General features: G+C 39.3%; 14 protein-coding genes, 5 non-coding genes and 1 pseudogene across 19 annotated transcripts in view; 15 read left to right on the top strand and 5 right to left on the bottom strand.

Annotated features, from left to right (window-relative positions):
- Nucleotides 1-2,248, top strand: part of LOC117477923 (transmembrane protein 42) — a 4,800-nt gene extending 2,552 nt beyond the window's left edge. Inside the window, exon 3 of the mRNA XM_034124730.1 lies at nt 1-2,248. This exon is cut by the window's left edge and continues 1,064 nt beyond it. The gene's annotated coding sequence lies outside the window, so the exon portion shown is untranslated.
- An 815-nt stretch (nt 2,249-3,063) lies between these two features.
- zdhhc3b (zinc finger DHHC-type palmitoyltransferase 3b) lies at nt 3,064-8,939 on the bottom strand. Its single transcript, XM_034124729.1, is given in 7 exon segments — nt 3,064-5,583; nt 6,360-6,490; nt 6,782-6,863; nt 7,118-7,214; nt 8,043-8,167; nt 8,608-8,838; nt 8,840-8,939. Coding segments are annotated over 7 exon segments (897 nt in total). The 5' UTR covers nt 8,912-8,939; the 3' UTR covers nt 3,064-5,424.
- Nucleotides 8,940-16,606: 7,667 nt separating this feature from the next.
- exosc7 (exosome component 7) lies at nt 16,607-21,861 on the top strand. The gene is made up of 8 exons (XM_034124904.1): nt 16,607-16,715; nt 18,729-18,830; nt 19,052-19,146; nt 20,150-20,315; nt 20,872-20,942; nt 21,087-21,210; nt 21,302-21,457; nt 21,560-21,861. Exons 1-8 carry the CDS (start codon nt 16,659-16,661, stop codon nt 21,662-21,664), a joined length of 876 nt encoding a protein of 291 aa, XP_033980795.1. The 5' UTR covers nt 16,607-16,658; the 3' UTR covers nt 21,665-21,861.
- A 1,335-nt stretch (nt 21,862-23,196) lies between these two features.
- LOC117478409 lies at nt 23,197-24,723 on the top strand (annotated as a pseudogene).
- A 1,302-nt stretch (nt 24,724-26,025) lies between these two features.
- cdcp1b (CUB domain containing protein 1b) lies at nt 26,026-38,794 on the bottom strand. Its single transcript, XM_034125032.1, has 13 exons — nt 38,577-38,794; nt 36,615-36,839; nt 35,705-36,046; nt 34,421-34,633; nt 33,608-33,949; nt 32,747-32,962; nt 31,932-32,288; nt 30,656-31,015; nt 29,322-29,519; nt 28,745-29,101; nt 27,920-28,276; nt 27,741-27,822; nt 26,026-27,215 (listed from the first exon to the last, which is right to left on the bottom strand). Exons 1-13 carry the CDS (start codon nt 38,638-38,640, stop codon nt 26,708-26,710), a joined length of 3,621 nt encoding a protein of 1,206 aa, XP_033980923.1. The 5' UTR covers nt 38,641-38,794; the 3' UTR covers nt 26,026-26,707.
- On the top strand, nt 38,778-43,464 carry limd1b (LIM domains containing 1b). The gene is made up of 7 exons (XM_034125033.1): nt 38,778-38,866; nt 41,716-41,817; nt 42,000-42,067; nt 42,193-42,255; nt 42,769-42,899; nt 43,068-43,119; nt 43,236-43,464. Exons 1-7 carry the CDS (start codon nt 38,863-38,865, stop codon nt 43,317-43,319), a joined length of 504 nt encoding a protein of 167 aa, XP_033980924.1. The 5' UTR covers nt 38,778-38,862; the 3' UTR covers nt 43,320-43,464.
- A 344-nt stretch (nt 43,465-43,808) lies between these two features.
- nrm (nurim) lies at nt 43,809-46,718 on the top strand. The gene is made up of 4 exons (XM_034125504.1): nt 43,809-43,999; nt 44,532-44,725; nt 44,867-45,043; nt 45,704-46,718. The coding sequence occupies exons 1-4, from the start codon at nt 43,849-43,851 to the stop codon at nt 46,004-46,006; spliced, it is 825 nt and encodes a 274-aa protein (XP_033981395.1). The 5' UTR covers nt 43,809-43,848; the 3' UTR covers nt 46,007-46,718.
- trnak-cuu lies at nt 44,268-44,340 on the top strand. The gene has a single exon. It is a non-coding gene; the product is annotated as a tRNA-Lys (tRNA).
- A 1,440-nt stretch (nt 46,719-48,158) lies between the features above and the next one.
- Nucleotides 48,159-56,906, top strand: ppp1r18 (protein phosphatase 1, regulatory subunit 18). Its single transcript, XM_034125148.1, has 2 exons — nt 48,159-52,025; nt 55,133-56,906. The coding sequence occupies exons 1-2, from the start codon at nt 48,192-48,194 to the stop codon at nt 55,388-55,390; spliced, it is 4,092 nt and encodes a 1,363-aa protein (XP_033981039.1). The 5' UTR covers nt 48,159-48,191; the 3' UTR covers nt 55,391-56,906.
- A 1,744-nt stretch (nt 56,907-58,650) lies between these two features.
- On the top strand, nt 58,651-68,414 carry cratb (carnitine O-acetyltransferase b). Its single transcript, XM_034124734.1, has 15 exons — nt 58,651-59,025; nt 59,790-60,011; nt 60,536-60,654; nt 61,101-61,154; nt 61,525-61,690; nt 62,547-62,721; nt 62,853-62,943; nt 64,029-64,116; nt 64,204-64,304; nt 64,715-64,834; nt 65,073-65,195; nt 66,043-66,178; nt 66,290-66,352; nt 66,438-66,575; nt 67,498-68,414. The coding sequence occupies exons 1-15, from the start codon at nt 58,975-58,977 to the stop codon at nt 67,699-67,701; spliced, it is 1,851 nt and encodes a 616-aa protein (XP_033980625.1). The 5' UTR covers nt 58,651-58,974; the 3' UTR covers nt 67,702-68,414.
- A 575-nt stretch (nt 68,415-68,989) lies between these two features.
- ppt2b (palmitoyl-protein thioesterase 2b) lies at nt 68,990-74,532 on the top strand. Its single transcript, XM_034124735.1, has 9 exons — nt 68,990-69,164; nt 69,237-69,437; nt 70,560-70,713; nt 71,603-71,698; nt 72,267-72,374; nt 72,492-72,575; nt 72,967-73,051; nt 73,295-73,349; nt 73,722-74,532. Exons 2-9 carry the CDS (start codon nt 69,249-69,251, stop codon nt 73,863-73,865), a joined length of 915 nt encoding a protein of 304 aa, XP_033980626.1. The 5' UTR covers nt 68,990-69,164; nt 69,237-69,248; the 3' UTR covers nt 73,866-74,532.
- A 3,504-nt stretch (nt 74,533-78,036) lies between these two features.
- Nucleotides 78,037-82,039, top strand: rps5 (ribosomal protein S5). Its single transcript, XM_034125040.1, has 6 exons — nt 78,037-78,148; nt 79,031-79,134; nt 79,465-79,674; nt 80,270-80,398; nt 81,095-81,193; nt 81,927-82,039. Coding segments are annotated over exons 1-6 (612 nt in total). The 5' UTR covers nt 78,037-78,147; the 3' UTR covers nt 81,996-82,039.
- On the top strand, nt 79,249-79,381 carry LOC117478517. Its single transcript, XR_004555480.1, has one exon. It is a non-coding gene; the product is annotated as a small nucleolar RNA SNORA3/SNORA45 family (small nucleolar RNA).
- Nucleotides 79,906-80,036, top strand: LOC117478516. The gene has a single exon (XR_004555479.1). It is a non-coding gene; the product is annotated as a small nucleolar RNA SNORA3/SNORA45 family (small nucleolar RNA).
- LOC117478515 lies at nt 80,895-81,025 on the top strand. Its single transcript, XR_004555478.1, has one exon. It is a non-coding gene; the product is annotated as a small nucleolar RNA SNORA3/SNORA45 family (small nucleolar RNA).
- Nucleotides 81,563-81,693, top strand: LOC117478514. Its single transcript, XR_004555477.1, has one exon. It is a non-coding gene; the product is annotated as a small nucleolar RNA SNORA3/SNORA45 family (small nucleolar RNA).
- A 21-nt stretch (nt 82,040-82,060) lies between the features above and the next one.
- ddah2 (dimethylarginine dimethylaminohydrolase 2) lies at nt 82,061-88,460 on the bottom strand. The gene is made up of 6 exons (XM_034125039.1): nt 88,369-88,460; nt 86,995-87,446; nt 86,019-86,207; nt 83,726-83,845; nt 83,100-83,243; nt 82,061-82,880 (listed from the first exon to the last, which is right to left on the bottom strand). Exons 2-6 carry the CDS (start codon nt 87,292-87,294, stop codon nt 82,761-82,763), a joined length of 873 nt encoding a protein of 290 aa, XP_033980930.1. The 5' UTR covers nt 87,295-87,446; nt 88,369-88,460; the 3' UTR covers nt 82,061-82,760.
- A 5,174-nt stretch (nt 88,461-93,634) lies between these two features.
- On the top strand, nt 93,635-96,794 carry LOC117477628 (prostate stem cell antigen-like). Its single transcript, XM_034124344.1, has 3 exons — nt 93,635-93,686; nt 94,728-94,847; nt 96,583-96,794. The coding sequence occupies exons 1-3, from the start codon at nt 93,635-93,637 to the stop codon at nt 96,792-96,794; spliced, it is 384 nt and encodes a 127-aa protein (XP_033980235.1).
- A 1,889-nt stretch (nt 96,795-98,683) lies between these two features.
- clic1 (chloride intracellular channel 1) lies at nt 98,684-106,182 on the bottom strand. The gene is made up of 7 exons (XM_034124841.1): nt 106,093-106,182; nt 105,782-105,847; nt 103,737-103,846; nt 103,077-103,202; nt 102,212-102,318; nt 101,688-101,869; nt 98,684-101,558 (listed from the first exon to the last, which is right to left on the bottom strand). The coding sequence occupies exons 2-7, from the start codon at nt 105,821-105,823 to the stop codon at nt 101,397-101,399; spliced, it is 729 nt and encodes a 242-aa protein (XP_033980732.1). The 5' UTR covers nt 105,824-105,847; nt 106,093-106,182; the 3' UTR covers nt 98,684-101,396.
- A 20,724-nt stretch (nt 106,183-126,906) lies between these two features.
- LOC117477599 (lymphocyte antigen 6 complex locus protein G6d-like) lies at nt 126,907-128,883 on the bottom strand. The gene is given in 4 exon segments (XM_034124309.1): nt 126,907-127,266; nt 127,861-127,935; nt 127,938-127,970; nt 128,722-128,883. Coding segments are annotated over 4 exon segments (381 nt in total). The 5' UTR covers nt 128,774-128,883; the 3' UTR covers nt 126,907-127,045.
- Between the last annotated feature and the right edge of the window lie 9,354 nt (nt 128,884-138,237).

The raw sequence follows: 138,237 nt of genomic DNA, 5'->3' as shown, positions 1-138,237 counted from the left end.
CAAATCTTCATCTAACTCTCTGCAATAAGGAAGTCATTGCATTTCAAACTATTTCATTAAAGGAATAGACACAAAATAATTAACAGATATGTATGTATACTTTGAAAACCTGTGGCCATATGGTCAGACTTATCTCTCGTCAATCTTTGGTGTTGTGTTCATGAGAAATGGACAAATAGCATCATTGGCCATGCTCACGATGTCACTATTAATCAGCCAGTGCATTATGTATCGTAGCCGTCAAATCACCAAAGCTTTCTTAATTCTGACATTTCCTTAAATAACTAAGACAGTCACTGTAAACATCTTACACTGACGTTGCATTTTATGCATGCTTGAGGCAGGTTCATAGTGACGCACTTAGCTGAAGAAATCTTATTTTCACAAGAAATAATATGTAGCTTTGAAAGTTTCATCCTTTGGTTCTTTAAAAATAATATGATTTGCCTTTCTTGACAGCTTGAACCTCAAGATAGGAGCATGACACATTTTATGATTCAGAGGAAGATGCTCTTCCACTTTATGTTGGACGTTGCATGTTTCTACTGAAAATTGAACTCAAATATCTCACACCAAAGCATCCTGGAGTGTCAGTCCACATCAGAGGGAAGTCCCTGTGAGCTGAATAATGTTATTAAATTCACAATCATGTGACTAAAGTGTCCAAACCGTCTCTTAAGCATCAGAGACATCACATGGCCTCTTTAATTGCCTGTTGAGCTTTATGCGTGCGCCATGCATTTACAATCTTATATTTTCCTGTCCATAGACCATCATCACTCTGGGTTTAACCTGGCTTTATTAAAAGCTCCCCCTACATCCCTGGAGTTGTCAGTGAGAGTGCAATAACATTATTCACCTTTAAATCTCATAACACTGTGATGTGTATAAAAGTGAATGATGCTTTGAGTATTCATGATGTAATGTAGAAAATGAAAAAACAGGCTGCTCGAGGGACGTTTCGGTAAGCGTAAATCAGCCAAGTACAGGGGTTGGACTGAATATGACATGAAAGGTTGCTTTATTGAACTATTTTAAGATCACACTTTGCTGTTGTCTAGATACATATCATAATATAAATGCAGAATGGTAGCTCTAATACCTGTATGTAATGTTCCACAGCAGCAATGCACAAATATATCCTTCCAGCTGCTGCTGTGTAGGTTTTGTATCATGTGATTTACATGCATCTCTATTAATGTGACTGCAGTGACAATGTGATTATGAAGCTCTAAAGTTAAAGTGTTGTTATATTTCTTAAACAGTGGAGATAACTCACAGCCACAGAGAAGTGAATTTGCTTTCTTGTAGAGAGTTAGATAAGAAGATTGATACAACTCTTATGTCTGGTCTCACAATATAAACTGGAGATGTTAGCAAGTTAGCTTAGCTTATCGTCAAGACTGAAAACAGGGGAAACAGCTAGCCTGTCTCTATTTAAGGGGAATAGGAGGCCTTCCAGTACTACCAGTAGGGTGTAATTTGGCATTTGAACAGAGAGACAGGCAGGTTTATAGTCTATGCTAAGCTAACCAGTCTAGCTTCCTATTTACTTGACAGATTTAGGTAGGGCTTAATGGGAGGTTATCTGCCAGACTATTTCTCACTACTTGACAATTTGACAGTTTATTTTTTATTTGTGGACTACCGGATCACTGCATATAACTTGTGAATATATGAGTTTAGGAGGTGCTGTTTGGTATGTTACCACAGGCTAGCTCTTTACAGTTGTTATGATAAGCTAGGCTGCTAGCTGTATAGCATCAAAGTAACATAAAGACATGAGAGATCTTCTCATCAAACTCTCAGCAAGAAAGGAAATAATTGCATTTCCAAAAATGTCAAACTATTTATTTAACACGCCTTTGATATCTGTAATATTTTTCTTTACATTCTGAAGGGTTATAATGTGCCTGGCTTTTCCTCCAGTTATTGGCATGATATGATGTTAAACCATCTACCTGTGAATCCACTCCCACTGTAATATAACCAGCTGGAGCTTGGCAGTTGCCACATTTAAAGCTCCATGACAGCCGCATGGCCCTGGGTGTGATGTATTTATGTGCACTTACACTGTAGATTAGTTGTACAGAGAGATTAGAAAATCACTGAGTTATAACGTCGACCTCTCGGTGTGTGTCACATTCATGAGTTAATGTGATGCACTGCTATAAAACAGTAAATGTATGAGCCCTTTTTCTGATTCAGTAAAGTTTTGACTCATCTCATGGTAGAATAAACAGAAAGACACAGATTTTGCAGTAGTTTGTTGGTACAACTTATATAAAGATTAGTTATCAATTTATTCTGAAGGTTTGTAAAAGTGTAAATATATTCTCTTAATAGGAAACACTTTAAAGAACGTATCAATTGCCATCCTCACTGAGAGAAGAAACACTGTTGAATTATTAAATAAAACATCTTATCTGACTAACAAGATTCTCGTCTCCATCACTCAGATATTATTGGCTGTGAGAAGATGTTAAGTACGTCTTCAAGACAGCTTTCGTCTTCAAACAGAGTAGCTTTATAGAGCCATTCTACTTTCCAAGGTTGAATAAGATGTAAATGGCCTGACTGTTTTCCTACAACAAACAGGGACATTATACTCATTGGGCTCAATTTCCTAAGTAATGTATGAAATGCGTTCTCACTTTATAGGGCTGGATGTGATGTTAGCCCTGAGCTAGTCTACATCTATTCACACGGTGATGCTTCATTAGACCAGCCCTTTCTTTAAATACCTCTTGGAGAAATGGCAGATGAAACTTAAATCCCTTTAAAGCCTTTTCAAATGCCTTGCACCCCAGTAACATGGCAGATAACAGCTTGGACAGAATTGTATAATTTATGTTTTTGAATATAGTTATTTGACAATAGTGTCAAGTATAATTTTTGATTCCATCCCTGTAATAAGCAAGCCAATTATCTCAAAAAGGAATACCTTTCTCTCCAAAATAATAAATAATAATAAAAAAAATTAAAACACCCGAATTAGTCAAATATGTTCTGCCAAAATATAAAAAAAACGGATGGCAACAATCATTAACCATAACATTTGAAGAAAGTTGTGTCACATACATACCATTTTATTTCATTCCCCTTTAAACAAATACCAGTCAAAAAGAAAATGTGGTCCACAGTAAGTACTAAAAAAGGCTATTCATACCTGACCACAAAGGACATAAACAATTCTAGAAGAAAGCTGGTGTACAGTATGTGTAAACTAGACAGCAACCATTGCATCTCGATATAACATTTTTGCATTTCATAAAACCTGTTTGTTTTTTTAAATTGTGAGAATATCTCGTTCTTGAAATGGTTACTTCAATGCATCCCTTCAATAAGCATTCAATTTGGCAACATGTATGTTCAAATGTGTCCTTCCATCACCCTTAAAAAGCTTGTTTTAAATACAGTAAGGCTTTCAAACACATTTCAGCAAAGGCATTTTTAGTGTTAAATGCTTTGAAGTGGACTATTTCCTATCTGCACCAAATTATTCCCAACAAAAGTGAAACATCCTCCTCACACAATGCTGTTAAAACGTGCATTCCTAATATGATCTTTCAGGCCTCGGTGAACATTTTACACTGGCCTAAATTCAAACTAACATTTTATCCTGTGAGGCTTTTCCCCTCTAGTCAGGCTCACAACTACAATCTATGACAAACTGGATTATCGAAAAGCAAATTCCATCAATTGCTGCTGTGACCGATTTAAACTGGTACGAAGCCAAGAGGTCGACTAGATTCGCTACACAAGAGTTGTCAAATAATCAAAAAGACACTGGTCAAAACAAACTATACTGGATTATAAATACGATTGACATTTAAAAGCTGCAGCGCTTCTTGGACTAGACACAACTGCTTACCTTCGAAGTGATTTCAAAATGATAATCCATAGGATTTCCATGAATTTCAGCTCAAGATTTATACCAAGTAACCATTTGATGTAAATAAATAGTGTTTTTCTTTGTCAGAGGCAAGTCTGCCTTTCTTGCCACACATTGAAATTACCAATAAGCGACTCAAAGCGTTAGCGTTTAATCTTATTTCATTTATAGTCACAGTGTGTTTCGATAAAAAAATTCAAGGAGGAAAAAATATATTGCTGCAGATTAAAACTCAGGAGTAGTCTGAGGAAGGCTTAAGTAGGGGTGCAGGAAACGCTGAAGGGGCCAAAATTAGCCCTACTTTACGCCCCTGAACCGATTTGGCAGTGTGGCTGCAGTGATCTGAATCACCAGATGGTTCCTAGTTAAACTTTAATTATGTTATCATGTTGCCTGCTCTCATCTTCTCATCCTCTCCTCCTGAAGGACAAGCCCCACACACTGTTTATCTTAATTCGCTTGAGGTCCAAACATAAAATCAGAGCACAGCTGATTATGGTGCTGATTGTTCATTTCGTTTGGTAGCATCGTTGCTACTGCTGCTTGTTTTGGTCGTATTTCTGCCAAAATAGCTGCTCAGCGAGGGTTCACTGTAGTATTATAAATTGTGCTATGGAAACCATTGACTGTTGCCATATCAACCAGAGTATAACTTTAACTAAGGCAGTGAACTGTCCTACAGCCTTTGGATGTCCTTCACAGCTCCGGTTTTGGCTGGAAATTAGCTAATGGCCAGTCCAAACAACAAAAAACACATGCCTAACCTGTTTTTATATGATAAGCCAGAAAGGGGGGATAAAGTGCAGACTAAAAGTATGTAAATCAAAACATAAATTTGATCAAATGTAGTGTCAAGTTACATTTCCTAAAATACTTGGATTTATCCACCTATCTGGCATCAAAGAACAACAAGACAATCTCATTTAATACAATATTTAACTAATATGATCCTGTCTCACCCTGAATGTATTGATAAGGCAAAATAATAAACATTTCTTTAAACAAAAAAGCAGAGGCCAACGTTCACTAATGCACTGTTCTAAGGCAAATCACCCGCAGCATTTAGCAAAAGACTATTGCAACAACAGGAATACAGCAAATAAAGAAGTGACAGGATTACAATGTTTACAGGAAGACAAACTCCGGAGTCCATTTTGTCACACGGACAGTGAAACTTTCTGGACTTCAGTTTCGAGTTCACATTATTGTCTAGTTTTGGAAGCAGGAAATGATCAGACATACTGCAGGAAGAACTCCGCCTCTGGCTGTGGTTTAAGTGCTTCTTGTCAAGTTGTTGCAACTACTCTCAGTCAGCACCAGCCAAACAAAAATAAAAAGAAGGTGAATGTTTTAAAAACAAAAAAAAATCTTTGACAACGGAACACCCTGATAATATTGATAAACAAAATATCCATAAATGAAAGAAAACGTAGAAGTGGTAAAGAAGAGTTCATGCTCGTTGAGGTCCAGCCAATAGGAAGGGATATCGGAGAAGTCCACAGCAGCAGAGCTCAGCCAGGCTTCAGTTTTCACACAATGTACTGGTACAAGTCTGCCTTGCCGTGGTCGGGTGTTGCAAAGGGGCTCAGCCAGGCTATAGAGAACGGATGGCCAAACACCACCTTCAAATTCATCCATTTGGACCTTTTGGCCCATCGTCTCTCCTCCTTCTTAAGCTGTTCGATACCCTGCAGGTAAAAGAAGTGACAAACATCAGAATCTGACAATCTCCAGAACTGATTAAAGCTGAACATATAGCTGTGTATCCAAATGTCTGTGTGTGACCACAATCCAATTTTGTGGTCTGGTATATATTCAGCCATCAGTAACTCCCCGTGTTACCTTGAATGCGTAATTGAAATTCTTGGATGCCTCCACGGTGAACGTAGAATCAGAAAAGCAGAACAAAATATATACTTTTCTCAACCCTTAGATATTTCTTCAAGAGTTACAGATAAAACGGGGTGAGTAATATATTTAAAAATAATCAACAAGTATTCCTTTAATTATGATTATGGTGACTCACTGTCAGCATTCCCTGGTGTCAAAGAACAGCACGCAGGCACAAAATGGACTGAAGTAGATGATCTTTGTATAGAAGATCAAGCCGCTGTGAGTCATTGTTGTGGGTGGTTGAGCCGACACAGTATGGGAAATAATCTCACCTACCTGGAGGCTGCAGAGTAAGCAAATTACCTGCTCCTGCTATCATCTGTGCTATGATTTAGTCAACAACACACAGGATGAATTCATGACTTATTTTAAAGAGTCAGAGCGGCAGAAAGGAACCTACATGTGTGTCAGGATAACTTGCTGCCTAAACTCAACCAGCCCAACACATACTTATTCAAAAACAGATGAGTGATTTGGTTGTAAGGGATGCACCAGATGTAATTTCCTTGGCTGACTCCAATTTGGATTTTTTAAAGTCTGACTATTTCATGACTTTTAAGTTTTTACTCACCGTCTCATCGGAGCAGATGGAGTGGACCTGGGTCCCAAACATGACTGCAGTGAAGATCAGGAAGAGGAGAGCCTCAAAGCAGAGGAGGATGAGGAGGATGACGGTAGCCGGTGGAGAGAAGTTACTGCACTCTGGAAAAGAAGAGTGAAGAAAGATTTGTCAAGTTGTACATTTTATCTGTGTGAAAATGCACAGCAACAAAATGGAGTCAAGCTCTTTCCTAAAATCTCTCACAGGACATAAGAATATAACTACTAATGGTACATTCGGGATATGGTTGGTTAGAATGTATTATACGTTTGCAGCTTTGCATCTTTACAATTCTCCGTTGGATATAATCAGCTATATTTGCACATTAATGGTGGTAAAACAATAAAGTCCCTGAGTACACTGAGCAGCTGCTACATCAGTTCATCACGTACTTGTCCAGTCTTCTTCAAAGCAGAAAACAAAATGGAAGGCCACCAAGATCAGGGCATGGAAAGATATTAGTGAAATATACATCTGTCGAGAGAAAAAGAGCAAAACATAAGATAATCATAATATCAAGACATGTATCTAATCTATATTTCATACTAATGTTATTTATATAGGGGTTGCATATAAGTTGAGATAAAAACAGTAAATATAGAATGAAGGCGGCAGGTACTTGTTGCATTTCTGCTCCACAATATTTTTGCTTACATATTTAGCCATGCAATACAGCCAACAATATTACTTGTGTAAAAGCATATTGGTTCAAGTGTTTTAAGACTCACTGTGAAGAGCACAAAGTATTTCTGATTGCTCTCTCCGACACAGTTATTCACCCAGGGACAGTGGTGGTCCATCTTTTTGATGCAGCGTTTACACACACTGTGGGCACACAGAGACACAAAGATAAAGTTGATGAAAATGAATACAAACATTGCAGGCAAAATACCAATCTGAAAACAGAGTGTATTTTTCTAATAACAGTAAGATAAGGACACAATCAAAGTGAAGTGAGAGACAGGATCGTTGTGCTCTCAATCATGGTGGCTGTCGTGTGTGTGTGAGTGCTTATTTATCTCGCAGAATTACATTTCTTATGCATCTCAAGTAAGGTCAGACAATTCAGAAGTTGTCATCTGACGAAGCAGAAGATCCTGCTAGATTTATTCATGTGCCTTGTTTACACGCTCTCTAAGCTAAATCTATATTTTTAAAGCTGCAATCTTGTGTGTAATATATTTCCATCCTATTGGTCACTAGAGACAAGGGTATCATTGCAGTGTATCATTACAACCACCCACAGGAATGACTCATAAGAAGAAGATATAATCTTCTTAATTTAAACTGACACCCATTTTTCTCTCTGAGACAGAATGAGTCACTGGCTTTACAATTCAGTTACGCTGAAGTGTTTTTGTGCTTTTCATGCCTGAAGATCCCAGGGTACCACTGAGCTGCCTCGGAGGGAACTCCTTAACATCCACCTGCAAAGCCTGCAGGGAAATGCTACGCTCAAAGAAAAACACACACAGTAGAGGCCGGCGATTCATCAGTGGAACAGATGAGTAAAGAAGTGAAGAGACGCATGAGGACTTTCCTCTGCAAGGTGCAGACTTCAGCAGAAAACTCTAATCGCCCAGACCCACATCTTAGAAGTTGCCAAGTTTGTAATCTTCCCTACAATCTGCACTATCACAGGGAGTGCCGTACCTGCAGTGGTGAGCTCGGTCAGGCTTTATGCTGCAGCACTTGGGACACTTGTAGACCACCTGTCCGGGTTTGAGCTGCAGGCTTTCGATGAATTCTTTGGTAGCGTTCCCTTTAGGCACGGCTCCCTGAAGAAAACAGAGGCATTGACAAGGAATACAATTGTAGTTTCTGTACCTGTGGATGTTTTACAGGGTTTTCCTGTCATTGATTTAGCTGGAGACGTTCCATAAACATGGAAATTACCCTTTGAAAGGAAACATATCAATGGGGCAGGATAATCAGTAAGTAAGTGGCCCCAGGTAATATGTAAGCAGTGGGTCCAAAACCAAACTCTACACTGGAATACCACAGTAGAGTTACCACAAGTTAGCTGTGTCTCATTAAAGTCTGTCATAATTACATGAAAACATATGTACCATAAAGGATCAACGCAAATATTATAGTGACATTAAAACTAGATCTAAAAACATGCATCTGCAAACGCTACAACCATTTTGTATCTACAATCTGTGTGTTATTAGAGTACTGGGTGACAGTAAAGTAACCAGATGAGAGTGTGACTGACCGGGTCTGTGCACATGGCCTTAGCATGAGAGGCGAGGGCGAGGACCCCGAGGGCGTTGAAGATCAGCCCGTTGAAGAGGCTGTAGATCACGCTCTTGGCAGGCAGCAACACGACGAACACCACCACAAACTCGGCGTAAAAGACCAGGAACCAGGTGATGACGCCGCACACGATGCCGCAGCCGTCACGGATGAACCACATGGTGTCGGAGCCGTAGCGCAGCGGGGGGGGGGGCGCAGTGCTCGGGCCTCAGGTAGCCAGCTTGCCTCTCGATGTCCCTGGTGCGGTGCGCCGGGCTCTTCATTCTACAAAACCTGCGGCTCCCACCACATGCTGCGAGGAGAGACGGAGGACAGATGGAGAGGAAGTAGGGGGGCAGAGAGATGTGGAGAACATAAAAGAAAGAAAGAAGAGAATTAGATAGGGAGTGAAATTAACTATTATTTTTCACTTAACTGATTGTTGACTTTCTGGTGTAAATCTACAGTTCTCCAGGGTCTTAAGCGATACATTTCTTATATTTTTCTGACCACCAAACCAAACTAATACTGGGTCAAATATTGATATTATATCAGAAAAGTGATACGAGACTGGATATCATCTTAGAGTTCTGATATCGTAATTTGGTGAGTGTTGTCTTTTCCTGGTTTTAAAGCTGCATTATAGTAAAGTTATTAAATGTTCTGTTCTAGAAGGTCTATTTTTCTTTATCCGCCTAGTCGTTAAATCTTCATTACTGATGATTATTTATCATCTCATTGTGGAAATATTTTGTATAAATTAAATATTGTCATATAGGATTTTCTTTACATCAACCAGCCGTTATCCAACACCTTAAAATCATAGATTTGCTGTCATGTAAGACAAATAAAATACTCATTTTCAAAGAACAAAGCTGAAAGAAAATATGTTTGGTATTTTAAATGATCTAAAAAAGTCAATTCTCAAAATGTATGCAAATAACTTTGATCTACAAATTGATGAATTTCCCAAGCTGTATATAACTGCCCTGTCTTCATTAAAGCAATATCAAAGTGTATGAGTGTGTTACCAAAGCAATTCAGAGTCTGAGTACATTTTCTTAAAAAAGTGCTCTATTTCCTCAAGGAATATAAACAAAGATAAGGGGTTTATAAGTCCGCAGAGTGAATCAGCAAATATCAGCAGGAAGCATAAACTGAAGGAGGAAAAACAGTGACTGGCCTAATCCCAACAGGCCAAACAATCTCACCAAATTCTCTCAGAGAAACGAAGAGGCTGCTGAAGGATTAGGAAATGGCAATTTTGGCTTTAAAAGTGAAACAAACAAAGCATCAACAGAGACGCCTCCAGTAGCCTGAGCCGCACGGGGCCTGAGTGTGTGCCCGAGCCTCATGAATAAGCAATGGAGGAGGACTGAGTGTGTGTTGATAAAGATGTTTGGACTTCAAAGGGGATCAAATGTCAGAAAACCAAAAGAAGGCCTCACTATTTTATGCAGATAACACAGACTGAGTAAAAATGCAAATTCCCGGAGGACGGCTGATGGACCTCGGCGCCGTCTCCTCACTAAAACCTGAGCTTATAGGGGGAGCAGCCAAATTGGTAATTCCTGAGGATTCCATCTATCCATTAGGCTTAACTGAGCAATGACCTAATCTTTACTTTTACGTCTGTATTAATTAGTATTAAAAAGATGTGGCATTACAGCGCTTCTGGGATTAAATTAGTAAACGGCCGCCATCTCTGGTTTGAATTTAAACACCTCAGTTCATTAGAGCCCGACTCCAGATCACTAACCAGACCCTCTTTGTATGCTTCGTATTATCCAGCCCATCCTACTGCACACAGCACCACACCCATCTGGCCTCTCACTCACAACACATTTAAAGATCAACATGTTGAAGAAATCATCTGAGCATTTGTGTTTTATGATTGTATTTTGTATCCGTTTTGTCATCCTCTATTAACTGTTACTGGTGTGCCGTCTTTGCCAAGTCACCCCTCCCTGTCTCGAGGCACTTCCTGTATGAATAAGGCTTAGGAGGACCAATCCCAAGGAGTTTGCCAATCCTTTAAACTTTTCCTCTACTGCCCATTCGAGGTACATTTGTGATGTAGTGAATGTATGAATCACCATGCAATTTGGAACCAGTAAATTGTGTTTACTGCTAAAAAGCTAATGTAAGCCTGCTAACAAGCCATTAGGCGCCGTTTACACGAGGAGAAAACTGCTTGTATCTGCATAGTTTCGCGTGCGTATAGCCCTATTATTTACACGAGGCCGATAGAAACTGACCCCACAAACAATAACGGGTCCCAAGGTGGATAGATTTGCAAACGAAACGCTCTGGGGGGTCAACCGAGTCCGTGTAATCACCTCGATACGAATATTTCCTGAAAAAATAACGATAGCCCCGCCTCTCCTGCAGCAACTATCAAAAATAGCTGTGTTAATTAAACGCACAAGGGGTTCTTGAATGAAATAATATTATAAAAGGCAAACCAGAATTGTTAACGCCCATTATAAAACGGACAAGTAAAATCAAGCAATCTGATTGGTTCTTAGCCGTGGTATACTGAGCGTATACCACGGGTAGAATTGTAAGTTACTTTTCACAACAAGTCAGTATCCCTCCGCGTCTGAGATAAACAGTATACAGTTGGGCTTGCTTTTCAAACTGGAACAAGAAAGCAGCGGAGAAGTAACGGGGCAGAAACCCTCCTTTTTACGCAACGGTCCAGACATAGACATCAAACGGCAAAAACATATTCAGTGTGCAGTTCCTTTGGCATTAGGGCAGGGATATTTAGATACTTTCCAAGGTTTGACATAATGAATTGTGCTACTTTTAAAGCAAGCAACGATGTTTTCAAATCTGTAATCAAAAAGGTCCGCAACAACATTTAAGATCCTCCGGGGGAGGTGGGTCTTACTATGGAGGAGTGGATTGAGGAGTGCCTATCTCCAGAACAAAAAGCACCTAAACGACGACATGTAGAGCTACGTGAAGAGCAGGTAGACCAACTGGAAAAGTATAACCATTCAAAAGCTTTCTGATGCGGGTCTTGAAACAAAGCAGAGAAATGATGACCGTTAGTGGCCACAGGTGCGAAAGCTCTCTCCAGAGCTACTGGAAGCCGAATCCCGGGGACCGGAGCAAGTGGAGCGATATTCTCGCCACGCCAAGCAACAGCCTAGAACAACCTCAGCCTATACAAGTAACCACGTAAGCCATGCTACTGATGCTGGACAGTTTTTCAGTGGGTGCACAATAAACGGCAACATACACATTAATGTAAATAAATAGCCAAATAATGGATCAACGCTCTCTGTCTAATATGTTTGCTAGCTGTTGTTAGTGTTGTTGCATAGCAACCACCTCGCACTATGTTTCGTGCAGAAGGCAACAGAGGGACTATTTTATTTTGAACATCATTATTTACTAATAAAAACTATTTAAATTAGAGTGTGTATTTTTCTTTCATATTGCCACACTTGGTAACCGTTTTATAAAAGCAATAGCTCACTTCAGGCCGTGATATATGCTCATTATATCACAGCTAAGGGGCGTGGTTCGGCCCGACGCGAAGCGGAGGGTCGACAACCCCCTTAGCTGTACCACGGCCTGTCGTGAGCTATTGCTTAAATATACTCCTTAAACAAAATAAACAGAGTCAGATTTCATGCATTGATCCATTATATTGACAAAGGAGGATCTCACCCGGTGTTTGTAGAGAATATCTCTCTTTCTGAGCCGTCCTCTCCACGGAGACCTTCTTGGTCGGGATGCAATATCCACAGATTCGGTTTCTTTCAGTTTCAGTTTCAGTTTCGGGGTTTAAACAGAAGGGTAGCCATGGCAACATTGTGGCGGGGCTGCTGGGCTGCTCTTCTTCGCGGCTTTTGGTGTATTTTGGCGGAAGTTACAGCGCCACTTACAGTCCCGGCATATGTACTACAGCGTTTCCCGCGGCCTCGTTTGAACAGACACGTTAAATGAAACTAATGCATGTGAACGGAAGACTTTTTTGAATACGCATACTGTGCATAAACGCAAACGGTCCCATGTGAGCGGGGCTTAGGCAGACAATGGTTACGACACATTATACTTACTGAACATCAGCATGTTAGCCTTTTCATTGTGAGCATATTAGCATGCTGATGTTAGCATTTAGCTCAAAGCACTGCTGTGTAAAGCCAAGTAAACCCATCTAAACACAATCCTTCAAGTGTGACTTGGATGGACTTTTTGACAATTAAATGTATTATTTTGACATAGCTGCCGTCTCAACCTATCTATCTACCAATCTTTTGAAACACAAGCCTGACAAATATGAGGAGAACATTATCTACTATTCTGATATTGAAGGCATTTGGGATACGGAAGCACTTTCTTGGGGGAAAAAATTACTTTCTGTATTTTAAACTAATGCATGCCCGAACACAAACCAAACCAACCCTCTTGACCCTTTTCACCAGCCGTGTCATCGCGCAGATGAGTCAGGTGCAGAGGGAGGTCAGGTTAGACGTCTGGTGTGTCTGCGAGTATCACTTTCACCAAGAGTCTGGGATTACTGAACCGTGCGTCTCTGCTCCGGTGGTAGTAAACAGAAACAATAAGTATGTTTTAACACATGCTGTACTGTCATTTTAGGGTGCTGGCACTTGCTTTTTTTCAAACTTAACTAAAAATACTTTAAGGAAAATTCCAACAAAAACTGATTCATCATCACATTACTTGTTGTAAATCTCTGAACGTTTTCAGACTATAAAACGGACTGTCTTTTACCTTATCATCAGGTCATCTATTAGCAAAATGCCATCAGCCCTCATCATTCTAACTAAGGAACCTGGAGGAGCAGGATTTAGTTACCATGCCTTGACTTTGGCCAACTTTAAGTTCAGGTTACAGATCTCCATTTACTGAAATGCAACAGGCATTAAAATGTAAATGCTTTAGATATAGTAATCAGATTAAACCACATCTTAAAAAGGGGAAATCATTATTCATTGCTAGGGACAACTGTAAGACCTTTGAGAAAATGTGTACATAAGTACTTCCCTTTACTTGTCGGTAAATCACTAAGTTTCATTTCAATATCTTGGATGGAGTATCTTTGTTAAACAGGTTCCTACTCTTATAGTTATGCATGTGACTGTTTACCAGTGTATATCTGATTCAGGTTGCAGAGCAGACCATTTCAAGAAAAACTTGTTTCAGTGAGGGGGACAAGAGACATTTGTTAAAGGTTGGTATGGTAATGTGTTGGTCATGTGGACTGCTTTTTTTATGTTTCAGGCCATTAATAACAAAGACACTTAGATGGCTCTAAAAACGGTGTCTTGTGAAAGACCTGGAGTGAAACTCGCTGCAAAACCAGAGTTCATTAACAGAAACTAAATCAATAGCTTATTTTTTGTAACACGGAGAACGAGTCAATAGATTTCTCTCAGTGAATTGCTGCTTCTTTTCTTTTTACACAGAAATAACTCAAAGAAACAACAGTTAATAGTTTCTGTACTGAAATGCCACTATCAGCAACCCGATGCCACTGCAGTACTGAAATATTAGATACAGTATGTGAAAAGGCCTGATGTATCCTGTATTGGTGACTCAGTGACTCAAAATATATGCATGGCAGAGTCAGATACTAAATGAATGATGTATGGGGTATGTTTGATAGTCTGCTGCTAGAATGAATTTCAAAGTAAGAGACTGATGGTGGAAAATAATGCAGACAGGCTGGATGAGGAATGTGATGTAGAGAGGAGAGGCAGCTCATTTGACCTCCTGTTGAGATAATTAACACTAATGGATTTTCCTTTTTACCAAGAAATAAAAAAACACATTTTTCAAAGACTAAAGAATTATATTTATATTCAGTTTAGTTTTACTAGCAGAGCTTGATTCAATAGTGTCGAGATTTATGTGACCCTCCCGATGCTTTGAAATTGGAGGATTAACTACATGAAGTTAATAACTATAGTGAAGTGTGAAGCAGATATTGATTGAAATGTGGGCCGTAAATAGTGCTCTACAGAGGGATCAATACCATCAGCTTTTCCCATCAGAATTTGATGAAGGAAAAGCTGAAATTCTTCAGAACCCGTTTTTGATAAGTTGTAACCAGTGAAGTTATCGTAAAAAAAAAATGAAAAAATTGAAAAGGTACATAACTTTTTTAAGTAGTATCGACATGTTGCATCTCTCTGTTAAGCAGACACATTAACTTCCTCTTGAAAATGTGTCTTTGGTGACATGACACATTTTAATGCCAAAATGAAATATCTTTTAACTCAAACCTGGTCCCCAGCCTCCTCTAAGAAAATATCTGGGTTTTTGTTTTGCTAAATGCTTGGCTTTCTAATCACTTCAGCTGTAAATCAGTGCTATAACAATGCAAAACACTGTAATCACGTGTATAGACCTTCCGCCTGGCACTACTTATGAGCAACTCATGTTGGAAATCTTAAAGGTAATAACTAGGGAGTCAACATTTCTGAAGTGCCCTTGAGCAAGACTCTAGCTACATCGACCTCTGACCTCCCAAAAGATGGGTGAGTAAAAAGGGGAAGTATGTTGTCATAACCAATGGGGTCTTTCCAGTTAGTGATAAGTGATCCACGATTAATTAAATAACTTCCCAATATGATAATGCAATTAACGCGAACAGGAAGTAGCTCTGGCACCTGGAGCATATGGATAGCTGATTGTAACCGCCTTAAAGCGTTATCCACGTTACAGTAAAGTAGTTATCCACGTTACAGTAAAGTAGCATTATTTAACGTCCGCTGTTTTTCACAAACATACCTCACACTCTCCAGGTTTATCTCCAAAAGTTTCTTGTAATTCTTCGTCTGAAGCCTGATAGATAAAAACACGGAACTGAGTCCCCTCCTCCTGTTAGCGCAATCCCAGCTAACCTCACTGCTCTGCGGACAGATGCTCTCCGCAGCTCGCCTCGGTGTCGAAGAGGTGTTAATTCACCTTTTAAGTATGCTACTTACAGCAGGGGACTGAGCCTTAAAACAGGCCGTAACCTAGCTAGAGCTTCCTCCTCTCCAGGCAGCTTTACAGGAGGAGCAGAGCAACACAGAGGCGACCAGGAAGTCCGATACTATCTTCCTGGGCGTTCGTGCCCTGCGCTGAGTCTGTCAGGCGGAAGATTCACCCAGCCTACTGATACACTGCTCTGTACCATAAACTGTTTCTTATGTTGTTCATGTTGTTTGATTCATCATACACCAAAGCAAATTCCTTGTATGTGTAAACCTACCTGGCAATAAACTTGATTCTGATTATTTGTATATAACATATTGTCATAATAGGCTGAAATGTTAACAAATGTAGATTGTATTAGTGCTGTTTTGAAATGCAGTGTTTAATTGCCATTTAGAGGCAGGGGTGGATTAATGCACATCCTGTCAATGCTGCTGCCTAGAGAGGTTCCATTAGTGCAAGGGTCATCATGGATTATCCAGATTATTTTGTACTGATTAAAAAAAAGATTTTTTTTCATCAGCCCATGAAAAATATTTAACAATAATTTGGTGTGGGACCCTGGCCACTTTAATCTGCCACTGATCAGTGTACAGGTGCCTGATAAGGACACTTTGTCTATCTTGGATAAAGCTCATTCTGAATTTATTAGAATAGCTATTTCCCCAAAGGTAAAATAAACTAATATACTGCTAGTCATACTAAACAAAAAAGTGACTCCTTTGCATGATTTATAAATGATTTCAAATCTTTTTTTTCACAACTGAAAAAATTGAACTCTAGTTACATTTAAATACACATTTATGGGCAACACTTTTTTATTGTTTTGATTTGTGTCACAAGACATGCTTATTACATATGTAATACATATGTTATTTAATTTGGTTTGATAACGTATGAATTAAACTAAATGTTTATGAATGTACTATTTTCTGCAAGATCTATTATGTTCCCAACTGTGTTCAGTTGTTCATAGAAGAAGAAAAAAACTCGAACTGCGTCGTCTCTTTATGACGTAGGAGAAGAGCGACCGACACACACACACATGCTAGCCGTGTTTTTCACATAATGGCAACAGTACAAGTTAGCGAGGCTGAAAAGGTGTATATCCTTCATGGAATACGGGTAAGTTGGTATCATCTATATTTCAGACTTTAACTCCTGTTAACCCCAACACATCGACACATGTCACGAGGGTGATGTGCTCTGCAGCGGTAGGAACTGTGTAGCATTAGCTCACTAGCTATTGACCATTGACTGTATATGGGCCATTCTACCGAATTGGTCAGGTTGGAAATGTTTTGAAATGTTGTATGTTTGTATGTATCTAAATTACACATATATAGCAAAAATAACCATACATTTTTATATCGTATTTTCAGACTGTATTGGAATGTTCTTCCTCTACCAAAAATGGTCACTACCGAAACATAGTAAATACACTGTAGTAAAAAAGTATTATATTAACCTGTTAAGATTGTTTTACCTTCCCTTCTCTAAATAGTATTTTAACAAATATTTTTTGAGGGTTTTCTCAATTACAGGGTGTCCGCGGGGTCTTAAAAAGTATTAAAAGTTGATCAATCAATTTAGCGAAAATTAAGGCTATTACAGAGTATTAAAAAGTATTAAACGGCATTTTCCAAGGTATTACATTTTGTAGCTTGTTTTCAATAAGTATATACATTGTCCAAAGAGGTTGTATTCTACAGTTTGCCTGAATGTAATCATTGCGTAGGTGTGTAGTGTGATTCTGTGTAGTTTTATTTATGGCATCCCGTTGGATTGGACGTCATCTGAACAGGACATGCACGCTCACTGCTTGATAGCGCGCGAAGGTCCGTTTACGCCGGTTGTTAAACAACATCGTTATGGGGAAATGCAAGTTTGCGTCCAAATGGTTGGAAGATAAGGAGGAAGGACAATCAATACTGTATATAGTAAAGTAACAGGTTACAACTCAAAGTGGCGATGAGGTCTTAAAATGTATGGAAAGGGTCTTAAAAAAGGTCTTAAAAGGATTCCTGCATGTACCCTGAATTAAATCAATGCAATTACATTTTTAATCAAATTTCAAAGTTCAATTTATACAATTCATAAAAATCATAATGCAAACTTTCTTTGTAAAATGCATAATACTGATCATATTGATTCCAGAGTGGATGATTGTTGGAATTGAACATACATTAAACCAATCAGTATCATATCATTTTAGTTGATAAGTCAATATACTTAATTTTTTACAAAACATCCAGTGTTTCGTTAGTGACCACAGTATTTTGTTCTCAAGGTTGTATCATATTCCCTCAAACGTATTGCTTAATCTTAACTCATAACATGCCTTATGTTGAAGTGTGAATGTTTGAAGCTACTGACCCAGAATCAGCACTTTAGTAACAGGCTGAAATAGAGGGGGATGAGGCTAGAATGCATGATCTGTTTGGTATTTTGAGCAAAACAATTCATAGACATGTTTTTTATATATCTGAGACCTATAATATATGCCTAAATATAGTATAATAAGAGACCTTTAAAGTAACACACACTGATTTTCAGACTTTAAAACACATTGATTTCAAAACTATGGGATTTACCTGCTTACCATTCCATTTTGTCACTACCGAAACGATCATGTCAATTACCGAAACTTAACCATATGTTTCGGTAGTGACTATTTCAGTAGTGACAATTCTAGCTAAAATTGAGCATAACTAAAGAATGCTAGCAAGTACATGGCTAGCATACACGTCTTTGAAGAGGTTTACACACATAAAAACCTAATACTTTGCATAATACCCCGAAAAAGTTTACTTAATTGAAGATAATATGTGTTCGGTAGTGACAATTCTTAAGGTTACACGCCGATTTTCAGATTTTGGAAATTGAAATTTAGATGTCCGGGTTGGGGAGAGCTACTTCCCAATAGAAAGTACCCTATAAATGATGTTTTTGTATATATTACGCTTATCACTATATAATTTAATGCCTTGTGTTTAAATAGACCATAAGATATTCTTAGTAAATATCTATGTCTGAATACTTAATTGTTTTGTTAAATAGTTTTTCTTGTTGTGGGGCGCACTTTGTACTAATTTGGTAGAATGCCCCATATACAATAATGTGCATTATTTTATTCAGGATGACTTGCGAGTGGACGGAAGAGGCTGTGAGGACTACAGACACATGGAAATCGAGACTGATGTGGTGTCTAACACAGACGGATCAGCCAAAGTCACACTGGTAATGTCTCATAATATTTATTATTAATAATAATAATAATAATGGGGTCATAATGTCACCCCAAAAATGAAACTAATTGTATTAAAGACCATCAAACTATGGGCCAGAAAACAGGTTAGATTGGCTGGAGAGAAGGAGCGTCTCACCCAGGAGATATTATCCAAATTGCCCAAGACTTGTTGATTATTTTACTACTTTCTGATGTTCTGTTTGTCTTTCAGGGGGACACAGCGGTTCTAGTCGGGGTTAAAGCTGACATTGGAAAACCGAGGCCCATGGTGCCAAATGAAGGCTACGTGGAATTCTTTGTTGACTGGTAGGTTTGGTGCATGTTGTCATGAGTGAAGTAAGACTTTGGCTTGTTAGAATGAGGTTTACTTTTAAAGTGTTGGCCTCCAAACCAATCAGTTATTATAGCAATTCTAATTACAACCTTTTAGGAGGCATCAAAGTATTTTATATCATAGTATAACATATAATGATATAATAATGTTTCTGGAAAGTCATATGGAAATGTGACTTTCTATAATAAGCCTATATAATCACTCCATATTTATTTGATAGTTCACTCTATATTATTACTGCCCACAATAAATAAATAAAAAGGTAGTGTCCCCATGGCATGAACACTAAAAAGTGTCCCAAAAAGACAGACATTTTATCTGATCCGGAAAACCAGATCAGGAGTCGAAGCTTTGCATTACCAAGCTACCTTGCTTTGGAACCGACATTCTCTTTTTATTAGGGAAGCAGACAATGTCCAACATTTTAAGAGCTTGTTTAAGACTTTCCTTTTTAATAAACTCAGCTAGAGCCGGTTTTAAATGTCCCTGTGTTTGTCCTCCCGAGTCCTACATTTTATGATATTTTATTGTATTGTTTTTACTGTCCTTAATTGTATTTCATGGTCTATCATGATTGTTTTTTTTTCTTCTTGTAATTTACACTTGTTAATCTGTAAAGCCCACTGAGACAAACGTGTTTTGTGATATTGGGCTAAATCAATAATCGTTGATTTGATTTACCAACAGGAATGGATAAAGAGACACATTTCTTCTTTGTAATATGCAAACAGTTTTTGGGACTATTTTTTAATGCAAATCCTTCCACCAGGGGGTGGTGTTGTAACATATGTTCATGCATCTCCAACACATCCCAAGACAAAAAACACATTAGTAAGGAAAATATGATCATATTTATAACAAAATGTGTGCAGAAAGCTAGTGGGTCAGCAGGTTTCCACCTTCTCAAGTTAGAATAAATCTTATTGGACTTAGAGATATTCTGTTAGCTCATGTTTCTTGTCTCCCCATCTCTAGCTCAGCCAATGCAACCCCTGAGTTTGAGGGCAGAGGAGGCGAGGAGCTAGGCACGGAGCTGAGTAACACTCTCTACAAAGTCTTCAACAACAAACACAGTGTGGACCTGAAGAGCCTGTGTATCAGCGCAGGAGAGCACTGCTGGGTCCTCTATGTGGACGTTCTGGTGAGTAGCGTCTGATAAGGTCTTTCAGTATCCCACATGGCAATTCAGCATTAAGCCCCCATAGCTCGGCTAATGGCCAGGTGTGCCTCTCTCTAGCTCTCTTTTATCATTCTTCACATCAGAAATCCTCCTATGCCATTCATTTTTATCTTATTTTGATGCAAATATTTGGTAATTAGCTTGAAAGTGAGAGCAATGTTCTGTTATTTTTTTGTGAAAGTTTAATAACATTTTGTTGCTAAAATCATTTAATCTCAATGTTAATAATTGAGCAGCCACTAATGTGTCCTAAAACATATCTAGAAATCCTCCGTTTTTTTATCATATTTGCTTTACTTTTTTTCCAATTCCTATTTGTATGACACAATGATAACTAGTTCTTGCATGTCAAATACTGTTTGATAAACCATGCAGAGCAGCAGCGCTTCTTTCCTTGTTTCAGTGGAGGAATAATCACATTTGCATAATTGACCTCGGAACAGCTAATTTTGTCAATGTATATTTAGTTCCCATGATCGTATCTAAGATAAAATCTCACACTGGCATGTTTCCACAGCTTTTGCAGTGTGATGGAAACCTTTACGATGCCATCTCAGTAGCCATCAAGGCTGCTCTCTTCAACACAAAGTAAGAAAAATGTTATCCTGTTGTTTTTTAGGGTCTTTGTTGATCAGACTGCGAAATAATATGATGTCTTACAGCTGTTGTACGTCTAATTCTTATACAGTCAAGTGATATAACATATATATCTTCTGATTACCTTACTGACAGAATTCCCAGAGTGCACATATCGGCCGACGAGGAAGGAGGGAAGGAAATTGAGCTGTCAGATGACCCTTATGATTGCGTGAGACTCAATGTAAAAAACGTTCCTTGCATCGTGACGTTGTGCAAGGTGAGCTACCCTGCTGATACTCAGGAGAAAAGCATTTTTAAAGACCATCATCACACAAACAGTGACCTTGACATTGGCTGTTTTCCTGCAGGTGGGCCACAGGCACGTGGTGGATGCGACTCTGCAGGAGAAGGCCTGCTCTGTGGCCAGCCTGATAATATCTGTCACACGCAAGGGCACGATCACCTGCACCAGGAAGGTGGGCGGAGGCAGCCTGGATCCGGAGAGCATCTTTGAAATGACAGAGGTGAGTGTGGCCCTCCTCTTCGACTCTTCCAGGTTCTGAATATGTTTATGTTTGAATGAGGATGTGTGGTAGAAATGTTCTAAAAGGTTGTGTTGTCTGCAGGCAGGTAAACGTGTCGGGAAGGCCCTCCATGCTCCGCTCATGAAGCTGCTGCAGCAGGAGGAGAGTTTGGGGAAAGCACGACAGAAAGTTGGCTTCCTTGGTTAACATAATTTACATTTTATGTACATGTATTTAGATTTTTCTAATAAAAATTCATTTCTACTGCCTTTCCTCTTTGTACTTGAATTATAATACCTTTTTATATGGTATTAAAGATTTTAATCCCTGTACAGGGACTATGTTGTAAGTGGCTGAACAGTATATTTTTCACAAAAAAGTTTATAAACTCTTATTCCCTCCTATCAAGCCTAAGTTCAGTTTTGTTTAGTAATGAAACAAAGATCACAGTCTTAACTCCAAAAATAAAGTCCAGTCTCTCTATGTCCTTTTGTTCCCGCCACGTGTCGGTCTTCCAGAAGGACCCGATGTGATTCTGGATCACTTCCACTCAGACTGTTGTGGGGTGTGTGTGCTGGCTGAGAGCAGACACGTCCTAAACTCCTATGGAAAGAGCTCCTGCAGCAGATTGGACAATATAACATGTATACAGAGAATAGTTCATAAAGTTACACAACATTTAAAGGTCACCTATTATGCTAAATCCACTTTTTCATGTCTTTTATGCATAAACATGTGTCCCCTCTGTGTAAAGAGATTTGCTCTCTTTTTGTCCTCATCCATTTATATAAAAACCTGTCTGAAAATGAGCTTATCAGATTTTGCCCACTTTATGATGTCATAACGATTTTTTTGGCTTGTGTAACCATTAGCCAATCACCAACCAAGGTAACACCTGCCAGCTCATCACCTGAATCTCCTCCTAGAGCACCATTGTGTTCTTTTTAACCAAATATCTCTCAGAGGGGCGTGGGGAGTGGCTCCTTATTTTCATCTAAAGTAACAGACAGAGAATCAGCACTTTTGAAACAGGGCTGAAACAGAGGGGATTATGGGATGCTACAATGATCTGTTTGGTATTTCGAGCCAAACACTTCAGAGACATGTTTGTAAATATCTGAGAACTATAATATATTGATGAAAAACAGTATAATAGGGGACCTTTAAAATAAGGGATAAACTTGAAGATCCCTAAAGAGTTAATTGAGAGCTGGTTATGATGAATGACTTTTTTATTTCAGTGCTTCACTGCCGCCAACGACACCAGGAAATAGGATTTTTTCCAAATGAGGCCATACCTAAAGACTTCCAAAACATCTTTTGGCCAACAAAGTTGTATTCCTTTTTTTCAGGTTTGAACTACTCTTTAAAGCCAAGGAATAAACTGTAACCAGATTTTTAAGCATTTATGCAGCACATGAGTCAGGATTTGTTTACTTCTTTTATATATACTTTGATGAAAGCTGTCTTTCCACTGTCTGCCAGCCTCCCCCTGCTTTCCAGGCATGGTTCTGGTTTGTATTGGCTTTCCTTTTTGAAGGGTTTGGAGCCAGCTGAGATGCAGGCACGCCATCCTTTAATGCTCCTGGGGTCAGTTTGTTATTCCTGCAAATGGCAGTTTTGGACATCAGTATTTTTCTATGTATGAGAAGGAGGGTGTGAGAAAGAGGAGAGAGAGAGAGAGGAGGTGGATACATTCTAAGCATCCACTGGAGCAGCCTCATTTAACAGGTCTCATCATGGAGTTCAAAGGAGTGTGTGGTGCTGGGAGTACTACTGCTGGTGAACTGCTCCATTCAGCAGAGAGCAGAGTTCAACGAGGAAGAAGCCAGTGAAGAAAGGTATTTCCTTTATATGTACATTTAATGGACAAGGAAGTACTCTGAATCTAGACCAAAACCCAATCAGTGCACAATCTGCCAGAGGAATGAAACACTATATGCATTTGTATAGTGATGTGTTTTAGATCACTTATTATTTCAAAATGGCATGTTTCATTTATAATCATGTGCTCAAAACAAGAAAGAAACTCCTGACATGAATGTCCTTGTGTTTTTGGTGGAATCAGACACAGCAAAGGATTCTGCCATTGAAGAGCTGCAGAAACAGATCAATGATATTGTCCAGGAGCTCAACCTACTGAAGGAACAACAAGCCCTGCAGGCAGATAACAGATTTGTCTTTACTGAAGATTCTCACCCTTTGTGACATGTTAGGTTAACATCATCCCTTTACTTGTGCTTTTGTGGTGCTTATTCCTAAATAAAGATGCTTTAAATGTATTTACAATGGGAACCTTGGGGCCAGGTGACAGGTGCCAAACATTATGGTTCAGATTAAAGCAGGTTAGTCACGCTTAAGTCCTTTCACCAGCAAACTCCTTACAGCTTTAGACTTGCAATTCTGCTGAACCTACTTTATGATCACCTGTGGCAGTGGGAAGCAGCCATTAGTATTACATTAGTAAATGGATAACAATATGAACATATTTTAAGCGGTTGCTGTGTAGATTTATTGATATATTGAGCATGACAGAGGCTTTATTGTTCAGGGCACCAAATATGTCCTCAGGTTGGAGTGAACTAAAAATAAATTCAGATGGGACACATGTGTAGCCTTCAGATCTGGAAAGTATAATAAAATGCTGTTCAGGACACAGAATTATATCCAGTTGTTCCTGCAAAGAAAATGTCTTTGAAGACATAATAGTGAATCACATAATTACTATTATTCATAATATTAAAGGACACCTGTATAATATCCAACTGAAAAAAACCGTAATAAGTTATAACCCTGGATGACAGTTTGAGTTTATTTAACTATATGCTTCGGGTTTTTTCTTCAGTCTGTTTGAAAGGCGCGAAGATCAACAACAACAAACAAACAAGTGTTTCTTGGCTGAGACAGTGAGAAAGAGCTACCACACAGCCAGTGAGGACTGCAACGCCCTGGGGGGGGGGGTCCTCGGTACACCCACCTCCAGCGATGACAACGACAAGCTCACAGACTACATCTGCCAGAGCATCAGCCCAGAGGAGCAGGTCTGGCTGGGCCTCAACGACATGGTGACCGAGGGCCGCTGGGTGTACCAGACCGGCTCCAGCATCACATATAAAAACTGGGACACGTCCAACTGCCGGTCCCCTCAGCCGGACGGCGCACAGTCCCACAACTGCGCCATCCTGTCTGGGACGTCCCGCGGGAAGTGGTTTGACGAGAATTGTCGGGAGGAGAAGCCCTCTGTCTGCCAGTTCAACATTGTTTGATTGCATGAACCTCACCTTATGGTTATAGGCAGCTGCTTTCAGTAGACCTACTCTTGCTGCCATGACACTCCGCCTGCTGTTCCTAAAGGAGGTTTAAACCAGTGGTTCTCAGCTGGTTTTTGCATCAGTAGTAGATTATTTTAAAAAGGACTGCCATATTAAATGATTATTCACCTAATTGGTCGTTTGGCCTAAGTAAAATGTGTTTCTTCTATGAGTTATTTTTTCATTTTCACATATTAGCAAATTTCTGGGGGGAAAAAATGGATGTTGTTCTTTTTGTATTTGCAATTCAGTCTTACAGATCTGTCGATTAATAGACAACATCCTAGTGTTAGTGGACTTTAGGAGAGGACAGCCATGCTTATTTAGGAGTCACATAAGACATACAGGGTTGTTGTTTTTGACAAAACCAATCTGGTGATGTATAACTTGCAGCATTCCTTGTGGTTTCCATAAAACCAGGAAAAATTGTAAGCCAGATATTGTGGGACATAATCTCCTCCAAAGGACTAAATCATTTAAAAGAATGTAAAACACCTACTCTTAAGAAAAACGAGATGATGTATTATCATTTCACAACATATATTTTTGATGTTCATAATTCAGAATGACTACTCCTGCAATAAAAGCTGTGTAGGTGCTGGCACCGTTCACAAAGTTAGAAACTAGGTTAATTTTTTTATTTTTTCAGAGCTTTTTATTATTATCACTGGTTGAGAACCTCTGCTTTAAACAATTTTCCATTATAACGACATGATTCACATGAAGTCATTGAAAATATTATCGCATTAACATTGAAGAAAAAATATCTTTAACGGCATTCCTTTAAGGGATTATTTGAGTTTGCATTTTTGTTGCTGGATGTAACCTGATAAAATACCATCAATAAACTATTCAAATCCATTCATCTACTGTCATTTATTTCAAGATGTAGGGGGAATACTTTGTTTGCATTCTTGTTTAAAATGATAAGAGATTGATTGATCCTCTCATTTAACTCCCAGAATGACATGTAACTAAAATATAAGTCAAAAAACTCCAAATCAAAGACAACAAGAAATGTGGACATTGTTAAATTGAACAACTGCAGCTGCAATAAATGTGGTGCAACTATGTAATCCTGGCTCCTCATTTGTTGTTTCCAGTAAAATACACTCCCTCCTTCACTTCACTGTTTTTCATGGCTAGAGTTCCTGTGGTTGAAATGGTTTTCCACACCCAGATGCAAAAGCTGGCAGTCTCAGTTTAAAAAGTAAAAGTGTAATGGCAGCCATTAAGTAAACAGTTTCCACACCAGACCATTCTTCTAGAATTTATTGCAAAAAAAAATTACATTATATTTACAGGTACAGAAAATCTCTTTAAAAGTCAAGTAAACAATATAAAAACACTAATAAAACAAGGACCAGAGGTACTTGCACATTTGACACTGTCCCTGCTCCTGAATCCATGCCACATAGGCAGAGATTTAATACAACTAAACAAATCAAACATTAAAAGGAATAGTCTCTCATTCTTTACTAACTTACTGAAAGTTGGATGAGAAGTTCAATTTTGACCCCTTTTATCTATGACATCTTAATTGTATCTATATATCTCCCACTTACCAACACCTCTAAAGCCCACGGATTATAACATTATATCTTGTTTGTTGAATCCGTATAAATCATTAAGAGCTTTAGAGGTGTCTTTGTAAGGTAATATTTACTGGGCAGACTTGAAAATTGAATCGATTTTCTTGTTCACATTTCTGCAAAAAATCTAAAAGGTATCTCCCAAAATGCCTAACTTCCTTTAAGGAAGAGGGCTTTAGAAATAGCGGACAAAGAGGAGATATTCATCACATTCAGAAGCTCATCGATCTCAGATTCCCTGAGTGTGATCGAGGCACGGAGTTCACATCAGTACAGTCTAAAGATACTCGGCACTCTCAGGCTGATTCAGTAACAGCGGTCCGGCAGGCAGCTACAGTCCTGACGCACTACAAGGAGTCCTCTAATATAATGGGGGGCTGTGAATCCATGTCGACAGCAGACAGCCGGAAGGTGGTTATGTCCCCTGTGCTCTTGAATGTGTACAGTTCATTGTCCACCATCCTGCGGTCCTCGAAGCCGATGCTGTCCTGCCGGCTGATGGGAGTACGTGGACGGGGCGGGAGGAAGGACTGGGACGGGTCCAGGAACGAATTGAACTGATCCATCTCAGGCTCGTGGTCCGGCTCGTTGATGACAGGCAGCTGTGCATCAGTGGGACCGGTGAATGTCTTATAGGAGTCCGTCTGCACCCCGTTGTAGTGGTCCTGCATGCTGTCCGCGTAGCTGACGTCGCCCAGCAGGTGGCCGTACACCCTCGACTCGTCTATGGAGTCGTAGACGTGGGACTCGTTATCAGACCGAGTTTTGGTGAAGTGCCTGTCACTAGGGCGGAACATGTTCCCTTTGCCCATGTAGATGGAAGACTCTATGTTCATTTTGTCCTGTTTCTTTTTCCTGTTTGACAAGATAAATGCAGACCATAAACAATGAGAACGAGTCAAAAGACGTAGGTGGTTACAGACTAATCTTACAGAATATAGACAAAAATATCACTACACACCTAAGAACGCAATCAAAAATATGAGTAAATACATAAATAAATAACATTTAGAGTGCTTTTTTGAGGGGTATTAATAAATGTATAATTTCTCTATTTTGTTCCATTTCTGTATGTGTATATATCTTTGACTGACAGAGTTTAATTAGGATTTAACTCCTTTTATAACTAGGATTTAACCAGTTTTGGGTTTTTCTACAAACCAAATGTGATTGAAATGTTCTATAGTTAATTGTATATGTGCAAAACCTTCCTCTGTACTGTATCCATATGGGGTGTATTTCTTTCCAAAGTTACAAGAATACTCAAAAGTCTTTATTCTTCAGTTTGTGATGTATTAAAATGGTAAGTTTGCTACTTTTATATGTAATCATTTGGAAAATACAGCGCCCCGATGTTAACAAAGCTACAGGTGTACTCACTTTGTGATGAAGCAATAAAGACCCAGCACTAAGAGCAGCAACAGAAGAGCTCCTGCTATCCCAAGGAGGATGGCCAAGAGATCTGTAATAAAATAAAATAACAATAAATAAATTAAATCCTTTACTTTAGCAAAATGGAATATTTCTGTAAAAGGCCTGAATGTGTCCTGCTTTCTTACTGGATTTCTTCTGCAGAACGATTTTGGTCAGTGCAGCAAATTCCCCTTCCTCAGGTATACAGTTGGACATGTTGAGATAGAAACTTTGCGGCACGGTCAGCTTGTCCTCCGCCTGCTCGTCCTCCCTGCGGCTCATCATCTCCTCCTCCGCCTCCAGCATCCTCACCTTGATGGAGGTGTGCCTGTCTTTGCATTTGGGCTGGCTGATGTTGACAAAGTGCACGTGTGCCTCGTACCCACTCGGTACCGTGATGATCCAGGCCACGGTGGACATAGGCTTCATACCCAGAGGCCAGTTGGGGGTGGCCAGCAGGGTGGGAGACAACTCCTTTGGACTGACTCTGTAAATGATGCTCTCTAAAAAAAAAACAGATGGCATTATTGCTGAGTGTCAGGACTGTATTCACCAGGATCTGTGGAACAATAGTGCCCCTGTGTGGAACTTTGAAGTAAAAGGAATGTGCTCTATTAATTACACTGGGCAATCACAACATATAGCAGCATTACAAATGTCAGAAGAGTGCAGATAGAAAGCTTTTAAGAGGGCTGCAACTAATTATTTTCATTTGTATTAATTTATTATTTTGGTAAATTCTCAGATTCAGGCTTTTTTAAATAAACAATTTGTTGCCTTTAATATATATGATATTAAATGACATATCTCTGGTTTTGGATTGTTGGTCCAATAAGACATTTAATCAAAAAGGTGCAGTAGTTGTAAAGAAAGATACATAAGAACAAAAACTCATTAACCCATTGGCCGAAGAAATAACCTGCAGATGAATCCATATATAAATAAATATAAAGAGTGTATTCATGATGTACCTGGGATATCCTGACTGTAGCTGACATTGAGAAACTGCCCCCCGGTCTTGCTGAAGTCCCGGCCCGTGGCTGTGACAGAAACATTGCCTTGCACCTGGACTTTCTGGATCATTCCTTGAGCACAGAAATCTCCAACAGGAAACCCATCGCCCTCTGCCACGTGCAGGGAGACAGACTTATCACACTCCTGGCCGGGCAGCGACTGTCTGAGACTTCCTGTGGGCGACTCCAGCTCCACGGTCCTGTCCTGAGGGGCGGACAGGTGCCAGGTGAAGCTGTGGAGGGGCATCGGTAGACAGGAGTCCAGTTTGGGTACAGTGAGGAGGGTCGTAGGGCAGGAAGTCACATTTTGGCACTCTGTTATTGAAACAGAAAAACAAAATGATATTACTTTTCTGCCTGTCTCCAGTTTTCATGCATATTCATACAAACATGAGTGTTTAGAGATGCCATTATGAACATTATACCTTTAATATTTCTTTAACAAGGAAACTGTGATAGACATGACTTAAAAAAGGTTTCTACAGTTACAAGACAAACAAAAAAAGCATAAACATGTAAAATAAAATCATCTTACCAATAACTGTACTGGCAGTCAGGCGCACATCTTCATTGGGACAGTCGAGGAAGGAGAGGCTGGCTTTAGTGCCTGCAGCCACGGTTATCTTCTTTTCTACCTTAGAGTTAATGCTCATCTCACAGTAGGGATCAGAACCCACTTTCTCGATCTGCAGGGACACTCCTGTGTGTTTGGTAAGATCCACTGCACACAGAACTGTAAGAAAGACAATATTTAAAGGAAGTCTTTTATTGGGAAAACTCAGAACTGGATACAAAATCATGTTAAAACAACACTTGGTGGGATTTATTGTTGTCCATGTTCTGCACATATTAGATGTATTTAAATGCAATTCATAATAGAAAGAAGTACTCAAACATGACTAAAGTTAAAGTAGAAATACCATAGTCTAAAAAACACGCGTTAAAACAGTTAATGAAGTAAAAAGTACAAAAGTAGTATCAGAAACATGTACCTTAAAGTGAACCTATCATGCTATATTTGAATAATATAGTGTAGGACCATACCTATATAAGGCATATTTATACTTTTTTTTTTTTCAAAATACCAAACAGATCATGCATTTTAGCCATGCCTCATTTTGCTCAATTTGACCATTTTTTAGATCTGTTTTAGCAAGGGCTGATTCTGTGAGAACAGCACCATCTACTGGCCTGGCATATGTACTACAGCGTCTCCAGCGCTTTCGAACGGCAATGGCCGTGGCTGTCTCCTCCTGATTGGTGGAGTTGGCCCAATAGCCGTAGCGCAACTGTCCTGACGTCAGGACAGTGTTCAAATCTGGATCAGTTTTTATCAGATCCGTTGCAGCCCCTTTTTTAGAGATTTGGGTAGGAAGGAAAATAGAGATGGTTGTGTTTTCTGACACTTGGTGAGTTCCCTGGAACACCGGGGACACATATTCATGTATAAAAGACGTACAAAAGTGCATTTTGCATGATAGGTCCCCTTTAAGTGTTAAAAGTAAAAGTACATATAATATAAAAGTATGCATTGTGTTATATTATTTTAGAAGATTATATTAGTTTGTTTTATCACTTAAAAGTACATGTATTTGACTATATGCATTTTGGTGTTGTAGTTTTTCTACTACATACATTTATATTCATTCATTCTAACCATCTGCATGAAACAGATATTCTGTCTGCTGCATTTACCTGTTTCTCAAGCAGCCACTGCATTTACCAATAAAAGTTGCCGGAACATTACAGTATATCTATTATATACATATAATATCCTTTCCTTGCCTGTGTGTAAGACACAAGCACACTTCTCATCACGTTTCTCTGAGTTAAATAACTCTCAGAGGGTTGGAAGTTTAAACACTCTACCTGGATGTCCACTCCTCATCACAGACACCCTGTAGTTCAGGCTGAGTCCCTCCAGCGTCTGGTTGGTTTCACAGTTCTTCAGCACCATGTTGAAGTTGCCCTGCTGGTGTTGCGGCTGAGGATCCGTCAGACTCACTTTGGTCCCCTTCTTGCCCTCTTTCTGGTACACCACCTCCACTTCATTATTGAGGCACTCTGGAGCTGTGTGATCAGTGATATGCATGGTGTAGTTGTGCATGCCGGGCACCGTGAAGTCCCACTGCATCTGCTGTTCATCAGGGAAGTCCCGCGGATAGTTAGCAGAGATGAAGTTTGTCTCCGACGCACCTCGCGGTAGGTTGACCTTCACTATGGCCACCACTAGAGAGAAAAAAGGAGAGAATAGTGTTAAAAAAAAAAAGGCTTTGGTGTTTATTATGTCAGCTATTTCTTTATTTAGTCTAAGTCCTGTGTGAAAAGTTTTTATTATATTTAGTCAATTTCTTTCTTGTCATGCTTTATTTGACTGAAAAAAAAGCTTGGTATTTTAGACTTCTATCTTAGTCAAATAAAACTTTTAAATTATAATAAAGTTTTTGTCAATAAAAACTGTTGCAGTTTACTTTCTTTTTAATTTACATTAATTATGTCAAGCTAAGTAAGTAAGTTACTCCAAGGATAAAAGGCAGGCTGTATCAGTGGATTCTTTTAAAACTAACCTTGAAACATACTTCTTAGTACACTCCCTACCCTGATTTCACCAGACTCTAGTTTTTATTTATGTTTTAAGAATTTTTCCTTTTTTAAAAATTGTATGTTTTTCAGTTCTTATTTTGCTATTGCTGTACCTTTTCTTCGTTTTCTTTTCTTCATGTAAGCACTTTTGGCTTTGTTTTGATAAGGATTTATAAAATAAGATATTATTTGTATTTTTCTTATTAATATTATTATAATTGCTCTGAATTCTTCTGACTGTGCTCATTGTGTGCTGCGTCTGAAGTCCCAATAAGGACACAAAACATAAAAACATTTAATATTTAGTTTCTTATTTTCTGTGATAAAATTCAAAAGAGATTTTGGTAACATTTGTAGAAGTCTACATTACTTAAAACTACATTTAAGTTTTGTGTTTTTTGGTGCCAACTTGCTGCTTGTGCAAAACAGAATGAAGACTGGATGTCTTGTAACATGATGGATGATGATTGATATGAAGTGATGTCTTCCATGTGGGGTGGGATGGACCAAACATTTGGCAGGGTACAGAAATATCATCCAACCAAGAAATCTTCTAACTTACTGCTGGTCTCAGGTCCAACATTGAGTTTGAAGTCAATGGGATCCAGCTTCCTGTCTCCAGGCACCTGCAGAGACATGCGGCCCTTATAGCGAGCCAGGACGGTCGTCACAGTTCCTCCTTTGCAGAAGGTACCAATGGTTGCTGGCCCCTTGCGCAGATATGTGACGAGAGAGTATGTGTGCTCATCTGGGCAGGTCTCCTCGTTGGGAATCTGTCGCATTCCCGGTTCGGGGAAGTCCAGTTGGAAGGCCTTAGTGGCGACAACTTTCAGATCCCAGGTAAAGGTCCGGTTGAAGTCGGGGAACAGAGAGGATTCGGCCTGAACGATGTTTCCAGAACAAGCGGCCTCTGTGCAGTCTGGATTCGTAGGAAAGAGAATATAAGGGAGTAAGTATTGTCCCGACCAGATAACTGTTTCTTAATACATGCAAACAAGTAACTTATCATTGAGTGAAGGAGATTATTAAAACATATAATCTACAATAATATACTATGCCATGTGAAAGTGTCTCGAATAGAGCAAAACATAGTTCAAAACTGAATGGATTTTTATTGTCAAACTTCTATAAAGACAAACAACATTTCAATAATTAAAGAAAGTGAATCAAACTGACTTAAGTTGGATGTTGATTAAGTGAAATGTGAAGAGACCTAACAGGAATTAAGGTTGCCATTTTCTACATTGAAAGTGAACGTGATAGCAAAATGGTTCGCTATACTTTGACCTACATGTTTGCTTGATTACCCTTATTTTTTGCTTCCTCGTTGCTCGGAAATATACTTTGAAAAGTATTAAAACATTTCTACATTCATACCAATTTCTCTGTTGATCTCCACAGTGAAGAAATCCTGAGGTTGAGGGCAGGTGAACTCTACTGTGGTGTCGCCAGGTTCTCCGAGTGTAAGGACACTTGGTTTGCATTCCTGTTTGGGCCCCTTGTTCTTACACACACTGCAGTCTGGCTCTGTGGTCACCCTGCTGATGGTGATGATGGTGTTGGGATCGGGCACAACGGACATCATTCTGCTACCTAAAGAAAAGCAGAATTAATACCAAGATCACAGAAAATGTCCCATAAAATGTGGTTCACACATTCCTGTTCCCATTTAGGATGAATTGTCTTGTAAATGTTCTCTGTACTATACTACAGATTAGATCCTCAATTACTTTACAAACTAGCATCAAACTGATTTGTCTTTATGGTTTAGTACCAAGTGAAATAAACCAAGCCTTATACAGGGTGGTTGTTGTTTGTATTTGTGTGCTTTAATTGTTATTGTGAAGGAGTGTGCATTGTATATTTAACTGTATTGTTTTCCTCCATTTTGTCTTCCGTATTTTTTAAACAGTATTGGGAAACATGTTAGATACAGTACAATTGTTCTCTGCCTGTATTTCCACCAACAAAAATGAATTACAATACCCTGCTCACATTTACACTTCTTTTTTTTCCTGGTATCTAAGAGAAGCTTCCCTATGAAATAAAACCCCAAAACAAAAACTAGGATATGCAATACATTAAAGCTTTAGTTACCAAACTGTGCCCACACAAAAATATTTGTGTTATTTAAAAGGAAATAGCATCTGTTTATATGTATATTTTATGATATTTGTATTTAATTTCTGTTAACAACATATTGTTCTTTATCATGCCACAGACTGAGGGAATACTTGCCTCTTGGTGCTGCTTTGACATTGAATGGGCCCAGTTCAACGTCTTTGGGAACTTCCACAGTCACAGTTGTAGCTCCAAGCAGATCCAGACTAGCGACCGTCCCGCTCTTACAGTATCTCGTAGTTTGGGTATTTCCGTCACTCTTAGTCGTGCTCACTGAGTATTGGTGGCTATCTTCGCAAGTTTCGGCTGCAGATATCTCCTTCAATCCACCAGGGAAGTCCAGAGTTAAAACAGTCCTCTCTGGTACAGTAATGTCCCATGTGAGGGATCTTTTGAAATCCTTGAAGGGGTCAGGTTCAACTTCTCCTGCAGCAGGAGTGCAGGAGATCTGGGTGCACTCTGAGGAATAGAAGTAATACATTTTAAATGCAATATAGTTAAACAGGTATTTCTATATTTATTGGATACAGAGCAGAGAGTCTAGCCTGCATGTTAAAGAAACAAGCTTATATATATACGGTACATGTAAATGATGAATAATACTTTTTTTTTTTTAAATGCTGAAATATATATAAAATCTGTCCAGGGACTACAGTTGAAAAATATTATCTCTCTGGCACATTTACAGAAATGTTAATATATGTGCACTGTCCCTGTTAAATAAATAAAATAAATACAAAAATAAATAATTAAATAAATAGTCAGTGATTGTGACATAAATAATTAAATATTTTATTCATCTTTACATATCTTTCTTAGTTTCTGTATTTTGAAGTTTCAACCTCATTTCAAAGTGTAATATCACAAATCCTAAGATTCTGGTGGTTATTAGAGTAAATGTTGGCACGTCGTAGCCTCAACCGTTCTCACCTATTATCTTCTTCGTCTTCACGCTGTACACATCCTGAGGTTTCAGGCAGCCGAACTCCAGCGAGAGTTTTTCCACGTTTGTCAGGGTCTTCTCTGAGGGGCTACAGTCAGGAGTGGCGCCTCCGACAGAGCACACTTCACATTCTGGCTCCTCGTCCCGGCTGAGCACCACTGTCGTGCTTGAATCCACAGTTATAACCATTGTTCGGCCCTCTACAGGGGTAAAAAGAAGAGTGATACAGAGACCAGGTTACACAAGGTTACAGACCAGTAACAATAGCAATTTGTAAATCCATCACAAATTTGAGTGTTTTCCTTCCTCAAATCTTTGTAGCAACTCGCACATTTTAAACAAAGTAAATTCATGTTGCACATATTAAAACCTAATGGAAAGTTAAACATTAAGGGAAATAGGCCAAAGTAAGATGAGGCGATTGAAACCACTGTTTTACAAAAAGTCTTTACCAGATTAATTATCTTAGCACACAGTCTAGAACACAGGGGCAAAACGTTAGCATTGATTGGTCCAGAGGTAATTACAAGAGCCTACCAACACTTCTCTATAACTCACTCAGTATCACAATTGTTTAATCCTATTTATTTGTTTTGTGCAGATTAAACAAACAAGATATAAATTGCTTCCCCTTGGTTACCGTCTTTAGAGCTAAGCTAAATTAACCTGCTGGCAGTAGCGCTAAATAGAGAGTAGTATTAATCTTCTCCTCTAAAGCAAATAAATGTAGCAGGCTGTATCCAAAAATGTCAAACCCTTCTTTAACTCTTCTATATTTTAGTCAATGTGTTGCCATATCTGTAGTGTATGATCAATGGAACAAATATTGATGTAGCATTAGATTTCAAAGGAAAAATGATTAAACCTGGAATTAAAATTCACTGTAAATCATTTGTAAATGTAGATATATGACTTTGCTTTATTTAAACCTGAATAGATTGAGAAATATGTTTTAAAGTTATAGAAAATGTTCACGCAATTCAGAATGAGAGGGAAATATCCAGTTATGCTAACTAACATTTAGCAGCATGCTATTTGTTATCTGTGTAATGTGTATATTGTGTTACAATATACACATTACTAACTGTGTTACTAACTTTATTAAAAGCATTTCAATCAACAATACTATACGATTTCAAAATACTAAATAACATAGCTTTACGAACACTTAACTTAAGGAATTAGATGATCAGCCATAAGTAAAGGAACTTGAGATATGCAGCTCTAAATAAATGTTACTACAGACTTTGTATTAAGACATTTGTTCTTACTTAGCGGTCCAGCGGAGGCCTGGAACCCCACAGAGTCGACCTTAGCCTGTGGTTTAACTTGCAGAGACACAACAGCTGCATTGAGCAGGTCCAAACGAGTCACAGAACCTCCTTGACAATACTCAGTCTGGCCGTTGGTGTTTGTTTTGGATGTTGTCACCGAAAACTGAAATCCATTAGAGCATGGCTGTGCCGTCTCCATCAGCCCGTCTCCAAGGATGTCCAGACCCACAACCGTCTTCTCAGGAGCCTTTAACTCCCAGGTGAAGGTCCTGCTGAACTCTGTGAGGATGGAGGGTTGAGGTTGTACTGTTGTAGGGGAGCAGGCGTCCTTGGTGCACTCTGGAATATAAATAAAGGCAGGAAAAGGAGGCACAGATTGGTTTAAAGTTGGGAAAGGCAACTTTTGAGAATCCAGCAGAGTAAACTAGACTTTGAAAGTATCCAAACGAAAAATCCCCTCTTTTTCGTTTGTTGTCGGAGCATTTAATTTATTGATTGTTCGGATGTAAAAACGGCTTCTAAAATAAATTGCCTTTCTAGCTTTAGAAATGTCATCTCTGGTGAATGTGTAGTTCATGTGTATCAATTATATTTTGATGTGTATTAAACACATTTATGTCATAGGAATTGTATTATCCCAAGAATGTACGATGTATCAAAAGTCACCATGATGTTAGGGTTGGAGGAAGCTAATGCCGGTTTTCAGGTCCTTTAACTCAAGGTAGCTGTTGAGAAGGTTGACCCTTGAAAAGTGAAATTATCCCACCTGATAACAGCCACAACTGCACAACTCTTCATCAGGGGTTTCTCATTTCAAAATCTATCCATGACTTAAAAAGGAGTTTTCAGAGTAAAACTATACTTTGTCCTTTAAGTCCCTGAACAAGAGCAACTCCAGAAAACTCACCAATGATACTGGCGATCGTCACAGTGTAACCCTGTTCGAGGGGCTGGGAGCAGTTGAGCAGCAGTTTGACCTCCTCCTCAGGTACCAGAGCCAGAGAGGAGTGGCAGGATGTCTGTGTGTCGTTCACCCCACTGACTGTACACACAGCACATTGATCCAGCGACAGCTCAGTGGACACCGTCACTGTTGAGCCTTTGTCAGGTCGGACCGCCGTCTGTAAGCATTCTGAGGGAACAGAGCACAGAGGGTTATGCAAATTCCATGAAAATGTTATTTACTGTCATCGTAATCTAAAGATGTGATCTATGATTGGATTAGGTTTCAATACGACGTCAGATGTTGGATAGTGTGCTAAGGAAGATAACCTCATTTGGACTTGAGTCTTTGGATGTTGCACAAACATAAGCATCATTGTTCCATGTCATAAAAAACATGGATAACATGGAAACATTAAGTTGATAAATTGATTAGTGGATCAACAAAATGAATCTGCAACTATTTTGGCAACAAATTAATCATTAAGTCATTAAGGTAATTCTTGGCTAAGCTAGCTAGCTTAGTATGGAAGCCAGTTCGTTGACTGCTTTGGTCCAGACTGATATATCTCAACAACCATTGGAGGGATTATCATGAAATGTAGTTATAACTGTTTAGCATGTTTGATAAAGACATAAATATAAAACATTCTTTGGTTTAAGGTTCTTGAGTAGGAGTGTTGATCATATGAATCGGCTGAGGGCTGATCCCTTTTTGAGCAGCACTCCTGAAAATTATTTAATATAAATTCAACCCCTCAGCAGTATTTAGGCTATAAAAGGTCAAAACTTGCACACACAAACACTTGAACAAACAGAGTGGTATCAGGCACACCTATCCCCATGGTGTGTAGTGCCAGACCAAATCAAATGTATTGACTTCACATTAAATGTGAGTCACCAAAGTGCTGGGTAAAGAGAGGAACTCGAGGTGGACCAGTTTTAAACAGTTACTGCTGTTTTGTAATATTTGACTCTAAAAAGGTGGGAAATGCAAACTTCTCCCTTTAGGAAAATTGCCTTTTACAGACTTGACACCGTTAGTTCCATCTAAATGTGATACACCAGCAGCTGTAAAGCTATATAGCAGCTGTAGTTTCACTGGCAAACACTTACTGTTTTTAAAGCATAGTGCAGTTAGCACACATATAAAAAGAAGCAAATAATTTACCATTTGAACTTGCAAGGACTTGAAAGCACCACAGAGCAACAGTGCAGTACTGTTTCTTGTGACAGTAAACATTGGTTGGGTCAAGGGAGTCACAGGGTTCAAATAGTCATATTTAGAGGGAGAAAGGAAGTTCATCTGATCATTTGCACAACAACTATAAAAGAGAACAAATCCCCCATTGTGCTTATGACATTTTCCCCAAAATATGAATTAGCGAGGGGAAAGCACTGAGTTTAAATCTAGCAAAAACAATGATAAAACGCCTGCCAGATTGATAGCTCAGCAGCAGATTGCAGGTCAATCATTGATGAAGCCATGATGATGTCATGCCCCCAGGAAGTTCCATAAATGTCTCATAAACCTTTTGAAAATGGAGGTCCAGAAACCACACACAGACTGTGTTTGTGCTGTAGCCTCTCATCTCCACTGTCAAGCCAGTACATTATACATAAAGCTAACGTAATGTCTGCTATTATCTTTTAATTTATTGAGCTTTTAAAACGGCTGGCTTTAGCCAGAGTGCTTTCCATGACTACTTCTTTGCTTGAGGTTTCGCCTGAGTGCGTTTCCCCACAATAGACAGCATGCACTCAACTCATTTGTATGTTTGACCCAATTCACACAAACTTGAAATTAAGACACAATGTTTGTTTTAGCAGTTTCTTTAAAAAGGAAAAGTGAGAGCATTGACAAACAAAGCTTCACAAAACACCATAAGAACATTATGTTTCTTGCTAAGACAGTTTATTATCCCACCTGATGAGTCGAAGACCGTGAAAAACAAAAGTCCCAGGAGCGCGCAGGTCGCACAAAGCCACATGTTCACTGAAAATTGGATTTTCCGGTTGTTTATAAAGATAGAGAAGTTAAAAAAAAAAAAAAAGATAATATATAAGGTGCTGTTTCTCTCCTAAATACACGGTTGCATTATCATTCATGTAGCAGCAACAGCGACGGCGTTGACAGCCACTTCCTGCTCTGCATTACCTGTGCGCAGGAGGGCGTGGACCTCAGGCACGTTACGGTTACCTGCCCAAACTTGATGGGTGAGGAGGATCTGCACTGCCGTTGTACCCTTGAGCCGAGACACTGCAGAGCTGCAAAACACGGTTAAGACTTCTGGGTCCTAATATGACTCCCTTCACTGTGTGGCACAATGGATGCCCTATTTATAAAGAGCCAAACATGCCAGGGATAGTTGGCATGGTGCGGTGTTTCCCCAAAATCTGAAGGCAGAGCAGGGGTGTGGAAACTAGAGCTCAAAATAGAGGATGTTTGAATTACCCAAAATCAATAGTACTACATCTAATACCTCTAATCTGATAGTAGTATATGAATAAACAACAGGACTTAATTAGAATGATGTCATACGTGTGGTGACAGTTTGAATGAGTAATGTGTTTACATTTAAAAGTCAGGTTTTGTCTAGTCAGTTGCATTTTTTTCCCATAGTGAAATGATAATGAAAATGTCATTTAGTGTGTATGCTTGATGTCAGATAGTATGTCTATGCTGTGAATAATACTCCCATGTCACAGAGGCTTTCCTCCTGCCTCCACATGCCTTATCATGACGCAGACATTCCTGCACAGAAACAAACAGCTACCTGAGGGCAAGACCACGTCTTGCAAACACACATTTGTGGTACAGTTTTCTAAGCTTAACCTATTTATCATTAAATACGTTTGAATGTGACATGTCTGAAACTGATCCTCAGTATCTGTTTCCCCCCCTGAAGCCATTTTTTCAACATTATCATTCGTTCCCCTTTAAACCCCTAACTTAAATTACTCAACATAGCCTACAGAGGAAGGAGTAAAAATGGTAAAAAGGAAAGAAAGAAAGCGCTCACTCTTTGTGTTTTGTGTAAGGACATGTCAATCCAATCACACACGTTTACACTCAAACAAAAACGACTCCAAGCTTTTTGTTAAACCAGTCTGACAGAGTGCAGAGTGGGCGGTGTGGTGAACTTAAACAGCTTCAGTGGGTCTGAACAAGAGACTTCAGTGAGGAATCAGCAGCTGCCACACACTTCCCCTCCACTGTTACTGTAGCAGACCCAGGAGAGCCAAACATGTGCTGTAGGGAGTTTCATGGCTAAAGTTTATCAGATAAGATCATTGACAATGTGCTATTGATGCAGTGTACGGAAATAATAGGTTGCACAATGTGTCAAATAGTGTTATGAATACTTGTTTATTGTTGATGATATACAGATAAATTCCAAGACAATGTGAGGAAAAACTATGAGAAAAGTAATGTTTAGAGTCATTCAATTCAAACTAAATTCAGGCAACTAAATTGTTTAGCTACATTTAGTTCTGATATCTTGGCTCAAATAACAGCATTTGTTTTTAACTGTTATTTGGGCGGGCCTGGTTCTAGGTCATAGGATATAAAATGCCTGAACAGTCCACATGAGGGCAGTAACACAAGATATATGAGCAGCATCAAGTTTTAATGTCTGAAAGTGTATAGAAAGGCTGAAGAGGTTTCAGGGCTCCTGTTCAAAATGTTCCTCATGGATATACAGATTGTTGAGTTTACAGTAATACATAGAGACTCATCGCTCGGGGTAGTATGCCCACACCCATTGGCACACTGTAAAAATACTGATGTGGAAACCTACATGTCAGACGGCCCACACGTGGAATACTTTTGGTCTAGAGTTGCATGTCTTATGTAATCTAAACCTGTATTCCTAATTAACATTATGTTTTACTATCCACACAATTACATTTGCCTTGCTTGACCTCTGACCTCCTAGAGGATTGAAAACCAGTGCACAAAACTACCTGTGCATCAAGTCATTAAACCAAGCTCCATCTCTATCAGTTTCAACAGAGAAAGCTGCTTTTCAATTAATGCATTCAAAATATTTATTGTAACACTCAAAGAAAAAGGGCCTTTTGATACTGAAAACAGGAGATACGCAATATTTGAATTACAGTACTTTGACAATCATTTAACTTACTTCAGGGATCTGAATACATCTTGGGTGTGTGGTGGAAAATAACTAATAGATTTTTCAAGTTCTGTAGAATGTTTAGGTACTTCTACTTAGGTATTTGCTTCTCCATTCTATTACTTCAGAACATTTATCTGATAATGAATTTGAACATTCAGATTCATAACACAAAACATTATCTACAAATAGATTATGATGTAATATTATAGATATACATTAAACTGAACCCTAGGGGGGAAACTAGCCAGCAGAATATTAAATGATAAAATATGCCAGAAAGTGATACACACAATATCAATAAATATTATCCAATGACATAATTTATAAATAAAGATGATGTATCTCTAAATTGTGCAAAAAGGTACTAGTTGGTCTTGCCTGTTGCCACCCACTCAGCCACCATGGAGAAGTCAGAGGAAGTCTCAGAGCAAAAGCACCGAATGCAACACCCATGATCCCAGATAGCAGCTCCACTTACAGCTGTCTGCCCAGCACATAAAATTAGACTCCAGACAGTTGTAACGTAGCCTCCAGCAGGCAGAGACAACTGGAGAAATACTCTAGAGGATGGACCCAAGTTTTAGTTCCAGTCTTTACTTTGGTAAGAAATTAACATTCTGGAAATGTTCTTGATATATTTATTTTTGGTTCTCAAAATGTCAACTTTAAGCCTGATATTTCAAATTGATTTGATCATTTCAATTTTATACTGAAAATGTCAAGTCCTTGCTCTGGTTTATTTGTTTTCCTAAGCCTTGCACTTATACTAAAGTTTCTGCCTAGTTTTTGGCATTAGAACTCTATTCACAACTTCTTGACTTTATTCTACACATTTGTTAATTCTTGAATTGCTTGGCACCTATACTCTTCTGTAGGGTTCCCAGTAACCAGTTTGTTTGTGTTTTTTCTTTGTTGTGTGTTCAGGAAGCTGTACAGGCTGCAGGAAAGCGGTGTACGGTGAAGGGAGAGCCTGTCGTGCGATGGGACATTTATTCCATGACACTTGTTTCACCTGCTGCGTTTGTAGTGAGTCATCTTGATGTGAGGGTGATGTTTTGCATTTTAAATTACTTAAACCTGCTCGTGAACGTGAATTTAAGTGGGGTTTTTTTTAATCAAAAAATGACTTTTTAATCTTTTAGTATGTTATCAAATGTTCCATTATGCAAATAGGTCACCTTGTGTTTTGTCCTTTGTTTCATGTTCAGGTGAAAAGCTCACAGGAAAGCCGTTTTATACAGTGTCAGGAAGAATTTACTGTGTGAAAGATTTTATGGTAAGAACATCCTTTATTTAGAGCTTACCTTGATACAGAGTAAAATATGACACAAACATGATCGACCTAGATTTTTCAGAGAAATATTGGCAATTAACCATATAAAGTTTTGTTATCTAATGTAGTACCCAGGGGTTCATCCATCCTCAGAAGTGTGTAACAGCTGTGGGGTTTTATTAATGGACATGGTGAGTATGCATTACTTTACTGTGTTTTATACTATATGCGGTGCATGATCTCATTGGTGGTGGAACAAGTTATCAGATCTCTTAAATGAAAGTGTCAATACCATAGTGTAACATAAATTCCAGCATTCAGAATGTAACTAAAGTAAAAGTACAAACATATTAACACAAAAACTATTTTAGAGTTTCAATTTATTGTAACTGAATTAGAATATTTGATGCATTAATATGTGTTGTCATTCTATTTAGTGTTCGGGATAAATACAGTCGTATCTTTTTCCAGTTGTATATGTTAAAAATATTTTTTCAATAATATTCTGAATATGCAAAGCAATATAAGTTATAAAATAAATGTATTGTAGTTAAAAGTGCATTTTTCGACTTTGAATTGTGGCAGAGTAAAAGTACAATAACTTTATAATTGTACATAAGTAGGTCTACAGTATTTGAGAAAAGGCACTTTACAACTTTCCACCAGCTCTCACGTTGTGTTAAAAGCTTGTTTTGCATTGTCAGGTCTTGCAGGCTCGTGGGAAGTCCTACCACCCGTCCTGCTTTTGCTGTGTGGTCTGCAGACAGAGCCTGGAGGGGCAGCAGTTCACTGTGGACGCAGAGAGCAGAGTGTACTGTGTCAGCGACTACCACAAGTGAGTTTCTTACACAGAACAACAACAATGGGCCAAGCCCTTACATTCACACTCCAGACAAAAAGAGGAAACCAAACCGTGCCAGACAGACAACAGATGATTCACACCCAGAGTGTCTTCACTTCTGAGTTTCTGTGACCTTTTACTGAGACTTCTTTATGGTTTCAGGGTCAAAGCTCCTCTGTGTGCTGCATGCAGAGAGCCGATACTGCCAACCGAGGTGAGCTGAATGCATTGTTAAAATAAGAGGAGACACTACAGGTGTTAAAGGCAAAACATTTAACTGATATCACCATGACACTTCAACAAATTCCCCTTCTTTTTGTATTGTTTCAGGGGTCTCAGGAGTCTATACGAGTGGTATCATTTGACAGAAATTACCACCCGGAGTGCTACAGGGGGGAAGTTAACCTCATTTGAAGACTGGTGCAGGTTGACATACACCTGTCTGTGTTTTTCTGACATATTTGTTTTGTAAATGTAAAACTAAGAATATAACATTTAAGCTAATGAATGTGTAGCATTTTGAACAATTTCCTGTATGCAATAAAGTCACTCCAATTTTGAGCAAAAGTCTTGAGTTTTGTTTTGTGTTCTTTGTTTCTTGTTAGAGTTGTAGTCAGTGTGAAAACAGCAGATAAGTAATGTTTGACTGTATTTTAGTAAGATACCCTAGACAGGAACTAAACATGAAAAATAGCCTTTTTTAAAACATGTGTGTTAACTTGAACTGTCCCTTATGTCAACTTAACTAAACAAATGAGTAACACTATCATCAATATGCAATATAATGTTTGCTCTTAGTTGTAGGAAGACCTAAAAGGGAAATCAAACCGAAAAAGACTGTTCCAGCAGCGACACCATGTGGTAATACTCGGTACTTCCACAAACTGTCCTCCCGGAAGAAACCATTGTGGAAGTTGGTAAATGAATATCAACGCTGATTGAAATGGCGTCGGGCACGGTACGTAGGTGGGCTCTCGTCGCTGTTTCTCTGCTAAACTTTGCATTTGTTTTCATTTCCGGTGCAGACTTTATTCGGTTTATATCATTCCGAGCCATTTACCACAACATCACTGGGGACACGACACTGTGTCAAGGTAAGCTGCTTAGACTACCGGGCGAAGTTAGCTAACTTTAGAGGAGGAGGTCATTAATGAAGTCTAGCATGAGATGGCTGTCAGTGCTGCTACGCTGTATCATAGATAGTATTTTATAACATGAAATATGTATTTGATATTTAACAAAACACAACTGTTAGGTAAGTTATTTTACGTGATTCTACCACCAGTGCAAGTCTCTTTATCAGCAATGAGAGTAGGACTGAGATAGGGTTGAAATTGTAACAATGCGCCACTAGGGGTCAGTGCCCGGCTAGCTCAGTCGGTAGAGCATGAGACTCTTAATCTCAGGGTCGTGGGTTCGAGCCCCACGTTGGGCGCACAACTTTTCGTTGGCAGCATTGTAGAATCCTGTTTCATAAGACAATATCACCAAGTTCTGCGTGGTGAAGTCGGAAACCAAACGCGTAGCTTCCTTTGATTAATTCACAACAATATTCATACCCCATTTAGAACTGGTGTTTAGAATGTAAAATGACTTTTCGCTTTACGTCATTTGCCCGTACCTAAGACTCCATACCGTGGTCGGTGGCCCTGCGGGACAGCTCTGTCCTCGGGTCTCTCGCTGTGGATCTGGGGCTGCTGGCTCTCTTCATCACACAGCACAGTGTGCTCGCCTGGGCTCCGGTCAAAAAGGCTCTCCAGTCAGGGCTGGGGGCCCTGAACAGGACGGCATACTGTTTCAGCACCGTAGTGGCACTCCAGGTATTGCAACACATTTAAAATATATTCCATGGACATTTTACTGCATTTTGGAAAATAGCATCTTTAAACACCAGTTTAAGTTGAGCGTGTCTTTGGCTTTGTAATACACGATGTTTCCCTACACAACTCTCCTCCTGTTAGATCTTGATGCGTTACTGGCAGCCTGTGACTGACGCCCCCTGTCTGTGGTCAGTGCGTCATGCACCCTGGAGCGTCTGGTTCCCTCTGCTCTGCTTCAGCCTGCACTTCCTCTGCTGGGCCATCATCTGCAGCATCCTCATGATCTTTGATTACCCTGAACTGTTAGGCCTCAAGCAGGTAACTTATTAGTATTTCTTATTAAGTCATTATTTTTGGGATATTTTGCCTTTATATTACAGAAAATAGTTGTACCACTTTAATTCCAATGCATTATGTTTTATAGTATTTTCCACATTTTTCTATAGTTTTCAATCTGTCCTATATCAATATTTATTGAATTTGTTACTGCTTTTATTTTTATTAATGTTTAATTTCAGTTTCCTCAAGTTTACTTTGCCATAACTGAGCACATGCATACAGCACAAAGAAAAGTTACAAGTTGAGCAAGATGTGCTGTACCATTTAATTCTGAACAATAATTACACAAGGTAGTCAAAGAAATGTGCATTAAAAAACATAACTCTGGCGACATCTCAAATTGGGATTAGTTTAGATTACTACCCATTTGTGGCTAAAGGCAGCTAACAGAATTGAACTTTTAACCCCAAATATGTCATACCGAACAAAGTTCGGTATGACATATTTGAGCAGGGTCAGATAAAACATCAAGATTAACATTATATTTAATTTAACTGCCAATAATTCATATCTTTATGATATTATAATAGGAACAAACTGGGTGTAGCATGCAGGAAGTATGGAATCTGTGGCAGTGATGACATCCTCTAAAAATGTTCTGTGCTGCTGCTTGGCCTTATTTGACCTCTTCTCTCTCAGGTGTATTACGAGTGTCTCGGTTTAGGAGACCCCCTGTCTCACAAGTCCCCAGGTGCCCAGCGCCTCCTATCTCACCTCCGCCACCCGGTGTGCCTGGAGCTGGGTGTCGTGCTGTGGCTCCTGCCGGCTTTGTCCCTGGATAGGCTCCTGCTGGCGGGGACTCTGTCGTCCTACCTGGCCCTGGCACACTCTCTGGACAAACAGGATTTAGCCTACCTCTGCGTCCAGCTTAACAGCAAGCTGCAGGTCTTTGCTGAGCCGCACCACGGCAGCACCAACACCAGCGACCCCAAGGAGAAGTGAAGTAAAGGTCTTCTTACCACTGCGTTGTGAAGCTGCCTGCTGTTTTTATATTAATCAAATATTCTCAATGAGCTTGGTAAAGATGATCTGACCATTTCTGGAAATTGCAAAAGACCCACTCAACTTGACACTGTATTTTTTTAAACATTTCACTGTATATGTAGTTTTAGAAAGCGAGAGTTTTAATGCAAAAGGTTTTACAGTTTGAACAAATTATTGTTACCAAGGAGATTAGATGATTATTGTTTTTGTTTTTTTTGTTTGTAAACAAGATTACGTAAAAACTACTTTTTGGATTTTCATTTTGGAGTGGATCTGAATCCCAGGTCATTGTAGTTTTTTTTATATTTTTGAGAATATTTTTATATGTTACAATTTAAAAAGATTACTTAAGGTTATCAGGTCAGTCTTTTATTGCAATAATATAATTTTTATTTTATATTTTATATGAAAAGTAATGCAATTTAACCCTCGAAATATTGCTTTTTTAGTAACAGAATTTATTTTTGTTTGTCGTATAGTTTATTTTTTATAGGCTTTTACTTTCCATGTGCCATCTGCACTTACGCTATATTCGTGCACACTACTTTAAAATTGAATTGTTATTAAATAGGGATGTCAAACTAAGATTTCACACTGGTAAAAGCACAAAAAGCTGTTTGTTTTTCACAAGTTGCAGCTTCAATAATAAATAATTGTATTTCTGAGATAATGAATGTATTTCTTTGTGGTGGGTTCACATCAACAATAATGAACCAAGTGAACACAGTTAGTATTTTCTGCCCACATCATTAATCAGATCAGAATCAGAATACCTTTATTTACCATTTATTATTTCTCAAACTTCAAAGTACTGTTATCTTTGATTAAAAAACAATTGTCGGAGCAGACATTAAATAACAGGGAGTCATATTTAGTCAAATACTGTTTATTTGAAGAATTTAAGAAACAAATAATGTAAACAAATTGAGCCTCCTGATTGAAAAATAAAATAAAATAATTAGAAATAAACCATGAAATATGAGAAATATGTTAAATGCATTACTAGGCAAACTTTATACCTGCAGTTGTCCTATTTACACTTAAATGCCTATTTTTTGTGTATCATGTTACATTTATCAAGATGTTTACTTTGGCTTGTTTTTTATTTTTTATTTGAACCATTTCAGGTGGATTTACTTTTTTATTCACATTTTTACAAATTAAGACCTATAGTCCTTAGTTGGCTGAAACAAGCATAACAGGAGGGAGAGTTGCATGTTGTGTCCTGACATGAAATTGCAAATAATAATTCCTGAAACTAATAAAATAGTCCTTTAAAAACATCTGAGGGAAGTAGATCAGGCCTGCAGCTTTTGTTCACACACCCCTCCACCTCTCTTCCAATTAGCCCTGCAGGAGGAAGGGACGAGGCGAGGGTGGGGGTGGGGGTTGTTGCCCGGGCAGACGGCTGTGTTATTTAAACGCCTTTTCTTAGGTCCGACAATATGGTGTGTGCCACTAAACTCTCCTGACAGAATTTAATGTAATTATAGGATTACAGTGCTGCTGCTCCGAGGCTGGAAATATTTACTACTATACCGAGGACGGAGGTGTTTGCATGCTCTGATGCACAGTCAGGTCGTGGGGTGATTTGACGTCTTTTAAAAAGCTACTGTTTCGACAGAAGAGATTAATCTGTTTGTGGAAGGAGATTTTGTAGTCGAGGAGGGGAGCGCATTAGCCGAGACACACACAAGTGACGATGACATCTGAGGCGGATACACTGATATCTTTGGGGTTCTGGTGAGTTTGATTTTACACACAGAATCAACAATGTTTTTTGGTAGCATGTGCATAGTATGTAGCAAACACATTTTAAGTTTATTATCATTTTTGTGTTAAAAGTTAAACAGAAGGTAAACTAGGACAGCAGGTTGTGTTGATGAATGTTGTCCCACAAGGTGATTTCACATTGATTTGCATATTTTTATATAATATATAAGGAGTATTTAACATATATCCACTTGATAATACACTTATAGAGTTGTACATTTCCTTAAAGTTTAATATTTTTGTTGTGTACACCTCTTTTTAACATGGTTGTGAGAGAGAATTAATTTGATTAATAATTTCCTGATTTACAGACAATTCCCAGAGGCCCTAAAGAAGAACAGCGATCCTCTTGTCCCCGACCTTTTCTGTGATGTCTGTCACCTCTCTGCCAGAATGGAAACAACTCCTGCTGGAGAGAAAAAAGAGGGAGGAGGAGGATCGCGAAAGGAGGGAGAAAGAGGAGGAGGAAAAGTATGCCAGCATGCCCGCCTGGAAGCGAGGCATCATCCAGAGGAGAAAGGCGAGGTTGGACAGTTTGGGTGACAGGGAAAAGGAGAGGGACGTCTGTCTGCTGCAGGTGGATGTCAGATCTGCTTCTGATGGTCTGAGTGACACCGACAGCTTTGGGACGGTCAATTTGGAAAGCGAACTTTCCTTTAGTCCAGACCCGGGGTTATGGCAAGATGGAGACATCAAACCAGCCAGTCAGGTGTTTGAAGAAACTATAGTTCCAGTTCATGAAAACCCATTTTTCCGCACACAAAGTGCACGGAGGAAGGGCCAGGATGCAGACGGAGTGGATGAGACAGAAGCCAAGGAGACGGAAAAAGAGAAATCAAGCCCAAGCAGTCAAGATGGGGGATTGGGAAGAGATGTAGAGATGAAAATAGAGAGAGTCCGAGATGTGAGTGAAGGACGGGAACAAGAGCGGAGCAGAGACAGGAGTCAAGGAAGAGAAAGAGAGAACAGCAACCCATTCAAAGAGTCAGTAAAAGATGACAACAGGGAGTGGGAATTCCTCAAAGTCAGAAAGGACGGGGAGGAAAAGGAAACGGATCCACAATCGTGTTTTCGGACCTTCCGAGCCGACAACATCATCATCATCGAGCAGGACAGGATAGGCAGGGATGAGAGAAGGGGTAGATGGAGGGAGGCGGAGAGAGAGAGGCCTGAGCAGGACCAACAGGGGCAGAGAGGCATGAAGATGGACCTGAGGGAGATCCTGGCCGGAGGAGGGAGCATAACAGAGATCCGAGCCTCTGAGGTTCTGATTATAAAGCCTTCATCAAGCTCTGAAGAGAGGAGTCCAGAAGGAGGAGGGAGAGGGAGAGGGTCAGGTAGAGAGGATGGAGAGGTCAAATGCAGCATGGGTGAAAGGAGGAGGAGCTTTTGCAGGGAGATCAAAACAGACATGTCTTGGCTGAGAGAAAAAGACAAGGACAGACCATGGGGCCAGGCGACAGTTATACAAGACGACATGGAGGAAAGCTTGGACGACAACGTGTTTGTTGAAAGAGGAGGGAGGGTCAGTCAGCTGCTGAGTAAATTTGGACAGCACCCCAAGCCACCGTCTCGATCAAAAAGCTCTGATAATTTACTCCGGCCCGGGAGAAGAAAATACTCTGGAGATGAAGATGACCAGCAGTCTGAGTCAGATGGGAGAAAGTTGATGTTGAAAGGTGTGCCAAAACGCTCATTAAGCTTCTCTGATCGAGTCATCAGCGGCAAGGAGAATGGTTTGGATGAGTATGGGCATCATGAAAGGAGAAGGTGTGGGAGGGTACATTCAGAAAAGAGCGTACGGGCATGGGTTGACGTTGCAGCCGTAGGGAAGGAAACCACAGAAAAGATCAAACTGGGGTGCACATTGCTGTCAGATAAAGGCCGGTTTGGAAAGCTTATAGATGGACAATTAAAACATATGGATAAAAATGAGGGGCCCATGCAAAAGAGAAATAAATCAGAAATGTGTGTTGCCGTCGAACAAAGCAACAAAGTTAAGAAAGTGACGCCTGTTGACACAAGGGCTGCGGAAAGGGCATGTGATGCGGACGGAGACGAGGGGTTCACAGTGGCATCGGTCAAGAACACGGAAGGAATCTCGTTTGCTAGAAGAGTTGCAATCAGGCAGGACGGGAAAGCAAGAGCGGAGGTAAAGAGACAGACAGGTGAGAAGACTTTAAAAAGGGAAATGAATGATGAAAAAGATTCAGAGGCAGGGGGAAAGATTGAAGCGCAAGTTTGCAACAGAAAGGTGTCGGATTTCCGCAAAAAGGAGGGATTTGGAGGCATAATCCCACCTTCACCTTCACCTTCACTGAAGACTCACGTTGCATCAGCTTTCACAGAGTGCTCCAGTCTCCTCTGTGCTGTCACAGAGAGATCTAGGGACCCCAACAGAGGGCCGGAGTGGAGTGGTACACAAGGACCTTTCCCAACACACTCTGTTTTGTCCCGACACACAGAGGAGCTTATAAATAAAATAGAAAAAATAGGAGACACAACCGTTTATAGCAGAGCAGAAAGGGTGTTTGACAAGTCCCAAGGCTCATATCAGGATATTGGATCAGAGAATCTCAGTCAGGATGTAACGCCCAGATCTCCAAAAAGGATTCCGCCCATGGGGATCTCTCCAGGGCCCCTTGAGATTCAAATCCCCAGGAGTGTGTTTTATGTTGCCGAAGACATGGCAGAGAGAAAAAAGTCTGTGGGTCAAAGCGACAACTGGGAAGGAGGTAAAGGGGTTGAGAGGAGGGATAGCTGGAGGATCGGAAAACCCCTGAGCCGCATTGAGTCCCTGCGAGAGAAAATTAGACAAAAAGAGCTGGAGACTCTGAGACAAATAGAGGCACAAAATGGAAGTGGGAGTGAAGCTGCAGACATAAAAAACACTCATACAGCCGGGGACAAGCATGACGAGAGCACAGCAGCAATAGAGAAAGAGAGGGAAGCTGCACCTCACATGCGGAAGAAGTCGATCGAAGCCGAGAGGGGACAGGAAGACGAAGCAGCGCAGACAACCTCGACTGCTTTTGACGTCACGCAGGAAGTCAGTGTGTTAAAAACCTGCCCTCAACTTCCTGTTTCTGTCTCACAAGCCATCAGAGCTGAGGAAGTACCAATCGGGTACACAACTTCTACCACCGGAGTTATTTCTGACAGCTTCCCGATATCTGAGGACGAATATGAGCCCCTGAAACATGTGGAAGAAGAGCTAAAGCGACACAGGGCCCAACTCGAGAAGGGAGAAAGGGAGGAAGAGGAGGAGATACAGCAGCAGTCACAGGAGAAGGTAGAGGAAAATACGTTGCCTCTCAATTCTGAGAATTCTCTCTCCCCATTGCAGCCGCACCCCAACACCATCACAGCTATGAGTCGGATCTACAACTTGGAATCAGTGAGCTCGAGGTCGGCCATGTGTCTGAGGGACAGGACTGTCGACATCCCATCAGTGCATCTAGTTAAAGTGAAGCCACTCTTATCAAATGCACAGCAGGGGGACAGAAAAGCCTCCTCAGATGAGGACACCCCTGGAGTTCAGACGATACAGCGTCAGATAGAACAGTTTCAGATAAAAGAGAAGGAACTGCTGAAGTCTTGTGCATCACCAAACACTCCTCTTAAGGACAGAGAGAAAAAGGGGCAGCAAAGCCCAAGAGGGGTGCTAAAGTACAAGGTGAATGACAACGTCAAGACCCCGAAGAAAGATCAAGAAACACCAGAATCAAAGGTCAAAGTGTCTCCTTGGCGTGTTTGTTCACCGACAAATCAGCTCAAACAATCCAACCAAACTACCAACTCAATTCTCAGGAGCCAATCCCCAGATAATGCTCTGAAACCCTCGGATAAAGCCCCGACCCCGGCCTCCTCCCCCAGCTCCACACCGCCTGCTCAGTCTCCTAGTGTTTCTCCATCTCCAACCCCATCGCCCACGCTGTTCTCCATCAGGAGTGCTTCTGGGGGCCAAGTGAGGAGAGGTGCCACCATCACGGTCACCCCAAGAAAGCCTGTTGAAGGAGGAGGGGTGACAGGTCCCGCAGCAGCAGCAGGGTCCAACTCCCCAGCGCAGCAGGCCGAGTCGCCCTCCACTGGGACCGAGCCAGCGAAGAAGAAGTTTCCAACAGTGGATGAGATCGAGGTGATTGGAGGATATCAGAATCTGGAGAAATCCTGTCTAGTCAAGTACAGAGCGACTCCAAAAAGGGTGAGTGGAAGAAGTTAGTTTTGTTGTTTGCCTTTCACAGATAAATTCAAGCAAAGACACATTACCTTACCTAACTATACACAAAGTGGTACCAAAAAAGCAACATGTCTGCTTCTTCCAATAACTTTAACATGTCAAGTTGCAAAAATGGCGGTTTGGGAGAATACTGATTTCAAATGATTGACTAAGCCAGAAAGGGAGGGTAATATATCTAAATGTCTTCAGAGTTGGTTCAGAGGGCATCACCTGGTTGTCAAGCAGAATCCTCTCTCTATCTAGAGAACATCCCTTTTGATTAAGAAGTACAATCACAGACACCGACCTAAGCCAGTTAAAGCCTTATCAAGCACGGCATCTTGATTCTTAGCCATAAAAAGAGTGATCTGCTTTTCCATTTGCATCTGAGGTCTGGTTATTTGCAGACTTTTTACTTTTACCCTATGATAAAAAAATAGGGTAAAAGTAAAAACAACTATACCAACTTATACATGTAATGGAAGCTTAAACATGTATTGGCAGCAACAATACAATACAATAATACAATACTTCCATATAGGTTATTTTCTGTCACTCAAAACCAAAGAAAGTGAAAGCAAACTGCTTGTTGCTTTGTTTGCCAGAATGAGGGTAACTATGAATGCAAACAACAGAACAGTGTTAAATAAAGCACCCCTTAGTTTGTTTAAGCCAGATCAATCTTCCTTCCATTCTTTTTTTGCGTTTTGCCTACATAACATCACATGCTTGTCTGTGTGGATTGGTTCATGCAAAGACCAGTATTTAAATGAATCTTAATTGAGTCACAGTTCAGATTTGGACTTTCTATTTCCTCCTTTTTAACTTTTTCCTGAATGCAATCCTTGTTTGCGGATGAGTGGATGAGGAACACTTATGTAACAGAGGGAGCAGAGCTGAAATATAATTTAACTGTATTCATGTGTTACTGCACCTGAAGCATTATAGTGTTTTTTAATTGATATTTTTCCTTTTAACAGTAGTTAAACTGCTGGTTAGTTCAGTCTAGAACTGAGTGTGTTGTGTTTCCTTGTTCCCTTGTACCAGTTCTACCAATTTTGTCGAGTCAGCTCTCCCTTCCTCAGACAAATCTGTCTTTGTATCTACACGGCTGCTTCCTAGAGGTGTTTGGTTTGTTAGACTGCAGTCTTGGCAAAGGATTTTTTGACCACACTGACCCTCGACAGTATTATTGACGCCAGGCTGCCAACTCTTAGTTGGGGAAGAATGTAAAGAGAAAGAAGTGAAACAGCATTATGCTAAAATAACTTTAGGTCTCAAGAAAATTACAGTTTGACAGTCATACTGCGAGGAATTGAAGGCGTTGGAATGCTTCTCATTGGGTCTAACCAAAACTCCCTGTCACACTGCATTTGTTTGCTCACTTCCTCTTTCTAATGTCTTTACTTCCTCCAAACGAGACTCAGAAAGACACGAGGAAGTGATTATGGTGTTTACTTTTAAATGGCATCATGCAACTCAGATACTAAGCCTGTTTCAAAAGACTTGACTATGTCAACACAAGAGTCAAACTAGAATTAGTGCGGTTCTCTGCAAACTAATATCTCTCGACTGGCCTTTCATTGACCTCTAATTCAATAAACAAACATGTGTCTCTAAGCACAGGCCTCTTCAGTGAACACCTTACGGCGTTGAATCCCTGACCACCTGTCGCTCTCTCGGTGATGTCCTTCACACTGTTTGACATTAGGCCTCCTCCCCTCCCCCATCCACGCCATCATGTCACAGAGGGGGGTGACCTGCCTGCTCCTCACCTTCCTCCTCCTTTGAGTTTGTATGCTTTTTATTTTCTTGGACTTTCTTTACATCAAAGTCGTCCTTTGCTCTCTTGATTCAGGCTCCTCAATTATGGCTTTTGTTCTTGTTGGAAATGTAAGAAACTTTCACATTTCTGTCACAATCTTATCATTGTCTGCATTTAGTTTATTTCAAGCAATCGTATGCATGCTTTTGAAAGGATTTGAATGTGTTTTTCTTGATCTAAAAAGGCATCGATCAGTCCTATTTAAAATGTTTTCTGAACAGATGGAAAGTTCAACTTAAAGCATTACTAAACACGCAGTATTGAACCTATAAACAGTGGTGGCCAAATGTATACCAACTTCCTGCTAAGGAAAACGTCCTTGTTATGTCTATACTCTCTCAGGCTTCTGTCTCTCACCCGGTGCCTCTGCTGTCCTGCTGTGTTAGCCCTAGTTAATCGGGTTCAGGGAGGGAGGATTAGCCTGCTGTGCCTTAGCATGATTTGCCCAGCCTCACTAATGCAGAGCTATTATCTGCACTCTTCTGCAGACAGCCGCTGTCAGGATGAAGCAGCGGAAACTTGTGTAGTGTGGAATCTGTAGGCTTCATCCAGATCATGTCTGCACCTCTGGGTGTGTTTACAACTGTACACGTCGAGCCTGTTATTGTAAGACACACTGCGTGTGCTATGCTTTACTCAGACCAATGGGTCACCATTGGTCTGTGTCCTGTTTACACCATGCTGACCTTTGAGTAAACATACTCTGGCAAGGACAAGCTAAACATATCCTTTATCTCCTTTCCTTACAAACAAGGTGTTACTCAGTTTTCTCTCGGTCTGTTCCTAAAAAATCAATAAGTTAGTGCATGAAGTCCAAGTCAGTAAGTACTCTACTGAGAGAGTATTTATTCTGTGCTAAGCCTCATGCTGTCAGTTAACATTACAATGACAGATTACAAACATCTCACAGACACAGGCTGAGACTCTCCTCAGCGCCTGTGTTCACACTCTTTTCCTTACTTCACAACGTTATAACTTTATTCTCATGTTATCATATTTTATCTGCAGCTCAAATTTCAAGGGTTCTGATGTGACAGAGGAAAGTCAGTGTTGGTAAAGAACGAATACCGCCTTTTGCTGCTGAAAAACCTGACAAACCATAATATAAACACAAAACATGCTAAATCAATGTTGTATTCTAAGGAAAAATGCTACGTCTAAATGGTTTATGCAATGTTGTGAATATTGTGTGAATGGATGTCGGATGTCCTGCTTAGCTGTTGACAAAAATGTAAAATAAAAGAATCCCCTTTACTTGTGTCGACAGGGAAATGTGTGTTTTGACGAGGACCAGCTGGAGCAGGTGTGTGAGTACCCATCAGAGACCTCCATGCTGGCCTGCACACCCTACCCTCAGGACCCATGGAGGATGGAGAAGCAGCAGGGAGAGGAGGTGCAGGAGGAGGAGGCTGAGATGGAGGAAATAGCAATCGTATCCAAAAGCCCGAGGAACGTGGCGATGGTAACAGGAGGGGCTCTTAGAGTGGGTCAGTGTCAACCCCTTCTCAAAAAACACAACGTGTAATGAGTGGGGTTATGGGTTTCGACTTTTTTGGTCTCACTGTGAAACTCTCCATGGGTTTGGACTTTACTCCGGCTAAAAAAGCCATTTATTTCACTGTGTCGAACTTTCCTGTCTGGCAATATTTTACTGCATAACCTTCTTATTGTCAACAAATCCCCTATACTATATTATTCAAATATAGCATGATAGGTCCACTTTAAGCAAAGATCCAGTGATTGTCACATTGGAGTAAATATTTTGAGCTGTGAAATGTTGTTGACTTTAACCATGGTGTTGTAAACTCTTCTTGGGATTTGTTGTCAATAAGAAAAATCTGGATAATCTCAAACTTTGATAAACAAACTGACCAATGTTTTGTGAAAATGGTAGCAAGTTAGAAATGTAGGGAATCAAAATAAATAACGAACATTTCTACACAACGTTTTTTTTAATGCCGAAATTGTAGATTTGTTACAAAATGTATGTTTTTACTGAGCGGTGGAAAGGTATGGTTGCATTTATAGTACCCCAAAGGCCATAAATGTCACTGCGGGTGAATGGGAAAATAAAGTAATAATAATAATAATTAATTCACCTTATTTACCTTCCATCTCGGTCCTCGCCAAAATTCCCCATTTGACAAGATCACCAACAGTTTGAATGTTGAACGATGTTAATCAAGTTTTGTTGATCTGTATTGTTGAAGCAATTGTTTATAATCCTTGTGGTGTTTTTATCTAGCATCAGAATGAATGAGAAGAAATGTAATGTCTTCAGTTCGACTCCTGCGTCGAAAAATAGGAAAACATAATTTACTGGGGACATTGTTTCATCTGGTTTTATGTTCTGAGAAATATGGGGAAACGTGTATGTCTGAGTATGGTACATTATAAACAACCCTCAGGTGTGCTCTGATGGGTATTAAAAGATCACTTGTCCATGCAATATCAAAATATTTCATTTTTTAGTTAATATATTTCATAGCTTATTTTATGTTAATTCATTTCTATATTTCAGTCTGCCTCGGCATAGAGGAGTGATGTTTGTATCATCTGGTTTCATGTGCCTGCTGGATTCGCCCATACAGATGATATGAAGATCAGTTTATGTAGATGTTTTATTTTTCTTGTCTGAAGCCTCCTGTTGAATGTTGCAGGGTCGGTGCAATGTGTGCAGGAAAGTTAGAGGTGTGTGCATTTTGGTTTAATTGAGCCTTACTGTTTCCAATGACAACTCTGGTAACAGTTTAGTTCATGAGTATGGATATAAATAAAGGTAATATTTGTTAACATTCGTCTTGTAGGAGAGGAGAGAGCTGTGTGAGTGAAAGTCCCTGAGAGGAAGTTGCGTTGAGTTGAGAACATTTATCAAAATAACTAACATATTACAGCTGCTATCTGACGTTTGGCTGTAATATGTTTATAATACAATATATTGTAAAAGAAGATGCAAAATTCTGAGCAAAATATTTTTTCTATGATGGTTGGAGAAGCTGGCTTCAAAAGAAGAAAAAAACAAATAAATATTTCTGAAAACATTTTCGTCTCCTCTTTTATTCATAAAATGTCAAATCCACTGAAAAATAAGTATTCATTTAGGTTTTTGATCAAAATAAGGCTTTTTCTTATTTCTTTTCCAGACTGGATAGTGCAGTCATATATCTGAAATACATGCTATGATTATAATGAGGATCATTAAAATCATGAAAATAAATTTCAAAAAAATATATGAACACAAGTCAATTTAAGAAAGAAATAAAAAACAATAAAAAAAAACAAAATAATTAAAGCTTTAAAAAATATATGCAAATTAAAGGTGGGGTAGGTAATTTTGGAGAAACCAGCTTGAGTGCGCTAGAATTTGAAAATACACAGCCGGAACAAATCTGCCACTTCCTTATAGAGCCCCTCCTCCAACACACACGAACGCGCACATGACCAATGAGGGCACAAGATAAGTTTGTGCACAGACGGAAGGCTGACAGGCAGGTAGGCCATCCAGTTATTTTAGCCGGGCCGGCTAAAATGATTGGTCGTGCTTTTTACAGTACTACGGCTTCCACAGATGACATTTTTTTATGGATTTTTTGTCAAAGCACTTAAGATATTCAATGCTATCGGGATGTTAAGAGCATTCCATGGAATATAACAACAAGTGTATCTCGAGCCGGTTTCTCAAACTTACCTACCCCACCTTTAAAAGACAGAAAAATAGAGGTTTCAGTTTCCTAAGAAATACGTTTACAGAAAGAGTCTGAATACTTCCTGTACCGCTGGTTCATTTAAAAAAAATTAAAAAAACGAGTCACAAAATGAATTTAAAAAGAGAAACAGACCCAAACAGTCAAAAAGAAAAAATATAAAACTGAACCTCGTTGATGATGAGTGTAATAGCGACACCATGAGGAGGGATGCGATGGGAATTCCGGCTCTTTTTAGTGAGCCGGATCATTTGGCTCGGCTCACCAAGAAGAGCCGGCTCTTTCGGCTCCCAAACGGCTCTTCATTTTACCACATATACCTTTTATAATTCAATCAAATGTAGCCCTGTTTTGACTAATGATTTATATGTGTACGCATATATCACTTACATTATTCAATTGGCCTACATCCTTTGTGCTGAAGTATTCAAAAGTAAAAATTACATTTTTAATATAAATGCTGTGGCCAATTGTTTTCATTGCGTTTACAGACCCTTGTAACTCTCTGATACCACCCAATGAATGCACTGACTTGCTTGTAGAACCACGCTACACAAAGCAGATAGCAACACCTGTAAAAACTTAAGCATAGACACTTAAAAAAGGGACTGTATCGACATTTTAAAATTGTATTTAAAGAAAAAGCCCTAACAAAACAGCAGGGCTCTATTTCAGTATTAACTAAAGAAAAAAAGACAGCAACATGCAGCTGACATCAAATATTTGCTGAGCCTAAAGATAATCATAAATAAATAACATAGTGAAAATAAATATATTGCAATGCTCAAAACAGCAGCATCCAACCGGTCCGTCTCTATAATCATAAAAAAAACATAATAGGCTACAAATAAATGTATTGCAATGTGCAAAACAGCAGCATCCAACCGTCTCTAATCCTTGGATATTATATGTCACTGCATGCATGCACGGAGCACCCGTAGCGCGGAGATCATCATATCATGTCTTGTTGTCAACAAAAAACACCAAAACGGCTCGTTCGCGGGTGCGAGCCGGCTCCCGTCGTTCACTTAAAAGAGCCGGCTCTTTGAGCCGGCTCGTTCGTGGCTCGGTGACGTAGATGTTTACAGCAACATTTTCACGTCAACACGTGTGTAGGCTTGCAGCGTCAGTTCAGCTTAGTAGCCTACGTGAATCTTTGCATGTTCGCAGTTTGAAGATACAACACTTTTCTTTTTACCACATGCATACATAACTAGGATCCATCGAGCGACGACTCTCTTCTCTTCTGCGTCCACCATGAAGAAGAAGTAGGAGGAGGGATTTCTTCTTCTTGACTTTGACGACCTGCCTGTGGAGACTGTGCAGAAAAGTATCAGAATATACATTCAAAGCTGCTTATTGTGACACAGATGCAACAAGGGGTGGATTTCTGATTTAAGGAACCATGATTTGGAGGAAAATCCAACCAGGAACCTGCAGAGCATGGCTGTCTCGGGTGAGTCGTTTTCTGTTTTGAGAGTTAACTTAAAGAGTCATACTGTTTACATATTGGTTTATAGCTTTTAATGCAGTGTTATTAGTCGAAAAGGAGGCCGCTGATCATGTTTCTACTGTCATAAATTCTACACTTCCTATTTAGATACGCCCTAGTCCTGCCCTGCTGTTATTGGCATTAAGTCAAACTTTCATGGAAGTCATTGCACTGTGCTGAACTTTGGTTACTTTGGTTACTCTTATAACGTCACTATTTGGGGAGTTTGCACTGAACAGCCATATCCTTAACCCCCCCCCCCCCCCCCCCCCCCCCCCCCCCCCCCCTCATATGATATGATACGATACATATACATCATTTTGTAAAATATAAAGGTATTTTACCAAAATATATAACAACAATAAATAAAATAGAAAATATTACCTGAAATGTACACCTGAGTGTTGCAAAGTTGTTATACAATGTCATATTTATTTATTATTTTTATAAAACATCTTAGAAAGGGTATATACTCCTTCTCCTTTGTAAGATTAGTTGTTAGCCAGAAAGATAATCACCAACTATTCTGATTCTGAAAACTTTAAATTTCCTGACCAAACAATAAATGATGATGAAAATAAGTGTTAGTTTCAGCCCTACTTGACTATAAAATCCATTCTTAGTGTCAAGCTCTGCACATTCTGTCATCATTGTGTACAGTGAAGCTCAAACATTAAAAAGATGGAACAAGAAGAAAAACAATCTTTAAACTTCTCCCTTTCTTCCAGGTTTCTTTGAGGCAGGAGCTGTGTTTCTCATCGGTGCCCCCGCAGCCGGTGCCCCCTCTGATCCAGACGCTGCAGAGTTACCTCAGGAGCCTGGAGCCCCTGCTGCCCCCCGATGAGCTCAGCCACACCCGCAGGATGGTGCAGGAGTTTGGCAGGCCCGGGGGCCTTGGTGCACGGCTGCAGGCAGGACTGGAGAAGAGAGCCAGATGCACAAAGAACTGGGTCTGTGTCCGCTGTATCAGTGTGGGAAATGTGACAGATGTCAGGGACGGATATGGGTGTTTTAATAAAGCACAGATAGAGCAGCACTGGTGTGTTTGAAGCACTCACAGGCAGATTTAACATCACTGCTAGGTATCAATATCAGGCTAAAGCAGTGGTGCCAAAAAGCAAAACAGCACCTTCCCTTCCACTCTTGTAGAAAGGTAGCTCTGACCCCAAACAACCAAAAATAATCAATTCCAGTTTGTTTTTGTTATTGTAAGCAAAGTAACGCAATTATACATTGGACAAGGAAAAGGCTTCAATAGAAAAAGTACAAATTCACAACAAAAACAACATGCATCCGCCAAAAACCCTGCACAAAAATACTTATATTTCAATGCTTAAAATGTATTCAAAATTTAGTATCTTTTAACTGTGATTTCTTCTTTGAAAACAATCTGTTCCACCCAGATTCATGGAAACCTTTTACAAGAGTTACATGTCAGTCCTATTTATGTGTGTGTTGCCTCTCTCCCCTTTAGATCTCTCCCTGGTGGGTGCAGTGGGCGTACTTGGAGAGCAGACAGCCGCTGCCAGTGCATTCAAACCCGGCCATTTCTCTGCCCAGGAGAGATTATAACGGCTGGAGGAGCCAGCTAGTGTGAGTCAATGATATCATACACACACTACAGACACACTGATGAAGCAGAGTGTACACTAGTACTGCTGTTATAGAAAACTAAGATAGTGATACTTTCTGAAAGCAATTGTATTGTTTGTTGTTACATCATTGTTTCAAACTTCCAGTATTTGTCATTGCTGGAGGTTCATAAATTAAAATATCCCCCCAAAAACAATAAAATATAATAAATAAGGGTGTGCTGTGATGTGTCTTTGTTTCCAGTAAAAACACTGGGTCATGTTGTTGCCGTTAAAAACGCATGCGTATAAGTATACTCCAAAACGTAATTTGACTCCTCGAGCATATGTTAATGAATGACTTTTTGTGTTGTAAATTAATTCATTTCCGCCTGTGCATGTCAAAAAGAGATTACATAATGTTACTGTGTTACATAATAAAAACACAACCTTTCTGTCTCCATTTAGGTTTGCATCCAAACTCATTGCAGCAGTTCTAGACTTTAAGGCCACAATCAACACGTAAGTATGACTGACATATTCAAAAAGCAATTAGTCATTTTCATGTTTTAAAAGTATTCAGATGAATGAATCGCCAAATGTACAAAAGAAATACCGATTCTCCACTGCATATCAAAGAAAAATAGTTGATATGATTTTACTTCAAAGCTGTAGTAAATTTGCAGATGGACATTTTACATTGCATTCACAAGCGTATAAAATCCATTTGTAGAGTTTTAGTCTGGTATGGGCTAATCTATAAAGTGTTGACTACACAACAAAGAGAAGTGATCAGATACTTTGTATCTACAGTACAGAGGGAAACGTATAGCTTTTTTACTCATTATATCATACAAACATTAAGATGCTTGTGTGTGCTTCTCTGTTTCAGCGGCCAGCTGCCATTGGAGCACCTGCGAGGGAAGCCTCTGTGCATGGAGCTCTACCCGCTCCTCTTCTCCTCCTGCAGGATCCCCGGCCCCAAACACGACCAAATCGCTCACTATGGGCGCGCCCGACGCTCGCCGACACACATCACAGTGGTCAGGAACTACCAGGTGGGATGAAGCAGTCTGATTAAAAAATGTTTTGCTCTTTTAGTCTTTCTGATATTTATCATCCTTATTGGATTGTAAATCATACCACAGTGCAAACATGTTGAGTCTTGTGTAATCACACCTCTGTTTGTTTTCTTTTTTATTAGGTTTCTTGTCTCAACCAATTACAAATGTGCAGATCATTGGGAATCACTTTAGTTTTGGCAGCAGGTCAGAGAAAGGAAACCAAACCAATCTGAACGCAGTGCTTTTAAAGCCTCATTCTCACTACCTTTAATTTACCATCTCTTTTCTATATGAGATAAAGTTAGTTTTCATGCTAATAATGTTATTATAATAATGTAAAAATCTGCCTGTAATTGTCTTTGAAAATATTTTGCTGATTCTCCAGCTAACCCTATCTTGGTTAATTTTTAAATAACAACTGATGAAGGCCACAATTAATTTCTTTATTTTTTATTTTGGCATTGTATGTATTATAATGCCCTTTTCCCACTTTTATTGAAGATGTTGCACTGCAATCTTTCTTGGGATGAATGGGGTTTTATCTTATCCTATCATATCTTTATTGTTATTATCGAATAGTTTTCTGTCCATTTTCTGAGGATTGGCTGATCGATTAACAGAATAATTGTTGGTGCTGTTCGTGTAGTATTTGTGTTGGAAGCAGACAAAGACAAAGAAAAAAGCCCCAGAGCTTAAATAATCACAAAAAATGTGCTAACTGAGAACCTCCTGGAGACGGTCTGTATCTTGGAAAACATTGCGTAGTGAAAGCTTAACCAATCCAACATTTCTCAATAAATCATTCATAGAAGACAGGCGTAACAAAGATGGCCTCCTGTTTTTCTTCTAGTTCTTCCAGCTGGAGGTTTACAACAGCGACGGCTCTCGGATGACGGAGAGTCAGATCCACGGACAGCTGCTGAGGATCCGCTCTCAGTCCTGGAAGACGGACAAAGAGCCGATGGGCATCCTGACCAGCGAGCACCGTCACACCTGGGGACAGGCCTACGACCGGCTGCTGAGAGGTACATCAGAGCTACATGCAGACCTAGAAAAGGGTGTATGAGGCCTTTACTGTGTATGTCACTGAATAAACCGAGACATTTATAAATACTAAGTTATTACTGTCTTTTTATTTCTTCCTTTTATGACTCAGATAAACTAAACAAGGAATCAGTGCGGCTGATAGAGACAGGACTTTTCTCTCTGTGTCTGGATTCTCCCGTCATGAGGATATCAGATGAAAAGTATGGACACACACACACACACACACACACACACACACACACACACACACACACACACACACACACACACACACACACACACACACACACACACACACACACACGAACAAGCTGCATCTCTATCTCTTTCTTTTTGCTTCCTCTGTTTCGTCCCCACTCAGGTATTTGTGTTGAGCAATCCTGTGTGTTTGTTAAGATACCATTGTGTGTTGACATCAGGTTCTTAAGCAACAGCGTACATTTGTCATTTCCTTTATTTGAAATGTTGGAGCAGTCGCTGCTTGTGTGCAGCTTTATAACTAAAGACATTTACACACTCAGGTTTAATGTACTCCGGTCCTTATAGTTAGTCCTCTTTTTTCTTCTTTTACCTAGATTTAAGCAGGATTATTCCAATGTTGAGGCTGTGATTAAAACAGACTTTAAAGGTAGGGTAGGTAAGTTTGAGAAACCGGCTCGAGATACACTTTTTGTTATATTCCATGGAATGCTCTTAACATCCCGATAGCAATGAATATCTTAAGTGCTTTGACAAAAAATCCATAAAAAAAATGTCATCTGTGGAAGCCGTAATACTGTAAAAAGCACGACCAATCATTTTAGCCGGCCCGGCTAAAATAACTGGATGGCCTACCTGCCTGTCAGCCTTCCATCTGTGCACAAACTTATCTCGTGCCCTCATTGGTCATGTGCACGTTCGTGTGTGTTGGAGGAGGGGCTCTATAAGGAAGTGGCAGATTTTCTCCGGTTGTGTATTTTCAAATTCTAGCTCACTCAAGCTGGTTTCTCAAACTTACCTACCCTACCTTTAAGCTTAAAGCAATATTTATTTTACAAAAGAATAGCATAAGAAATGTATTATATAAGAAACATGCAACAGACAACAAACAAACATCAAATTTACTTAAGCAAAACCATCATCAGAAATACCATTATCTGAACTTAACAAAAATGGAAATAGTAATTTAAAAGTATTCATGAATTGTACTAAAGTACAGTACTTGCCTAAATGTACTTACCACCAGTGACTTTTTATTATTTTGTTTCTTTGTGTCCATCTTGTTTTTTCCAACTTTGATTGACAGGTATGCCAGTCGCAAGGCAGCACAGATTCTGCACGGAGGTGGGACGTTCTCAAACAGCGGCAACCGCTGGTTTGATAAAACTCTGCAGGTGAGCAGCAGCAGTATTCACGTATGACAAGAAAAGCTGACATATTGATACAGCAGTCTGACTGTGTCTGTGTGTTTGTCTCAACAGTTTGTGGTGGGTGAGGACGGCTCGTGGGGTCTTCTGTATGAACCAGCCACAGCCGAGGGTCCGCCCATAGCAGAACTGCTGCATCACATCCTCGATTACTGGTGAGATAACATGAGACGAGACGAGATAATATCCTGTTCTCACTACTGTTTACTTAGTGGTATTATCTCTTTATTGTGTATTAAGTAAGTTACTTGGTTAAATGTATCTATATATAGTGCTTACCATGCTGGACCATATTAAATGAAGACTATGCTGACATGAAAGTACTGTCCACATGTCTTATGGTTTTTGAGGCCCAATTGTAATGCATTTCCTTAAAATTTTTATTTAAAGAATCCTTTAAAAGCTGCTGCTAAAATTCTTATTAAAGGGTGCTTAATAACTCCAACCAACACTCACAAAGATGACCTGTGTTACTGAATAAAAGTACTCTGATTTAATCATAATATATTAATAAAATCTTACAAAGCTTTACATCATGCACACTTGTATGTTTTCTTGACTGCAGTGAGAAGCCAGACCCAAAGAGAGCGCCGTTGGTTCCTCTACCGATGCCCAAGAAGCTTTACTTTAACATAGACCGAGAAATCAAGAGGGACATAGAGCATGCCAAGCAGAACCTCGATATGTAAGTTTCACACTATAAATGTAGAGTTCACGATGAGTACTTGTGATGATAAGAGAAGAATGCCCTCACTGCTCAGCGTAGGCTACATGTTTGCTTTGTCTTGAAAAACTAACAAAGCTGATGTGACCTTAGCCACAGAGGTGTAAACATGTTTATCAGGAAAGGAAGCTGTCATTGACCTTTGAGATCAAGGCCTTTCCTATAAGTCTGTTTGTAATGTTTTTTAAATCTCCTGCAGACTAATCAACGACCTTGACGTGAACGTGTTCAACTTCAAAAAGTTTGGCAAGGAGCTTCCTAAGCAGCACAGCCTGAGTCCAAACTCCTTCATCCAGGTCGCCCTGCAGCTCGCCTACTACAGGTCCGCCACATGACACACGAACACACATACACCACTAACTTTACAGATTTAAAATATTTACTTTTACAAAGCTTTACTTTTATTTTGTATTGTCCCTAAAGGGCAGGTTGTTTTTCTCATTCATAAGAAAATTAACACAATATAAACATTGTGCAAAATAGTATAAAATCAAGTCGAATCAAATTAGTGATTTATATGTATAACTTAAACAATAAAGATTGACCAGGGTGATTCACTGAGAAATTAAAATACAGTAAATAAGTGAGGAAGTTTCTCAGGAGTTTTAGTCGTATTTGAACACACAGAGACAATATAACTATTTTTAGATCCAGTGTGACTAACACTTATCCATTTATAACTCTGAAAAAAATTCTGAGACCACTCAAATGTTCCCTTGAGTCTCAATCTCTACATGTATGGCAGCCATTCGATCACAACACAGAGAAATGTTGTCAGTAGTTTATTGAATAAAATAAAATAAATCATAGAAAAGTTGTTCCTTTTAACTTAAGAACTTGCATCATATTTTAAAGTTTTCTTCAGTATCAAGCACATTTGCGTAAAGTTGTCTGTTAAAACGTGGCTGTGTGGCAAACAGAACTGCTACTAGCTAATTCAGCATCCTTTTCAATTTTGGCCAAATAAATGGGCTTCAATTGTAGCACAAATCTAACCGAATCAATGGCAACGGTATACTTCCTGCTTGTATCCAACAAACTTTTATGGAAACTGCAGTGTCAAAACGTAGCCGATTGTTTGCCCTGTAGCGTACAATGTTGATACAAATATTGAATTGAACAGTGCTATTAGGTTTTAATCCATTAACTCCTTTCCTTTTTGTTTTTAGAGTCCACAATGAGGTCTGTCCTGCCTGTGATATCGCCTCTCAGAGGATGTTTAAAGGAGGAAGAACCGAGTATATCCGCTCGCCCACAAACCAGACGCTCAAGTTCATTCAGGCCTTCGATGATCCATCTGTCTCGGTGAGAAACACCACAGAATTGATCCCCTGTGGCTAACACAGCATTTATTTCAGCATGTCTTTCAGGTGTAGAGAGATGTAATCATAGCGCGTTTTATTTCTTGTGTTGCAGCACGAAGCAAAGCTACAGCTGTTCAGAGAAGCTGTTGATGCCTACACAGCTCTGACTCATCAGGTGAGTGACAAGTCAACTTTCATTTGTCATTTGATATTAACTGATAAACACTTCTCTCTGAAATCTCTTTATCGGCTCTGTTCAGGTACTTAATGGACACGGCATAGACAACCACCTGCTGGGGCTCAAGCTGCAGGCCATCGAGGAAGGACTGAGCATCCCCAAAATCTTCATGGACACCGCTTACGGCCTCGCAACACACTGGAAACTCCGGACCGGACAGGTGTGTTTCTGTGTGTACAAGTGTGGCTTTGCTGGTTTGTTTTATGGAAGTAATTGACAGTCATGTAGCACAACATGAAGTAGGAATTTAATTTGTCTGTTTTATGACACAGTGAAAATATACGAGGGAACTTTCAGCAGGTGAATCAGCAGTTTTTCTGTTATGCGACATGTGATGTTCTCTTAATGTGGCATATTTACTGCCACAAAATGTAATTTAGGAGTTTCCAGCAATCACCCTGCTGATGTTCTGTGCTGAAGCTTGTGTTGTCTTTATGGCTCTATTTTTTACATTTTGTGTTATTACCCCTTTACAATATATAATGAATAGCTGCTTCATAATGGGAGTTTTCTTGCTTTTCTTTTCCCTGGTGATTAATTCATCAGTCAACAGTACTTCCTTTTCACACTTTTCTCAGTCTCTAGCCGTTAATATACATACAGAACAATGATTAATGAGTCGGCATTAGATCAATAGATTAATTAGTAAAAGATGAATAATGCCAGTAGTTGTCAGATGTTTTGATATTAATGACAGACATTTAGGTATGTTTTGATATGTTTAATTTAAAACTATTTTTGCCAAATTTGAGATGAGCTTTGTCTTTATATCATGTATTGTATGTGCCATTTAATGGCATGTCAACTGCGGGGGGAAGAGAAATCTCTTAAGAAATTTCCCCCAATATTAGCAAGCACTATTTTAGCCATTGCTTGCTTGAATAATATTCACAAGGGCTGGATAATGAGGTTATCAAGAAAAGAAAGGAAAGGAACAACTACTTTCATGATTAATTTGCTCAATACTAAAATTAATTAAGTATTTGAAATCCAGAAGACAATGCTGTGAGATATTTGTTCATGTCTAACTCTCTTTCTTATGATACATGAGCTCACGTGCATCCTCCCTCTTGCTCCTTCAGGTGCCTGCGAACACAGACAGCGTGATGTGTTTCGGGCCCCTCGTTCCTGACGGTTATGCCATTTGCTACAACCCTCAAGCAGACCACGTACACTTCTCCATCACCGCCTTCAACTGCTGTGAGGAAACGCATGCGGAAACATTGGCTCTCACCCTGAAGGACACTCTGTGTCAGCTACAGGAGCTACTGCAGCCTACCGTGTAGAGCTGCTCCTGTTCCCCAACCTCTCTAACCTGGGAAAATAAAGAAAATATTATTATCAATGTTTTTGTCTTCATACGGCTTGTTTTGAATGTTATGTTATGAGCGGTTAAATCTGAGCTAATTTTGAAGGCAGAAAACTGTCTCTGTGGTGCTTTTGATGCTTTTTTTTAATGCTTTTTTCATGAAGCAATAAGTCACTTTCCTTTTCTTTTCTTGCAAGAGCTGACCAAGCAGCCTACATTATGTTCTACAGCAAAAGCACTTAAAGGGCATCTAATGCTCCATTATGTGTCGGTGAAACCAAAACAAGTCAACCTGACACTCAGTCATTGATCAGAACAAGCCAAAACGTGTCTGTAGAAACTGACTGCACTCCCAAGTCATGAGATGACCTGTAGGCTTTCTAGTACCCTCTATTGTGAATACATATGTTCCAGCAGTTGCTCATCAGCTTTAATAGATACATGTTTTTGGAAACCCTTTATTGTCTTGTTAACCTGTCTGTTTGAAATGGACCAAAAGCCAGAAATCTGGTTCTATATGTTAACAATGCAAAGAAGTATCAGCTTTTGCCTACTTTGGAGCAACCTGATCTTCAGGATGTATTTACTTTATGCTGAAATTAATGTAAAGAGGCTTTGGCACTCCTCCTCGCTACGACCTATTGTTCTACTCTCAACCTGCAGGACTGGTTAATAAAGCCTGTGATCACATGGTTTTGCATTTTTAATGATTTGAGTGAGAGAGTGAGAGTACAGTGATTGGCAAAGGTGCAGCTGTGTTTGTTTCAAAAGTCTGCTTGTCGTACAGTGTCTGGTGCGACTTCTCAGGCCGCTGACCCGCTGAGATAGGGAACAAGCAACACCTATTTGATGTGCTGTTTCAATAATCCTGTTCGACTTTGGACATTAAAGTTCATTTCAAATTAAGAAAACATTAGGGAAATCCAGTAGGCCTACATGAATTGTACATGTGCAAAGGAGACAACAATGATGTGGGATTTGCAGTAAACAAATGTGAGAACCAACACTCATCCCTTTCTTGTTCTGCTATGCAAGTGAACAGTATTAGTACAAAATTATTAAAGAAAAACACATATTTGTGATGGAAAATTAATATCTGAACAACGACATTTATAATTTTTCATTTAAAACAAATTGTTTACCTTTTTAGTAACATACTGTAGGGGAGTGTTATGTGCCCAAGCTGCTGATTGGACGAGCCGAAACCGGAAATGACGTTACAGCAGTCGCATCACGTTTAATTTAAACCGGAACAAACAAAAGGAACCAAAGCAAAGCGCTGCAGCTGTTTTTTTTTTATTAAGTAAGCAATATACAACTAGTGTAAAACAGGATTATTCAAGGGACTGATGAGCGACATTTTAGCTCTTTTTTTACCGCAGCTTGGGCAAAAAATGGAAATGAAGATGATAGCAAAACACTAGCAAAAATATCAAGATTGTATGTTTTTATTTACATTTGAAAGTAATCTCTTTCATTTTTAACACGATTTAAGCGTTTTTTTTTTAATAGTTCTGGGATAAAATGAAGGACTCCCTTCCCGCTTTGTCAAGCCGAAGGGTGAGGAGGATCAGCGGGGCGGCCGGGCTGTTCTACCCGCTGCTCGGTGCCTGTCTCTGGGCTGCAGCGGTCGGGTACAAGCCGGTGATCATCGTGCACGGTTTATTCGACAGCTCAGGGGATTTTAAAGATTTACAGCGGTTCATAAACGAGGTGAGTGGTCGCAATGAACAGTGAGTCGCTACATTTGGCTCCTTTTTAGCTATTTTTAGTATATTTATACTTTATAACATGACTCGTACATTTTGTTTTTTCAGGGGTTGACCTTATACTTTATATACTTCAGGCCTTATATCACTGCCTTATCAGTACAACGTGTAGGCCTACCTAAAACATGCTATCTTCTGTAACATTGATCAGTTTTTATAATAAGAGTAGAATGAGAAAATGTATTGTAATGCAATATATTGCAATATTCTAATTGCAATAACACGGGACATTGAGTGATCAGTAGGCTACTATAATAAAGGTGTGGTGCACTGAAATGTATTATTATAGAGGTACATTTGCTATTTCTGTTTAATAGGACGATATTACCTGTAGTTTGCACTGTACTAATTTGTACACACTGCATGTTAATGTAAAAAACAAAAAACTTTCTTGAGCTAATGTGCGCTGTTTGGATTATAAAATATGATGATTAGGCTAGTAGTCCATGTTGAGGAGGTTTATATTCAGTAAAGTCCGCGGTAATGAATGGACATTGATATGGGCCCTGTCCAGCTTTTCTTGAAAATAATTATTTTATTATTTACACACCCACTTCTGAAACAAACGCACAGTTTAAGATTGCGGTTAAGTTGTGGATATGGTGCCATTTTAATTATGAAGGTTGATTAGGTTAAACCAAGATTAACTTCCTCTTTTTCACATCTGCTGTTAGACTGGAACCAGATTAAACATATTTCTGAAGGCAAAGAAAACGGAAATCAAGACCGTAGTTTGTCTGCTTCAGAAAGCCTGTACTGCCCAATGAATATTTAAAGCACATCCTTTCCATTTGGTATACCTCAACATCCCTGCGGACCTTTTACAACAAATGGAGTTGAGTCATTTGATTGCCCTTTGTATCGAGTCATGTGATTGCCCCATTAGATACAATCAGATTATGTGCACACATGGCTATATTGCTTATATTAATTGATATCAAACTGAATTTTCAAGAAAGTTTACACAAATATACCTTATGTTGCTTTTGGCCTTATTAACTAGTGATCCATTAATACATCTAAGTGCAGTTGTAGTTATGAAATGTTCCTCTTCTTTCTCCTGCAGTCTCATCCAGGCACAAATGTTTCCGTCATCGACTTGTTTGACAGAAGTGCCAGCCTGCAGCCCATGTGGAAACAGGTGGAGGGATTCAAGGAAGCTATTCAGCCAATAATGCAAAATGCAGAAGACGGGGTCCATTTTATCTGCTACTCTCAAGGTCTGTGAGTGCATGTCTGCAAATGAAATACATGAACTTCAATGTGGTATTCTCTTAAAATTATAAAACAGTCTTTGTGCCAATCTTGCTATAAGTTTCCTCAGTGTATTTCACTCTTTTATTTAAAAGACGGGGCTTTACATGGGATTTTTTCTCAACTCCTGAGATTTCAGTTTCAGTCTGGCGTTGGAAATTCCCAACCTGCAGTGTGTTATTTAAACTGCTAAAAGTTCCGGTTGGTAAACACCAGGGGAATATATGTGAATGCCCATGACATTTCCTTTGCCCATGACATTTCCTTTGCCCAACAGTGAATTACTCATGTGGAAATTATACAACATGTTACCACAAATATTTATGTGAAGACGTCTAGATTTGACCTTAAAAAATGTTTGTTTTTTATAGATTTAAAGGTTGTGCTTTACTGAAAATTGACTGAAACTGAAACTTATCATCAGAAACATGAATATTAAAAAGAGTAGTGTGCAATCTTGATTAGATTAAAAATAAAACAACTAGTTAATAAATACATAATGTTTTACTTTGTCTTATCTGATAGTCAATTTAGCACCTTTTTGTCTGTTTGTTGGGCAAAACAAGGCACTCCGTTTTGTTTATTCAAGTACAACTTAAATACACATATTAAGAATAATATATATAAAAAAGTCATTAATTTTGGAATAGTAAGCCCAAAGGACACTTAGAATTAATAAAAGTGTAGACTGAAGTCGTAGCATATTATTGTGTATAATTCATTTGTATGTACAATTATCATAAAAAATATACACTGGAAAAGAAAATATATAATCAAAAACATGATGTGTGTACATTAAATATCCAAAATGTGTAAACAAATGTTCATGTACAGACTTGTGTGTCATTTTCACAGGTGGGCTTATTTGCAGAGGCATCCTCTCGACTCTCAACGACCACAACGTCCAGTCTTTCATCTCTCTGTCCTCGCCGCAGGCCGGGCAGTATGGAGGTGAGTTCTACTTTAAAGGCTGAACACATGATTATGTTTAAAGCAACTATAATCAATAGTTGTTATAACAATTCATCAAATGACAATGTGTAATCACGGTGAATCTGTGATTTTTAGAGGGGCAACACTCCTAGTTAGCTTCTCTCTCTGTTATAAACCCATTAGAGGGGATTTCAGCTCTTGTTTGAGCTTCACTGTTTCTGTTCACTCTGAATGCTCATTGTGTTGTTTACGACTGCAGAAGCCAGCAAAGACATCTTTAACAACCCATGTTGGTTAGCTGGTGTAAATAGTGGAGCATTTAGCAGTTAAAGAGACAAATATTTCACTCAAAAGTTGGTAGAGTCAAACAAAACAAAAACAGCTAAAAGAGAGAGCAGATTAGAAAGATTAGAAAATCAGCAAGTTGTTGTATCTACTCAGAAGAGACTATGTTTCAATGTTATGTTGTTAACCTGTTACCGCCCCAAATTGGCAAAAAATCAGTTGTTCCAGATTTAACATGTTAAGGACTGTTTGTTCCATAACTCGTTAAGCTTGTGTCTCATCATGCTCTTTGTCTCATCAGACACCGACTACTTGAGGTACCTCTTCCCACAGTTTGTGAAGTCCAACCTCTTCCACCTCTGCTACACATCGGTAGGTCAGAGGATCTCCATCTGCAACTACTGGAACGGTGAGAATTATTTATATTCTGGATCTTGTCAAACTCAGAAAAGGATATGAGATTAAGTGTAAGAAAGCTTCATAAATAAGTGTTTTGACATCCTGGTTGTTTGTCCTCTTCCTCCAGACCCCCACCACAGAGACCTGTATGTGAACAGCAGTGATTATTTGGGTCTGCTCAACAGCGAGCGATCAAATCCAAATTCAACAGGTCAGCAAATTATTTGAGGGTAAAACTCATCCAAAATTGTAATGAATGTAACCATCAGTGGATGTTGCTTTATTGGTATGATGCAACAGTAGGTTTGAGCTCATAGCTACAAAAAAGTAGACGGATGTTGTTGCTTGTCTGTAAATGTTTTCTAAACTTGCATTTTGTTTCAGTTAGTCTATAATTTGACAGTAAAAACTTTGACTATCCAGGTCTTAAAATTGTAATCCCTTTTATTACATTTATTTATAATAAACAAATGATTTATATATTTAATCAATGATATCATACACAGTACGTAGTAGAGTTAATGGCAGAGCTTACAGTATATACTGGATTGCTGTGCAGCCATACATAATTAAGTGTACTAAAGTGTACCTCTCTATCTCAGAGTGGAAGAAGAACTTCCTGAAAATAAAAAAGCTGGTGCTGGTTGGAGGACCGGACGATGGAGTCATCACTCCCTGGCAGTCGAGGTGAGTTCGTCCTCTGTGCAAAAATGCAGATAAAATACCAGAGTATTATTGATACCCTTTATGAAAGCCTTGTTGTTGCTTCACCAAATCCTTTTTTTCCGTTGTCATATGACATGTTTTACGCTCACTTCACACGTCTCTGCTTTGAAAATGTTGCTTTTTCTTGACTGTGGCTGATCAGATGACTCTCATGTGATGCTCACACTTTATCTTTTCTCTCTCTCTGTCCCTCATGGTCTTTAGTCAGTTCGGATTTTTTGACGACAACGAGACGATCGTTGAGATGCAGCACCAGGATGTGAGTGAAAGACTAATTCCACAGAAACACATTAACAACAGCCTTTATTTTATTGTATTGCCCCTTGTGAACATTACTAATACCCTAACATTATTGTATATTGTTTCTATCCATATTTATTTATTGTGTCATGCACAAGCAAACATATAGTTCAAAGATATCTAAAAAACAAATATTGACCTGACAAGCACACACCATATATACATTTCCAACTAAATAACTTCTTTATAGAAAGTTTCAAAGATTTTAAATTGTTCTCCAACCTAAATAAGCTGTTAGAAATAACAGACATTTTACAAAATAAATCCCTGAAATCTCCATATAAATACAAAGTTGCCATAAATCATATTGCTTGTTTTTTTCCTGTTTCAGATGTATTTAAGGGATGTTTTTGGTCTGAAGACGCTTGGGGCTCGTGGAGATCTGATCATCTGTTCTGTTCCCGGCGTGGAACACGTGTATTGGCACTCAAATGAGACTGTGTTCCACCTGTGCATGGAGAAGTGGCTGGTGTAGAACAAAACACTCACACACAGATACACACAAACAGAGATACACACCCTGTAAACTATGAAGCATGTAATCTCAATTTTTGGATTACAGATTCAAGAAATTACTTCGTAATTGTAGTGTTTGCTGACGAAGTTTGGACTATAGGTTCTGAACTATTTAAGTTACATAAAAGGGAATAGTTGGAACTCCACTACTTTGCTTTCTTGCAGCGTATCAGATAAGAATATTTATACCACTCATGACCATAAGTCCTCGAAATCATTTAATGTTTGTGAATTTGAGGAGGTAAATAGGGGCCTTGTAAGTTTAGAATAGTCAAGAATAGAATAGAAATTAAATTATTATTTTAACATTATTAAATCATCCGTGTTCCCCCAGCAGATGCTTATTGTTTCTCATGTAAACGGCGTTGAGGAAGTACAACATTATTTAACCTTGATGTTTAAGAACGTGTGGGAATACTGGTGTCTGTACAGTGTATGAAACTTCAGCCAGCTGCTTGGTTTTCATCAACATGTAAAACTACATATTTTAATTATTTCTTATTAAAGGTAGGGTAGGTACGTTTGAGAAACCGGCTCGAGATCGCTAGAATTTGAAAATACACAACCGGAGAAAATCTGCCACTTCCTTATAGAGCCCCTCCTCCAACACACACGAACGCGCACATGACCAATGAGGGCACGAGATAAGTTTGTGCACAGATGGAAGGCTGACAGGCAGGCAGGCCATCCAGTTATTTTAGCCGGGCCGGCTAAAATGATTGGTCGTGCTTTTTACAGCGCTACGGCTTCCACAGAGGACATTTTTGTATGGATTTTTTGTCAAAACACTTAAGATATTCATTGCTATCGGGATGTTAAGAGCATTCCATGGAATATAACAAGTGTATCTCGAGCCGGTTTCTCAAACTTACCTACCCTACCTTTAACCCTTCTGCTGTCAAACAAATCCAGCATTTCCATGTGTGCTAAAGGTATTTTCTCAGAAAATAAAAAGGCCCAAACTTTAAGAAGCAACCAATATGAAGGCTCCTATAAACTTGGTAAAGGTTAAACTATAATAATAATAATAATAATAGCTTGCATTTATATAGCGCCTTTCAAGGGACCCAAGGTCGCTTTACAAGTAATAGGACAAAAAGAAACATAACAAAACAAAAGTCAGACAGACAAAACAACAGATCGATTAGGGGCCGAAAGCCTTGGCAAACAGATGGGACTTGAGGGCCCTTTTGAAGGCGTCGAGTGTGGGGATGTTGCGAATCTCCGCAGGGAGAGCGTTCCAGAGGGTGGGGGCTGCCACACTGTAGGCTCTGTCCCCGAAGGTTCGCAGTTTGCTGCGGGGGGTGGTAAGCAGGCCAGAGTCTGAGGACCGCAGGTTCCGGGGTGAAGGATGTCCGATAGGGACTGGGGGGCAAGGGCATGGAGGGACTTGTAGGTAAGGAGGAGTACTTTGTAGGATATACGGAACTTGACCGGCAACCAGTGTAGGTGGATGAGGGTGGGAGTGATGTGCTGCCACGGCTTTGTGTGTGTGAGTACCCTAGCAGCACAGTTTTGGACATACTGGAGCCTGTCCAGGGTTTTTTTGGGAATCCCGAACAGGACACCATTGCAGTAGTCCAAGCGGGTGGTGACAAACTAGCCATTATATTATTACACTCCGCAACAGTAAAGCAAATCAACATAAAAGAGGACTGCAGCAGTTTTGATTTGCATTTCAGAAAGGGAATTTCAGAAGGGTCATGTATCAATGCTGCAGATGAGACATTTGTACTGTTTTTACAGGCTCAGTAGTCCCTCATGACTGTAAAGAAACGGTGGAGTGCCCCTTTATTTAGAATGAAAGCGAGCACAGAATATATCCATTTGTGTGTTTGATCACACATACCTCAAAACAACCCACAACTCAACAGTGCCTGATCGACGTTCTGTCATTGTGTCTACATGTACAGACTCACTGCCCTGCTCATCTTGTGATGCAGTAATTTATATATTTGTATTCCTCCATTTAATTTATGTGTAAATCTGACCGTAAATATCATATATGCTATCGTTATCATGCAGTGCTTTAGAGATTTCATAGATTAAGCCTTACCTTTTCCCCTCATGCCTCTGTGTTTTGTGTCCCATACCGAAGTGCTACAACACACTGCCTTTAATGATGGTGCTTAGGATGAAGAGGTGTGGATGAAGAGTGGCTGGGAGAGGGGCAGTGCTATATTAGTGTTTACTTGTCCACCAGACTATTGTTCATGGCGCTTTTTACCTCCCATCCCATTTAGATATCTCAGGCGTTTTACCTACATGTTTGTCTGTTTGTTGGAGAAGGGATTTCTATTAACTGTTTGCATTTTATTGGATGTTATGTACAAAATAGGTGTTGCTCAAAAGGAAAAAAGGAATGCAAATATCGATTGTGTGATAGAACAACAAGTGGATTTTATTGAGTAAAGTATTCATTGCACAAGGTTTAACCAGATAAAAAGAAGGGAATTGATTAACTGTTTTTAAAGTTGTTAGCTTTGCAGTATTATTTTGATGGCTGCGTCCTTTGTTTCATGCCTGCTTGTACAAGTTAGTTAACCTAGTTGCATAAATTATGTATTTAAGGGATGTCCTTTCTCTGGTCAAGTTTTATTGCTTTAAAAATGTAAATGTGGTTGTGGACAGTTTTTTTTAACATTTAAACAGAAACTACTATTTTGACTCTGTCCTACAATTTCTACAGTATTTGGAAAATGAAAATGTGTCCAATGTCAATTCCTCAATAAAAGGCCATTTGTAATGTCTCTTTTTGTTTTATTTTTTACAACAACAAGTATTTGTCTAGTAAGTTCAGGAAACCCTAAAATATTTAAACCAGCACAAAACTGCTCCTAGTACTAGGATGGGTTAAATGCAGAGGTCAAATGTCACTGTGTGTGCTGTGTGTGACCATTAAAGAGGGGTCATCCTCCAATTCTATCTCTATTCTTAATTTAATTATTAAATCAAATATCAATATATTTATTTGATTTTTAAAGCCAAACTATGTATATCTGGTTCTCCTTATGTACTGTTTAGGTGTGACAAAGGTCAACCTACTTTGTAAAATATTTTATTTGGATGAATGGAAGAGTGAACAGATTAAAGCAAATAAATACATAAATAATTTTCTTGAAAAAAAAAATCACTTTATATTTTCAATACATGCAAAACACAAAAAAAGGACAACATACATTTGAGAACATGAAACAAACCAAAGCAAAACTTTTTTCTTTCCATCCTCATTTGCATAACATTGCTTTCACGTGTTATGAGCATAGACTGTATAAATAAAGGTTATGAGTCAAATGGACTATCGACCTGTGCAATGTCAGCTTAGGCAAGGCAAGGCAAGGCAAGTTTATTTATATAGCACCTTTCAACACAAGGTAATTCAAAGTGCTTTACAAAAATGGAAGACATTTTAAAAATGGCATTTAAAATCAGTCATTAAAAAAAAAAGATAATAAAATAAACATTAAAAGAAAAAATACATGGATAAAAGTTAAAAGTTACAGTTCAGTTTAAGATGTGAATAGTTCAATTAAAAGCAGCGGCAAAAAGAAAAGTCTTCAGCCTGGATTTAAAAGTAGTAAGAGTTGCAGCGGACCTGCAGGTTTCTGGGAGTTTGTTCCAGATATTTGGAGCATAATAACTGAATGCTGCTTTACCATGTTTAGTTCTGACTCTGGGGACAGAAAGCTGACCAGTCCCTGAAGACCTGAGAGTTCTGGATGGTTCATAATTTAGCAGTAGGTCAGACATGTATTTTGGGCCTAAACCATTCAAAGCTTTATAAACCAGCAACAATATTTTGAAATCTATTCTTTGACACACAGGAAGCCAGTGTAAGGACTTCAGAACAGGAGTGATGTGATCCACTTTCTTAGTGTTAGTGAGGACTCGAGCAGCGGCGTTCTGAATTAGCTGCAGCTTTCTAATAGATTTTTTAGTGAGGCCTGTAAAGACACCATTGCAGTAGTCGAGTCTACTGAAGATAAAAGCATGGACAAGTTTAAACATGTTATCAACTTATTTATATTCTTAACAAGTAGTCTTGTAGTTTCCAAGTACTTGTATTTAAGAAGTCTTTATTGCCCTCTTGTTAGTTGCTTTCTTAGAAACAAATAAAAATACAATTCCCTGCATGCTCTGCGCACCGGAAGTAACCCGCCATTTCACCGGATATCTGCACGCACCGCCTGGAAAAGGCCCTTTTCCGTCTCTGAGAAGTGTGGTACAGAACGGCAGACACAAGTGAGTAAAGAATTCACATTTATCTCCTTCCATACGTCTTTAAAAATAGTTTTCTCTGTTAAGTAGACAAGATGCTTACTCCTGTTGTCCAAAAAATAAGAAATACACGTCAAAGTTTTGCCATTCTGATGTTTTATTTGCACTAAGAGTTTTGCTACGAGCACACAACGGTGAGCGTTAGCATGTGGCTAGCTTCTTAGCACATGTGGATGCGGCATGTTGATCAGCCACATCGATAGATCTCACATTCATTACTCTATTTATCTTAATACTGCAATAGTGTAAAAACGTGACTCATTATTCTTCAGTAGAAAATATTACCCCTGTATATCCTTATAAAATGACGCTGATTTTTTAAGTGTCCGCTAGCTTTTTAGCTGACAGCAAGCTAACGTTACGTTAATTAAGGAGAACCAGGCTTCATCTCCGGCCCTGATGTGAAAATGTGGCTGTCCTTTTTAACAAGCTTCTTCCATTACACTCAATCACAACTTCACATTCGCGTATCATTGTTAAAGCTACATAGTTAAGTAGTTTATTTTGCGACGTATGTAACCCCGTGAAGGTAAACATTTAAACGGAGAAAGCTTTGCAACGTAACGTTAGCGCTAGATCAATTTAATGTATACGGATGTAATGCGACAATAACATTTGTCTTTATAATGTGGTCAATATCAACCCTGCATGTTACAATTTGTGATTGGGAGCATATCCATGTTCCCAAGATGGATGTCCTAGAACGATTAGAATTCCCCAGTCCTGAGTAAAATGTAATAGGTGAACACTAAGGTTCACAAATAGTTGTCTGAAGAGCAATGGGCTTTGTTTTAACTTTACAGCAAGAATTGACCACCGTCGTGTTTCTTTTTACCTTTTCCTTAGTGACTGAGTGGGAAACTGCCCCAGCTGTGGCTGAGTCCCCAGAGATCAAACTCTTCGGCAAGTGGAGCACCGACGATGTCCAGATCAATGACATCTCCCTGCAGGTATACAGTGAAGTGAAAGTAGCTGTTGTATAGAAACCTATGATTATAAGGCAACTAAAATTGTTTCAATATTCACGATTTATAGAAAGCTCTATGTTTGTATATGATTGTTAAAGCGAGGCTAGAGTCACGCCTCGATACAACCCGTTGTCCTGGTGTGCTAGAGTGCTCGTAGAGGAAATTGTCTTTGCTTATTCATTGGCTGTAGTCTCTTGTGGCCCAGTCAATCACCAACTCAGACACACTAAGTCTTCATACATGCTGTACCTTAATAAAGCCTGGGTAAAATCTGCACAGACCATGTTTAAATCGCCTCCTTTTTTACTACAGGATTACATTGCTGTGAAAGAGAAGTATGCCAAGTACCTGCCTCACTCTGGAGGACGTTATGCGGCCAAACGTTTCCGTAAGGCCCAGTGCCCCATTGTGGAGCGTCTGACCAACTCCATGATGATGCACGGCCGCAACAACGGCAAGAAACTGATGACATGTCGCATCGTCAAGCACGCCTTCGAGATCATCCACCTGCTGACAGGAGAGGTATGCATGTAGTGTGCAGCATAATTAAGGCTGATTTAAACTAATATTTGGGAGGCGGCAATAGAGCAACTGGTGAACAGTGATGCTAGTTTAGTCTCCACAGATTGAATTGGTTGTCCAACTCCGAAATCCCATCATGGCAGATTGAAATAAATGTTTGCTGTAGAGGAACTTCAGATTATGTTTTACTTCATGCTTCATTTGTTGTAATTTTTTTGTATTTTGTGCAAAAGCGAGGCTAGAGTCACGCCTGGATACACCCGTTGTCCTGGTGTGCTAGAGTGCTCGTAGAGGAAATATCTTTGCTTATTCATTGGCTGTAGTCTGTTGTGACCCAGTCAATCACCAACAAAGATACATTACACTACCGACCAGTGTTTAATTCACCAAATGTAATTTGTCACACAATAATATTTCTCTTTTATCCCATATTAATTAAAAACTATAAATGTACCCCCAGCTAATAACACATTTTTAACACACTGAGAACATGCAGCTAGCAGACATTGAGGAACTACATTTGAAGAAAAAAACAACTTTTGTGTCGGGTTTCAGTTTATATACATTAAGTTAAAAATAAAAATGTTGTCCACAGAACCCCCTCCAGGTCCTGGTGAACGCCATCATCAACAGTGGACCCCGTGAGGACTCAACCCGTATTGGGCGTGCTGGTACCGTCAGGAGGCAGGCTGTTGACGTGTCACCCCTCCGCAGGGTCAACCAGGTAAACCCACTCACATATACTATTTAAAATAAAACAAACATTGTTTTTCTTAAAGGCTAGTCTTTGATTTAAATATGAAAATGTAATCATCCCAGAAAATGAAAGAGCTTGTGCTTTACATACCTGGAACATTTGCTTTTTTTGCATTCTTTTTAATGCAACACACATTAGACAAATGACAATTTCACCTTTCATTTATTTAGAGCTTACATGGCAGGAGTTGTACAGTCCATAAACAAAATAAATACTGCTGTAAAAGTGGGCAAATAACTTCCATTAATGAGAAAAGGAAGCCAATTGGATGTTCCATTGCTACTGCAGTGTAATCATGCAGCTGTTGTGCAAAATATCACCCAATTTTTATATTTTTCTCAACTCATCTCTACATAGCTAAAATCAGAAATGTCAGAATCCAAGGCTGCACCCAATGTTTTTTTTCTTTTCTTTCTGAAAGTTGCTTAGTTTGCTGTAATGACTGTTTGTATTTTGTGCATAAAGCGAGGCTAGAGTCACGCCTGGATACACCCGTTGTCCTGGTGTGCTAGAGTGCTCGTAGAGGAAATATCTTTGCTTATTCATTGGCTGTAGTCTGTTGTGACCCAGTCAATCACCAACAAAGATACATTACACTACCGACCAGTGTTAAATTCACCAAATGTAATTTGTCAGTCACTAATGTCTCTCCTCGTCCTGTAGGCTATCTGGCTGCTGTGCACAGGCGCAAGAGAAGCTGCCTTCAGGAACATCAAGACCATTGCAGAGTGCCTGGCTGATGAGCTGATCAATGCCGCTAAGGTAACGGTTTATTCACTTATAGCAGGCTCACTATCTGATTGAAGTGCTGTGTGTAATAGCTGTTGAAGATAACTTGATATCATTCCTATTATTGCACCCTTCTGATGCGTGTGCATTGATTTTTAAGTAGTGTTGAAACAGTACCGTCTGTAATTCTGATTACGGCTGATTTAAACTAATATTTGGAGGCTGCAATAGAGCAAATGGTGACCAGTGATGCTAGTTTAAAGTCTCCACAGATTGAATTGGTTGTCCAACTCCAAAATCCCATCATGGCAGATTGAAATAAATGTTTGCTGTAGAGGTACTTCAGATTATGTTTGACTTATTATACTTAATTTGCTGTAATTGTTTGTATTTTGTGCATAAAGCGAGGCTAGAGTCACGCCTGGATACACCCGTTGTCCTGGTGTGCTAGAGTGCTCGTAGAGGAAATATCTTTGCTTATTCATTGGCTGTAGTCTGTTGTGGCCCAGTCAATCACCAACAAAGATACATTACACTACCGGCCCGTGTTAATTCACCAAATGTAATTTGTCAGACACTAATGTTTCTCTTGTATCCCATATGGGCTGTTTAAAGGTAGAGTTTCAGAATTTAAAGAGTGTCTTTTATTTTTGCCTGACATTTCACTTCCATTTTTCAGTTTTCTGTAATTCTGGTCTTCAGTTTGTATATTTTCCTGTGACTGCATGTTGATGTAAACTAACCAGCCCTCTTCTCCTAATTTCAGGGTTCATCTAACTCCTACGCCATCAAGAAGAAGGACGAGTTGGAGAGAGTTGCCAAGTCCAACCGTTAACATGTTTTCTTTCTACCAAAACAAATAAATTTGAAGAAATTCCATTGATGTCACAAATTCGTTCTTTTACGCACTTCCACACATGTTTCGCTTATTGGACAGTGTAGTTAAATTACAATAGACAGTTTGTCAGTTTAATTTTATTGGCATCTCTACACACGCTACAAATTGACACATAAGAAAGCTAAACCAATTCAAACTGGTTCCATTAGCAGCTACAAAGCATTTGTGTACCACAGGGGATCGGCAGGTCTTAAACAATGAATATAGGTTCCGCATTCAACCTCTTTGCTGCTAAAAGCAGAAATGTAAGTTAATGTTATGCTGCTCGTCCAGGTAATTCTAAATTGTCAAAACTACAAGGTATTGGAAAACTGTACTTTAGGCCACACATTTGACTGGTTTTCCATTATACTTGCTGACATGTCGAACACTCTTGCATTAAAACATTTGTACCAACAGTTTTCACATTTTATTCTGTTTCATTAAATATGATCTGACAGCTCAGTGGACTCGAGTTAAATGTAGTGGTTAAGTTTTAGTGATTAAACCAGGGTGATGTGCTGTTTGTACAGCAGGTGGGGCCGCTGTGCTGAAAATCAGCTGACAGTGAATCAGTTAGCAGATGTTACATTTGGATCTCATACAAATACTGTGAGTCAGTGTTTTCCCCTAGAAATAAATAGACAAGAATGTTAATCTGTGGAAAGTGTTTCTGTGACTTCGCTCCACAATGAACACGTGTAAAACTAATGTACTGAGTTTTCAGAAATAAGTGTGCTTTCTGTTGACGAGGAGGCAGAGCGAGGACAGAGAGGCTCCCAGTTTGGAGGCCTCGCTGCAGGCAGTAGGCAGGAGGGTGTAGTCCTGGAGCTTCTGGAAGGCCTGCAGAGAGGAGGGACGACACAACTTACTCATAGGACCGAGTGATTCGGGGAAGAATTTGCTGGCTAGCGAGAGGGACTTAAGCCACTGTTAGTTTAGGCTGGAGATTATCTTTTGCCCAAAAGTATAGCGACTACCCAAGCTTTAATTTAATAAAGACAGTGTTCTTTTTAAACTTAGGCCTGCATTTAAAAAAAGAAGCTCCTCAGCTGTACTCACAGAGGCGCTGTCAGGACATTCCTCTGCAGGCCGGTGGAGCAGGAAGTCATGTTTAGACGGCCCTTTGATGTAGATGCAGTTTGCTGCCGAGTCCTCTGGAACAGTGAGCACTTCATAATGGTGATCAGTCAGCTGTTCCATCATCTGGAGACAAACACACTTATTACTATGTGCACCGCCCAGACTGCTCCCAGCATTACACACAGGCTCCAGTGATGTTATTAATATGACCTCAGCAGTAAGGGTATACATTATGTGCAGTTCACATAGGGACAGAAGAGAAACACACAGACTATCATAGAAAACAGGGATGATATTGAATAGATAGATGTTTAAGCTTGGACTTTCTATGATCTTATTTCACTGCAAATAGTTACAAAATTAATGTTGGGATTTTGCTTGGAATTGTCCTTTTTCATATTAAGTTATGTTTTGTTGCACCTTAAATTAATGTATTAGCCGCAGTGTTATTGAAACTGACCACATAACTTTAAGGTTAAAAGTAATATTTTTGGAAAATTCCCTTATACAACCGGAAAATAAAACCAGTCAAACAAGTCCTCATAAGACAATGTATGGCAATTTACTCGTCAACACCAAATACACATGCACACATAAACACTTACCCGGAGTGTCTTCTTGGCCCCATCACTGTTGCTGATGATGATTGTGTTTGGCCCCCCCATAGAGCAGATGTTTCTCAGTCGGGCTCCACCACACACGGGGACAGTGGACACAGCAAAGTCCTGCTCAGATGGAAGTTGAAAGGTTAAGTTCAGATAATGTCCCTCTCGGTTAGACAACAAAAGAGACATGTTCTCTTATCTAGTGAGGGCACTTCTGTCTTAGCAGGAAAAGTACTTGTACATTTGCTATCTTTACACAAAGCGGCCAGCTGTGTGATTCTGGCGCTTCCTGTGCAGGATCAGAGGCAGTCGTGCAGTTGCTACCTTAGTCTATATAGTCCTTTAGTAGGGCTTAATGCACTTGCATTTAATCAAGAGAAACATAGGCTACTCAAGGCTACAAGGTGTTTTGATCAAATGTCTGTAAACATCTGGTTTTTGGAATATGAAGTGACACGAGAGGGTGTTGAAGTCCTCAGTTGAAAAAACGCAAACACTCTGGGCGTCATGAATGTCTTAATCAAACTTTATGGTAATCCTTCAGTCAATAGCTGACAGACCAAAGATAATTGATTAAAGCTAAAGCTGTTACTGTCACTACCACTTAGTGTTAATATCACAATAACAAATATGCAACAATACATATCTAAAAAGCACTTTCAAGTATTAAATGTTTGTTTTATGGAAATTGAACCGCATGAAAACGCTAGAGTAGAAATGTTAAATCAAAATGCATTGAAGGTAAATAGTCAGCTGGTCTTCCTCTTTCATCCTCCATTCTGACCTGAGGCCTGTACTACGAAGCTGGATTTTCGCTTAGCGGGCTAACTTCAGGGAAATCTCGGGCTTTCCGGTCCTACGACGCTGGTTCTCTTTTTAGCAGGCTAGATTTCCATGGTAACTTATGCTGAGCGGCAAACCTGCTCCGGAGCAGGTTAGGTGGCAGGCTAAGAGATCAACTCAGTGAAAGCACCGCCTGCTGACCAATCAGAGCTCCGTGTGCGGAGTTTAAAGCGATCAATTCATATTACAGGATAGAGGAAATACAGAAAAACTGCCGTTGCAGGAAAGACGGCCGGCCAAAATCAACTGACTGTGTGAACGTGAAAATTAATAGAATATCCCCTCCCATCTTCAGAGCAATCTGACTATTATAATATTAGCGTTAAGAAAGCTTACTTAAATATCTGCCACGACATAAGTAACCGGATCAGAGTAACATTAAGTACAGTCCGCGGCACTGTGAGTGCAGACGTAGATGTGTCCCATTATCATTCATATCATATCACATCATATCACATCATAATGTATCATATATTTCCTTATTTGAGTCAGCTTCTTGAGCCGTATCTGGCCGTGCAACACTCACAGTGTCACATACTGTATGCAGAAGTATTATTTTAAGCAACACATTAAGTTGATGAAACACTCGAGTCAAATTCTCCTAATTAAAGTCAGATCCACTCGTGTCTTAGACGGGGCAGTGATTTCATAAACCTATTAATGTACGCATTCAAACACTTTTTCTTTTACCAGCTGTATTCACCTTGCAGGTGCAGCTATGTGGCTTTTATCCTGGATAAAGTGTTTAAGTCATGGATGTTTAAAGTTTAACTTCTTCATATTTGACTAATATTAAAGTTCACTTTTCATTCAGGAAGTATGACGCTGCGCTGTCAGTACGCTTGTCCGTGTTTGAGATTGGTCGAACACTCCAAATACCACCCCTTTCATGTGAACGCGCACCTAACTAGATAGGACACGGCTGGCTTGAGCGATCCCCTTGACAACCAGCGTCGTAGTACAGTTTAGCCAGAGCGCGTATGTTTTGGATTGGGCCAACCGGCTAACTCAAACATATCCAGGTTAGGTTGAACCAGCTTCGTAGTACAGGCCTCAGGAGTCCTACAACGTATGTTCATTAAAAAAAAGACACACACACATTCAACATGAATGCCAAGTGTGTGTGTGTTTTTAGGAGGAGCAGAAGTACGGAAAATGCACTCAAGAGAAGTGGAGGATCAATATTAACGGGAGGGTTCTGTAAAGCATTAGGGGCTTGATTGTGTGGTCATTATTTGGCCAATGGAACAACGTCATTCATCACAGTTTAATCCCCAAACACAACACAGCAAACGGCCACCTGCTCACTCTGGTAGCTGGATTCAGTGTTTGGAGTGTTTTTTGTTTGTTTTACTAAACACCCTTTATTACTACAGTCTATGAAAACATACCCTCTGTTGCTTCACGTAGAGATTCAGTCCTTACTACATATTTTCTCCGCTCCACTTACCCTGAAAGTGTCTGCCAGCACCTCCGCCCCTCTGTGGTTGGTGTGTGAGGAGATGCCGACAAAGAACTCCCTCCCTGTGAAGAGGACGTCGCTGCCCTCCAGCGTCGCCCCTCCAGAGTCCCCCTCCTCGGCCCCCATCTCCACCACGGTCAGGTTCAGCTCTGACACCACCTTCCTCACCGCCTCCGCCTGGAGAGATGAAGAGGAAAGAGAAAAAGAGAAATATTCAGGCTCAACTACATTTTGTATGATCATTTGACTATGTTTTTCGGGATCAACATAAGTTCCCATGTTTCCTTGAAAACATTTGTACTATTCATCTATTTAATACACTCTAAAAATACTTAAATGCCTAACAAGTTCCAAAGAACAGTACACTAAAAGGAACCATTTCTTAACAAATTGCCTTGAAAAAAATTATGCAATTCACTACATTGTGTTATAATTATTACAGTATTATCATAATGTTAGAATAACAGAGGTTTGTCAGGGTATAGCCTATAGAGGGTTAGATGCACAGGAACATTTCCTCATATTTTGGTTATAATGCAGGTGGCTAATGGGAAATCTCTATTTAATCGACTATTGGGGCGCAATTCAGGTCTTTAAACTGAACTTGCTCAAATATTACAGAACTATAATCGGTGACAAAGTGACATCATTCTCTCTCATATTTATTTCCATTTTAGAAATGACAAATCCCGTTAATGAAGTGTCGACGGAATCTCTGACATCTAAGTTATAAGATAGTTTAGTTGCCAAAATGAATCTAACAAATGTATATGGTTATTTGACCTAATTTTAATAATGAACCATTAAATACAACTACATGTCATGGTGAACAAGTGAAGTCTCTATAGTCTCCCTCTAGTACCACACTGATATGACCCACTGCTGTTTATCCCACAAAGCAAGATTAAGTGCATTCTGAGAGGATTAGGGTGCAGACAGGGCTTGTTCTTCTCCACCGTGTTACCTCGCTGCGTCTCTGCTGTTTGAAGGGCCTGGTGATGAGCGCAGTGTCTCCCTGGATGACGGCCACATCCTCTATCCTCCAGCTCTCTGGCAGCTCGGGGTCGGGGGGGATCTCGATCAGCTGCAGACCCACCTTCTGCCTCAGGGCTCCTGTCAGGCAGCCGAACTGACGCTGAGCCTTGGCCAGCTCCACCGAGGTCTCTCCATTCTTACGGCTGTCTCCCACTGCCTTCCCAAAGGTCTCTGGGATGCCCCGCACCACGGCGTGGGTGAAGCGGCCATATGGGCACATGTTTGCCATGATTTAAATAAACTTAGAACTCTAAGTATTTCCAGGAAGTTTGTTGCCAGTAGCCAAAGTTGTCACACTTCTCACCCCTTCTTCTGTACTAGTACTCCACCAGCTACTTCTCCATCTGTAGATGCCAGGAAGTGGAAACAGAGGATCCCAGCCTAACACAGACAGAGATGGAAATATGGAACAAGGGCCTTCTTTGGGAAATATTTCAAGGCTGCAAAAGTAAATATCTATAACACTATCCAATGATTCAAATGAAGTGTGGCAATAAACAATTCATAATGAGAATTTGTGATTGTTAGTCTGTAAGAGGAGGACTCAGTATCACTGGTAAAACATTCAAGGGCAGCTGAAATAACAAACAGAGATGCAACAGCTGAACATGGACAGGAGGAGCATTGTCCAAGGTTAGATTACAACAAAACTCTATTTAGTACCCCTGCAACATGCTGCAAAGCCTTTCCATGTTTGGGCAGGGGGTTGGATTTGGGACAATTGCCCTTTCATCATCTTCCCTGTAACTCAAAGCAGGCACCCACTGAGAGGCTGCACATGGGACTCCCACACAGGATGCTTCCTAAATCTGCATTATAACTTATGCAACAAGTGCTGGACTTGGATATGCATCTTATTTTGTAATAATAACAGCTTATGGAGTATATTATGAATACTTAATGGCAATGTTAGGCTATTCAATCCCAGTTAAGAGTGCCTAAACTAAGGATATGTTAAGCCTGTCTACCTACTATTGAGATTAGTGTTAGGCTACCTTGTGGAACAGTATTTTATTGATATGATTTGCCATATTTAGGAGGCTACACTCATTTCTGTTTTGGTACTAAATAAAATCAATGTTTCTAACTACGCAGTTCTGAGTTATCCAGCTGCAAAATGAATATGGACCTCCTCAGCCCAGAAGAAAACATCTTGAGTGTTGCAGGAGTGCAACGCCCAGCAGTTCACTGCTCCTTCTCAAATACTTCTGATGATGTTACACATCTTTTTAAAGGGCAAACTATCCACAACACTCCCAGAAGTTGCACAAATAACAAACACAGGTATATTGTTGTATCTTACCTGTTTGGAATGTCGCAGCTTCCACGCTCGGCCGTGTTTTATTCTGTTAGTTTTAATTTCCAAACCGACCCAGTTCCCGTTACTCTGCCTTGTCTTTCTCTGCCGACCAACTACAGGTCAGGTCAAGATGGCGACTGTCAACGCGCACCGTTCCGGTTACGTTTTCAAAATAAGATGGCTACAAGGTTGTTATATTGAATTCTTAGTTAATTATATCATTATTATCTCAAAAAAATACTATACATAAATGTCGCTGTGAATAATTTAAAATGTGCACTGCAATTCAAAATTATTTTTACTTCATTCAGCAAATATAGGAACAGGAATCTCTAAACTTATGTTTAAATGTTTTGATACAATTGTAAAATAATTATGGTTTAGCTTTCTATCACATCATAGCTTTTATGTTTTATGTTACTGTATACTATAAATGTGTTATTTTAAGGAGAAAAAGACAAAAATGTTGTGTCAACATTTCAACTCATTTTCCATAGGGTTGATACAATTGAAACAAAAATGTCACTTTATCAAAAGTAGCCAATGTAATACAACTTTAAAATAATGGTGGTCCAGCCTAAATTAAATCATTTAAATGCGTTTTTTCTTTGAGAGAAAATTAAACTCTTGTTTTTTCAAAGCAACTTCGCCTAACTTCCGGTCTTCTTCACGTATTTTAGTTGTGCTTGACGCAGCAGCTCTACCTCCCATTCATCCAGCACCCCCCATCCCCCACACGTCCTGTCCGGATTCAATCAGCGCTGATTTCAGTCACCACAGCTGCTGTTGTATCGGCTGTCAATACAGTTGAGTGTAGCTACACATTAAGGTAATCGATAACGGTGAGCAAAATATCCATAGTGCCTGTTAGTCAACTTTATAATTACTCTTTTAGATAGACCTATTCTGTGGTAGGCTATCTCCAAGTTCATTAACCTCTTCTCTCGGATTTAATTACTTTGATTCTAAGGTTTATACAACTAAAATGGGATTTTATACATGTATATAAATATAATTTCAAAAGTACATCTGGCTCTGCTGTAGAAACACAATTGTGTCACAAATAAGGCTGGTTTACATGACAATTAAACATTTACCGTTAATATAATTAGCACTAGCTGGACAATTTTGTTAATGGAAATCTAACTCATTAGCATTGTTTAGGACTCAACTATCACCACCAATAACAATGATTCAGTAGGCTATCCACTAATCTGCACATGTCTTACATTAATCAAAGTCAAAAGTAATATATTTAAATGTCTTGTTTTGTAATTTAAACACCTCTAACATTTTCACATTAGCTGGCTCATACATTAACAGTTTGTGTCCCTCAGATGAAATCCCTACTTTGGCTAGCCTTAGTATAAACCAACTCTGACACCCTTTCCTGTATCTAGACACTGAATTAATTGGAACAGATTGGAACGGTTCTAGGAGATTTGGATTAAGGACCCATATTTAATATTCTCCTCTTAATCCTGGAGAATTGTTTGTGTAAGGTTAGATGCTGTATCATCAGATACTGCTTTTAGATTTGATGCTGAATTTTTGAATGCAAATTGACTGTGTACTGTAAATCAAATGATTATTTTTTACCTCTCCCAATTTTCTTTAAATTAATGACGTTAACCTCATCTGGTTCACAGTTGATTTATTTCACCAGGCTGTCTTTCACTTCTCCTTCTGATCAAAGTCATCACAGATTAAATGCTTATATTCTGTATTACTTAGCCAGTGCGACTGTGTGTCGCGACAACACATAATCTGGCTTTTCCATGTGGGTCAAATTGTGTTGGAAACTGTTGACATTGTTGGATAAACAAGTCAGACACTAAAGAAAAAGCATTGTATCTTGACAGCATTATTTATACTCCAGTAGTCTTTTTTTAATCAAACTTTGGGAATTTATATTCTTAGGTCAGTGCAGTAATAGTGTAACTATGCATAAACATGTTTTTGATTCAATGAGCTGCACACTATCCCCTTCTATTGAATAGATTAAGTCACTGCAGCCAAGGGTTGTTCGAAAGACAGTCGGAGAAACAGAGGCAACTCGTGACGAAAGAAGGACAAATTATACGTGAGTATTTCTGTACACAGAGGAGGAGAAAGAGACAGGAAATGTGAGGTTGATGTAATAGTGGATGGGGGATGGAGGATGGGAGGCAGAGGGCACAGACAGGATTAAAGAACACCATCTGTCCACTGAGATCCTTCAGCCAGCACACAAAACATTCCAGGCCAAAATAGCACCAGCAGTCTTGCTACACTGCGTGCAAAAACAGTCCGATATACACCCATTCAGTTAAATATTGATGAAACCTCGTCCTCAGAAAACCATCTCCTCTAACACAGCAGACAAATACATTGTATTTGTTAAGGATTGGGTCATAGAGGCAATACCCAACAGTTGTTTTTGCTGAAGTTAATAATATGAACTCACACAGACACCCCAGTTGAGACCCCGTCAGTTTTGCATTTGTTTCCCCTCAATACTCAATTCATTTCATTGTCAGTTCATGTTTTGGGATTTTTTTCCCACATTGTGTTGGAAGTTTTGGACAATGCAACTACAGTTTTAAATAATTTCTTTTTTTCTTTTTTTCTTCTTTATTTATTTGGGGTCACATTATATTAAAAGTACAGTTTTTCAAATCATATATTTTTAGAGACCCGAAAATGACATGAAATAGCAAACAAAATGTGTCAAAATAAAAACGAAAAAGTACACAGGGGTTGTTTGAAATGGCAAATGTCTACACATGTACATATGCATACATATCAACATACATATATACATAAAATACACATACACACATACATGTGTCCATACATACACACCTATACATATACATTCAATCGGTGTATATAAACACAGTCAAACAAGGGATGGTCATCTTTGGGATATGTAAATTCTCCACTTTTTCCATATTTCCTCAAATGTATTTTCCTGAAGCCTCATTGAGAAAGTGATTCTTTCCATAACATACATTTCATGGATTTTGTCGTACCAGTTGTCAAGAGAAGGGATGTCCGCTTTGAGCCATCTTTTAGTTATTACTTTTTTTGCTGCAACAGTAAGAATTCCAAATAATTGTTTTGTTTTGAGGTTTGTGGGGATTGAATGTACGAGCCCAAATAGAAATTCGACCCAGTTTAATGGGATTTTTTCCTGTAGTACCATTTCAATTTCTAAATGGATCTTTTGCCAAAAAGTTACTATTAAAGGGCAAGCCCAAAACAAATGGTAGTGATGTGCTAACTGAGAACCACATTTCCTCCTTAAATTATTTTTCAACTCGTATTATCATATATATCTGAGCTCTAAATAAATAAAATCTCTGTTATCTAACAGAAGTGATCATATTTAAGATTTCCATTTGCAGGACCCCTTGAGAAAGTGAATCCAAAGTCAACACCACAGGCTAAAGAGACAACCCAAACTCTATTCAAAAATTGATTTCTTTATCAACAAACACAGGTAAGAAAACACAAGTCATAAATACTTAAATACTTTCATGACTTATATCCAGCTTATAATTTCCACATAAAACATTCGGACTGAAAAGAAAAACCCTGATTTACAAGAGAAATGAAGGAAAATGCTTTGTAAATACTTTTTGTTCTGCACCTAGCAGGAGTCTGTGCTGTGTCACTAATCGACTGGTAAACAGCTTATTCAGTCTGAGCCTGCTCGACTCACTCCATCACAAGACTGCTGTCAGCAGACCGTCCGGCCCTCATGTCTTCCATTACGCCCTAAAGTATAATTCAGTTAAACTGTTCACTCTCCACTGAGTCTCTGTCACGCTCTCTTTCTCTCTCTGCTTTCTTTCTCTTTCGGAGATGCTGACTCCATTTACAGTGTGCTGACTTTAGTGCCTTCTGTCTCTTCCGACTGCTTAGCTGCTGTCTCATACACAACACATAAACCCCTAACCAAATATATATCAAGTCAAAAAATCTTACAAGATCATAGAGAACAACACTGTAGCCAGAGTTGTAAAAATACTGAGATTATACCTACAATTTACCCCCTGCCCAACAAAACTCTTAGTGAATGGTGCAATAAAATGCCATCTTTTCATATTATGTTCTGAATAGCGTTGTAATAGAGTAAAAGTTAATTTTAATAATCCTCTAATAAATCATAATTCTCGCAGACTTTCTATTTGATATTATTTTGTGTTTGTTTAGCACATTTACATCTGTCCCTAACCCATGCTAAAACCCTTATATGTCAAACTAAACAAAGCCTAAAGCTACAAGGAACCCAAAACACAAGTAAATTACCAAATAGATATAAACTGAAATGACCACCTCCTGGTTGTATGCACAGCCAACCAGTCATGATGCAGTTTACGTCCATGTCTGTCGAAAATGTGTTGACTTTGAAACATATTTAAAATTCTTAAAATATGTCCCAGAACTAGTTTTCTGAGGTAACATTGAGCTTGACCTTTGACCCCCACATTTGAACCACTTTTTACTTGAGTCCAAGTGGAAGTTTTTGCCACATTTGAAATAAAGTTGTTTCTAAGATATTGTGATAATGAAAATGGGACAACCTGAAAAAATAAAGCATTAGAAAAGACACAAAACTAGTATAGTTTAGATATAAGACATATTGTTTCACGAAAGATAAACACAAACACAGCAGAAATACATAAGAAACATCAGTACTGTAAATAAACCTTCTCAATTATACTTGTTTTGGTCTATTTCTTAGTCTGTCAAATTGCCTGGGTAGATTGCATTTACTATTCCAGGAGGAAAATAATCATGTCAAAGCCAAATCTTCCTTCTTGTGTCATCATAGCATATAAACTCTCTTTGTTATTAAAACCCCCAATTCGCATTAATATTACTGAGGACATTTCTTTGGTGTGTCTTCACTTGAACCTCCTTTCCTGTGAGGTCAGCTGATCCTAATAACCACTCTAAATTAAATCAGAAGTTTTAGGGAGGAGACACTGAGTAACATGGGCAAAACGTACAAGGCAGGACCAAGAGTGACATAAAGAGAGAACACTTTGACAACTCAAACAGCTTTACTTAAAATACAGTGGAAGAAAAAGAAAGAAAAAGACGACGGTGTGGGTTTAGACTTCACAGACGAAAATTAATTCAATTTAGGAATGTGTTGTGGGACGTATCGGAGCAGCAGTGCGTTTGAATAGAGAGCTGTAACGTCCCAAGAGGGGATTTTGGATCTGCTTGAATATTTATCTGAAAACAGTTTGAAAGACTTCTTACTGAAAGCATCATGTCTTGTTTACAACTCGGGATCGTACTCCTCTTCTGTCTACCTTTAGCAGGTATGTATTTACAAGTCAAACTATTACAAGATGACATTTAAACACTTGTTATGGTATTATATAATGTGTTAACAGTGACTTACAACTGAATTGTGTATATCTTCTTGAGGCAAAACAGGATTCAATTGGTACATCTAGGAGAAAACCGACATGTATTTAAGTTCAGATTAAATTCATAAAAGTTCAGAGAAAAACTTTGGAAAAATAGTGTTTTTTTCTTGCAGCAACCACATCGCTTCACTTTGCAAGGGTGGGTCAACCTCATCACACCACTGATGGCGCAGGTAAACAGAGACTCACACAAAAGTTTGTGAGGAGGAGCAATAATAGCAGTTCCTAATGCACATAGCTATCCCCTCATCCACATCAGTTGTTTTATTTCTTCTGAATAGGCCAAATTCATACAAATGTCTCTTCAGAGTCTCATGGATATAATAGTTGTGATTCTTGGCTAAAATCACGAGTGTGTCCTTATTGCTTAATCCGATTGCAGAGGATAATTTGATTAGTGCATCCACTGCAGGCATAATTCACGGCAAGCCTTTCGTACTCCAGGAAAACTAGCTGGTGCCATTAGCTTATATTTTACAGTCTTTTCAAAGAAACTACGAAAATACGGGGCGGCATTCAGGGTGAGATGAGGTTTATCCAACCATGCAAATTGATGCTACAGTATGTGGTACTTTAAGAAAAAAATAACAACACTACTTTTTAATGTTATATTATCCAAGATCTTTTAGGATTCCCTCTGAGAGAAGTGTGCATCAAACAGAAAAAAGTTAATCATCAGTCAACGATCCTACAGTGGCATTGCAACAAGCAATGCCACTGTAGTATGCTACTACTGAGTAGTAGCATACCTTACACTGTAATAAACTGTTACTTATGTGAACTGTCCTGCTCAGTACATAACTTGGTCACATTTCTTGAATAACAAAATGAAAGCATTCATATCAAAACTGTTATAAACTCAATCAATAATTGTTGATGGAGATCAGTCTCAGAATACACTTATAACATTTTTCCTGTTGTTTCCCTCAGCCTGTTTGACCTGTTACACCTGTATGTTCCCGGCCATCTCTCCTCTGGACTGCTTCAAGTTCCCTCAGGAGTGTCCGTCTGGGCAGCGCTGCCTGTCCAGTACTGCCACAGGAAGACGAGGTAAGATCCTGTGTGTGTGTGTGTGTGTGTGTGTGTGTGTGTGTGTGTGTGTGTGTGTGTGTGTGTGTTTATTTCTGTGTCTGTACATGACATCATATCTAATAATCTAGGTCAGGAGGATCACAAATTGGAAGACAAAGCCTCATTGTTGGGAACAGATTTCTGAAATTCACAGTGCAGTCTGTGCATATGTCTGTGTCAATATACAGTGTATCAGGACAGTTGTTTTGGATTTGAAGAGAATCGTGGTTATTAAGTTAAGTGCTGACTATCATCTATAATATAATAATCTTAAGAACTGTGTAGAAACTGTCGTCATTGTTGTGGTTGAATCCCTACACTGCCCTCCCAATGTAGGCAGAGGGTGCTAAAAGCTGAATTGAAATCTCTTATAGTGGTTTTGTTTTAAATCCTGTGTACCACGTCTGTTTATGAGAAGCAGCCATATTTAGTTACCTGCATAATTTGTCTGAGGAAAACCCAGGAAACTCTCCAATCTATAATAAAGCCTGTGTAAAATAACTGTTTTAAGTCAATCAACCAGATAAATCCTTAAATCATCTCTTTCAGAGCCAAAAATCATTGTCCACATATATACAGTAAGATTTGTGTATGTTGCTGCAAAGGATACTAGAATACAAATGTTTTTTGAAGGCCTTCTTTCAGGCATGATCCTGTCTCAACACAGGTGTAAAAACAAAACAACACAGTGACTCAATAGATCAGATCTCAGCACAGTTTCTCATCCAGCCGGTTGTCAGTTCACTTTGCCTGTGATGCCATCAAATTATCTCTAAAAATAGCTCTCTGGGCTCTGTGGGTGGGGCCAAGCGTTCACTGTGTCTCATCGGAGGATACAGCTCTGTTTCTTTTACATGCACCTTAACCAGTAAATACAGGGCTGGATTTGATTGTGAGCCGTCTGTGGGACAGTGGCGATTTAACAGCCTTGGCTTTTAGTTGTTTACCTCCTTGTTCCTCCAAAGTATGACCCAAAAATCATTTGATGTAACTATAACTTTAAGGTGTAAAATGTGGTCGATAAGAAACACTGCCAAAACGTACTCACATTCCCTTATGATTATTTTGTCAATAGCATCAATGTTGTGCAAAATCTTTTGTAGTATTCAGTACAATATATATATTTGTAATCAGTATACCTAGACAATTTGAGTCGTAAAAACTCATTCTGTCTACACCTTATTCATATGTAATCACTACTGAATTTGAAATTCACATTACACCAAGCATAACTATGCATTACTTTGAAAACCATCCACTTCCCTCTTTTTGAAATACATATACATGTTCATACTGTATATTCCAGCACTTATTTTCCGATCTTAGAATATCTCTAAAATAAAAACAGAAAATCAATTTGATTGAATGTATTCAGACTACAATACTTAAGAGGAAAAATGTAAAGTAGCAGTGTTATAAGATGGGAAACTTAACACTGTGGACAACAGACTTTTCTTAATCAATTCATAGATTTAGCAATATATTCAATATGTCATTTATTAGGAAAGTATGTTTTTGAAATACAAACAGATTCATTAATAGGAAGGTTTAAAAATACAATTATGCAATATAATTAATTTAGTCATATTTAATGTAATAATACATTTTTTAGTGGTAGTTCTCTTTCTCCTTTGATTTGTTGGAATCATTTTTTATTATCTCCCCATCACTAAATGCACCACCAATAAATAAAGTCCTCTCTTTTCTTTCGTAGGCTCTCTAGAAGTGACGATGTACGAGAAGAGCTGTGCGGTCCCGGCCCAGTGTGGAGTGAGTGGACAGAAGTACGCCTCTGGACTCTACTTCAACTACACCAACGTCTGCTGCGACAGCGACCTGTGCAACGCCGCCGGGACCTTTACTGCCCTCAGCTGGAGAGGAGCGGCTCTCTGTCTGCTGCCCGCACTCTGCCTGCTGCTGGCCTGAACAATGTGTGTGTGTGTGTGTGTTGTGTGTGGTGTGTGTGTGTGTGTGTGTGTGTGTGTGTGTGTGTGTGTGTGTGTGTGTGTGTGTGTGTGTGTGTGTGTGTGTGTGTGTGTGTGTGTGTGTGTGTGTGTGTGTGTGTGTGTGTGTGTGTGTGTGTGTGTGTGTGTGTGTGTGGTGTGTGTGTGTGTGTGTGTGAATATGTACTCAGTGGTGGAGTGTAACGAAGTACTGAACAGCATTTAGGTACTTGTACTTTACTTGAGTATTTCTATTTTATGCTTATTTAAACATTAACTTCACTACATTTTAGAAGCAAATATTGAATCCTCCAAAATATATAAATTAATAATAAATTAAGATGCATTAATTTATTAGAGATTAAACGAACCCCTTTAATAAAGCTCCACCTGCATCATCTAGAAATAGGCTATGTTGCATTATGAGTACATATAATTCTGGTACGTATGATGCTAATACCTTTTGTTATTTTACTTAAATAAAGTTTTGATTGCAGGACTTCTACTGGTAACAGAGTATTTGTACATTGTGGTATTACTACATATTTTTGAAGTTAAAGTTTTGTTTACTTCTGAACAATAGTTCTTTATATGATGCTAATACTTTTGTGATTTTACTTAAAGGGGACCTATCATGCAAAATGCACTTTGTGGTGTCTTTTATACATAAATATGTGTCCCCGGTGCGTCGGGGAACTCACGCAGCGCCAGAAAATAAAACCCTCTCTCTTTTCCTCCGTGCCCACATCTTTTAAAAACAGGGGTATACGAGCGGATACAGATTTGCTGCCGATCTGACGTCAAATCGGCAGCGGACCCACAGAAAATTGCTATCAGAAACAATGCCTGACGTGTTTTGGACGTAATCTCGTCTTTGTTTACATTAGCAAGCCTCGCTAACACTCAGAGCTAACCTGTACTGTGTAGAGCACATGTGTTTAAAAAGCAGGAAATAAAAAAAGGAACTCACCTTGTGATGAACCTGCAAGAGAAAAAGCATTTGAGCTCCATACTGTTTCAGAAATAATCTTTGATGTGGTTTAGAACAGGATGGCGTTTTATCACAGCAGAATTTAACTTTATCTCCGGTAGAATTCTGATCAGGCATTAGCTCCGCCTCCTCTTTTTTTTTTTCAAGCTAAGGACCCAAAATCCGCGTTTCTCTAACAGGGCTGCAAAAGAGGGGTTTGAGCAGTATGAGGCATGGCTACAATGGGTGAACTGTTTGGTATTTTAAGCAAAAAACTTCACAGACATGTTTTGTATAGGTATGGCCCTACAATATATTTTTCCAATATAGCATAATAGGTCCACTTTAAGTAAAGTTTTGATGCAGGACTTCTACTGGTAACAGAGTATTTGTAAACTGTGGTATTACTATATCTTTCTTAAGTTAAAGTTTTGTTTACTTCTGAATAATAGTTTTTATTTACTTTAACAATCTCACCGCATCTAGTGGTTTATGATCACTCACCACCATCTTTATTTACACTTGTGCATTGATAAGTTTGATGATTTGTCAGACTGTTGTTTCCTTACATTAAACTAATACAACTTTAAGTTTTTACATTTTAAAAACAACTATTAGGTGAAACTCAAAATATTTGCGATGTTGTTTTGAATGTGAGAACATCCTTTGTATGTAACTCCAAATGACTTTTAGGACTGAATAATTTAACTAATAAAACACTGAAGAGATGCTTTCTTCTTATTTGTGCTCAATTTAATATCCACTCAATATCGCTTTGAGTGTAGGCCTACTGCTTGTATGGAACTGAAAAAGTATTTGTGTGCATCTTATGAACGTCTTCTTCTTGACTTCACGTGGTTACCCCACATAATGGATTTAAAAAAAGAAACATCAGTCACATGTGAATTTTTCAACAAGGTATTTATTTATTGGGATTTTAATAAATGTGTCTTGTAAAGGGCTTTGAACATCCAAATACATTTCAGTTGTGTTACTAGTTTGATTGTTTTCATTGATTATTTGAATCTACTGATTTAGTTTCCACGCCATTTTCTTAAGACTTTTAAGTGCACCCTCTTTTGACTACATGATATGTAAAAGGACAAAACTAAAGGTTAACAGGGTTGCAGGGGAATGTATGAAACAAAGTCAGTGGCAAAATATGACTCTCAAAACAAAGTAAAAGTGAGAACAAACCAGTTAAAGTAACATTTTAATGAAATCGAATCAAGTCCCAAGGTAAGACGTGAAAAACTCCTCAATACTAATACAATAATACATGAGCACTGAAATTATTCAGACACTATCCCTTTAAACGTTGGTCCACTTTTAGAAAGTTTCAGTCAATATAAAATATACACTTTAATCTCTTTGATCAACACTTGTCCTCAATAACACCTCAAGGAAGAATGTAATTAAAATCATATAGAAAAATACTGTGCTCATACTAAACTAGTCTAACATAATAAAAGTCTGTGTATAAGATTGTCTTTTTAATCGTCTTAAATTGCACTTAGGTTATATTTTATTTTTAAGAGCTTCACTCTAATCCCAGAGACATGATGAGGTCACAACAGACCTACGGTGTAAGTCTTAATTACAAACATCCCACATGTTCATTTGCATAGATGCAGTTAAGTTAATAAAGTTGTCTACTCTACACAAGCTGCCGTTATATTCGGATGAGATGTGTGGTTATTGTTTCCAGTTCTTCCAAACAGATCAATTTCAAGTCACTTTAACAAAAATGATTTCAGACTAGCAAGAGTAGATTTATTCTATTCTACAAATTATAACAAAATGTTCTTGTTGCCTCCAGATTCTGCACTCTGAGACTTTTCTGCTGAAAATATTGACTAGTGCAAGTGTGTATTATTACACGGCTAAAAATAGTCCCCTGCAACTAAACACTCTTAAATGAATGGCTTAAGATTCACAGACTGGGTCGGATAATTCATAAAAAACGTTTATATTGGACTAATTGACAATAAGAAAAACCTTTACTTTCAATTAATAATGGACGGCAATCTAGAGCTGCAAGTGCATTTTCAATTTTAAACATTGAGCATGTTTACATTTAACTTCCTTGTTTTCCCCTGATGAGAAACATGTAACAGCACGGGTCTGGTTCCCAAGGCGACCAGAGGAGGCATTACAAGTGATTTTATTGCAGCACGTTAGCAGTAAACGGCTTCTTCGGCCACACTTTCAAACGCCAACAACCTGATCTCTTTCTTTTATATGACACTTAAAAGGATTCTTCATAAAAAAAGAGGGCAACAGGGGATCTCAAACAAGCTCGGTAATCTTGAATAATCCTTCCCGCCCACTGTGGGGGGGGGCAGAAAGGGGAAGCCCGGGTCTATTGAAAGAGTTTCCTGTGTCTGTTCTCAGCTCTGCCTCCCTAAAGCGAGACCCGGTCTGCAGGCCGCCGAGGAAAAGCACCCCACATCCTCTCTGAAGTGAAGAATAAGAAACTGTAGATTTAAAAAATACATTTGTAGTCCTCAAGTATAAAAGGCCTTGTTCCCTCAGGAATTAATGAATACATCCATTCTTAATAATCTAAAATAAAGGCAAACCCCAAAAGAGACTTTGGCACTGGTACACATTTTGACCTAAAAAAAGAAAACCACTTCCTTAATACTAAGACTGAAAAGAAGAGTTGAAGCATTTTGTTTGAGGCTGGCAATTTGATATGGTAGGCAGCTTTGTGTCTGCTAACCCCCCCCCCCCTAAAAAAAAAATACAACGAAATACTGTAAAAAAAACATCATCAGTAAGGGAACGAGAAACAACTTTACAGTGTGTATCTACTGATGGTGAAACTGGACACAAGACAGGCTGTAGTTTTAAATGTGTGTGTGTGTGTGTGTGTGTGTGTGTGTGTGTGTGTGTGTGTGTGTGTGTGTGTGACCTGCAAGCAACATGATCAATCGTTAAAATCCTAAACAAGGTTACTGTGAAGCAAATGTAAATACATTCTGCCACAGTGCTTTTTTTGTGCTTGTGTTTGTTTTAACCTCAGCTTATCTGCCTCCAGCGCTTCCTTGTTTACCTCATGGTGTAAACTGATACACGTGGCAAACAAAAAGCAGGAAGACATCAGGAACAAACACCTCTGAAGTAAAACTAACAGTATAGTTTGACAACAATTAACCAGCTATATTGACTAACATTATACAAAGGTGATATCAACAGGGTTCCCAATCAATACATCTGGCCCAGTTCACTAACATTCAAGGACCCAACAATTGAAGAAAGAAATTGGCCTATTTACTAATGTTGAGTAAATAAATAACAAAGGACGTTTTTTCTACGCAAAATAGATGGTGTCAATAGCTCATGTCTATTTATGTCTATTCTCAAAAGTTTTTTTGATTTTCTTTTTTTCCTTAAAATTCACAAATGTTCAAGGATTTGTACATGTAACTATTTAGTAGATTTTAAAGCTGTAAAAAAGTTAACAAACAGATGCAATAAAAGCCTCTAGAGAAACAGATCGACCAGGTTGCTTCAGAGTGAGTGTGCAGGTGGGTAAGTGTGTGTTTTTGTGCTTTTGTATTCTATGTAATCTATGTATGTGTTGTATGACTTGTGCCTCCTGGTGTGCTCCTACTTGAGAGCTTTAGCTACAGAGGAGTAGGCGATGTGGATCTCGTCGTCGATTGGGCAGGTGGAGGCAAACTCCTCCCTGATGTACGCTGCGTTCAGGTACCTCCAGAGGTTTGTCAGGGACTGGGGGATGTTGAAGTTTCGGTATTTTAAACACACCACCTGGAGAGAGAATAAGAGACACAATCAACAAAACATGGTGGACCCAAGTCTTCAGTTTAAGCGCAAAAACAACATAATAATCTAGTCTTCCCAGGCCCCCGCGCTGCACAGCTTAGAGCAGGAGATTACCTTCATGATGTGGAGCTTAGGCAGCAAGTTGCAGTCAGACAGAGTAAGCTGTTGGCCGTCCAGGAAGGGGCGGGACGAGGAAGTGAGCTCATCGGCGCTATTCTCGTCAATTTCATCAGGAAGTGGGGAGCCGAGGTAGTCGTCCAGCTTCTTCAGAGCCTTCAGCAGGCCTTTCTCCAAGTCTGAGCACACACAGAACATATCCAGATATCTGCAAATCCAAGTCTTTTTAACAGAGAGGATTTTTTTTTTTTTTTAAAGGCTTGAATGGAACACCACTGCCATTTCCAATGAGATCACAACACAGAGAGCAGCTGGTGACCTGTTTCAACTGTGGCAGAAATGCTCAGACTGTAATGGTATTAACTCCCTGCTGGTTTTCTGTCCTTCAGAGAAAGACAGAAGAAGCTCAGCAGAAAATACCTTGGATAACAACCGAGTCTTTTAAAAGGACCAGATTACATTTGAATTCAAACTAAAGTTAAGTGAAGTTATTCTCTTATTTTGAAGTATCAGTTACTTACTTTCGTTGGTCTGAGGGTTTGAGTTCTTGACGTAAGCTGAGAATTTGGAGAAAACATCCATGCCTGCTGTGTTGGACTCTGGGTTACGGGCAACCAGACGGGGATACCTAAACAGAGAGATGGATGAGGGTTAATATAGTCATCACAAACATACATTCACTCAAATGTAATGTGAGTGATTTCATGTTAATCTAGACAGAAGATTTAAACAGAATGACACAAAACCAAATGAAGTCAAAGTAAGAGGCAAGCTATACGAGTGCTGCAACTAACAATAACATTAAAATATGGCTTTTATTATTTAGTTCAAAAAATATATGAACATAATGCAAAATAACCTTGGAAATGTCCTTAAGACCAAGATAATATTTTGAGATAAGGCTGCAACTAAAACATGTTTTCTAGATTTAACGATTAGTTGTTTTGGTGTATAACATGTTTATCAGAGTTTCTCAAAGTGAAGTCTTTAATGTCTTGTTTTTTTTGTTAAAAACCCAAATAAATTCAGTTCGATAGGATATAAAACAGAGAACAACGGGAAATGTATATTTTGGAGAGGCTGAAAAACTTTTCCGGCATTTTTTGCACACAAAATCACTTTAACCGATTATCAAACAGCTAGCAATTATATTTCTGATGTCCGTTTAAGCTCCACAAAAACGTGTTTTTGTTCAAAGATATTTCATTTAGGATCCCAGAAGACAAAGAAAAGCAGCAATTTCTCAGTTTTGAGAAGCTGAAGACAGGAAATATTTGTAAGGAAATGACTGAAATTATGTTTAATTTTGTGTCAATCAACTAACTTTTTCAGGTCTGAAAAGAGCAAAATATAACATTTTGTAAAACAGATATATGAAGTGATTACTTTGGAGGGCAGAGGTTTTCCTCCAGAAACTCCTCGATCTTGTTGGTGTCCGTTTTGACCTCGCTGCCGTACAACAGGAAGGGAGGCTGGGCACCTGGAGCCAAATCCTTCAAGATGTCCGGCTTCCTGACAGGTGGAAGGAAATAAACATAACATCAGAAACAGCCAAACAGAAATCCAACAAAAGAGATGGAGGATTAAACAGCAGGAGAGAGGTATAAGGATAGTGGAAAAAAAGATAGGAAATCGTATGAAAACAAAGGAAATGACTAATGTTTGCAAATCAAAAGTTCAACAGTTGTCATGAAAATCAAAGTCAGTGTGCCTTTATGTCGTTAATCACTCAATATCTGAACGAAATGCCCTCTTGTTGTTTTATATTAAAACAGAAGAAAAGTGTTCTCTGTTGAGTCAACACACACACACACAAAGTAGGTCCAGTGTGCATTACACACTGTGTTACATTACATGTTACTTGTTAGACGCTTTTATCCAAAGCGACTTACGTACTCAATACTGTGGGCAATCCCCACAGGAGCAATTTGGGGTGAAGTGTCTTGCCCAGGGACACAACGACATGCTGACTGCAGTGGGGTTTGAACCTGTGACCCCACTGGTCCCAACACCAAAGCTCTATCCACTGCGCCACACGCCTCTTACCTCTTCATATCCACTGTTGTCACATCGAAGGTGACTCCTTTCAGCCACAGCACCATGAAGAGGCGCTGGGAGAACGGACAGTTGCCGATGCTCTGACCATCGCTCCCTGCCTGGGACACAAAAACAAATAAATGTGAACCATTTTTATTACATTTCATTTAGCTGACGCTTCTATCTAAAGAGACTAACAATAAGTGCAATAAACCATAAAGATTCAAACTCAGAACAAAAAGAAAAGTGCTGATATATTACCTCAAATAGGTCAGACCATTGTTTCAAATAGGCTTCGAGTGTTATTTTATGTAGTGTCAATTTATTGATTAAAGACAGAAAGTTTAGAAAAATGTCTATTAGTGATTCCCAAAGGCAGAGAGGACATCCTCAAATGTCTTGTTTTGTCCTTAACTCACAGATATTCAGTTGACTGTCATAGAAAAATAACTCAAAATTGTAAAAAAAAATAAGATATTACTTAAACCAATTATTTAATAATCTAAATAGTTGCTTATCTAATTAATAGTAGACATCTAATATTGATCAATTTAGCAGCTCTAGTGCCTTTGTGTTGAGGCACATACTGGGACCTTGGCTGTTACTTTGAATAAACTACTACGTTGTTGATATCAATCACTGATATAATGTTTTAAAGCAGAAATGACAAAACGCTCTGGATCCATTGCTGCTTTTCTTAGTCTCATATGATAATGATGATTTTTATGATTAGGTCGGTAAGAATAAGAATTTAACTTAAAAATCACAATTCCCCTAAGCTCAACCTGAAGTCTTCAAATGTCTCTCTTTTAATCATCACGTAGAATAAAGAGAAGCACACAATCCTCATTATTGAGAAGCTTGAACAACTTGAAGTGTGTCATTTTTTGTTTAAAAGTGACCTCATTAATTAATTGATTGTCAAAACAGTTATCAATTAATTTCTTGTCCATTAATTAATAGATTTAAAGACTAAGCGTTTCAAATCTATATGATAGCAAAATTAAATAACTAACATTTTGTAGACCAAATAATGAACATCGCCATTCAGTTGATATACAAATCAGTCAGGAACTATACAAATAAATAAAAATGTAACTATCACTTTCAAGCAGATATGACACATTTTCTCGAGTAGTTCCTTTTTGTCTTTTAAAACATTTAGAGGCTTTGGTTTTGGATTGCTGCTTTGGAGAAAATAAGCTATTGAGAGGATGTGACCCTAGACATAAAAAAAACTACAATAGAAAAAATTGAATAGACCTAAGATTCATTTCTGTATTTACTAGAGCTTGTATGCTGCTCAGGAAATGACCATACAGTCTGAAAATGTTCCCTGCGTGGCTGCAGGAAGACATCTTTTATGTTCAGTCATTAAGGGTTTGTCCTGTGGTGTGAATAGTCAGTTTAAAACAGTAAGGCGCTGCTTTCTGCTACTGTGGCCAATGTGAAACTATACTTCCTGTTAATTAAGGTTATCAACATTGAAGAGCCTGACTAGAAACTAGGTTTCAGAGAAGTTACAACAGCATCTTTCACCCCTGAAGGGAAAAAAGCGTAGAGGGAAGTGCACATGTTCACATGTTCATACAGAGAGATCTTTATTTAAACATGTGGGACCATGAGGGGAAGCCATATTTGTTGTATTAAGAGTTTTTGACTCAAAGGAAGTGGCATTAGCCTGCCTGCCATACTTACTAAATATAGATGAAAGTCGTCAGCCCATTGGGTTAACGAGCATTTAATTAGATTAACTTTACTGTCATGTATAAAACCGGTGTGTCAGCAGAAGTCTGACTGACATGAATATTAAAACAAGAGGCTGTATTATGATTTAAACGACCAAGGTGACTTTATGTCTACTCATACGAGCACTAAGGGATATCGTATCAGCTTTTGATAACAATACACTGAGCATGCAGATTATAAAATAAGATACGACACTTCCAAGACACCGTTTCGGGAGCCCGTTAAATACATAAATGTCACATGTTGTCGCCGTGTCAAAACTTACTGTATTCTTTAGGGGGGCAGGGTGTCATTCAATCACTTACCTTCACGAAAAGTTCAACTTTGGGCTGATTCGCGTCGCTCATATTCACCTGCTGATGCACGAAACCCTTTAAAAGAAGAACCGCGGACACGAAGAAGTGGTTAAAATAAGGCAGCAGTTACATTTCCTAAACGAGAAACAAAAACTCGGGCAGCCAAGCCCATCTTCCGCTACAAAGCCTAGTCAGTAAAGGACACATTTTTTACATTGTAGCTAACACTAACGCAGCGTAAACGTTACACAAACCTAACTTTAGCTGGTTTAAAGCACAAAATAACACATTTCAGATGATTTTAAGTGTGCAGGGGCTACCTATAAAGTGTTTAAAGTAAGTTGTCGCCTGTAGTTGTGTGTGTGTGTGTGGTTTCTCCTCCCAGTTCTGCTGCCTCTCTCTCTCTCTCTCTCTCTCTCTCTCTCTCTCTCTCTCTCTCTCTCTCTCTCTCTCTCTCTCTCTCTCTCTCTCTCTCTCTCTCTCTCTCTCTCTCTCTCTCTCTCTCTCTCTATCTCTCTCTCTCTCTCTCTCTCTCTCTCTCTCTCATCACCGCAGCTCCACCATTTCCTGCTGCTGCGTAAAAGAGGCGTTCAAGAACGACAACGACAAAAAGTGGCTCTGAAGTCAATAAGAAATAAGAAGAGGGTTGAACCATTTGGGTTTGATTTAAGAGTATTGGATTTTTGAATCTGACAACTTGTCAGAAGTAAAACAAGGGCTTTGTTGTCATATGCACACTATCTGCAGAAATAGTTTTGGCCATAAATCTAAAAAGGCCCAGGCTCCTACAACAATTAAACACACTGTACTTAAGATATACAAATAAATAAGGGAATATAATTTAGCAAAAATAATGATGAAAGTAAAAATAGGAAAATATATAATTATTAAATGCAATAACATATACTAAGCACAGAATGGAAAATTAAGTAATGTAAGGTAGAATAAACTACTACTACTAGTATAAACTAGAAACGCACACGCACTGGGTAAGTGGTGGCAGTTATGGATTTATGGACCTGTATGCTTTGTGACTATTTACATTTGCTTCAAGAAATGTCTCAATTGGCTTATATGTTTTGTTTAATATATTTTAATAGCTTTTAATGCCATGATGACTTTCTGCATTGTCATTATTCAGAAAAACAAGTTTATATATACAGAATAATCTCTTACAACAAGACCCTTCAATCAGTCCTTTATATCCATGTCCATAAATACCTGAACTATTAAAATAATTGTGTATCAGACCACTTTGTCTTAGGTAAATACAGGTTTAAAAAAAACATAATTAGAGCGGGTCTTCGAATGAAAATGTAGCTAAGAAAGTCATATGGAATTTAAATATGCGATAGATCATTAAGATGTCGGTCAAGCACTTTTAGGAAGACATTCGTAGTTCAATGTTTTATTTTAGTTGGATGTTTATGTATCAGGCAGCCATGACTGATCACAGAGGAATGAGCCAGTGCAGGGCCGTCCCTGGCCAACTTGGGGCCCCAAGCGACATTGTGAGATGAGCCCCCCCCCCCCCCCCCCCCCCCCCCCAACCGACAGGAGTGAATAGAAATGTTTTGGAAACAAAGTACTTTGCAAATATAATTCCTGTTTATTATTATTATTATCGACACAGTTACTTTTTTCAACACACTCTCACTCCCTAAGCGTCCAGGAGCGACGCTTGGTCAGGGTCCCGTGGCGTCCAGTTGTGACGCGCCGAGGCTCCTTCAGCTTCATAAACGGACGCAAAGAGCTTTCAACTGATTGCAATGTATTCCCATCGGCGTCGGTATTTGACGCTTAGGGAAGCACGGCATTCGTTTGTGTCGGAGGCTGTTAAAGGCAATGTGAGCGTCCATTCCCATTGGATAACGGAGAATTGTACACCCGGAAGTAAGTATTCTCCTTACTGTCGATTGATTTGACAGAGATATCTCCACTACTCATCAACTCAAAAACACCATATTATCCTTGTTAATTAAACGATATTGATAGGTTTAGTGTGTGTACAATGCTTTTGTCACGTTTTTCAATTCAATTCTGAGAAACAAGTCGTTTTCTATGAGTTTTGGATGGCTGAAGACATTACATTACCCACAATCCTCTGTAGCAACCATAGACTGTATAAAAAAATTAAATAATACATTATTCCGAGTGTGCTTGCTTTTCTCTTTGAAAGTCATCACATAACGGCATTGTAATACAAGTTTCGGCTGCATTAAATATGACATATCTGCCGTAGTTAACTCTATTTATAGAGCTCTGATGACAAGACTTCTAGACAAACAGGAACTGCAGCCAAAACTGAAAACTTGACGTGGATCTGAAATATATAAGCAATTAAACAACATCTTACATTTCTTTTCACACAATAGGTCTCCTTGCAGTATCAACACTAATTCGGCTGACTTTTATATTTGATCCAATTGGTAGATAGGCTGTATTTACGCCATAACGGTGCACAGCTGATAGAAAGGGACACCTCCTGGTTAAAGCACGTTATTGCATTTTATAATTGTATTACTACTGTTGATGAGTAGTGGAGATATCTCTGTCAAATCAATCGACAGTAAGGAGAATACTTACTTCCGGGTGTACAATTCTCCGTTATCCAATGGGAATGGACGCTCACATTGCCTTTAACAGCCTCCGACACAAACGAATGCCGTGCTTCCCTAAGCGTCAAATACCGACGCCGATGGGAATACATTGCAATCAGTTGAAAGCTCTTTGCGTCCATTTATGAAGCTGAAGGAGCCTCGGCGCGTCACAACTGGACGCCACGGGACCCTGACCAAGCGTCGCTCCTGGACGCTTAGGGAGTGAGAGTGTGTTGACTTTTTTATACAGTGAGGTAAATGGTAAATGTGCATGTATGTCGTACATGTCCGTATGCGTATCAGGTGAATACGTCTGCATTTTCTGCCAAATACTAGCCTCAAAAAGATTAAAATATAATTAATGCAAATAAACTACTACTAATAATAATAATCATAATCAATTCAATAATATAAATACTATATTATTTTATTATAATATAGTTGTAATATAGTCAAGACAAAACATGCTTATTACATGCTCAAAAACTGATATTTCTTAAATCTGTATTCAAATGTAGTTCCCTCTGTCAGCAACAACTACACACACATTTCTTTCAGTATTTCTCTGTGTTGTGGTTGACATGATGATGACTGTTAGGAGTTAAGGGGAGAGGCTGAGCTTCACCATGAAATGTGCAAATTGTCATAAAAATGAATAAAAGGGGAAAAAATGCTCCATGTTTTTTAGGCCGTAAACTTTAACTGTTATGTAAGCCAACTAGACAGACAGTTTATCACTCTTCCTCCTGTATATTAGCAGATAAAAGGCATAAAATACTTGAATGAATGGTAAATAAAGAATGCTGGAAATAACTGCATCTCGGACTGAGTGCGCGGAGAACTGCGCTGAGAACTGCGCACAAGCCGAGCTCATAAGCCGAGGCCCCCTGCGCGAGGCCCCCTGCGCGAGGCCCCCTGAGCCAGTGTAACAAATGCTTATGGTAAAATCACTTCTCAATTCAACACACTTCTGTGTTGAGAACTGCAATATAATAAAGAGCCAGTAGAGGGAGGTATGGAGCTTCACTTTGCTTTCTGCTCTCAGAGGAAAAATGAAAATGTTAATAAGAGCTTTGTCCACAATGTCCACATACAAGATCTTCAGTGCAGTATTAGTTTTGCTTCTTTATTTTATTGATTTCTTTGTCAAACTGCTTCTTTGGTCAAAAAGGAACTTTTTTCACTCTTCACACTTGTCAGAAATTTGACAATAAATGTCAAATTAACTCAATCGAATAAAGAAAAACCTTCTGTAATAAGAGGTTGTTGTTTCCCAAGGCCATCTTCCTAATTATTCTATATCACTGATATTTGATGTATCATTTGTTTCTTCATTTATTTTTACCAACACCTGATGTGATGAAGGAAAATTGCAACGTATTACAACATTTAAAGAATGTTTTTAGCTCTAAGATTTCGACTTGAAAGGGCCCTAATATGCTCACTTCCAGGTTCATATTTGTATTTTGTGCCTCTACTGTGACATGATTACATGCCTTAATGTTCAAAAAAAGCTTTATGTTTCTCATACTGCTTGTGTTGCTGCAGCTCTTTTCCCCCTCTGTCTGAAACCAGAGCCCAGTCTGCTCTAATTGGTTAGCTGGCCGGCTCTCTTATGGCGCGTTTCCACTACAGCGCACAGCCCGGTTTAAGAGGGCTGTGACGTCAGCGGCCCGTTTGTGGTTGCGTTTCCACTTGGCCTAGTACCGGCCGGCTGGTCCTAATTCTCAGTTTTTCTGGCCTCATAAAATCGTGGGGCCAGGGCCAAAGACAACCGGGCTGTGTTTGTGACGTCAACGCTCTCGGCTGCTGATTGGTCGGAGAGAATCGTCACAATCTGCGCGCGAGATAATCCATTTTTACAAACAGCATTTTTGTTAACGGAGGAGCTACAACAATGGCAAAGAAAAGCACACCATGGTCGGTCGAGGAAGTGACGACGTCCATTATATTGCAGATGATAAGGTCCAGCGGGTGCTCGACGGGACAACTCGCAATATCAAAGTCTTTCAGGAGGTCTCTACACAGACACTGGACTCTCCAACGGCGTTACTGGAGTCTGCATGGTACGTTTTTGCTAACGCTGTGTTATTTGCTTGAAAGCTTTGTGTCCCTGCTTTGTGTCCCTGCTTTGTGTCCCTATCTGTTTTAAAGCTCACTTCTAACAAATAAGTCTATTTTATCCTTACATTTATGTTCGACAACCCCGATGGAGCCCCGAAGGCTAGCTAGGCAGATAGCATTAGCGAGAGCTATTGTTTGCTAACACCATATGTGCCATTGTTTACGTTCAGTTTGTCTTTTCTATAGTTGTGTTGCTATTTATAGTATTGTGCTGCAGTAGTTTGTGGAATTTACAAGTCATGTTTCTGTTCTAGATGATTACATTGGGACTAGCGAGGAGGAACAGTTCCGAACAACGTCCTCTGCATCAACAGCACAAACCGAGGAGGAGACGATCTGGCCCTGCAGGAACGGCAACTGGCCCAGCAGAATCAATGCCATGTCTTATCTTATTGCTTGTTGATAAATAATTGCACCCACCAGCGATCGCACAGAAAGATGGCATCATCTAGGCGTCCCTCTGCAGTCAGAAATATCATAAACACCATCGTCCACAAAGCACTGTACAGGGGTTTATGGATTTAAGAGAATACTTATCACAGTGAAACCTTTATCATCTGTTGCAATTAAAGCAAATAAGAGAATAAATACTTGGTTAAATAATACATTTTAACTCTTTAGCAGGACAACTCTGCATACTGTTTGAAATTGAGTTTGCTAGCTTGAGGTCCTCCTCTAAAACATAACATTACATAATGGTATTAAGAATACATGATAAATACATGTAGAAAAATTACTCAATTGTAATACCCTCGTTGTGCTAGACTCAAACACATTGCTTATATATTTCAAAGAGAAGAGAACAAAAGAAAACACCTATACAAAGAGAGCGGTGCACAGCGCTTAATATTTTACTTGCACTATATTTCTGTTGATCTGGGTTATTGTGTTGCACTGTTGGAGGAGCCTGTGACCTAAGATGTTCATTGTCATAACTACACTAGCTATGTTCGTATGACAAAATAAAAAACCTTGAACCTGTGTCTTTCAGACAAACCATCATAATCATATTATTTTATGCTGTGGATACTTTAGCCTCCATCCATGTTAACAATTTTTTACACTTGCATTTATGAATATAGTTCTGTTGTGTTTTACACTTTTGTATTTATGTTTATAGTTTGCTTTGATATTTGCTTAATTTATTAGATTATTATTATGGGGGCAGTACTGGTGCTTGAAATTCAAATATTTACTAAATAGTCAATTCTGATAACATTTTTTTTGGTTTAAATAATTGACAAACACATGTATGTGAAAAAGAAAAGATGTATTTATGTTCAATACAATACAATGAATATTTAGGTATTACACGTAGGTTTTCCTCAGGCATCCTGAAGTTCTCCACCCACTGAGTGTGTGAAAGATGGAACAATCACATTCCACCACTCGGTAGCTCGGTCGGTAACTTCTGAAATACACAAACAAAAGCATACATATTTTAATACGTAAAAGTGGTAGCTACAATTAATTAAATACTTGAAATACTTTGGTCGTATAGGGAGAGTGAGCCTAAACACATTGCTAGTTAGCGAACGTTAGCTTACCAAGTAGCATTGTAGTTAGTAGTGATTCGAGTCGTCCTGTAGTCTCTGCGGCGTAGGAGGACTGCCCGAACTCTCGCGTCAGCTTCTTCTATACCTCGTCTTGCTATACGTCGCCTCTTTCGAAACAACTCTTGTCTATTTCTTGTGATAATAAACCACACAGCAAAAAACAAGCAAACGATCGCTTTCACATCTCCATTGTTGTGTCGCATTGAAGATGACGTCACGGCAGTTTTAAGCAGCGTCGCTCCGCCTACACTGTTACTATAGATACTGACCCGGTTCCTAAACTGTAATGGAAACGCGCCACAAAGTGAGCTGGTCCTAACGAGGCCGGGCGCGGCCAAAGGAGGCCGAGCGGGGCCGAGCGAGGCTGTGTAGTGGAAACGCGGCATTAGAGACAACTTAGAGATGTCACACCCTTTAGCCTGTACAATGTGTGTGAGCGCTAGCCAATAGAAGAGTGAGTGTTACATAGAGATGTCATTATGTTTAGGAAGTAAACAAAGGAGTCGAGCTGTTTCAGGCAAGGTGGGGGGGGGGGGGGGGGGATGTGGAGATCTAGCCAACTGAGTAATAAGCTCAGCTGCAACCAACGAGGTAATGAAGCATGTGTCCTCATAAACCAGCATTTTCTTGAAGTATCAGCCCTGTCAGACAAAGACAACTAAAGACAAAGGAGTCTTGAAGGAGTCTAGTTGGCGCAAATCCAAATATAATTTGGCCAATTTTCTGTTAATTCTTAATAATACTATATTCTTCTTCACTCTCCTTATTCAGACATGTGTTTACTTTCCATCATGTTCATGTTTCTTCTCATAGATATTATAGGCCTCGCACACATTTCTCATCACCATAACTTGTCGGATCTTATCTATCCAACTCGTTCTACTTACACACATCGCTTTGTCACAGGCGTCCTGGGGAACTGCCAGTCTGCTACTGAAAAGACAAGGTTCATTTCTGGCTACGCCTTCCAACAATCCCTGGATTTCCATACAGTCACTGAGACTTGGATCACACCAGACAAACCCACACACCCAGACCCACTGGTCTTCTTAACTCCCAATTGAGTTTTTCCACATTTTCTCCTTCTTTTTAAGTTTACGCTGTTATTGTTGTCCTCTACCATCCTATTGGGGGAATTTCTTGTGGAACTAGATGCCCTCCTATCTAACATCCTTGACACTGGTCTGCAGCTTGTACTTCTTAGTGACTAAATCACCCCAAAAGAGAAGTTGTCTGATTTACTACTCCTGCTAAAATCATTTTTTGAATAACTGTCTCCATCCCCACCTACTCATAAAGCTGGCAACCTCCTCGACCTTATGTCACACTGCTCTACCTCTGACTTCTCTTTACCCCACTTCACACCTCTGATCACCTATTTCCTCAAATACTGTTTCAATGATGACAACACAAAAAAAACATGTCATAGTGATGCTTTTTATTGATGCTTCATAGGTTGGAAAATGATCTTTTGAATACACAGTAGATAGGACAAATCAAAGTAAATAATAAAGTATTCTGATTTATAATGATCACTTCATATCAGAATAAGTGCAAACAGTGAACATATCCACTCAGGGGACTGCTGTAGAAACAAACAGGTCATGTAAAACTACAACAAGCCCCACAGAGAGGACAGCATGGCGGCAGAGAAGGCTGCAGTCACAGACAGCTGGACAGACGCAGCTCCGTTACACAGGTTAAATGCACAACACTGGAGGAACGCAGTGAATCCTTCCCCGAGAAAGCTGTTCACTATTGTCCCACACAGAGTGGGGTTCAGGCAGCCGCGTTTGTGCAGGGACACCTGTCCTGTCCCGTTGAACCCTGGGAGAAATGGAAAACAGAAGACAATGTCAGCAAAAAAAAAAAAAAAATCTACTTAAAGATTAGTTAAAGGGGCAAAAGGGGCATTTTTTACTCTTATATTGATATAAAGTAAATGTCGATTGCACAATGTAAAAATGTCACTATTAGATTTGATTGGTATTTATATTAGTTCCCTATAAACCTAACTTTCAACACATTTTGTCTGCTTCCAGGTCACTACCGCCCAAAAAAAGTGGAATAGGAAATATGATTGTGTTTGACTTTTTCACAAGATGAAAACCTCTTGGCAGAAGGCTTTGAGCCTTTAAAATGTTTCATGATGTTGATTTTTTGAAAATGTGTTTCCATCAACTCTACAATGACTTCTTTTGTTTTGAACTATTGATCGTATAAGTATAATAACCTATAAGTATTTATCAGACTTTGCACAATCGCCATTTAAAACTGTAGTTGTTTTACCTTTTTATGTGATTCCAATCTAATCTCTCTGAAAATGTTGTAAACATCAACAGTTCTATGGTAAGGCGACAAATTAAGAAAATGTGATAACCAATTTAACCAATTTGTGTGGCCTTCATGATTTTGATGCTTATTTATTATGTTTAGTTTTACGACATGCTGTAGAAACATTTCAACGTTGTGTATTCATAGTATATTCAGAGTGTTTTCCTTACTTAGTTCCCCGTGAAAGCAGAGCTCATTTGCAGCACATTGGATGACCTTTCCAGAGAGACAGGTCCCAGATATGCCAAAAGGGCACTGACGGCAGGTCAGGCATTGTGCTGTTTAATGAAAATAAGATGACATGTGTTAATCAGATACACAGTACAGTAACTTGCTCAGCAACATCGTTTTATGTTTCTTATCTTTATAGATAAGATTATAGTTCCTCCACCAGCACCGCATTGAAAGAGGCTGGTTTGTGTTTAAAAATTCCAAAGTGTAAAATTACAATCTGTGCTGAGGTGATATTTTATTTTTTATTTAGCCTTTATTTATACAGGTAAAATCTCATTGAGACACAGGGTCTCATTCTCAACTCAAGAGAGACCTGATCAGTGGTAACAATACCACACAAAGTTACAGACAGACAGATAGATATCTTGGAGTCTTTAGAGGTGATGGTATTTGGATAACATCTGGAGGGAGCCAAGCTAGCTGTATCCTCCTGTTACAACTATTTGTGCTAAGCTAAGCTAACTGCAACATGGCAAATTTAACTGGAGAGTTAACTCTCAGCGAGTAAGCATATTTAAACCAAATTTAAACCAATTTCTACTCCAACCGATAAACTCTTGCTTTTGTTCTTAAGTTTGAGTTTTTTACAGGTCTGAATTGTATTGATCTAATTGAAAAAATCATCACTGTGACTGGGGCCAGTTTTAAAATGCAAAATGTGACCATAATTGACCATTAGTGAATCACTGCTTTTAATTAGTAGCTAAGGTTTGCATTGTTGTATTTTAGACAAGTAAATAAACAAGCATTGATTTTCCTTCTTTACTACAACAACTTAAACAGATACTCATATACATTCAGGGAGGTGTGTCTTTATGTTGCCTTTAAATCGATTTTTCTGCTAATATGTCTTATAAAACATAAGCAGGAGTACTTTGCTAGATCTGTGGTAATTAGTGCTGGACCAGACACTTATACCACACTGAGTCTAATTAAGACAATTAATGCAGTGAAATCACCTGGGACTTAGTCAGGAAGGGCCATTAAAAAAAGTGTTTTTCTTAGTTTGTCTCAAGTAATGAGAAACAGTACAAGCTATTTATTTATAGCCATGTTTGACTCGACATGCACACTAATACTGGATTCTGTTGCTCCTTTTACGCTTAGACGCACCAAAGTTCTATCAGAGCCGTGGCTCAATGACTGTACTCGTGCTCTCAGACGCGCTTGCAGGCGTGCAGAGAGAAAATGGAAAAAGGATAAACTCCATGTCTCCCTAGAAATCCTTCGTGCTTGCCTTTCTGACTACCAGACGGCAGTCAAAGCAGCCAAAACAGAGCACATTTCTCTGTTAATCTCCAAAAATAGCCATAAACTTCAGGTTCTTTTTAATGTCCTCAACTCTATCATTAATCCCTGTGATGTTTCTTCTATTGTGCCATCGACTACTCTCTGTGATAAGTTTTTTACATTTTTTATTGAAAAAGTATCTGCTCTTAGGCTAGCCCACACTAGTGCTACCCCAGATCCTGCTCCTTTTCTGTGCACTGCTGTCCTCGACCACTTTGAGCCTGTATCCCTCTCTTCTCTCTCGGATGTAGTCAAGCACCTGCGGCTGACAAACTGCACCTCAGACAGCATTCCCGCTCGCCTTCTCAGAGATGTTTTGGAATCAGTTGGTGCAAGTATTTTATTACTTATAAACACCTCTCTTAGCTCAGGATGTGTCCCAGCTGCCTTCAAACATGCCGTGGTTAAGCCACTACTTAAAAAGAAAAATCTCGACCCCTCCATTCCCGCAAATTTTAGGCCCATCTCCCAGCTACCTTTTTTATCAAAAGCCCTGGAGCGAGTAGTCTACGCCCAGCTGCAGTCTTTTTTAACCATGCATGGAATCCATGAAAAGTTTCAGTCTGGCTTCAAACCCATGCACAGCACTAAAACAGCCCTTTTAAGAGTTTTTAATGATCTGCTCCTAGCCGCCGACTCAGGTAGCCCAGCTGTCTTGGCGCTGTTAGACCTGACAGCTGCCTTTGACACTGTGGACCATAGCATCCTGTTGTCACAGCTTGAACAGTCCACTGGCATCACAGGCTCTGCCCTTGCATGGTTCAGGTCCTACCTGACAGACCGTAGCTTCTCAGTACAGCTAGGTGCCTTCTCCTCTGCCAAAGCCCCTCTTACCTGTGGGGTTCCCCAAGGCTCGATTCTTGGCCCCATCCTTTTTCTACTGTACATACTGCCCCTAGGTTCAATTCTCACTAAACACAATATTCCCTTCCACTGCTACGCCGGCATATTTTTGGACTTGAGACTTGCTTGACTAACATTGATAAAAGACTTGACTTGACTTTGACTTGGTATTCATGACTTGAGACTTGACTTAAGCTTGAGACAGATGACTTGAAAGGACTTGACTGTTTAAAATTAAATATTTGCGTTTGTTTTTGTAGTGAGATATTACGTTTAGTTTTTTCGAAAAACGTGATTGGGTGATTATAGCGCCATGCGCGCAAACCTGGCAACCCACTAGACGGCAGGACTGTCAGACCCAATCCCAAACCACGCCCTACACCCTACCCCTACACACTACCCCTCCGTTTGCGCGTTCGCGCGGAGGGTCCGCCACATTAAGTGCTGTTCCAAACCAACGAGTGTGGAGAGGTGTGGAGGGGGAGTGGGCTATCAAGCCCTCAAACAGCGAGTCTGCATCGGTGCTGACTTGAGACTGGTCTCTACCTGACCGGAGTCACGCTGTGTGTGTCCGTCAGGAAACACGCTGTTTACAAGTAGTTCCAGCAAACATCCACTGATAAATTGCGATGTTAACAACCTCATGATAACCTCATATTCTTTTAACTTAGGATCATACAGTACCTGTGTTTAGTCTAGAAAAAGGTAAATGTGTGCATTTTATTATAAAGTTGTGTATATTTACAGACTGTTGCAAAAACTAAGAAGCTTATAAACATCAGGTTTAAAACTAAAAGAGCTTTACAAAAAAGTAACACAATGAAAGATGTTTGGAGTTTTATTTGAGTTCTTAATTTACCTTTTTTGTCTAAGAGATGCTGATTTGAAACAGTTGTTACATACAGTTACGGCATTTCCTGTTTCTGCCGGAGAGAGGGGAGTTTGTCCCAAAGCTTGCCGCTGTATTTACTCCCTCCATCTGACAGGAGGGAGCCTCGTTGAGCTGCGAGTGTGGCTACAGACGGAGTTCACTCCGCCACGGAGGGGTAGGGTCGAGGGAGTGGTTTGGGATTGGGCCTCAGTTAACATGGCAGCGGCTAGCGTTACTCCAAAAATAGTGACGTTTGGATTCAAGGATTATGTTGTAGATGACGCTAATAAGAAGAGAACAGCGGTATGCAGGGTCTGCAGCATAAAGATCAGTGACACGACCACCACAACATCCAACTTCATTCGTCACTACAAAAAAACCCACAGAGAAAGGTGCGTGAATGTGTTGTGTTAGCTAGAAAGCTAACGTTAAGTTTAAGCTACGTTAGACTTGGTTTCAAATCGATTAAGCATTACAAAGAGAAGACAAAACGGTCAATTAACACTAGAACCTCCAAGGGATTCATTTTGACTAACCCTGATACTGACGGGCTGTCAGGAGAGGGAGAGAGAGAGAGAGAGAGAGAGAGGAAAAGAGATGCCTCGTTTATTTCCCCTGTGTTATTATCAGAAGTTACTGTAAACTGTTGAATCATGTAGTTCATCTACTTTTAGTAGTTTGTTTAAATGTTTTAATTATGTTGTTTTTGTTTGTAGAAGTGCATCATTCCTTGATTTATTGTAAAATGAATCTGAACTTTTTGATCTGTTATGATGATAAACTGAAGCAATTTCTAAATTAACCCAATTAAGTGAGTTTTAAATCGTCCTACTTAGTTTATAAGGAAATTATGAAGAGGAACAAATTAAATGATTTGAAAATGATATCTATGTAGTTGCTGACGCTGTTGGCGGTTCTAGTGTTAACAGAAATTTAAATTAAATATGTGTAATGGCAAATGCCATATACGATTTTCTTACCTGGAATTCTGCCTTTTTGAACAGACTTTAGCTATGTTGTCTGCAGTTCTAGGGTTAATATGAATCTAATATGATTGTCATCGGTCTAAATTAGATTTCAAATGATTAACTGTGTATGTAATGAAGATCATAGTGTGGGTTGAATCCATTTTCATAACCACTGTCTTTTAACTGATTTAAATGCGGAAACTGGGCTTATTCATCAGAATTTCGTATGACTTGACTTGACTTGCTTGACCTGAGCAATGACTTGACTTGACTTGCTTGACTCTCACCACAGTGACTTGGGACTTGCTTGATACTTGTAGGTCAAGACTTGAGACTTGCTCATGACTTGCACATGTAGGACTTACTCCCACCTCTGCCAAACGGTAATTAGGTCGCCCGAAGCAGCAGTGAGAGGGATGAGGATTGATGTGGCTCCTGGTGATGGTGTATCCTGCAGTCAGGAAGGATTGGAGGGAGGACACGTAGCGTCATTTTTGGACAAAAGATCTCAACTATATTATTTATTAGCATTGTAACCAGGCAAACAAACAAGACACATGAAGTGTATTAACCTACGTTTTGAAGGTCTAGATTTGATTGATATTTATATTCGTTCCCTATAAACCTAACTTTCACTACATTTTGTCTGCTTCCAGGTCACATCTGCCCAAAAAGAATTTACACTGCAAATATGCAGAATAGAACATTTGATTCTGTTCGACTATTTTACATGACGAAAACCTGTCGGCAGAAGGTTTTAAGCCTTTTAAAATTAACTCTGTTGATTTTTGGAAAATGTAGTTATTGTAGAAAACTCTACAATGACTTCTTTTGTTTTGAACTATTGATTGTATTAAAAGAGTCTATCAGACTTTGCACAATCGCTGTTAAAAACTGTAGTTGTTTAACCTTTTTATGTGATTTCAATCCAATCTCTGTGAAAATGTTGTAAACATCAACAGTTCCATGGCAAGTGGACAAATTAAGAAAATGTGATGCTTATTTATTATGTTTAGTTTTACGACATGCTGTAGAAACATTTCAACGTTGTGTATTCATTAGGGATGTCCCGATCACCTTTTTTTGCTCCCGATCCGATTCCGATCATTTGATTTTGACAATCTGCTGATACCGATTTTTCCCGATCCGATCTTTATGCAATGCATTAAGAAAAAAAAAAGGCGAAAAGCATTCAAGTTGTCCCTTAAACCCCACGTTCTCCACCACAGATAACGGCTGGTCATCCAACGCGATGAATTCAGCTATCTTGGCTGTTATTTTTTTGGCCTTTTCACTGTTCTGGGGCAGTTTCTCTTTCCTTTTAAAAGTCTCTGAAAGTGTTGGTTGTTTCAGTGCCGTTGTTACCGTTTAACTGGTGACACCGGGGAACTCGTGACGTTCTATAACGGCAGGAATGTGTCAGGGGCGTGTACTTTGAGGATCCACGAATAACCAGGAAATACACATTTCGATCGCTTCTTCTGTTGTTTACATTTATCTTTTGGTATATTTGGCTCCAAAGGAAAACTGTGATGCACATTCAGTACCAGTGTGTGAGGTTGTGGTTGCGATGCCGATATCCGGACGCGTACAGCGAGGACTACACAATGACAATGAGGTGACTGGGGATGTCTGTTCAAAACATTGCAAACGTGAATAAATCATTTCAAATATATATTTGTCTCCGACTTTCATTTGTACATCGTTGTTAATGTGATGTTTAGTAGCTTTGATAGCTGTCCATACCTTCAGACAGCCTAAAAGTAAGGCCCCGCTCACACGGGACCGTTTGCGTTTATGCACAGTATGCGTATTCAAAAAAGTCTTCCGTTCACATGCATTTGTTTCATTTAACGTGTCTGTTTAAACGAGGCCGCTGGAAACGCTGTAGTACATATGCTGGGACTGTAAGTGGCGCTGTAACTTCCGCCAAAATACACCAAAAGCCGCGAAGAAGAGCAGCCTGGAGCAGCCCCGCAGCAATGTTGCCATGGCTACCCTTCTGTTTAAGCCCTGAAACTGAAACTGAAACTGAAAGAAACCGAATCTGTTGTTGCTGATGGTTGTGGTAGAGGAGCTGTATATTTTTGCACTAATATCTGTAGCATGGTCAGTAGCAGTAGCACTAGCAGTAGCTACTGACAGGAGGAAGTCAGTGTGTGTGGCGATTGCTGGTATTCAGCGGGATATAGTAATTTCCTCAGCATATGGATAAATGCAACGGGGAAGTTAACTGAAAGAAACCAAGAAGCACGTCTCTGTGGATATTGCATCGAGAGGACGGCTCAGAAAGAGAGATATTCTCTACAAACACCGGGTGAGATGCACCTTTGTCAATATAATGGATCAATGCATGAAATCTGACTCTGTTTATTTTGTTTAAGGAGTATATTGGGCGTTAACAATTCTGGTTTGCCTTTTATAATATTATTTCATTCAAGAACCCCTTGTGCGTTTAATTAACACAGCTATTTTTGATAGTTGCTAGTACAGCAGTGAGCAGGAGAGGCGGGGCTATCCTATTTTTCCAGGAAATATTCGTATAGAGGTGATTACACAGACTCGGTTGACCCCCCAGAGCGTTTCGTTTGCAAATCTATCCACCTTGGGACCCGTTATTGTTTGTGGGGTCAGTTTCTATCGGCCTCGTGTAAATAATAGGGCTATACGCACGCGAAACTATGCAGATACAAGCAGTTTTCTCCTCGTGTAAACGGCGCCTAAGACACAAGTTGTTTACTCGCAGCCCGAATGCAGCATCGAGATCCGTGGCAAGCTGTGATCCTCTCCGATTAAGTTGTGACAGGACTTCTGTAGCTATTCTCCAGCGAGTAAGGTTTTTATTAAATACCTCCATCCCTCTCATCACAACAACAAGACTCTACACTGTGCAGAAAAAATACAAAATAAATGAAAATAACCTTGCTGGATAGCTTAGAATGAAACAAACAATCGTCCATGGCTGATATGTCACAGTAACGGGTAAAGCACAGAAAAGTCGAGCGGGACACAAGTTGAATCCATATAATGAAATTGTTATTTTATATTTATATATATATATATATATATATAAATATATATATATATATATATATATAAATATATATATATATATATATATATATAAGCAATTATGTCTGCCTTCCCCGTCTATCTATCTATCTCTCTCGCTATCAATCTCTCGATACTCACAAACCAAGAAAGTTGTGACACTTCCTCCGGTTTATATAGCCTAGACAATCTAGGATAGAAATAAATATATATATAAATATATATAGCATGTATATATATATATATATATATAGCATGTATATATATATATATATATATATATATATAAATATATATAGCATGTGTATATATATATATATATATATATATAGTCACTGCCAAAAGTCACGTGACTGAGTCACGTGACTTTTGGCAGTAATATTCCGCCGGTTGTGCTCATACACACTCACACATGCTCACTCACACATGCTCCACGGCAGCAGGGGGCACTACTGAGTCCATTGGGAAGGCGGGAGGTTGAGCAGAGCATGGAACAGCTCTTGCCAGCCTGATCATGACAGCGGTGTTTCTAGCGATCCAGCATCTGAATTTAGCGATCACAACGAAAACAGCCAAGACACATATTGAGCCCAGAAAATGAATGTTCTTAGGGCTGTAAATATAATAAGCCTTTGTCTAAAATAGACAACATTGTAACTAAGGAGATTTAAACTATACAGCGATTCTGCACTCGGTCAATCAGCTGCTCTTCATTTTCTTTCCTGCTATATTCAATGAGTGATACAAATATTTTTTACCATACGTTCTGAATAAAACTGATACTGTTGGACTCGGTACTAGTTGACTGCTACCAGAAATAAAAGGAAGTACTTTACTGTGTACTTTGTGAGTAATCCTCTGTCAGAGTCCCCTCCATAGTACATAATGCATGTTTTTTGCTATCTTTGATGAATGATAAAAGGGTCATTCCAGAATTGGAGGACAATTTAGACACCAACATTTTTGAAAAATGAACCTTTCATTTGATTATTTTTTGTTATGTATTTAGGAAAAACAGATAATAAACCATAAAAAAAAGTGATTTGCCCAGCTAAGGCATCAAATGTATATTTTCCAATGAAGAATTAACCCTGTTACTCTAATTATAGTAACAGGGTTGCAAGTAACAGGGTTGAAAATCAATGCTAATTTTAGCTTTTACCTCAGGAATTAATGCTAGCTGCACAATGTAATGCTATTGTCAAGGAATGGACACACTTTATATTATATTTATATTTATATATATTTAACAAAAGAAAGATACATTTGAAATTAATTTGTTTTTGTTTCATAATTTGAGTAACAGGGTTGCGTTTGTATGAGTGCCACACTCCTTCAAGAGTGACAAGATTGGAAATATATTACAAATAAAAGAGAGGACTTAGTTTTGGTCTACCCATGGTAGTAGCACATGGCTTGCTGATGTCCTTTCCACTGTGTCATGCGACAAACAGTTTTTTTCACTTCCTCTGCCAAGCTAAAAAGGTTTCGGTAACAGGGTTGCGCGCATGTTGAGGGACACACCTTCTGTGCAAAATTACTGTTATTTAAAATGTGTTTATGATTTAACAAATTGATTTTACCATTACAAGACACATATATCAATAGAATAATACCAAAAAAGTAAATAAAAACCCTATTTTAAATGTTATAGTTGACATGCAAGTTGGTCACCAAGAAGCTGGGACAAGAGAAAAGGGCAATTTTAGGGGGTGTTCGAGAGCTATTTGATATTTTAAATAATATTTTGAAACCACTTTTTCTACAACTTTATATGCATCTTGTCTCAAGACAAGTATATTTAACACAACAAGTGCATGTCTTAGCTTTTTGGGCATGGATTATTAGATTTTTTATATGGGGGACATGAAATGTCCTCCAATTCTGGAATGACCCAAAAATAAAATGTTACCATTAGTTCTTAATGAAATTGATACGGTTTGACTTTGTATTAGTAAGCCTACTACTAACAATACATTGAAGTACTTTTACTGTGTATTTTTTTGAGAAATACTCTGTCAAAGTCCCCTCCTGAGAACAAAATCAAGCCACTTCTTCTAAGTTTGATGAGGGAAAAAAATATTTTTTGGGTGATTTAATGGGTGATGTAACATTAATGACAGACATAATATGAGGTCCTTGGCACTCTAGAGGGGTCATTTTGTGATCATGGGGCATCACCCTTACAGCATCAGGACAATATCATATGGAGTCAGATACTGGAAGTGGGCTGGAGGCGTTAACTGGGACTGATGGAAGGATGAGGCTGATGAGACTGAAGAATCTGCGAGGAACGAACTAGCGGCAGAGGAATAATTATATATTAAAAGACAGCAGCATCATAAGAGGGCAACCATGTGACAGAGTGTGTTACGTTGCTGAAGGATATTTGTGACCAGCTATCCATTCCAGGCCAGACTCTAAAGACTTTCCAAGGTGTGAAAATGCTGCTGCCGGAGTACTGACTGGAAGTATTGCTGATATCATGTCTACCATCCTCTTAAAATACTCTGTCCAACAATATCAGTCTCAGGAAGAAATGTTTTTTAACGCTTATTAAAAGAAAAACATGCATTCTTGTACTCAGGAGGGGACATTGACAGAGGATTACTGGAAAAGTACACAATAAGTACTTCATAGTACTTGTGGGGGTAGTATCAGTAGTACTGAGTCCAACAGGATCAATCTCACGAAGAACTAATGGCAACAAAAAAGAATTCCCTCATCAAACTTAGCAGAAGTGGCTTGATTTTGTTCACAGGAGGGGACTTTGACAGAGTATTTCTCAAAAAATACACAGTAAAAGTACTTCAATGTATTGTTAGTAGTAGGCTTACTAATACAAAGTCAAACCGTATCAATTTCATTAAGAACTAATGGTAACATTTTATTTTTATCATTCATCAAAGATAGCAAAAAACATGCATTATGTACTATGGAGGGGACTCTGACAGAGGATTACTCACAAAGTACACAGTAAAGTTCTTCATTTTATTTCTGGTTGCAGTCAACTAGTACCAAGTCCAACAGTATCAGTTTTATTAAGAACTTGTGGTAAAAAATATTTGTATCACTCATTGAATATAGCAGGAATAAAAATGAAAAGCAGCTGATTGACCGAGTGCAGAATCGCTGTATACAGGGGCGGACTGGGACAACAAATCAGCCCGGGACTCTCGACCGGCCCACTTCGGTACCGCCGGCCCACCTCGGTACCGCAAGTAAGCGGCCCACCTCGGTGGTGCCGCAAGTAAATACCGCGAGGAAATTGTCGACGGGGGGGAAGGGGGGGTGAGCAGTGACTTATCCGACCGGCCCACTTCAGTACCGGCCCATCGGGATTCGTCCCGAACGTCCCCTGGCTGTATATATAGTTTAAATCTCTTTAGTTACAATGTTGTCCATTTTAGACAAAGGCTTATTATATTTACAGCCCCTAATAACATTTATTTTCTGGGCTCAATATGTGTCTTGGCTGTTTTCGTTGTGATCGCTAAATTCACCTTGTTTATAATATTATCACTATAACACCTGTCATCAGACTGGCAAGAGCTGTTCCATGCTCTGCTCAACCTCCCGTCTTCCCAATGGACTCAGTAGCGCCCCCTGCTGCCGTGTAGCATGTGTGAGTGAGCATGTGTGACTGTGTATGAGCCAGCCACGGCGGAATATTACTGCCAAAAGTCACGTGACTCACTCACGTGACTTTTGGCAGTAATATTCCGCCGTGAGAAGAAAAAGTTTTGTAGTTGTAAAACAAAGTGTTGTAGTTGTAAAACAAATTTGTGCACTTGTAAAAAAAAGTTGTGTACTTGTAAAACCTAAGCTGAATTTGTCTCTGAAACATGATTTATTAGAATAATGTTATGTGTTTGTTTGATAGATACGTTTTTTCTTTGCAAAACTAAATTCATTAGTTTGTAGATGGTGTTTTGTATTTGCAAACCACATTGTGTTTGTTAGTGAATCATAAGGCATTTGTAAAACCTGTTTAGTTTGTTTGTGGAGTTATGGCAGGAAATTAGCTCCATATTCTGGTATCCATTTCTCCAAAAACGATTCCACATCTCTACCTTCAGCGTTTTCTGGGAGACCAATAACACGTAGATTTGACCTCCTATCGCGATTCTCAAGATCGTCTACTTTCTCGGTGAGTGCTGTAATCACCTTCTCCATCCCGTTCACTGTGTTATGAAGCACTGTCACGTTATCCTCTGTCTCACCAATGCGATCCTCGGCCTGTGTTAATCTTCCCGAGTAGGAGTTGAGATCCGTTTTAATTTCCGAGATTGCAGCCAGAATCTCATCATTACGGGTGGTAACGTCTGCTCTTACGGGCCGTCTCCACGGCAGCGTTAAAAAATCTTGAAACGCTTCTGCCCATTCACTTTGAATGGGGTGACGTCACTTTTTTTCGCTTTCGCCGAAATGCATTGTGGGCAGGCGAGCGGAGATTCTCAGGATTTTCAAGATCCAAAGTTGAACAATGTTCAACTTTTGAAGCTGAGTAGGAAGCGTCAGCCAATCAAATCCTGTGTACGCAAATCTGACAGTTCAAGCTCTAGCCAATCAAACGGCGTGTATGCTGGGAGAGCCAGACCGCAGGTCATTTCCTCATATTCCAAAAAATGGAGGAGAAATTAGCGGTAGCGAATCAATCACCCGGTGCTTTATGACCAGACCTACCGGGATATAAACCGGAGGAGCCAGGCATGGAGGGAGGTGGCAGAGACAGTGGTATGTTTTCGCCTGTTTTGGGGAGTTTATATCCAGTTTACTTCGGGCTTTTTGGCTTCGTATGTCGCGGGCGGGAGATTCATGTGATTGGTTGATCGCAAAAAAATCCCCAAGCCTCAGATACGCCCACCTCCAAGATTTTTTAACGCTGCTGTGGAGACGGTCTGTTAGGGAGTGGATTGCTTCTAATATTTTGCCGTTAGATTCAGCTTGGGCTGAGCTAGCTATGAGGCTCGCGCTGGCTCCATCGGCATTGGCATTAGCCGTGTCCATCTTTAGCTTAGGTTGCCTGGTTGTTGGAGTCCTTCGTGTTCTGGAACAATTTGGCTTCAGCTTTGGTGTTTTTTTTGGCATATCAGATTGCCATTGTTTTATGTCTCAAACTGTGGGTTTTTATGAATATTTAACTGGTCAGTATAGGTAAAAGGATGGAATTGATCGGAGAGTCGGGGCTCGTCACCTGTTCAGCCGTCCGCCATTACCGGAACTCAAGATAGTCTTTATTTAATTATGAGGACACCAGTAAAAAGAAAATGGCATGATGATGCTTTTTTAATGAAGTTTAATGGGTTTGAAAATTATCTTTGAATATATAGTACAAAGGAGTGGATACATTAATGTTAATAATAAGATAATAAGAAGAAACAGGTCATGTAAAACTACAACTACCACAAGCCCCACAGAGAGGACAGCACGGCGGCACAGAGGGCTGCAGTCACAGACAGCTGGACAGACGCAGCTCCGTTACACAGGTTAGTTGCGCAACACGCCAAGCTGCTGGTGTATGCTGCTCCCAGGATGCTGCCGGACACCGTCTTCCCACACAGATCCAAGTCCACACAGCCGCGGAAGTGTAGGGTCAACAGTCTTCCAGTGGCATTGAACTCTGGGAGAAATGGAAACCAGAAGACGATGACAGCAATCAAATCTACTTGTTAAAGGGGCAAAATACACGTGTTGTGCTCTCTTATGAAGTAAAGGTTGATTGCACACTGTAATAATGTCACTATTTGCGTTCAAGCCTCACTTTCACAAAAATACGGCTTAATTTGCGCTGCATTATGTGGTGTACAAAATGTGATCGTGTCCAGCTCTTTTGGACTGAAAGTAGCAAGCACTCTATCCAAAAGTCCCATTCATTCTTGGAGCAGACACAAATCAATGCATAGATATATGATGAAAACTTCTTGGCAGAGGGGTTATAGCTTTTAATATTGTTCATGCTATTCATTTTTGGAAATGTTTACATTAACTCTACATTACTTCTGTTGTCCTTGAGCTATTGTTGTAAGCATCTAAAGTTCCATGGCAAATCCAAAAATTAAGAAAATGTGATCAAATCCAAAAGCCTTTTAAACTATTTTGTCATGTAGCAGTCAATATTTTGATGCTAAGTTATTATGTTTAGTTTTATTATTACATGTTATAGTTACATTCCAACCCTTGTTAATTCACAGTATATTCAGAGTGTTTTCCTTACGTGCTTCCCCACGAAAGCAGCCCTCAGTCCCATTATTGCATACAGTGTCGCTTCCAAACAGACATGTCCCAAAATACCAACAGGGCACTGACGGCAGGTCAGGCATTGTGCTGTTCAATGAAAAGAAGAAGACGGCATGTGAAATCAGATACAGTAACTCGCTCAACAACATATCCTCAACATTTCTTATCTACACAGAGGTCAACTGTTCATGTGCTAGATTATAGTTCCTCAACCAGCACTGCATTGAACAAAGCTAGTTTGTTTAATATGTATAAAATCAAAAGTGTAAAAATACAATCCATACTGCAGGAGTCTTCAAAGGTGCATGCTAGCTGTTTTGGTCATACGATTAAGTACCAACAGACCTGAAATGTGTTGATCCTTTTGGTATTCAAAATACAAATAACTGTGTGAGGATTCTGGTGTCAGTAATAATATGCTTTAAAACTGCTTTTAATTTCTATGCTGTGTTTGAGGGGGAACAAATAAAGCTTTATGTATCCTTGTTTATTGCCACAACATCTTGAACAGGGACTCTTATAAAACATAATCAGGAGTACTCTGCTAGATCTGTGGCAATTAGTGCTGGACCAGACACTTATACCCGACTGACTGATATAATTGAGCTGCAGTGCAGTGAAATCCCCTGAGACCTAATCATAAAAAGGCCTTACAAGCAACAGTTAAAGCTATTTATTTAGACTATAGTTATCATTCAATTACAATGTACGGTTAACAAAGACAAGAAAATCACACTTAGTTGGTACAGTCAGTCAACGTTCAGTTTAAAATACATTTTTCAACTAGATAAAGGAATAAAGGCAGCAGTCATAACACCTGTAGTTATTCTCAACTAACCTGCGGCGATGATGGCACTCAGCACAATCCCTGCTGTCCAAACGCTCTTCATACTTGAGGTTGAAAAAGAAGAACAAATTCCTTTTTAAAGAATGAAGCTAACAATCTTAACACCTGTGTTAGTCAAGAGAGTTACATAAAGGTAATGAGAAGATTTCGTTAAGACTCACTGAAGAGATTATGTGCAAGAATGTGGTTTATCTTGTTTTGTGTTCCTGCTGCGTGATAAGGAAGTTATTTTCATTACAAAAAAATTATTTCCTGTCAGGGAATAATTCTGTATACATGTTTACCTTTTGCCCTCTGACGCAGATGCCCAACCTTGGGCAGCCGCTATCTCCCTTAAGGAGGGGCTGCCCAAGCATTTTGTTGTTGTTGTTGCCAGTTTATGATCGGGCAACTCTCTGTCAGAGATAGTTATTGTTGTGGGACACCTGGAACACATCCTTCTCGGGGTGCAGATGACCCCGAGCCATAAGCGACAACAAATGTGATTCAGTGTCCTCAGCTGTTTAGTCCATCTATTGAAGAATGTTGATTATTACACTCGGAACTAGTTAAAACCTGGAACAACAGGAGGGTTCATCAGAATTGATTGTGGCATCTCAACCATGTGGTCAACTCGTGGCCCGTGACATGTCTTGTGAATTCTCCGGCCAAAGCTCCAAATAAACCGTCAGTGTTTGCCATCAAAGCTCCAGCCCCCCCTTGTCTCTCTGAGTCCTGACTCCAATTGCTTCAGAAGTTTCCCCCACACTTCCGACATCGAATGCACAACATTTTTATTAAATTACAACTTTGAACCATAGAGACGACAACAATGGTAGCATCACAAAAAGAGTGTGTCCAAAGTTAATCAAGTTTGTCGATTATAGCTATTAGTTCATGAGTGCATACAGAGAAAACACCCAGTCATGAATAGGATCTCTTTTGTTTCCTAAAGGTTCTTTGTACCCCAAACGGTAATTAGGTCGCCCGAAGCAGCAGTGAGAGGGAGTAGGATTGATGTGGCTCCTGGTGATGGTGTATCCTGCAGTCAGGAAGGATTGGAGGGAGGACACGTAGATCAGAGGGTGATAGACTAGTGACATTTCTGAAGATAGGCTCTTCAGAGAGTCTGAGGAGCATTTTTGGACAAAAGATCTCAACTACAGTATATTATGTATTAGCACTGTAAGCAGGCAAGCAAACAAGACACATGAAGTGTATTAACCTACGTTTTGAAGGTCTAGATTTGATTGATATCTAAATGTTGTCCAGGTCACATCGGCCCAAAAATAATTTACACTGCAAATATGCAGAATCGAAAATGTGATTGTCGGCAAAAAGGCTTTAAGCCTTTTAAAATGAACTCTGTTGATTTTTGGAAAATGTGTTTACATCAACTCTACAATGATTTCTTTTGTTTTGAACTATTGATTGTATTAAAAGAGTCTATCAGACTTTGCCACAATCGCTGTTAAAAACTGTAGTTGTTTAACCTTTTTATGTGATTTCAATCCAATCTCTGTGAAAATGTTGTAAACATCAACAGTTCCATGGCAAGTGGAAAAATTAAGAAAATGTGATAACCAATTGAAAAAATGAGCCGTGTTGCAGTTATGATTTTGCTGCTTTATGATGTTTTATTTTATGACGTGCTGTAGTTACATTTGAACCTTGTGTATTCAAAGTATATTAAGAGTGTTTTCCATAGGTTTTTGCATTTGCACCACATTGGAGGTCCTTTCCAGAGAGACAGGTCCCAGATATGCCAACAGGGCACTGACGGCAGGTCAGGCATTGTGCTGTTCAATGAAAAGAAGAAGATGACATGTGCTAATCAAATACACAGAACAGTAACTCGCTCAACAACATAGTTTTATGTTTCTTTCCTTTACAGATAAGAGAACAGTTCCTGCACCAGCACTGCATTGAACAAAGCTGGTTTGTTTAATTTGTGAGAAAAACAAAGTGTTAAATTACAGTCTGTGCTGCAGGCACTTCCTGGATTCTTTAGAGTTGATGGTAGTTGGATTACATTTCAAGATTCAAAGGTGTTATTGTCATATGCACAAAGCTACAGTGTATAAATGGCAATGACATTCTTCTGACCTTAGCTCCTCCAACAATGCAACATATCTAATAAAATACAAAATAAAAAGTTGTGCAAAAAGTCTATATACATGTCAATAGAATATAGGATTTATAAAAGAACAGAATAGGCAATTAAATAATGTGAATAAAGACAAAATTAAATACGGTTTATTGCGGTTTATGGTTCTTAAGTTTGAGTTTTTTCAGGTCTGAATATTAATGATCTAATTGAAAAGATTAATCATTCTTTGACTATTCTGGGGCCAGTTTTAAAATGCTAAATTTGACATCCAAAGTTCTTGACAGATCCATAATTGACCAATTATTTAATTTCTGTTTTTAATTACTAGCTAAGGCTTGCATTGTTGAATTTTAGACAAGTAAATAAACAAACATTGATTTATTCTTCTTTAGATGTTTCTGCTCCTAATTCTTATAAAACAAAAGCAGGAATACTCTGCTAGATCTGTGGTAATTAGTGCTGGACCAGACACTTGTACCACACTGAATCTAATTAAGTTGCAATCAAGTGAAACCACCTGGGACTTAGTCAGGAAGGGCCATTAAAAAACTGTTTTCTTAGTTTGTCTCAAGTAATGAGAAACAGTACAAGCTATTTATTTATACTATAGTTATCATTTAATTACTATCTTAGATTCCATGCTTTCCAAACGCTCTTCATACCTTGAGGTTTAAAAGAAGAACAAATTCCTTTTTAAAGAATGAACCTAATGGTCTTAATACCTGTGTTAGTCAAGTGAGTTTAGATAAAGGTAATGAAAATATTTCATTAAGACTTACTGAAGAGGATATGTGCAAGAATGTTGTTCATCTTATTTTGTGTTCCTGCTGCGTGACAAATAAGTTATTTTTCAAAAAAACTCATACAATCACAGCTTGGAGGAAACATTTTATTACAGTACAACGTTGAACCATGAATGGATATGGCTCCGTATTAGCGGTTTTTGCAGGCCCTGGTGATGGTGTATCCCACAGTCAGGAGGGATAGGAGGGGGGGTCAAGTAGATCAGAGGGTGATCGACCAGTGGGATAGGGTATGCTTAGTTGAATGAACCCGGTTCCAAAGATATATCTAGAGTTTTTGTGCATGAAGATATAGAGATATAGCTTTGTCACAACGGTGCGGTAATGCGACTGCAATGCCAGTCCTGCTGCTCAGATATTCTCGACTCGAGATCAAGAACCAGAGATATTTGATACTTTGGGGTAAGGACTCATTCTCTACTCACAGTGGACAGTCCATTGGTTTCCTGCTAGTAACCATGGCCTCATATTTGGAGGTGCTGGCCCTCATCCTAACTGCTTCACACTCGGCTATTAACCGTACGAAGGAGAGATGAAGGTCGCAGACCGATCGCAATCAGAACCACTTAATTTGGAAAAGGCAGCGATGCAATCCTTAGCCCATCAAACCACAGCATTGCTCCCCCACGACTACACCTTGAATTCACAGACAGGATTGGTGACAATAAGCAGTTCTTTATGGAGGCTAACCCTCACCAGAAACGAGTCCTACTTACTTCCTAGGACTCGGACACAGCTCTCACTTTGGGCGTACAAAGATTGGATGGCCTGAGAAGTGACCCCCTCACCCCATACTCCTGCAGCACCTCACACTAGGGACCGGGAACCTGGTCACACGCCTTCTTCAAATCTACGAAACACATTTAGACCGGAGGAGCATACTCCCTGGCCCCCTTCAGGATCCTTGCAAGAGTGAAAAGCTGCTCCATGGTTCCACGACCAGGCCGTATTGTTCCTCATCAATCTGAGGTTCAACTATCGACCGGACCCTCCTTCCCGGCACCTAAGAGTAAACCTTCCCAGGGAGGCTGATTAGTGCGATGCCTCCCTCATTGGCACACACCCTCTGACCTCCTTTCTGAACAGGGGAACAACTTTGGTGCCGACCGAAAGTCTCTCTTTCAAGGCTTCTCTGAACTCCACCCACACCCGCTGCTTTCACTCTGCAACGTACCTGAAACTGACTCCGAGGTAGTTATTTTCGACATTTATATTAACGAACTGAAATTATGAAAGAAAATGACAAGGTAGTACAACATATTTGTACCTTTAACATTCATTCAATAAAAACACTGACGGGTAATTCTGTTTTTTATTTCCTAATTTTCAAAATAATATATGTTTACAGGTTGCTGCTGAAGCTTTTGTTTAGTCAGAAAACTCACATGTTTGGCGCTCGGGCCTCATCACTCCACAGATTTACATAGAACATTGAGTGATGATTAAATAACTTTTCCCAGAGCCTACAGGTGGATGCTGGGATGGAGGCTCAGGTGGTGGTGGGGCAGCAACGTGGAAGCAAGCAGCAGCAGCAACATTGGTGATACAGCAGCAGGCAGATCTGGCAGCTTAAATAGAGCTCCAGGTTTAGGAGAGTTTGGTTGGTTGTAAGATGGACTGGGCGTGTCACATGTAAATGTATCATTGGTCCTTGAGTTGACTGATTGAACTAGCTCGCAGGCTTCGCCCCATTATAGTCAGACAACTCACATGTTTATTTGATATGTTTATTAGAAACAGCATTTCATTTGAGTTTGGCGTCTAGGCTCGGGCCTCATCACTCCACAGATTTACATAGAACATTGAGTGATGATTAAATAACTAGTAGAGGGCCTGGCAAAGCTGCCACATGGCTATTCCCCCTAAGCACCGCAGCTTTGAAGGGAATATACTACCTAGTGACTGAGACTGCTTAGACTGTTTTAGGTCGATATATAATCTAATGCAATGTGTACATTTTGATCTTCCAAAGTTAAAGGGGACCTATCATGCAAAATGCACTTTTGTACATCTTTTATACATGAATATGTGTCCCCGGTGTTCCAGGGAACTCACCAAGTGTCAGAAAACACAACCCTCTCTATTTTCCTCCATACCCAAATCTCTAAAAAAAGGGGCTGCAACGGATCTGATAAAAACTGATCCAGATTTGAACACTGTCCTGACGTCAGGACGGTGGCACTACGGCTATTGGGCCAACTCCACCAATCAGGAGGAGACAGCCACGGACATTGCCGTTCGAAAGCACTGGAGACGCTGTAGTACATATGCCAGGCCTGTAGGTGGTGCTGTTCTCACTGAATCTGCCCTTGCCAAAACAGAGCTAAAAAATGTCAAATTGAGCAAAATGAGGCATGGCTAAAATGCATGATCTGTTTGGTATTTTGAAAAAAAAAAAGTATAAATATGCCTTATATAGGTATGGTCCTACACTATATTATTCAAATATAGCATGATAGGTCCACTTTAAGTCAGTAAAGGTGAGATCATGATGAGGATTAAAGGAGAGAGGTCTTGTTGTATATTCAAAACCAGAGAAACCCATAGAAGGCTGTACCAAAACTGTGTCCGACATTTGTCAATGTATAATGAAAAACACCCTTGCCTTAACTTAGACACCAACTGTACTGATGAAATAGTAAGAGGCTGTCTTTACATTACATGTCACTTGTTAGACGCTTTTATCCAAAGCGACTTACATACTCAATACTGTGGGCAATCCCCACAGGAGCAATTTGGGGTGAAGTGTCTTGCCAAGGGACACAACGACATGCTGACTGCAGTGGGGTTTGAACCTGTTCCGAACACCAACGCACAATCCACTGCACCACACGCCTCCACTTTACCCTTGCCTGGAGGACGTGCCTTCCAAGGCCTAAGGAGCAGTTGAATTCCTGCATTGCTTTATACTTTGCACTTGAAGATTGCGGGAAAGTGGAAGTAGCAGCAGCAGCATTAGCGAGGCAGAGGAAGGCAGATCTGGGGCCTCATTTATAAAGGGATATACGCTAAGAAAATGGCGTACGCCAGTTTCTACGCAATGTTTGCGATTTATAAAATACTAACTTGATGGGAAAATGTCCTCCACGCAAACTCTAACCCATGCGTAGGCTACGCACTAAGCACAACAACGGGAGAGACGAGAAACTGCGACACCGTTGGCAGAAGGAAGAATGGAGAGAAATATGTGGAAATAATACCATAAATAAAATGTTACCTCTCATTTATCAAATATGAAGAATTCATTTTCAAACATTGATTAAAGCCAATCTTAAAATGATTAAACAAACGCCTGTTTGCGACTCCTCAGTGCACAAAAAAACATAACTTGGAGAAATAAATAAATACGGATATGTTATTTAAAACCACCTCGAATATGTTGTGTTAATGTTATGAAATGTTTTCTCATAAATGATGCGGTAAGCAGGAGGACAGAATTACGTCTAAACTGACGCCGTTTTGCATTCATATAGGTTGTAGATACGAGCATGGTTTTATATACTATCACGTTTAATCGTGTTTTATGCCGTTTGCCAAGACTTGATAAGTCGCTCGTAAAACACAGGAGGTATGGAAACTAAGAACACCATTATGTGGTAAATTGTACAGCTAATATAACACAACACATTAGTTGTATTTCCTTTAACTGGTGGATTATGGATATATAGTTGCTGATCGAAAGCTGGAACACAAACCACCAAATACAAAAAAATAATTCAGATCCAGTCGTCATGACTCCACTCCGGAGGGATTCCCTGATCATTTCTTAGAGTTTCTCATCAAGGGGGTGTCTCCTGTCCCCGGTACAAACACACTGCCTGAGGAAGGTTATATGTATTTTTTTTGTCATTAACCTTTTTCGGACCACTTATTTATCTATTTTGGTGACGATCCGACCTCCATGCTGCTACTCTGGTTCAAACTGCATCCACCAGACATTATGATTTATCTCGACCTTCCCAAAATAACCCAAATCTGACACGGTGTGAGATGTCTTTTTTAGCTGTTCTGTCGTCATTTCCTGCGATCTTCTTCATGCAGTCAGTCAAAATGAATGAATGAATGGGCGTTTCTTTGACTATTTATAGGCAAATATGGGCGTTACGTGAAGCCCGCAAAAGCTGCGCCGCATTTCGAGTCGATTGTGATTTATAAAGGGAAACAGGCGTAGGAAGCAATATGGTCTAGCTGCGGCCGCGGCCAGTACACGACACTACACGACACGCCCACTACACGACACGCCCACCTGACACGACACTACGGTGGCTGAGAGACATTACCGTACATGGCAGATTAAAAGCGAATTGACGACACTTATTATTATTATTGAGATCGTACATGGCAGATTAAAAACGAATTGCAAATGTTATTGTAGCATTTTAAGCAACTATTAGGCAAATAAATTAATAACCTAGTCTATCCGTTTGAGACACAACAGTATAACTTTCAACCCAAATCATTTTGTCAACAAACGGTGGTTTAGTAAACTTTTTTTTAATATATAAAATAGGTATGAGATAATCTATTGATTATGTTTGTCTAACTGCTACACATGTATTTTATACATAAATGTAGATATTTGTGAACATCTAAATATAGTTGTTAAAGGTTTTAAGATATACATAATCACATCATGGGGTCATTAAGGAACAAATTAGGAGGGCCAGTCAGGCCACTAATGAGCTCAATCATTCACATGTATTATTACTTTATAAATTAAAAGTACTAGGGGTCTATTACAAAACCTTTGAAGGAATCGCATCAATTAAAATAAATGTATGGCAAGTATGATCAAATTAACATAATGTCAAGATATAGCCAATAGACAATCAACATGCTTTGAATATAAAGGAAGAAGAACAATAAACAGATGAACATTTAGGTTTTATGTGTAAATTGTGAACAAACCATCTTAATACATCTGGCAGTCTAAGACAGCAAACTAAGCTTCTTTAACTGCTGCTAGAACACTGTTTTACCATGGGGTATTTCTAACAAGACCAAAAAGATATACAAGGCTTCCAAAACAGAAGAAACCAACTCAATACAGTATTTTAATTTCCTTCAAAACGACAAAAGCACTAATAAAAACCAAATAACAATAACATAAAGGAAAAGTAATTGAAGTGGTTGCCTGTTGTAAATACCTTGGTATCTGGCTTGATGATTGTCTCTTCTCTTGCGTTCGGTCATACCCCCCTTCCCATACTATTATCGGTCAAAATTGGCCGGTGTGTTTTGCAGTGATATTTCTGGAACCCCTTATCCCATTTTGATGGTTGACATCTCATTTGAACAGTCAAAGCCAGAATGACAGCAGGGGTGAATTTCATTTTATAATTTTGCAATAAGTCAAAGATATGTTTACTGTATATTATAAAAATGCTTGTCATGTAGGCATACTGGAGATGGGAAGGCTTTAGTCAGTGTTGTAGCTGAGATTCTTACCGTTCCAATGATGTATTAATAATAACTTGGATTTATATAGCGCCTTTCATGAGACCCAAGGTCGCTTTAAAAAGAACAGGAGTAGAAACAAACATAACAAAAGGCAGTCAGACGAACAGTTAGACAGACAAAACAAATAGATTTGGGGCCAAAGACCTTGGCAGACTTGAGGGCCCTTTTGAAGGCGTCAAGCGTGGGGATGTTGCAGATCTCCGCAGGGAGAGCGTTCCAGAGAGTGGGGGCTGCCATACTGAAGGCTCTGTCCCCGAAGGATCGCAGGTTGGTGCGGGGGGCCAGAGTCTGAAGACCGCAGGTTCTGGGGTAGGGCATGTGGGAATTGTATTGATTTGATACAAGCAAGCCAGTGTTTCATTGTGTACTTTCAACTACAGTATATGGTCCGGCAAGTTCAGCATTCACTGCATTCACTGTGATGAATATACAATAAGACACTGATACCGTTTTCCTCAATGAACATTTATTGAACAGAACATCATGTGAAAAATGTTCCTTTTTAGTTGTAGGCTACAAAAACAACATGTTGTGGTTTTGCACTTTGACATCAAAATGTTGGGGGCTGTGGAAATATTGTGCCATGTTGCTGCAGCAGCCGGAGCCATCACTGGAGCGGCCGTCTGGGCCATCACTGGAGCGGTCGTCGGGGCCATCACTGGAGGAGTCGTTGTGGTTGCTGGGGCCGCCGCCAACGTAGTTGGATGTTCAGTGCAGCAGTTTTTAAAGTGACTAATAAACATCTCCTTTCTCCCAATGATTCTTGGGCAAAAGCCACAGTGATAATGGCTGCTGGCCACACATTTGAGATGGCATTTATAAACATTATAACCTAAAAAGAGACAGAAAGTGTTTAGAGGATTCTAGAAACAAACCAACATGAATTTCTTGTAAATATGCAATTTGAAACAAGGTGTTTGTGCGAGAGCAATAAATAATCATGTCACCAACAATAATATTTTTGCCTATAAACTGAATTTTTGCAGATTGAATGTGTGATTATGCTCATATTGTGCCTACCCCAAATAAGGATACTTTTCCAGCATTATTAACACTTCATAACCTGAATATAAATCTAATTTTTAATGTTCAATATATAATTCAAAATGAATTTACACCAAGGATGTCCTGGGGCACAGAAATAACACATGTATC

This window comes from Trematomus bernacchii, unplaced genomic scaffold, assembly GCF_902827165.1.
Source record: "Trematomus bernacchii unplaced genomic scaffold, fTreBer1.1, whole genome shotgun sequence".
NCBI classification, from domain to species: domain Eukaryota; kingdom Metazoa; phylum Chordata; class Actinopteri; order Perciformes; family Nototheniidae; genus Trematomus; species Trematomus bernacchii.
The sequence above is the reverse complement of the archived record's forward strand: the minus strand, read 5'-3'. Positions and strand labels throughout refer to the sequence as shown.

Excerpts from the sequence above, each read along its gene's own strand:
- exosc7 (XM_034124904.1), top strand. The coding sequence starts at position 16,659 with ATGGCAACAGTACAAGTTAGCGAGGCTGAAAAGGTGTATATCCTTCAT. Across the intron at positions 20,943-21,086 it reads GCTGCTCTCTTCAACACAAA|AATTCCCAGAGTGCACATAT; the intron begins GTAAGAAAAATG and ends CCTTACTGACAG. Across the intron at positions 21,211-21,301 it reads GCATCGTGACGTTGTGCAAG|GTGGGCCACAGGCACGTGGT; the intron begins GTGAGCTACCCT and ends GTTTTCCTGCAG.
- ddah2 (XM_034125039.1), bottom strand. The coding sequence starts at position 87,294 with ATGGCAAACATGTGCCCATATGGCCGCTTCACCCACGCCGTGGTGCGG. Across the intron at positions 86,208-86,994 it reads AACAGCAGAGACGCAGCGAG|GCGGAGGCGGTGAGGAAGGT; the intron begins GTAACACGGTGG and ends TCATCTCTCCAG. Across the intron at positions 83,846-86,018 it reads TGCTGGCAGACACTTTCAGG|GACTTTGCTGTGTCCACTGT; the intron begins GTAAGTGGAGCG and ends CCATCTGAGCAG.
- LOC117477628 (XM_034124344.1), top strand. The coding sequence starts at position 93,635 with ATGTCTTGTTTACAACTCGGGATCGTACTCCTCTTCTGTCTACCTTTA. Across the intron at positions 93,687-94,727 it reads CTTCTGTCTACCTTTAGCAG|CCTGTTTGACCTGTTACACC; the intron begins GTATGTATTTAC and ends TGTTTCCCTCAG. Across the intron at positions 94,848-96,582 it reads TACTGCCACAGGAAGACGAG|GCTCTCTAGAAGTGACGATG; the intron begins GTAAGATCCTGT and ends TTTCTTTCGTAG.
- rps5 (XM_034125040.1), top strand. Across the intron at positions 79,135-79,464 it reads TCAATGACATCTCCCTGCAG|GATTACATTGCTGTGAAAGA; the intron begins GTATACAGTGAA and ends TTTTTACTACAG. Across the intron at positions 81,194-81,926 it reads AGCTGATCAATGCCGCTAAG|GGTTCATCTAACTCCTACGC; the intron begins GTAACGGTTTAT and ends TCCTAATTTCAG.
- clic1 (XM_034124841.1), bottom strand. The coding sequence starts at position 105,823 with ATGAGCGACGCGAATCAGCCCAAAGTTGAACTTTTCGTGAAG. Across the intron at positions 103,847-105,781 it reads AAGTTGAACTTTTCGTGAAG|GCAGGGAGCGATGGTCAGAG; the intron begins GTAAGTGATTGA and ends TTTGTGTCCCAG. Across the intron at positions 101,870-102,211 it reads AAACCCTCAGACCAACGAAA|ACTTGGAGAAAGGCCTGCTG; the intron begins GTAAGTAACTGA and ends GTGTGTGCTCAG.
- ppt2b (XM_034124735.1), top strand. The coding sequence starts at position 69,249 with ATGAAGGACTCCCTTCCCGCTTTGTCAAGCCGAAGGGTGAGGAGGATC. Across the intron at positions 72,375-72,491 it reads CATCTGCAACTACTGGAACG|ACCCCCACCACAGAGACCTG; the intron begins GTGAGAATTATT and ends CTCTTCCTCCAG. Across the intron at positions 72,576-72,966 it reads ATCAAATCCAAATTCAACAG|AGTGGAAGAAGAACTTCCTG; the intron begins GTCAGCAAATTA and ends TCTCTATCTCAG.
- ppp1r18 (XM_034125148.1), top strand. The coding sequence starts at position 48,192 with ATGTCTGTCACCTCTCTGCCAGAATGGAAACAACTCCTGCTGGAGAGA. Across the intron at positions 52,026-55,132 it reads ACAGAGCGACTCCAAAAAGG|GGAAATGTGTGTTTTGACGA; the intron begins GTGAGTGGAAGA and ends TTGTGTCGACAG.
- cratb (XM_034124734.1), top strand. The coding sequence starts at position 58,975 with ATGATTTGGAGGAAAATCCAACCAGGAACCTGCAGAGCATGGCTGTCT. Across the intron at positions 65,196-66,042 it reads CTGCAGCTCGCCTACTACAG|AGTCCACAATGAGGTCTGTC; the intron begins GTCCGCCACATG and ends TTTTGTTTTTAG. Across the intron at positions 66,576-67,497 it reads GGAAACTCCGGACCGGACAG|GTGCCTGCGAACACAGACAG; the intron begins GTGTGTTTCTGT and ends TTGCTCCTTCAG.
- nrm (XM_034125504.1), top strand. The coding sequence starts at position 43,849 with ATGGCGTCGGGCACGGTACGTAGGTGGGCTCTCGTCGCTGTTTCTCTG. Across the intron at positions 44,726-44,866 it reads GCACCGTAGTGGCACTCCAG|ATCTTGATGCGTTACTGGCA; the intron begins GTATTGCAACAC and ends TCCTCCTGTTAG. Across the intron at positions 45,044-45,703 it reads AACTGTTAGGCCTCAAGCAG|GTGTATTACGAGTGTCTCGG; the intron begins GTAACTTATTAG and ends CTTCTCTCTCAG.
- limd1b (XM_034125033.1), top strand. Across the intron at positions 41,818-41,999 it reads TTTCACCTGCTGCGTTTGTA|GTGAAAAGCTCACAGGAAAG; the intron begins GTGAGTCATCTT and ends TTTCATGTTCAG. Across the intron at positions 42,900-43,067 it reads TGTGTCAGCGACTACCACAA|GGTCAAAGCTCCTCTGTGTG; the intron begins GTGAGTTTCTTA and ends TTATGGTTTCAG.
- cdcp1b (XM_034125032.1), bottom strand. The coding sequence starts at position 38,640 with ATGTGGCTTTGTGCGACCTGCGCGCTCCTGGGACTTTTGTTTTTCACG. Across the intron at positions 31,016-31,931 it reads TGTTGGACCTGAGACCAGCA|TGGTGGCCATAGTGAAGGTC; the intron begins GTAAGTTAGAAG and ends TTTTCTCTCTAG. Across the intron at positions 27,823-27,919 it reads CGTTCTGCAGAAGAAATCCA|ATCTCTTGGCCATCCTCCTT; the intron begins GTAAGAAAGCAG and ends ATTTTATTACAG.